General features: G+C 38.6%; 1 protein-coding gene across 4 annotated transcripts; it reads left to right on the plus strand.

Moving 5' to 3' along the window:
- The first annotated feature begins 2602 nt into the window (after positions 1–2602).
- On the plus strand, positions 2603–89780 carry TMEM245 (transmembrane protein 245). Of its 4 annotated transcripts, XM_082044428.1 has the most exons (19): positions 2603–3360; positions 15261–15378; positions 16612–16713; positions 17673–17780; positions 20968–21054; positions 22449–22664; positions 27628–27797; positions 32611–32634; positions 38702–38806; positions 40047–40129; positions 41396–41486; positions 42264–42362; positions 45618–45749; positions 53446–53568; positions 58921–59066; positions 76657–76757; positions 78562–78736; positions 81488–81682; positions 82701–89780. In XM_082044428.1, exons 1-19 carry the CDS (start codon positions 2734–2736, stop codon positions 82744–82746), a joined length of 2748 nt encoding a protein of 915 aa, XP_081900554.1. In that variant the 5' UTR covers positions 2603–2733; the 3' UTR covers positions 82747–89780. The 4 variants fall into 4 exon arrangements, with proteins under 4 accessions (XP_081900554.1, XP_081900555.1, XP_081900556.1 ...); XM_082044429.1 differs by lacking the exon at positions 32611–32634; XM_082044430.1 differs by lacking the exon at positions 20968–21054.
- Positions 89781–144179: the final 54399 nt, after the last annotated feature.

Here is a 144179-nt window from a genome sequence, read left to right on the forward strand (position 1 = left end):
CAGTTGTTACCTCAGAGATTGTTTTCTGATATTTATTGTCATGTCCATGTTCTCAAGTGTTCATGTTGTGGTAATAAATGAGTTAAAAATTTTTATTGCATTTAAAGAAAAAATATTTCTGATGTGTTTTTTATAATGAATAGTGAAACACGGAATTGGAAAGACAAGGTTTTCTACAGTATGAACCAAATCCTCAGGTTATGTAAATCAATATTTATAGCTTCACTCATCGAAGAGGTGACATTAATTTCTATTCCTGAAGAATATGACTGCCAGAGTCTGTTAAGAAAAATCAAAGGAATGAGGATGTGCCTATGAAGATTTGATTTGCTGACATCACTGCTTATCTAACAGAAAGATTTGTACTCTCAACTCCCCCCATGTAAATCTTAATTGATGATTGCTAATTGAATGTTAATGCAATAAATGTATTGTAATGAGTCATTAGAGTCTCTTTTTGGCATGCTTCTTCTGCTCTGCAGGAACTGAAGAGAAAATGTTTGGGTACTGACACGTGCTTTTTACCTATTTCAACACCCTGCCAGGAGGCAGATCTGATCAAAGAGCAGTGAGTGACAGCATCATTTTAAGATGCAATAAAAGCTTCTCATATGGACAACTGCTTGTAATGCCTCATCACTATCAGGATCAAACAAGGTACCTGTAGGTCTATAAATGCCTCTGCTGTGTGAAATTAAAGCACTTTGTCAAACCTATACGTGATCTGTTCAGCAAAGGAAAACAAGGAGCTGCAGGAGGCAAGAGGGACCTTTATAAGCATGAATGGGTGTGTAACTGATAGGAAAGGCTTTGCAGCACGGACAAGTCAGGGCTGCAGTGCAAAAGCTTTAGGAAACTGGCTGGGCCCACCACAACCTACAGCTGTAGGGTGCAACACGGTTACTGGAAGTGAGTGGTAAAACCTCCACTTTTCCTCCTTGGGATGATGATAGTGATTGGTCTCAGCTATAGTATCTTGTCTTTATATTGCTTTGCATTTAAAAGCTGGGCTATGAACAGTTGTATTCCCATTTTACAAGTTAAAAACGATTGTGCTCAGAGTAATCTCAGCTTTTAGACATCTGTGTCATGCAAGAAACGCTCCACCAAAGCCCAGGGGGACACAAATCTACCATGAAGTTACATAATATTAAACTTGCATGTAAATCCTGAAAAGAAAAAGAAAAAAATCAAATTCCTATATCTATGCACTTTTCACATGTTCAGAGGAATACAACCTCTGTAACAGAGTGTCGAGGATAAGCTGCATCTCAGTCAGAAGAAATAGGAAGATGCCTCTAGGGGTTTTCTGGCAGTGTTACCAGAACCAGCTGAAGGGTTGTATTAAGCTGTGAAAGGAAAACTGTTTGAGTAGCACAGTGCCAGCACTGAGCTAGTTCAAATGTCGTGGATCCCAGTCCTCACAAAACTTGCTTGGACCAAGCACATTTATTATAAAGGCATCTGAAGCACCTGTAAAATGTTAGCTGTTGCCTTCATGTGTGGACACTGGGGTCTGGCACGTGCCAGATACAGGAAATTAGCCCTTGCCTAGATTATATCCAAAATAACTCCATTTGGTGCAACATAATGTCACAAATGTCAGATCTAAAAAATGAGACAGAACAACTACTTTTTTAGTGGGCTTAATTTCCAGTAAAAGCACAGATGCTTCCATGTTAAATAATTTGATGCTAGCGCAGGTTCAAACAAGACAAAATTCTCCATCTGGTCTAACCAGTCTTGCTCTCCACCTTGCAATGACACTGCAAATTTCTGAATATTTTCAGCTTCCAGGGACTAAAGCAGCAGTAGGGACAGGAGAGTGTTGAACAGAACTGCAATAGGGCTGTGCTGGTTGGATGGGGAAGAGGAAGTGAAGCTTGCTGCTGGGCTCTTTTAAGCTCCAGCCCTTGGAAGTCACAGAATCACAGAATGGTTGGGGTTGGAAGGGACCTCTGGAAGATCATCTAGTCCAACCCACCTGCTAAAACAGGTTCACCTACAGCAGATTGCACTGGGTCGCTCCAGGCAGGTTTGAATGTTTCCAGAGGAGACTCCACAACCTCTCTGGGCAGCCTGTTCCAGTGTTCTGCCACCCTCAAAGTAAAGAGGTTTCTCCTCATATTCAGATGGAACCTCCTATGCTTCTGTCTGTGCCCATTGCCCCTCATTCTGTCATTAAGCACCACTGAAAAGAGTCTGGTCCCATTCTCTCGACACCCCTCCTTGAAATATGTACAAGCACAAATAAGGTCCCCTCTCAGCCTTCTTTTCTCCCGGCTCAACAGACCCCACTCTATCAGTCTTTCCTCATATGAAAGATTCTCCAGACCCCTAATCATCTTTGTAGCTTCTTCTCAGCAGAAGTAACGATGGCGCTGGAAAGCCTCGCTCCGCACCCTGCGGTAACCGAAGCGGGAAGGACGAAATGAAGGACTTCCAGGACTCCCCCGCCGCTCCGTCAGGCCCGGCCGCGGGGGAAGGGGGCGCTGCCGCCGGCTCTCCCGGCGCAGAACTACATTTCCCAGCACCCTGCCCGGCCGGCAACTCCCCTTCCCCGCCGGGCTGGGCGCACGCCCGTGCCCGGAGCCGTGCGGCGGCACTACCGTGCCCGGCGCTCCCGGCCGCCTCTCCGCGCCCTCGCCCGTGCGGCAGCGGCGCGTCGCTCCCTGGCAGCGGCGGCCGGAGCCGCGGCCGTGCCCGGCGCGGGGCTCGGAGGGGGCGGGCGCCATGGCTGACAGCGGAGAGCTCCCGGCGGCTCCGGCCGCGGCCCCTCCGGACTCGCCGGCGCAGAAGCGGCGGCCGAAGGGATCAGCCAGCGCGGGTGCGGCCGGGGCGGAGGGCGCGGCGGCGGCCATGCCGCGGCTGCCGCTGAGCGGCCCGGGCGGGGCGGCGGGGATGTCGCTGCCGCGGCTGGAGAAGCCGATCAAGCAGGCCTTCTACAACACCGGGGCGCTGCTGTTCGCGGGGCTGTGCTGCGGCGCCGCCGTCCTGGTCTACTTCATCCTGGAGGCCTTTCTGCGGCCGCTGCTCTGGGCTGTGCTCTGCGGCACCTTCCTGCACCCCTTCAAGAGCTCCCTGACGGCGCTGGGCCGCCGCTGGCTCAGCCGCCTGCACCGCTCCCGCACGCCCGTCCTGCTGGCCGCCCTCCTCCTCCCCATCTGCTTCGCCAACTACGGGGTGGAGGCGCTGGGCGAGCAGGTGCTGCGGCGACGGCGGCTCTTGCTGCTCCTGGGCGCCGGGGGGCCGCTGCTCTACGGGCTCTACTGCCTGGGCAGCTCCCTGGGCGTGCAGGTACTGCTGGCCCAAGCCGCCCGCCTCATCTGCCAGGGGCTGGACTACTTCAGCAGCCAGTGGGTGAGTGCCGCCTGGGACGGGCAGGGGTCTCGGAGGTGGCTGAGTTCCCCCGGGGCGGGGAGCTGGGGGGCTGGTGGCAGTTTCCCCCGCCCCGCCTCGGAGATGCGCGGCCCACCGGGGAGGGCTGGGATGCGGCCCGCCTGCTTGCTGGGGGGCGGCCGGGGGCGCGGTGCCGGCCGCCATCTCACTTGTTGCGCCGCGGCGGCAGTTGGCAGACGCAAACGCTTAAGATCGTTAAGGTGCCTGTTTTGAAGCCGCCGCAGCCTTTTTATCTATCTATTTATTTATTTATTTTTAGGGTAAAGGACGCGGGAAGTGTCCCCACAGCACGTGGGCGTGACTCTAGCCGCGGGGGGTGCAGCAGAGCCAGGGCTTCACCGGGGCAAAGCACCAGCGTCGTGGTGGTGTAGGGCAAACCCGGCCTTCACTGGAAAAAAAAAAAACATATGCAAAATAGCTTTAGGAAAGCTCCCGCGTTGTAACCCACGGCACAGAGGGGTGCTGTGTGTAACTGAGTGGGTGTAGGGGGAGCAGATACGTTTTCTCTGCCAATATTTTAGTCATGCTGCAGTTCTGAGATGCTGTTGAGTCAAAGGTAATTCAGGTGAGGTCTTGGGCAAACACTGGCTCTTGTTGAGCTGTGAGGTGTGTATCAAGTGTTGTGAAACAGCAGCTCAGCTCCACTGGTGACTTGGGGTGGGGGGGGCGTAGACTTATTTCTCAGTATACTGATTTTGTTTTTTTTTTTCAAAGTATCAAACGGTGCAAACTCAGTTTGAATGTTAAAAAGTAAAGCTGGGTATTTTTAACTTAGAAATTTTACTTATAGTAATAAAGATTCTGGGAGGCTGCTTTTCTCTGTGTTGTCTTCAGTAGGTAGACTACTTAAAACCTCTGGCAGGACTTGTTTTCACTTTGTTAGTTATAACTGGAAATGCAAAAAAATACTATAAATCTGAAGTAAATGGTTATGTGAAAGTGTAGAAGTTCAGTAAATTATACTTTTATTAAATCACAGAATCACAGGTTGTTGGGCATTGGAAGGGACCTCAAAAGATCATCCAGTCCAATCCCCCTGCCAGAGCAGGAACACCTAGATGATGTTACACAGGAAGGTGTCCAGGCGAGTTTTGAATGTCACCAAGGAAGGAGACTCCACAACCCCCCTGGGCAGCCTGTTCCGGTGTTCTGTCACTCTCACTGTGAAGAAGTTTCTTCTCAAATTTAAGTGGAACCTCCTGTGTTCCAGTTGTACCCATTGCCCCGTGTCTTATCATTGGTTGTCACCGAGAAGAGCCTGGCTCCATCCTTGTGACACTCACCCTTTACATATTTATAAACATTAATGAGGTCACCCCTCAGTCTCCTCTTCTCCAAGCTAAAGAGCCCCAGCTCCCTCAGCCTTTCCTCATAAGGGAGATGCTCCACTCCCTCAATCATCTTTGTTGCCCTGCGCTGGACTCTCTCCAGCAGTTCCCTGTCCTTCTTGAACTGAGGGGCCCAGAACCGGACACAATATTCCAGATGTGGTCTCACCAGGGCAGAGTAGAGGGGAAGGAGAACCTCTCTCGACCTACTAACCAACCCTCTTTTAATGCACCCCAGGATGCCATTGGCCTTCTTGGCCACAAGAGCACAGTGCTGGCTCATGGTCATCCTGCTGTCCACCAGGACCCCCAGGTCCCTTTCCCCTGCGCCGCTCTGTAACAGGTCGTTCTCCAGCTTATACTGGAAGCTGGGGTTGTTCCTACCCGGATGCAAGACTCTATACCTTCCCTTGTTATATTTCATTAAATTTTTCCCTGCCCAAGTCTCCAGCCTGTCGAGGCTGATGTATGATTGGCATGCCCAGATTGCTTAGTGTCAAAGACTGTTTTTAAGCTGCTCTAGTTCTTTAAACAAACCAAACAGCACCCACCCCCCTGCAGGTGAAAAATTCCATATACAGTTTAATGGGGTCATAGAGATATATGAAGAGAAAACTGAAGAAGTACCTAAACCTGATCTTCTTATGTGGGCAAGAGAGAGGAATTGCCAACAAAAAAGAACGAAAAAAACCCCAAACAAACAAAAACCCAAACTATAACAAGCTTGTCCAGGCTTCTGATTTTGAATTGCACATGTTCTTTGAATACTAATTTTATCCCTTTGGTGGAACTGGTGCATGCTGATACCTCAAACACAGCTTTGAAGGTATATATCTGAAACAAAAAAGTAATAGATCTCCTGGACGTACTGACAAAGGATATTTGGAGCTATTTCTAGTGTGAATAGGATGGACTGGAGGATGTGTTTTGTCTCTTGAAGGTGAACGAACATTGGAAGAAGGGATTTCCTTGGCTTTCCATGCTGAAGTGTTGTCATACACTGGAAAGTGTTAGGAGAGATCTGTTTCTGGTCTGTTTTGTCCTTAGAAGTATAATTAAAACTGAGTAGATAGACAGAGACACTGTTTTTATAGAGGCAAGATCTTTACCTTCAGCTGAGTGGTGTAAGAATGTAAGCATGGCTTGGTACTGATGGGAAGCTTTGGTTAGTTGCCACACAATTTACTTGATAAACTTAAGGCTTTCCTGTGCATTGGCCTACCCATTTTATTTTTAATAATTCAGCAATATTGCTACACTTACTGACTTGGCTACATCCAGTCCTTTATTCAAACTTGGTTAATTAAGCTGTACTTACACTGGGTACATATAAGGGTACAAAAGGAAGTTGCAGTGATTTAACCTCATAGCTATGGTTGCAATGCACTGGTGGGTGTCTGTGCATGCTCAGTGCAATTTTGTTTAGCAGTATCTGATACTTCTGTTTTGCACTGGTGTTTCTATTGTAACACTTGGTTTCATTTAAGTGCTGTTAAGATTTTAACTGGGGAAAAGATAACTTCCCAGAACTTCTCTGACTTGAGTTCCATTGGAAGATTTTGGGTTCATGTCAGAATAACTGACTGTGGACTTCCTTGAGCAAACCACTTGCAGTAGCTTTCCAAGCAATCTGCTTATGTCTATTTCTGGGACCCTACATGAGAAAGAAACTGTGAGCTTCCCTTTGTAAATAACCTCAACTCAACCTGGAATCATCTGTATGCTTTATGGTGTTTTACCATTCCAGTTTTTTTGAATTTTGCAGTTACCTGAGTTGTATTATCTCAGAGCTGTAGCAGAAAAACTGAATTTTATCCCCTGCTGAGGAGCCTTGAGCTGGATCAGTTAATAGCATCTGCTTTAACTGTAGTTAGGCATTTTAAAGCCATTTAATTGCTGTATTATACTGTAGAACTCTGCATGGGTACAGTCTACCTGCATAGGAATTTTGGGTGTTGTGAGTCAGTTTGCTCCATTGCACTGTTCTTCCCTGGGATCTGAATCCTTCATGGTTCTTTCTGTATGTTATCTAGCATGATCATTACAACTATTTTTGTTAGTTAGATACTCTATGTGATAAAGTAATGGTATTTTCATTTCTTGCACTGTCTCTTTTAGCAGCCCACTGTGCCAGTCTTTATTTCTGTGTTTTGAAATATTTTGATATGGAGTAACTTAATTAACATAAAATAAGTAAATTTGCCCCTTAGGAAAGAATACATTCTTGCCAAGAATATGATATATAAATCATTAAAAGCATAAAAGAGACAAGCAAGTGTGAAACCAGTATCTGACTAGCATAGTACATTTGTAATTTTAATCTTGTGAACTGTGAATGTCTGTGCTCCAGCCACCAATGATTCTGCCTTGGGCTGCAAAGGTGTACAGTGTATTTATTGTTATTTGGAGCTTTGCCCTACTTGGATGGTGCTGATACTTAGAGAGAGGAAGAACATACAAGGTGGCCTTCTCCTGTTCTGGTTCCTTCTGCTGTGCTAGAGAAATCAGAGAATGCCTATCATTAGAATTTGACTTGGAACAATATAGATTTTGGGATATCAATTTGGTGTTCTCTAAAGGTATTTTTATGGTATCTACTAGGCCATGAAACAGAGACAGAAATTATCTTCTCTTCCAGGAAAAAAAAGTGTTTTCCAAATGCAGGAATGGCATGTGAAAATGTTATAGTAAACTGTAGCTTGGCACCAGTGTGTTACAGAGCTTTGTTGTACTGTTGTCCTTAAGTCTGGGAAAGCCATTCATGGTGTTGATGAGTGAAGGTATGCAAATCGCTATGTTCCTGTCTGTGGTTCTTAAGTCACACCTGCAATTTAGGAATTAAGAACCCTAGATACCTCCAGGATAGGACTGTTTGATAGGTGATTGCAAAACACTGTATTTGAAGAACAAGCCCAAGATCTTAGGTTAGTCTACAAGCGTCTTGTTCCCACTGTCTCCTTTTCTTTCTCTTCGTTCTTTACAGTTCCCACATCATCTTTGAAGAACCTTGCTCAAGAAATGTAGTAGGCTGCTGGGCCTTAAAGCTAGGAGCTGGGTATAAATTCCAGATGAGTTCCTTGCTCTGACTCCAGCCTTCTCTGTGGCTTGTTTGTAGAAGTCTTATGTAGAGGACATGCAGTCTACATGAACTTCAGTTATGTATGATAGGGAAGGTGAATGCTTTTCTGTGTGGTGTTTCGGTTTTGTTTGGGTTTTTTTTGTGGTTTTTTTTTTTTGTTTTTTTGTTTTGGTTTGGTTTTTTGGTTTTGTTTTTTGTGGTTTGTTTTGGTTTTTGTTTTTTTTTTTTTTCTTTTGTGAAAAGGAGTGGAGTTTGTCCCATAGTGGACTGAATACACCCTGACATGTTTATATGCTATGGCAATTTCAGCATGGTTACCCTTGCAGTTAGCATACCATCTGCAGACTAATCTTGGACTTCCTTGTCATCCTAGTTTTGTAGCAAGTATGCCTTGTATCCAGCGTTGTATCTAAGGTATGGGAAATTCTTCTGCTTTGTGGCAAGAGTTCAAACTACTTTAGCCTGATGTTTTACACTGATGGTAATATACAGGAAATGCCAGCTATTGGTTGTATTTTTTTTCAGAAGGGTTCACATGCTCATATTTATTTAGAAAACAGTTAGTTTGTCCTAGCAGATGAAATGAATTATACAACTGCTCTACATTGACTCTGAAGTTCATCCTAGTAAATTAAATTCAGTCATAATTGACAGAATTCTTTGGAGTGAACTTGGTTACAGGGCTGTCAAAATCTTTCTCCCATGGCAAGTCTTTCTTCCTTGGTTTGTCACAAGTTACTGGTCAGGGTCAGGACTGTTTGCTCTTGTGTGTGCATGTCACTGTATTTTTGTGTCTCTGTACTAAGTTCAACTTGTGTTGTTCTAGCACAGTTAGCATGCAGTTAGGAGACCTAAACAATCCTTCCCTCACTACAGTGCTGGGCAAATCTGGAAACACTGGAAAACTCCATTTGTGTTTGCACTATATATCAGCAGTCCCTAAAGTAACCCTTGCAGACTGGAATTCTCAGACATGCTTCTTGCAAACGTTTTGGGTTTCAGGTTCCAAGATGCTTGGTTTCCACAGTGCTGTTGAATATCACCTATGGAGGCAAAAAAGCGTCAATATTTTGTCAAGTTTACCTGATGGGGCATTTTCTATTCTAGCAAAGGAAAGTGTTAAGTTTGGCTATAATATAGGAATAACTGTAAATGAGAAAAAGAAAGTTCTGATTTTTAAGGTGCATATGATTTCTGTTTCTGGAGTGTTTCAGTAGGGTTTTTTTGTTGTTTTTTTTCTTCCATTCCTCAGAGCAGGCTTGCAGGTTTCTAAAACTTGCCCTGCATAAAAAACCTCACACCTGAAAAAGCCCTTAAGTATTCTTTCTGCTGATTATATTAATCCTTTTTCCACCTTTTATTTTTCCCTTCCACACCCACCCCCAGCTTTGGGAGAAACTGCCGTGAGGTACCTTTCATGAAAAGGCTTATCAACTTATTTAGATTTATATGTATAAACTGCAGTCCCAGGCAGTAAGCTGAAGCTAGCCTTGAGCCTAATGATATATGCTACATAAAATTAGTTATATTTTTGTATTAATATGTATTATTTAAACACAAGATTTCTTTTTTTTTTACCACCTCTGAAATATGCATGGTTATTATGGAACTGTCCAGAAAAATTTTAACTGTGCTCTCTGTAATAAAGCAAGAAAATGAAGAAGTTGTGTATGGTGAGGTACAGTCTCTTGTCAAAGTGTTGTCATGAAGCGTGTCGGAGGAGCGTTACTCTGTCTGCAGGGGGAGAATTTGATGTGCTCTGAAAAACCCCTTTTCACAAGTGAATCTTGAAAAGTTTGATTTCTGAATAGCATTTTTATTAATGGAGTTTCTCATAAATAACATCTATACTAAGACAGAAAAAGTGAACTAAAGGGCTGCAGTCTTCTGGATATCTTAGATTTAATGGATTTCCTTAAATTCACAGGGTAGGAAATGTTGCAGGACACATTGAAAATGCTTTTAACTCATGTGTGACAGTGTTGACTCTGATGGTCAGTTCTCTCCCCTGTCCCAGGATTCTAGTTGAAAGTTCATAATGTTGTCATTTCAGAAAGGGGTAGTCTAGCTGAACACCAGGCTTCTGTTTCACATGGTTTAGCAGTCTGTGTGTTAATGCCAAACATATCTATGTGGATATATGTCACAACTGAGGGTTCTAGAAGAAATAAAACTGATGTGCTGTTCTAGTCCTTTGGATGGAGGACTAGGAATAACCCAGTCTGTCATGTTTATGTGTACTTGTGTTCACTTAGGAAAAAAAAAAAACAGGATGTCATTTACCTGCTTAGATGAAAGGCGGCTTCCTTAAAGAAGGGAAAAGGTGGTTGTGTTTGCTCTGAGGTGGGCAATAGTATTAAATGCGTGATTAGTTGGTTTTGGGTTTTTTTTTTGGTTTTATATCTGTTCAACAAAGACCGTCTCTATGCTAACTGAAGGGCAGTTATACTTTCTTTATTCTACCAAACTCCACATTGTGGGATATTTCCTCCTGTGTACTGTGGAATCTACACTAAAGCCACATGGAATCAATTTTGATTCTGAAAATTGTCATCAAAATGACATTTTCATAATTCCTCACCTGCCTCATTATGTTTTTATTGTTTAGAAAACTATTTTCAAATGAACAGACAAAAAAACCACTGTGAGGTTCATACAGAAAACACAGTTTGGCTTTTAGCAATGCATTTAATGCCTTGTGTCACTTCATTTTTCAAGTCCAGTGCTATTCTGCTGTTTGCAGTAGGTTCATTTTCCTTCACTGGCCTGCATTGCCACTGAGGAGGAGGTATAAATAATGAATTGCTGTAATAAGATCACTTCTTCAGCGGGGGTTGCTCAGTGCAGCACTGTTTTACAAGTTTGCAAAAGTGCCATGTGAATGTTTGGTCCATGTTTTTAAGGATTTCCTATTTTAAGAAAAACTAATGAAAATCTCTATTTCCAAATGAAAATTTTATTTTTAAATGTTAAAGGGAAGTGGTGAGGTAGTTAGGATCTTTTTAGATTATAATCCTAAAAACTAACTGGAAAATAGGAAACCGTTTGAATTGGATCCATAGTTTCATCAAATGGCTTTAGATATCTCAATTTAAAACAAACAAGCAAAACCAAGCAAGAAACAAAATAACCAGAAACACACAAAAACCCAAACCTAAACCAAAACAAACAAAAAAAATCCCACCTAAACAAACCCTAAAAAATTTGCTGTGTGATTTTCAAGTGGAAAAGGGCAGCCTGGACAAAAACCAAAACTTTGAAATGGCAAAAGGAGGGGATAGAGCTACAACTAGAAAACAAAAGAGTTGAGGCATGCCATTTGGTAGGTCCTGAGTTGTTAAAAATTGGGAACTTTTGGAAGGTTGGCAAAAGAAGTAACTCTGGTTATTCTACTGAGTCTTCACTGTTGTGTTTGCCATGGGGTGGTTTGCATGAAGCAGGTGGGAAATGTGTTCCCTGCAGGGTGCTTAGTTGTTGGGGTGACGTTCCGCAGAAGGCTGAGTCCTTCCAACAGCTTTGCTGCCCGTGAGGAACTGTTCTTGCTTATCCAAACTTGTGAGATATGCTTCAGTTGCACTGTTGTCAGTGCCTGTCTTATCTCCGTGAGTCTGTTTAGCTATAACTGTATTAGATTTTAAACTCTTGGGTTTTTTTTCCAGATAGTTTTTTATCAGCTGTGGGAGCTTGAGGTGGCTGGCTGAATGTTGAAGCTGTTGTGCAGAAGAGGTGGGACCCACCTGACTGGCAGTGGGAGAAAATGAACCTCCACTTTAAGTAGCAGTGAGCTATTATTAATAATTAAGCTTATCTGTAAAACTTCTCCTTTAGAGGTTAGCGTGCTGATAGGGAAAAAAAAAGGGAGTGAACTGTGTAAATAAAGAATTTTACTCATCAGTATAAATGTGGTCAAGAGTTGAGTAGTAAGAAAGAGTTTGTTCTCATTGAAAAATGATGCCAAAGCCACCAGTGTCTCACATTGTCAAATTCTCTCACCTTTAATTGGAACTGGAAGCAGACTTTCAGTAGCACTGGTGATGCAGTCATGCTGATAAATACTAGACTTCCCAACACTATAATTTAAAAGAAAAAACACTGAAGCAGATGCTTGAATGTAACATAAAAGCTGCATCTTTCTATGGTGTAATTTTGCCTCCAGTTGGCAATTTAAAGAGAACTGAAGCCCTTCAGACTTGCCTGGACATCTCTAAAACTGGCCTTTTAAATTTACCACTGCAACACGAAATTGGATGCTGAAATCCAATAAGTTGCCCTGCAGTATTCCAGCTGTTTATTCAGGGAAGCAGGCAGTTTTACTTTTTATGTCTAAAGGCAAACCAGCATTTCATTTAATTTGCAAGGGGTGCTACAAAATGCAGAGGAGATGTGAGAAATGAGGTATTTGCTGTCTGTTCAGACAATGAAGATATGTGAGAGAAGGAAGAAGGAAAGATTACAGCATTAAACTATATATACTGGAGTTCGAATCTTTTGGTTGGAAGAGACCCTCATCAAGTCCAACCATTAACCTAACTCTGGCACTCTACCATATCCCTGACTTGAGCTACAGGTCATTTAAACACCTCCAGGGATAGTGGCTCCATCACTTCCTGGGCAGCCTGTTCCAAAGCCTGACAACCCTTTCCATGAAGAAATTTTTCCTAATATCCTATCTAAACCTCCCCCGGTGCAACTTGAGGTCATTTGCTCTTGTCCTATCACTTGCTTTCTGGTAATTGCAGACAGCAATAAGGTCTCCCCTCAGTCTCCTTTTCTCCAGGCTAAACATTAGAGTTAGATTATAATTTATGATATAATTAGAGTTGTGCATGTCTATAAATATTGTGAGTGAACAGGCATTTAAAAACTCAGAGTATGTGGTGACAGGCATCTGCAGCTGACTTCAGCTTGATAAAAAAATAGTTGTGGTAGCTAATGTATTCTGCAATATCAGAAGCGTTACTGGTTAGCTGTATACTCTCATAAATCAAATTTATAGGTGTTTTGGTTTAGCATGGAATCTGTATCCATTCTAGTTTCAGTGCAGTAATTACAGTAGCTTAACTTTAATGAAAGTAGGCATTATCTTTTATTCTTCATTTCCATGGTGTCAGTTGTTGAGATGGACATGTAATAGTAAAGAGGCTTTTAATATTCTCATGCTCTTTTGACCAGAACTATTGGAGACCATTCAGAAAAACAGTGAGAAAGGTTCCATAACATGCATTTAAAGGGTTAAGGGAAGAAAAAAAAAAAAGGCTGTTGCCAATTTAATATGGGATGAATTCCTAGTCCATGTCAATTTAGATTAATTCGCTTTGCCAGTTGCTTTCAGCTATGAATTGTTGGAAGTAGACTACCCTAGTTCCCATGCAGCGTAGAAGTGCTTGGCTATAACATTAACTGATAAGGAACTGATTACTCCATGGTGTCACTGAAATTAAACTCCTTGCACCAGTCAATTGATTCCACAGGTTTTTAGGATTGTTATTGTTTGATCTCTGAAACAAGATGACTTGTTTACTTTAAAATAAGCTGTTTCTCTCTATTCAATAGAACTAAGAAATAATTTTGCTTGGATCATCTGCTAAGCTTTTAGAAATGAGAACTGATGAATTATTGTAACTTACAAAAAATTACTGAATACCTAAACCCTGACATGCTAGCTTCTAGTTCAGCTACCTCGATAGCTAAAAGCAGTTCAACATGTTTTGCTTTGTTGGCTGTTAAACTTAGCTTTGTGCCCTTTTAGCCTCCTTCCCTTTTTTTTGGTGTTTTATCATACAGATATGCTGTGTGGCATATATTAGGGAGTAGGATAGCATCTTCATGCTGAGTTCTCTTGCAGTTACTGTTATGCTCTAATATGTCTTGTGTATGAATTTGTTATGAATCTGTGCTGTTAAATACGTGCTGCCATGTATTTAATTTTTTGTTGTTTCTGTTCATGACTTTAGTCTTAATGTCTAAGAGTTCTGTTAGTTTTAGGCGTTTGTCTTGAGTCCACATTTGGCCATACACAGCTCTGTTGATGCAAAACAGAGCTACTTATAGCAGTGAAAAGTTGGACTGATCAGTTTTGATGAGAAAGATTGGTATGAAAAGGGTATACATTTGTTCACATTTCTGAAGTTATTTTAAATTGCCTTGTGCGTATGAGCATTCCCCCTGAAGTTAACAGAGTACATCATTGCTTGTCTGCTGAATTCAGTACACTTAAGATTTCCTCTATGCCAATTAGGTGCATGGGAGTAGTCGCACAAACCTGCTCTTCACAGGGACTATTTCCTCTTCAATGTGAGTCGTACAGTGCAGAGGAAAGACATGAAAGCTCTTGTGGTGTGTTCTTTCCGATGGCTCGTTCTGTGCATCTGCTGGTATATTCTTACTTCTTACAGTGACATCTGATTCATTAGATGCTGTTAACAGAAGTTCTGTTTAAACTTCATTAGGCTGTATTGATTTATAAGTGTAAATTTGAAGGTGTCTTTAGCTGGTTGTTGATAGGGAATGTTTGTTGACTTTCGGCCAGAAATGTCAGTTGTTTTTTTTTTCTTTTAAGAATGCAACAGAGTATTTATTTTCACAAGTTTTCATATCTTTCTTATTTTACATCTGCTGAGTAGCTGCTTTTCACCTCCTGTTGCGTCTTCTGGTTTCTGCTTGATTCTTTTCAGTATTTTTCAAGCTCAGATTCTTCATCTGAAGTTTCTTAATTAGAATTTTCTACTGTGATTTATCCGATGAGCAGAGGTGTAGAAGGCAGTGAGAAGCAGCAACAGCAAAATCAGCAATCTGTCTCTTGATATGTTGTCATGGACATTTTTCTGTATCTTTAGTGGTTTTAGTGAAGTATTTGATACAATTCTGTGTCACAAGTCATTTAAAAGCATGGCTCTTTTGTGGAAAAACACTGCTGAGGAACAGCGGTTTTGTTTTGCTTTCTAAATGCTGTGTTTGGCTTAAAACCCCCTTTGTCTCTTTGGACTGGAACACAGAAGCTGGCAAGCTGCTCTGTGCTGGAACGAGTGGTGCTCTTTTGGCTCTGTCTCCCTGTGGCCCCACTGGTGCCACTGGTGGCCCCGTTTCATTGAGGTTCTCACCTTTCAGTAGTAGTTCAGAGTAGCTGCTTGGTCTCAGCTGCAAAAACATCTTCCTTCAGGGTTTGTGTCCAGCAAAGCGTGTATACTCCTTTGCATTAGACCCATACTGAAGGCAGACCAAAGATGTGTCTAGCTTGTCCATACACTTTGCACAAACTTTACATTTCTCTTACGTGTAGCAAAAACTCCTGTAATTAATTGACAGTTCTGAAATGTGGGCTTCTTAATGAATTAGAACCTGACTTCAATTCTCTCGACAGGGGAGGGTGCACATGTGTGTATATGCACACATCAAAATATAGGTGCATTGTACTCCTGTATGTATACATACCTGTGTGTATCTTTTTCTTAAAGATATGGACGCTGGTAGTTGGTTACCTGCTGATGGTTTCATTCAAGTGGAATATAAGCACTGAGCGTTACTTAAAAGCAGTCTCTGTCCCTGTCTGGATTATGCTGCTCTTTCACTTAGGTGAGTAATAAGGAGTTATTATTCTAATGTGTCTGCTGGGATTCTGTTGTCTGGCAAATAAAGCTACTCGCTTGCCCTTCTGCTAAATCGTTATAGTGGAGTCTTAGCTGACACGCAGGCTGTTTTCTCTGCTCAGTAATTCTGGCTGCATGTGGTCAGCAGAGAGTCTTGGAGTAAGGAATGGGAAGGCTTCAAGATGGTGAGCGATGTACATCTTCCACTCCTTCTGCCCAGTAGGTAGCTCCCATGGCTTTCCCTTGTTTGACTCACTGACCTGGTACTGACTCCCTGACAGTGAGGAAGGGCTGGGGTCACATGTGGGTGGATTTAGACATACACTTGTGAAGATTTTTAATATTAGTATTTTCTTGAGAGCCTGCTATTAACCAAGGCTCAAGCTTTAAAATTAGTTTCATAGTAGTAATAGAAGAAAAAAAAATGCTATCAGTAGTCAACAAGCATGTTGATATGATATCAACAATGTCAAATAAATCTACTAGTAATCTGTATAATCTGTTAATACAAATATAACATTATAGTAATCTATTAGCATTAGATTTATTTTACATATTTAATATAACAGATTGTCAGATTATATTATCAAATCAGAGAGTTTATGGTAGAAGTGTCATGCAAATAACAGAATGCTATCATGATGGAAGGCTTCACAGCATACTTCAGGATTTACTTTGCTTTAGCAGCAGGTTTCAAAAGTTGTTCTGGCTGTGTGGGGACACTTTCCTGAGGCTTTAAGCTACACATAATGGCTTTGCATTTGCTTACATTTTGACAGTCTTGTATTTGCTGGGGAGTACTAGCTGAAAAGCCAAAACCCAAGAAGGCACTGCTGGCTGCCACTCAGTGGAGATCTAACATAAGTGTAGACTTTTGGTGGAACTTGATTTGCCTCTGATATCTAAAATGTTTTTATTTTGTGTGTATTTTCATGTAATTTTGCATATTTTTAAAAAAAATTGTTCACTATATCAGCATAGTTTAAAGTCACCGAAGATAGGAACAGTAACAACTTGGTTTATTCATTGGGAAACTTGTCCACCTGTGTTCTACATTCTTCCTTTTCGTGAATGTAGAAAACTTGTTTGCTTTATAGCATTTAGTTTCTGCCCAGATTGTTCCTCGTTGATGTGGTACCTTTCTTGGTTTTGTTAAATGTAGAGTTTATTAATAGTGTACTTTTTCTTGTGAAAAAAACCTCAGTGCTCTATCTTTCAGCTTCTGTGGCAGGTTCCTGGAGAATTCCTGTGTTTCTGGTTATAGTTGTTCTGATGACTGTAGGCATGTTGCACGAACAGCAAAAGGGAAAGGAGTCTTCTGGTAAGGAACAAGTCACTGTTTCTTTTATTGTTAGAGGCAAAGGTTCTGTAAAGTTCAGTAAAAGAATCTGGACCATATCACTGTAAACTCAATATCATATGGATTGCAAAAATTTATTATAAGACTTTTTAGTATATTTATTTCAAACTGGTTTACTCATGCTGAAATGCATCTTCTATTCTTTACAGAAAATCATTGTAATAGACGGATGTTTCTTTTCCATAGGAAAGCAGCGACTCTCATTATCAAACCCGAATGCTCAAGTTTACAGAATCCTATATGTAGTTTCAAGCATAAGGAAAGCCCAGGAAATTTGATATCCAAGGCTAATTTTGAAAGAAATAAGCAATATGGGTTGGGTAGCTCCTATAATATTGTGTATGAGAGAAACAGACAATTCCATCCAGCGAATTTCCTATATCCAGTCATTCATTTTTAAAAATCAGTTTCTTAAAACTGTGATTTGTGTTTAGATTTTGAGAAAGATAGGTTTTGGTTGTTGTGGGTCAATTTTGCAAAAAAACAAATGCCAGGTGTTCTTTTCCAGTATTAGCTGTATGAATATTTGGGGAAACTTTTTTCCTGTTTTGCTGTTTTAGTTTTCTTGAAACTCATCATAATCTTGGTTAGTAAAATTTTATTATCTGCTGTAAAGAGTTTTACGTTAATCAGACTGCCAGCAACTGTGAATGACTTAGTTGGTAGCAGTTCATTAGTAGCGAAGGTATTAAACAGATAACTAGTTTTGTGTTTTGGCTCCAAGTGTATTATAATATTAAAATTATTAGCATGCATTCCTGTTTGATTGTACTGACTTCATATAATATGTATTATAAAAACTAACAGTGTCTCTCTGTATAATTTCTGTTGCTTGACAGCTTCAGTGGATATCAGGCAACAAATAAAGTGTTTTAAGACTTAAGCTTTTATTTATTTACCTACACATATACATTTTACAGGGGCAGAGCTTCGTGGTCAAATGATTTCCATTGCTGCTTCGACAATTGCCATGGCAATTTCAATGACAGAAGATGAGTCCAATAATGAACGTTCCTCACAACCCTCAGGTGACTGAACACTCTGTAAGAAACATTTGAATTTGCTCTAAAGGCATGACATTAGAGGGAATTAAGAACAAATTTCAAAAGAATTCCTATCCTTTTCATCCTGTCCGAAACAGCATATTGATATTTGCCTTGTGAAACAGGCTTATTTGTTTTTAAAAATGTTAAGAAGACAATAATATAAACGCTATCTTGCAAATGATGGTTTACATGTAAGTGTGTACATTTATAGTAGAAGGCCTGACTAGAAGTATTTTTTTTTAAGAATGAGGGTATTTTTAAAAAGTTTTTCCCCCATTCTTTCTTATTTTTATTTTTTCCTAACTTTCTTTTGATTTGTTGGCAGTTAGGAGATATAACTGGATTTTTGGACCAGGTACAGACAGACTAGAATAATTTTTGTGTGCATCACAATGACAAAAAACCCCTTTGTTTTCTCTTTGAATGTGGTATGCTCAACGTCTTCCTGTAGTGAGTTTACTTGACATTAGCTTGAGTCATGATACTTTCACTTGCAATAACATAACTATAAATCTATAAGAAATGACTTGAAAGAGTTGCAAAGAAGGTGTTTAGATGTCCATCACTGATTTTGAACCTTACCGTCATTTTTCTGGGTAGGCATTTGATGGAAAAGATACTAGAGAAATAGGTTATTATGGAGAGCTCTGGAAATTGAAAGGTTTCATCAATTTGCTGCAAGTAGACAGAACAGGTCATTCAACTTGACAGAATGTGAACTTCCAAAGCTTTAATTTGAAATTGGCTGTGTCTAAGAGTTTTCTGCTTCAAGACAGCATGTTGTTAATATTGTCTGTATTGTGTAAATCATGCTCCAGAGGAGGAAACATAGTGATTGTGCAAGAGAGAATGCTTTGAGCGTGTGGCTTTAAAAACTTATGTCTAAAGGCTACCATTTATGAAACTGAAAAGTTACTTCAACCACCAGGTGAAATGGTGTAGAACAAGCTCTTCAGAAATGTTTAATGAAATATAAACACACTTCCTGCTTTTAAATAAGCCAAAAGAAGCTGCACTTGAAAACATGTTTCATTTTTAAATACAAAAAAGCAGCTTTAAACAACTTATTATTTTCTTATATTTGTTTCTACATTTTACATAACTATCTCAAAACCAAATATAGAATCCTAAGAACGTTATGTCCTGAAATATGAGAATGGAGCATTACTATAGCCTTTAATTTTGGAAATGAGATAATTTATTTAGCTGGCTTTTGAACATCTGGTCAAGCAACAGTCTCCCACAAATGTGCCATTAAGTGTTTGTGTTCTTGTTTTTTGCTTTTTTTTTTTGTTTTGACTTACACAACAGGTTTAATTTTTTCTCTTCAGGAGAGGTTTTGTTTTGTTTTTTTCTGTTTTCAAGCTGTAACCTCTCTTTGCCAGAAGAAAACTGCAGTGGTTTTACAAACTTTTTTTTTAATGAATATTTTTTGATTTATTTTCTTGAGACAGTTAACCAGATGTTTTTTTGTCTTGCAAATTCTGTTGTTTTTCTCCTTCAAGACAGGAAAATAATAAATATGAAGTTTCCTGTTTACTCCTAACAATAGTTCAAATAATTTTCCAACAATCCGTTGCAAATTAGCATTCTATTCTGTGTTACGTGTTAAGCATCCTTTTGGTCATCTCTGATTTGGATCTTCTGTATGCATGGTGATGAAACATCATTCTCGTCCAGCATTCTCTTGAAATTACAGAAGGACGTTGTTATTCATGAAGGGGTACCTTCATCCTGGTGTTCTGAAAGACATTAATAATAATAAAGTCACTATTTCATCTAACCCTCCATTTCTTATAACAAAAACATGTTCTCTTTTTAGGAAGACTTCTGTTTACAGGTAACTTTCTCTACCCTTATAGAAAATGAACTTGTCTTTCTCTCTGAAGTGTAGTTTGTAGGATAGGGCTGGCCTTTATCCCTTTGAGACATAGAATCATAGAATTGTTTTGATTGAAAAAGACCTTCAAGATCATTGTGTCCAAACATTAACCTGACACTGCCAAGTCCACCCCTAAACCATGTCCCTAAGTGCGCCATTTACACATCTTTCAAACACCTCCAGGGATGGTGACTCCACCACTTCCCTGGGCAGCCTGTTCCAATGCCTGACAACCCTTTCCGTGAAGAAAGGATATTGTTCCTAATATCCAACCTAAACCTCCTCTGGCACAACTTGAGGCCATTTCTTCTCATCCTGTCATTTGTTACTTGGGAGAAGATACCAACAACCTCCATGCTAGAACCTCCTTGTAGTTGTAGACAGTGATCAGGTCTCTCCTCAGCCTCCTTTTCTTCAGACTAAACAGCCCCAGTTCCCTCAGCTGCTCCTCATCAGACTTGTGCTCCAGACCCTTCACTAGCTTCATTGCCCTTCTCTGAACTCTCTCCAGCACCTCAGTGTCTTTCTTGTAGTGAGGGGCCCAAAACTGAACACAGGATTCAAGGTGGGGCCTCACCAGCACTGAGCACAGTGGCACAATCACTTCCCTAGTCCTGCTGGCCACACTATTCCTGATACAAGCCAGGATGCTGTTGGCCTTCCTGCCCACGCTCACGTTCAGCCAGCTGTCAATCCACACCCCCACATCTCTCTTTGCCAGGCAGCTTTCCAGCCACTCTTCCCCGAGCCTGTAGCGCTGCCTGGAATTGTTGTGACCCAAGTGCAGGACCTGGCACTTGGTCGTGTTAAACCTCATACAATTGGCCTTGGCCCATCAATCCAGCCAGTCAAGATCCTTCTACAGAGCCTTCCTACCCTCAAGCGCATCAAGAGTCCCACCAAACTTTTTGTCATCTGCAAACTTACTAAAGGTGAACTCAATCCCCTCATCCAGATCATTGGTTAAACAGAACTGACTCCACTTACCACAACTCTTAGGGCCCAGCCTTCCAGCCAGTTTTACCCAGCGAAGAGGTTTGCCAAGAAGCACTCCACCTCAAGCTTTTGCTGTGTTTAGCTGCTTGCAGAGTTCCTTCTTTCAGGTTGCATGTTGTAATTCCTTTGGGAATATTCTGAAGTTCCACCAAATATGTTACCAGCAACCAGCAGATGTTTGTGTCATGATCCCAGTGTCTATCAGTTGGGTAAATCAATAGATTTGTGTTATCGTATTAGTGTGGTGGGGAAGTTTTTATAAGCTCTAAAAATAATTCCACTTACTTGTAGAACACCAGTGCAGACTTCTACAACAAGAGAAGAGTGTTTATCCAGTGTATGAGGCTGCAGAATTTGTCACTGACTACTACTGTACACGTATGACAAATTGGTCTTGTCTTTTTGTACATTCTAGCTGTCATGCTTTAGGCCAGGAATGGCTTTAGTGACACAGGGCAGCTAAAACTGCATGTGTGGAACGTAAGTTGTTTGGCTGATATGCATGTAATGTATTGTAATACAGTTTTTACAGCAGTTTTTCTTTATGGGAGGAAAGTGGCTGGCGGTGAGGGGACACAAGTCCAGTGAAAGAGTTGCGTTCATTGCTTACTTGCTGCAGTATGTACCAACATAACAAATTGCCTTTTACTGTTCAGCATAGAGTAATTATCTAGGATTTCTTGTGTGTGCGTTCTTCCACTATGGCTGCAAATTTTTCTCAAGTAATGGTGTGTGGGAAGTCTGTGCATTTTGCCACCAGCATGGGGCCTCAGGATAAGTTAATACTGGTGTTCTCAGGGAGAGATTCTATATACAGTGACTGAAGATGGATTTGGTGTCACCCATAACTAGACAGATTTACCAATTTAAAAAGAGAAATAAATCAATAAATTACTGTGTTCTTTATACAAGAATTTTAATTTGGACATTAAATTTTTGCCTGAAATTACTATTTAGTGTTACCTATAAGTGCATTTAATACATCACTTTTGTTTTGTTTTGTTTTGTTTTGTTTTTTAAATTCAGTTTCGTGTTTACTAACAATGAGAGAATGACAACATTTGTTACCCATTCATTTATGCTTGCTGTTGTTACTAAAATATTTTAAAGAACGAAGTAATTTAGGATCACAGTGTGAGTGCTATGTTTGTAGTGTGAGTGTTCAGGAAAATAAAAAGTGTGGTAAGAAATTTGTAAGATAAAAGCTTTCTCTTCAGTGTTTTGTTTAAATGAGCTTTGAGCAAATCTAAGATTTCTTTTTGAGTACTTAAAGTAAAGAGAAATCAAAGATTTCTTTTAAGACCTCTGATTTCTTTCAGAAGTGAATTACACTTTGTGTTTTTCAGGGTTTTGTGGTTCTGTGATAAAATGTACTTGGCTTGTAATTTACCTGCAGTGACAGGAGGCCTCTTAGAGGCTGTAGTATTTTTTCTTCTGTCCTTCTCCCAGCACTGCTTGGCATGGTGTTGCATGATGTGGGAGAGCTTACACAGCCCTGTTCTGGCATTTCAAAATTCAGATCAGCACCAAGGCTGTATGCGTCTTTTAGAGAAATCACAAAATAACCCCCACAAACAAACAAAACCAACCAACCAAACTCCAAAACAACAAATAATAACCCACAAAAACTCTGAACAAACCCCAAACCAAACAAAATTCCAAACCAAAACAACAGCAACAACAAAAGGTTAATTTGGGACTATGGAATGTATTCTGTTCTGTGGTGAACATTAATGTGATAATTTCCACTTCTTTGTTTGCATTTGTTTTAGGAGCAACAGAAGGTGATCAGTCTCCACAAGCTTCATCGTCATCTTTATCCTCCTCTTCATCCTCTTCTGGGAGCAGACAAAGACCTGAGATTGGAGCTTTTCTTAGAAAAAAGAAAACTAGTGATATTTACTTTGTTACACTTGTGTGGGCCATTGTCATTGTCCAGATCTGGCTAAATTTCTGGATTGTGCAGCTATTGCCTGTGCCTTTTGCAGGTAATAAATCAATTTATCTTACTTAATGTGTATTAAATGATGACTTTGGATAGCCTTAGGCTTTGTGTTTAAATAAAATAGAAGGAAAGGCTTGTTAAAGCTTTTTGTTAAGACAAGATGAATTGGAGCTTCAAATAGGAAGACAGATATGCACTGTCTGTTGCCGTGTAGCGGACAACTTTGTAAAATTGATTTGTCTGTTGACTATTGTAGTTATCTAGAATAATTTAGTGTCATACCTTACATTGTAACAATACTTCTGGTTTAGAGTACATTTTTTATGGTTTTGCCCCTATAGATAAAGACTATTTTAGCTGTTTTTCAGTAGCCAAGTACAGCTCATGCTAACTTTTAATTTACATTAAAAATGAGTTGCTAGGTCCTGTGAAGAAGATAAACTTGATTCTAATTCTAGATCTAAGGTTAATTAGCTTTGTCCTTCACATCTACATGCATCTGTTCTTTTATATATCAAGCAAGATTTGAGTAGTTATGATAGCTATTGGAAGAGTTTATTTTAAAACTGAATGACACTTTTTCCAATACCCTTTTGGGAGGTGAATATGGAAGGTGGGAACTCTGGAAATATGCATGAGCTACTATGTATCTACAGGCATTTCCTCCCATCCCCCTACCGTAAACAAAATGAGTTTCATAATTTGCTTGGATTTTCTCTAAACTTAAAATGCTATTTTTCAGCAGTTCTAAATGTATTTAACACTTAAATGTAGTTATTTTCCCATTTACCACGTGTGGTGGTTTGGCCTCAGCTAGCAACCACGTGCCTGCACTCTTGTCCTGTCTTCCAGCATGGGCTACCCCCCTGAGCTGCAGTCCCTTTTGGGAGGTACCAGCTCAGGCTTCTCCTCATCCCTGGGCCACAGTCCCTCTGGAGATGTGCTTGCTCCAGCATGGGTCCTCCATAGGCCACGGACCCTCTGAGGGGTGCACCTGCTCTGTGGTGGAGCGCTTCCGCTCCCCTGGCCTTTTTATTCCCTCTGTTTATCCCTCTGTTCTATCTTCCTCTCTGTTCTCTTGCTGTGTGTTCTTTCCTTTTCTCCCTCTCTAGTGTTTTCTGCCCTTCATTAAATACGTTTTCACAGAGGCACCACATTTGTGCCTGATGAGTTCAGCTTTGACCTGTGGTGTGTCCATTGTGGAGTGCCCTGGAATCAACTGTGTGTGGCACAAGGCAGCCCTGGCCTCTCCCCATGGAGGCCACCCCAGTTGCCACCCTGCTACCAAAACCTTGTGATTTACACCCAATACACAAGCCATAATAAACCATCTAGTTGTGCATCTGGAAATCATGACTGTTGGGGCCATGCTTACAGGTTCGAGGAGCTGTGAACTCTGAGAGGCACAGTGAATGAGGGACATGGTGAAGGGAACAGCTGCAGATTTGGCTGCAACACTGTCGGAGCAGCTAAAGGGTAACACGATGGTTAGGAATATAAATAGCTGAAAACAGAGTAAGCGGAGAGAGGGATTTGATCTTTGTTTCATTGCAGTGTAGTTGCAGCAGAAGAAACTGCCCAGTTTTGTTGTCTGGGCATAATGGGAAATGGAAGGTTGGATGTAGCTCATAAATAAATAATAAAAATTATAAAGGGATTAGAAAATAAATTTTAGACTTCCTAGAAACAGAGGCTTACATGGTTTAATTTATTGAAAAGCCACGGAGTGACTTTACCACTGTTAAGAAATACCTACTTGTATGGAAGAAAAAATTGATACAATAGTTTTATGATTAGGCAGACAACAATAAATGGTTTTAAGCTTGAGCCAGACAAATCTAAAAGTATACAACTATAACTGAAATGGGTGAATACTGCTGCTTCCAGTCATTAAGTCCAAAATAGCTATCTGAACAATAAGCTCATGCCAAATTAGAAAATGAACTTGAGAATATTTGTCACTTGGTTCCATAGTGGTGACACTGGGCTGTTTAATTGCTTTTTCTTGGTATATAACTGAGTATAACTAGATCACCACAAAAATATTGTGAAAAGGGATTATAATGATGAAGAAAGCCAAATTTAGAACAGTGATTCACATTAAGTGTCAGAAGGTGAATGATGTTAACCTGGATTGTTAAAAGAGAGGTGGTATTAAAAATATTTAGTAGTGGAAAATAGGGAGGCTTATAAAGCAAATTGCCTTGCAGCTGTTCGAGTTTAAGGACGCTAATAACTTTAAGCAGTTCTGAGACCTTAAGAAGAATGCTTCTAATATGTAAAAAACAAAAACAAAACCAACCCAAAGCCTTAAATAGAAAGGTGTTAAATTCACCAGAGTTCCTTATATTGGTAGACATGGCTTACATGAATTAGCATTTAGATTATTAGAAATATCTTGGTACCGTTAACATTTTTCTTGAATGCAGTTGTACTTCAGTAGAATGAGACGCTCTTTTAAAAATGCTTAATATAGAGGGTGGAAAAATTATACCATAAGATGAAAAGGTGAAAAAATTACTTTTGAATTGAAAAGCTAAGCAATAAACCAGGTTGTGGAACACTTGTAGGATTTTGTTCAGTGATATGAGCCTGGGAATCCTGGTATTGTCTCGTTTTAAGATCTTTCATTTACTTCCTTTTTCTGCCGCCTCCTTTTTTAAGTCTATTTTTGTCCTCAGGTCATTGTGTGCTTCCTGGAGATTATTGTGCAGCTTTCTCTTCTTTTGCTCACAACTTTTTAATAACAGTCCTCCTTTAACTTTTTCTCTCTTGCCTCTTTTTAACTTAATAAATTACAGCTGCATGATTGTAGCACCTCCTGACATCGCCTTTGCAATAAGTGTACACTTGGTTATTTTAGATGATACTATTTAAACACTTATTTTTAAATAATAGCAGAAGGTTAGAATGGCATTTCAGGTATGTTGTTCACCTTGTAAAATTCAAGGTTGCCCTGTTTTGCATCAGTAAGTCTATTTACCATGAGTTGCATTTCATCATACAAAACTTCAGCCTGTAAGTTAGGTGCTGGCACTCGCACTATGTTTTCTCCCTTTTCTTTTGTTTGTTTGCCACATAATCTTTAGTGGAAAGATTGTTTCTTCAAGAGAATAAATCCCATATTTGCCATGTGGTGGTGCCAGAGGGTAAGTAAACCAAATGTCAGCAAATTGTTGAATGAGCTCTCTGTAAAAAAGAACTATTACACAAATGGCTTACAGATAGTAGGTTCTTGTTGAACTTTGATAAATGCCCTGTGGATATTAAAATTTAAACTTTTTGACTATGTGTGTGTCACTTTACACATCTCCAAGTAGAAGCATGATGTGAATTTTTGAGAATGAGGAAATTACTGTGGTGTTGATGTAAGGCAGTAGTAAGTAATGAATCTAGCTTGGAGGGTAGCCTTTGTAATAAAAAAACACTTTATTAAAAGTGCACTTCAATGTAATGATGGGGAGTTCAGTATCAAATGTTTCAATAAATATGATATAATTGGAGGAGTACTACTAGCATTTTCACAGGAAGTTATTTTACTGTGTAAGTAGAATTTTTAACACTGATTGTAATTTTTGATCTACATGTGACATTTGTGGTTAATAAATTCTGGGTTTAAAAAAACAGGTAGAAATTAGGAGAATTCTGTGATTCTGTTGCTAATGGTTTCACTTTGTTTTCTGTTAGAACTATAGTTTTCAGTATTTGGGGATGTAGCATTAATTATTTCAGAGGTTTGTGTATCAGTAGTTCATGTCAGGACTGGGTTGTGAGATCTGGTTTGTTACTGCTATATATAATAATCCTTTAAGTTGATGGATCTTGTAATGATATTTTTGTGACTGGTATGTTTCCATCAATGCTCAATTAATTCACATTATAAACAAAGGTTTGTATTACAACTCATTGCACTTAACTCCTCTGTTTTGATGTTAAAGTGGCTTTGGAAGATTACTCACTTTTCTTCTTTTCAGTGAAGACAAAACAGATACTTTGAGTGATCTGACATTTTGTTGAATTAAAAAAGTATATGGCAAATATTTCATGACTATTAAAGACCTATTAGCTTCCAAAGAAAGTTTCATATGTACCATGCTTTTTTGCTTTTACATTCCTGATGGTGATGATTCGCAAGTGTTGTGTGTATAGTCAGTAAGTGAGAAAGAGCAGTGCCCTTGCAGAATTGGAACCATAACCCTTGTGCAAAAGTATCTGGGCTTTATTTCATGGCAAGTAAATGGACATGAGCTTTTATTTCTGTAACGATAACACTAGACATTTCTAGTGTTGCTGAGAAGCTCTTTATTTTACATTGGATGTGTGTTAGAAGTGTTGGAGAGAAGCTGCTTGCTTTCTGTTTGGTTTTGAGGAGTAGTATGGGTTTCTCTGAAGCTTTGTGATTATCAAGATCGAAAGCTGATCTCAAAATAATGTTTTTTATGTTTAAAAGTAAAATTATTCAGTAGTTGTATTTCAGTTGAAAGCTTAAATGAGCACTTCTTTACTGTGAAATCAGGCGTGATCTGCTTTCAGTTCTTAAAGGAGACAGCTTTAACTGTCTAAAGGCCTAAAACTTAAGAATTGAGGCTGAAAATTTTCTTTCATGCGTAACATACTGTTAAGTTCTGAATATGGTATTTTATGTGTAGTTATCTGGTGTGGTGGATGTGTGAAGATGTGATAAATCCACTGTACTGGGATTGTGGAATGGCACCTTGATACCTGCTTATCCCAGGCCTCGCCCAAGTCTGTTAGCTGCATGATTGGGTAGTATGCAGGCACCTTCTGCTGCCGTCTAAATTCCATGTGGATAAGCATAGCTGTAAAATGAGGGAGGAGATTAATACTAAAACCACTTGAAAATTCTAAAAGCAGTTTCTAGTGGGAAATAAAACTCAAGAATATTTTTATTTCTTTTTCATAGGTCTTTCAGAATGGAGTAGGTGCACAGTCTTGTGGTGCTCCTCTGAAATCTCTAACACTTCATTTCCTTCTTGTGGTTACAGTTTGGGCACTTAAAAAACTCGTGGTTCATTTTGGAGTTTTGAACTTCATGGCAAACCATTGCAAAAGTTGGTGGCAACTCATTGAAAATTTTGTGAAGGAACGTCAGGAAGCTCTTGCTCCACGGCCCATCAGAGGGCTTGGAAGAGTCATACTAAAGCTTGACAGTAAGGTATTTCTACTTATTTTCTTAAACAGCCTGGAAGTTTTATTCTCTGTTCACTGTATGCTGAAATGCTTTAATTCTAAAATAAATGTCTGTCACTAATGGACATGTCTCTCATGTAAAACTGTATCTGTTTTATGGTGTATTTTAAACCGTCTCTTCTTTCACTATTCACACTTAAGTACACATTTAAACTTTGTTAAATGATTACATGCAAAGCCTGACAGAAGTCACTTTTAAAATGTTGAGTTAGTTTTATAAGATTCCTTATTTGAGAAAGGCAAACTTCTCATGGTTCAGTCACCCTACCTGATTACAAAGACTTTAAAATAAAATTTAATCAGATGAGATGTTCCTACTTCTGTTGTGAAAATGTAATTGAAAAAGCAACCCATTGTATTCTGTAAGTAGGGCCTGAGCTAGTTTGAACATATTTGTTTACATTGTGTGGAAGTATAGTTGAACACGGTGGGATGGTGGTACAGAAGGGAGGCTTCCCTCTGTAAGAGAAGAATACGGTATTTGGGAAATGCCATAGAATAAGGCTTCTGTGTTCCCCTCCTTTCTCCCCCACTCAAAATGCACACACATGTGCATTGCAAATTGCAGAGTTGGAAAGCTCCATAAAATCTATGAAGGCTTCTCAGTTAAACTTAATCTGATAGATTATTTGTTCATAGTAGCTTTCTGTAACTGTGTTGTTGAAGTATTTTCTGCTTTAGAAAAAGCTATTGCATCACACTTTCTATAACTGAAGAGCTGAACACTGTAAGTACATTTGTCAGAGCATCTGCACCTCAGCAGATCCATCTCCAATTTATAGCTCTGAATTCCTATAGGAAAAGGAAGAGGTTAAGTCCAGATCTAATGGGTAAATGGATGTCAAAAGGTCAAAAAAAGCATTACAATGACTGTAGGAAATAAGTAATAATTTCACAGAGTTCATTAAGGAAGAATTTGAAAAAGGAAAAAAGCCTTACAGAGTACAGCTATGGACAAGATAACAGGAGTTTCCAACGGCAGTGGAAAGTATTAACATATTAGGATAAAAGCTTACATTACACAAATCTTTTAATTAAAGCTTTTGTTTTGTCAGTAAGAACACTCTCTAGACACAATGTCATATGTATTGTATTTCATGAGTTGTTGAGTTTAGCATCCTTGTTTTGCGTAGCTATGTGGTATAGTATCCTCCCTAATTCCACTAAGACTTTTGTCCTCAAAGGAGGTAGGGCTTTTGTCATAATGTGCAGCAGAACTTCCCACTCTTCAGCTTACATGCGTTTAAAGTCAGTTTATATTCATGTTGTTCTTGTCTAAGCAAAAGAACAGTGTAAGCACAACTCATTTCTCTATCTCCCTTCTCCTCCCCATTTTTTAGGTGGCAGTCATATTCCTTCTGAGTCTGTGCTGTGTGTATTAAGGCAATTTAAGCTCTTCTGGTCATTATAAGGACACTTGATACTCTGCATGATGCTGTTGCCCTTGTTTGTGCCTATTCTAATTACAGTTCGCCTAGCTTTATCATGGGTGGCTGGAATTATAGGTGGTCTTCCAGTGCTTATCACATTAATGCTTTAATATCTTTTTAAGTTCTACTAGATATGCTTATTCTGTGCATTGTAGGATCACAGATGCATCTTATCTCTGAGAATTTGGGAAGCAATGACATAGGATATTGGCAATTTTGATTTTTGCAGGGACAGGAAAAGGAGAGGAATGAAAATGACATCCTTGCGAGTTTTTTTTTTAGAAAGGATGGATGAGCAGTATTTAAATTTGATTACCAGACATTTTAGCTTAATTACGCACTGTTGAAGAGGAAATAAAAATATGCAAACACAAACCAGAAATTCACGCAGTAAATTGTTACAGCTTACCATTTGCGGGTATGTGAGGAACCAAGACTGAAGGATGATTTCATTTGCAATTAGATGTTTAATTTTTTAATATTTTATTTGTGCTTTCCTTTCTTGGGAGCTGAAGCTTCTTAGTAATTTTTTGTTTGTTTGGCTTGTTTCTGTTTTTTTTTTTGCATACTAAGTTAACTGGAGGCAGAATCTCAGGCTCAGGACATATTGGTGCTCTTAGCCAAGTACAACAAGCCATTGACAAGGTCTGTTTCACACACTTACCTAGTGGTACTCCTTGGTCTTTCTAAAGTAGTATGGCCTGCTGGGAAATTGTTATAGTTTTGAGTAAAAGGTAGTGAGGACGATGAGACATCTTCAAATGGCACGTCTTTTACTCCCAAATGAAGTTTAGGATACTAGTGTAGATGATCCAGAAAACAATGCATTGTGATAAATAATGGGGGAGTACTGTATATGTGTGCAAATCTTTGAGCTTTACCGATTATGTCTGTTTCTTAAATAAAAACAGTAAGAAAAGAACTGCTCTTCTTCTTTCCCACTGTTCATCAACCTTGAGTTATCTTGGAAATGCAGGCTAATTTTAGCTCAAGTTCTGATCAAGCCGAAAGAAAGTAGGGCATTGTTTTTCATTTTCTTTATGAACAATAGGTCAAGCTGGGCCTGTATGTGCAGGCCTGCTTTAAATATGAACTGTAGAAATAGGTTGTTCTTACCATATTCTTTAGTCCCTGGTGGTGCATTTGCCCCATGGAGCCCACAGAAGTAGCGGTTCAGATATGAGAGACTCCCTGGAGGAAAGAGTAGGGAAGTTTCTGTTGTCATCCATGAAGACATCTTAAAGCTTTATAGGTACGATATCATGCGTGTTCTTATCAGCAGTCAAGAACTAATTATTTGTTTCACTGATTTTTTTTTTTTTTTTTTTAAAGACTGTCCTTTAATAAGGGCAGTTTTATTTTGGCTGGAGTTTGCAAGGGAGTTCAGCAGCATGCACTGCACTTTTTCTTTTTTAATTAGAATGTGCTAGTATCAGTGAATCATGTAGCTATTATATGCTTTTTCTTAGTATAGCATAGTATAATTTTATATATGGAGTACTGTAATAGTTTTTTTTTGGACTTCAGGTAAAGTCAAGGTTTGGTTCTCCTGGTACCAAGTTTACCGTGTAGTTAAAGCAAGGACAAAAAATAGGGAGAATCTCTACCAGTGCGTATATTATTCTAGGAAATACTTCCATAGACGTGTAAGGTCTGATAAAAGTGGTTGTTCAATAAAATACTGGGCAAGTGGCTGTAGCCTTATTAATTTTGGATGACTTGAAAATTAGAATTAAGCTGTAGCCTATTTTTAAATGTAGATTGATTACATTTGTAGAACTATTTAAGCATCAGTAAGCTCATAGGCAGGTGGGGCCTCCCAGATATGATCTAAAACATTAATAAAAAATATTGTTATTTTTGATATATAGTGTTACTGTATAGTTACTGTATTTATAACGGAATTCTAGGAGGCTGAAATTATAGAAAAATACCAAAGACTTCCTTTCACATTCTACTAAAATCTCAGGGTAACAAGAGAGCTCTAGCTTTTGTTGTGTTTGATTTGCAAAGTGGAGAAATAGAGCCATGAGATCTAAGTTTCTTCCTAATATATAGTGGGTTTTAATATGCAGAAGTAAAGTTAAAGGCAAAAGTGTGTTGTTGAATCAGTAAACTACCTTTTTTCACTGATTAAATTATTCCATAGTTGAAGAGGTGAAATAGGAACAAATTCTGCTGTGTCAGTTTGAGGCTTTTGAAGCCTTGTTATTGCTTTCCATTACTGTGATTCTTTCAATGAGTAGTAAAAATGGATGCTTTGTAACATACTTTATTTTAATGTTTCCTGTGTTCATGTTTATTTCTAAATCTGTTTCTTGCTTCTGATATAACTTAACATTCTGAGATTTTATTTTATTTTATTTGAAAGGTTCTTACATTTTGCTTTCATTGGGAGCTAATATAATTTCTGGCAACTAGTCAAAATTCTAGATTTGACCATTCAATGGTCTTGTTTTCAGGGAGAAACAAATTTCACTCACTTGATCTTAACCTCTAACAGAGATGAAGAATAACGTTAAAGCTTTTCACTGTTGTGATGATGCTGCTAACTGATTACTAATGGCGAGAATTAGGAATATCATCCTACATAAACTAGGTCCTAAAATGGGTGTACATGAGCAGTATGGGTGAGAATTAGTTAAGAAAAATAACTGTAGTACAAAAGGATAAATTGGCTGTAGACAAGTGCAAAGAACTCCTGCACAACCAATAAAATGATACGAAATCCACACATTTATTTGATCTGCAATTTGCTGTTGTGTGTATAGCAGATTTAGGTATGTATTTTATGTTGTGCCGTTGAATGTGAATGTTGTAATATGACTGTGATACTAAAAGAAACATATAAAATTTAACAGTAGGTAACATAATAGTAGTGTTTTGAAATACATAGGAAACTGCCTGAATGGGAGTATTAATGCAATGAACAAATATCTCCTGTTAAGTTTTGGTGTTTCAGTAAAGTGCTCTTCTCAAAGTACTTCTGCAAGTCCTGCTCTGAAATCTGAAATGTTAGCTCTCAGTGTAATTAAACTGGAATTACCCAGATTGTGCTGATAGCTCTGCTAATAGCATTAAAGTTGTTCTTATTTGTTATGTCTCTCTTTGTTTCAAAAAGTGCATGTTAATAGTAAAATCTAGATTCATGCAGTAGAAGTTATGATCTTTTCTTCCTATTGCAATTTACCTTTCTGTCTGGAAAAATTTCATTTTCATTCTGTGGATGACTTTGCCTGCCTCTCATTGCTTTTATTTCCCCTCTCTATTACTGTATTTTTCAATGATTTTCCACTGTGTTCTTGTCTTTTTTTTCCCTTTCTCCCATCTCCCCCTGCCACTGACAAGCTGTGGCACTGGCTTAATAAGAAGGTAAATAAGCAGAAAAATTGTGATTCCAACTAATGGATTCTGTGGTTTTGGGGAGGTTTTTTGGTTTTGTTTTCTTTTTTTGCAGCATGAACACTCCTTAACATGCCTTGCGTCTTAGATTTCTCATCCAAGTGTCTCTCTCCAGCTCTTGATATAAGCTACTGAAGGTCATATAATTCTACCTGATCTCTTGTCTTCTGCTAAAATGAATGCACACAGTCAAGTGTTCGGTACAGCAGAAATATTACACTGGCCTTTCGAACAGTCTGATTTAGTGACACTTTTATTTAGGACCAGTTGATCTTTACCTGGTTCTCACTTGTATGCATAACAAAACCAGTTCTCTTCTGGATGGGAGAGCTGTTCGCTGCTCAGAGAAAGCATCAGTTAACCAGATTATCATGGGAGTAGTGAGGGTGAAGCACACTTGTAAAGCCATGAATGTGCTTGCAAATAGTGCATTGACTGGCTTCAGTCGGTCCTGTTAGTCTTGTAGTTAAGAAGTGTCAGACTGGCCTGTATATTCAGTGGTATTCAGTGTAGCAGAAGTGAAATGAGAATACTCACGGTCTCAGAGCTGCCTAATCCAACATCACTCTTAAGGGAAGTGAGGGTTTGTAGAAAAATCTTTAAAAATATAATTAAAGCAGTTGGTATAGCTAAAATATTGTTTCTTTTGTGTGGCTTGTAAACATGTGGTGTGTGTTTTATATGAAATGTACTCCTCAGTTCCTGTGGTTCATCTTAATCAACTAGAGTTTATTGTTCTTTGGGGAACTGTCATGCCAAGGGAACTTAAAACTGATTCAGTCCATGTTTGGCCTCATGTGACTGAAATCTGGACAACTCATCAGAGCAGAGATATCTTTGGGACTTGGGCAGTGTCATTGCTTCCAACCAGCACAGAGCTGGAGAGGGATACCTGCAGCATGTGTGACTCTGCAGGACCTCAGATTTTTAAATATGAAAATCTAGTACGTGATAAAATGTGTGAAAACCAGGTAGGGAATAAGGCTGCATGTAGTGTGCAGGCTGAGCAGCTGTAATTAATTTAGAAAGGTTAATCTTCAGTATTTAATCAGTGAACTCAGGGTTACATGGTGAGGATCTTTCTGTGTTTCTGAACAAGAAGGTAGAGTTGCTTGCTTCATGATTCAGTTATAATTATCCACTAAGAAAGCAAATTTTTGGATGTTCTTTTGCCCTTGAAGATAGTTTAGTTGTTTTAAAATTAGATTTTTACTTCCTGACTTTGAAATTTTTGCATTATGTGAGTGACTTATAATTAGTAAATATGTGTAACCATAACCCTTCATAATTTTTTTTTGTTAGATGTTGGTTTGTTAGCACAGTTTAGGTGAAGAGCTGAGTTCAGCAGCCCACAGGTATAAGTTTAGTCTTGGCTACTTTTTTCTGGCTCCAAGTTTGTCATGTGCTTGTTTGAAAATTCATGTATGTAGATCAGTTTTTTCCTTAGTATTGATAGGTTCCAAAAATAATTTCACTGTAATTGCTTTGAACTTTAAAATGTCTAGATTTTATTTTTAGTTTAGAGATTTGCTTTACTCTGTGGATATAGTTTCTTAACAGCATTTTTTTTAGTCCCTAGGGGCTATTATTGAAAACTAATGGTTTTTATTTTGCAGTTTCATAGGAAGAGATCCTGAAAGTCCTGTAGTGTTACATGTGATGTTGATCCCAGTGCATGAGAAAGTAATAATAATATTATAATCGAGATTTTATTAAAAAGGTAAAAAAATACTGTGCAAGCTGTGTCAGGTTCTTGTGGGTTTGTTTTGTTGAGTTTTGTTTGGTTTGGGTTTTTTTAATTAATTACATTTAAAAACATCTTACTCTACTAGAGGCAAATAAAGGAGGACAGTTGTAATACAGAACATGGGGAGCAGTTAAAAGGCTGCTTGCTTCCTTTGCACCTTTCTCCCTTTTGCCTGTTGTTGGAGGGAGGTGCTTGAGAACACCAAGATAAATTTCTGATAATCTACCAAGAAACTAAAAATATACTGCCTAGAGATGGCAGAATTTGAAATTATGGCTTATTGTGGCTGCTAGTGATAAACCTTTTTGGTTTTCTTCCTATTCCTCTTCTAAGAGCTTCTGTCAATGACCTGCTAGAAAATTTTTGAGTTTTTTTGGCAAACAAGGATAGTATATAACCACATAGTTTAACACAGTATATGTAGCCCAAAATATAGAATAGGTTCAGTTGGGCTAGCGTGGTTTATTCTTCATAACATTGTCTAAGTCAGGAGTCTTTAGAAAGAATTGCTAAATTTTGCTGTTGGAGGGACACGGGTATGAACAGACTTGAGATCTCATATAGACCGTTCTCTGTCTTTTCTCACTCAAATAGTCATCTGACTCATTTCAGTGTAACCCTGAGATGTGTCCTGATTATAGGCTTCCACTTCTTCTCTTCAGATGATATTAATAAGATGATATCCTCAAATATTAACTGAACTGAGAGGAAATGTCAACAAGTCTAAGAAATGTCTTGGAAAAAAATCCTGGTAGATAGTGAAGCTGTTTAAAGAAAAAAAATAGTCCTTTTTGGTAATGTTATGTAGATATAATTGAAGCAGATGTTCAGATATGCTTCACTGTGTGTGTAATGCAATAAATAAAACATACCAGACTAGTGTTCTGATGGCTATGCAGTGTGAAACATGGCAATTTGAATTAATAGATGATGTATCATACTGCATAGCATGGAGAACTTGTTTAAATAGTAGGATTCCCAGTTGTTAAGCATGAGCTGTAGTTACATTACAGCTCAGTGTATTTTGGTTTGTATTACCACCCAAAAGTTGAAAGCAGGGAGCATTTGCAAATTGTTGAGAAGCATTTTAACAGAATGTAGGTCATCTTAAAAACTTTTTTTACAGTGAGCTAAATTGAAAAATATAAAAAAAAAAGAAGTTGAGACCTTTCCCTTCAAAACTGTGACAATTAAGGATAGTTTTTTGTGGACAGTCTATCACAAATCAGTAATATTTCAGTTTGGTTTTACAAGTGTGACCTTCTGTAGCTTAGGAGCCTTGCTTTCCTTTACCTTTGCGTAATTTGGGGTGTTGTGGCAGCATCAGCTTCCTGCTATTGACTAACCTTTAGATTAGAAACTCAGAACTGAATTTAAAACTTCATGATCTCTGGCTAATGACAAGTGTTTAGTTAGTGTATGTTTGTCTTTGTGTGCATGCCCATGGTTTACAGGAAAGGTGTAACGAGGGTCTGGCAGGGTTAGGGTAAGAACGAAGTTTGGACCTGGTTCAGTGGTAAGTACAAGCGCACAGGGAGTTAACAGTCCAGCTTACCTGCAGTAACATGGCACCTATGCATTATTTAGTGTGAGTGTGCAAAGGTGAGTGTTTCCTAAGGAACCGTTGTGGGTAAATGTGGAGGACGGAAGAGAGGTTTAATAGCAAGTGAGTAAAAGGAGGAGGAGTACATATAGCCCTAAATGAATGTTGTGCATCTGATTTAATTGCACAATACTCAATCCAATGCAGTCTTCTCCTGTGATTTGTCTGTACCAGCTGTATAACTTGGATCTCCTCGAGACTGTTGTGAGGGCTGTATTTGCAGTACCTGCAGGCATACCAGAGCTAGCTTTCATCTGGCTTGCTTGGGCTACCGACCCAAAGAAACACAAAGTGGGCTTGGATGGCTGCGGCTGCTGCCTGTACTGGTACAACACCAGTGCTGCCATTACTTTAGTGACTAGATTAAAGTTGACTCAGGAGTTACGTGTGCTGCAGCCACAGCTCAATGGCAGTGTAGGCATACTCCAACCCACAGTAAGGAGAGTCAAGAAAAGATGCCCTGTTCTTCATGTTCCAGTTCACAGGGAGTCCTCATCCTCATCTTTTGGAGCTTGATCTTCCAGTAGTTGCTACTGTGGTGGAACATCCAGCTTCACCTGCACTGAGATTTCATCTACTGGATACCACTCACGCAACCATTGAGGCTGGCATTTTTAGAGATTTCTGACAGTACCTCCAATTTCTTGGATTCAGTGAGCCTCATTAGTTAGGGTGCTGTATGTAAGACTAGCTAGCAGATTACTTTTATCTCTGCCTTAGAAAGTAAATAGCAATTAGTTTGAGCTTTGTTAACTAAGAAATAATAATGGCAGCTTTAATTTTTAATAGCTTAAATTTGAAGCCCATACTATAAAATTTCTATCCCCTGGCCATCCAGTATTTTTCAGTTATGTTTTTAATTTCTGACCTTTAAACTAGAGGCTTTTATTTCTTGCTTCTCTTGCATAATGCTTAGGTGTATGTGAGGCTTGGAAAGGCACAGCAAATCCTGTTTTCAGTCTTATTTCCAAAGAGGTAGCAGCCCCATGTAGAGGCTACTCAGAGAAAGCTGCAGTACTGGTAACTCCATCTAGCAGTACTGCTAGTACTAGCAGTACTAGTAACCTTCGTCTAGCACTGGCAAGGCATTTCTGATTGCTGAAATATTTCAGCATTGATGAAAAATGTTAATATCTAAGACAAAAGATTTTGTGGATTCTGTCAGGTTCTCTGAATTCCTTTCTACAGGATGTAATATAAGTACAGATTTTGTTACAAAAACTTGCTGGGTCAACATCTTGCTTCTTTTGAAAGGATTTTGCTGTCTTCCAGTTTTCTTCATAATTTCCAACAACAGTTCTAAAATGCTGAATATAATCCTTGTGTTAATTTAGATCAAACAAGGAGCTTGTTGTAAAAGAACCTGAAGTTTAAAAATAATTGCTTGAAGTACATTAATTGCTCAGATGCTACAGGATGAGCACCAAAAAAAACCCCTTTTTTTCAAATAAGAGGTACAGCTTCAGTGTTAACCAAGTCAATCATCACACAGCAGTGTGTGGAAGTTAGTTGTTCCAGGGCCAATTTCACGTGTAGGGGTAGGGGAAACAATGGAGAAAGAACTAATGTAAACCATCCGCAAGCATATTAGTAGTTTAGTGAGATCTCTAACTAATAGGTTACTAGCCTAGTTGCTAAATGTGTAGCTTGTACTCACTTGGAAATACTTTCATCTACCACACATTGGCTTTGACCTCAGTTCTCTTAAAGCACAAATCTTGCAGCTTTTTTTTCTGGAGTAATGCCAGATGGAGTAGAAATAACCTTGATATTTGACCCGTAGAAGCTAGAAAAAATTATTTGTTTATTCTTGCATGCCTTTCCCAGCTTTTTATGTAAACAGTCAATATATGTATGAGACAGAACTCAGCTTGCACTATTGTAGAGCACTCTGCATAGTTGCGTGGCTGAGCAGTTTTGTCATTTTGAATGACATTATCAGAATTTCTCTAATCTTAAGTGGTATCGCTATTTGCTTGTGGACATGTGTACAATGGGCCTTTCCATAAACTGACAGAACAACTTACATGCCTGTTTCCTGTATCAGTAGTTTTAGCTGATGCGTGTTTAATGCTGAGCATCCTTTCAAGATTGAAAGTGGATAGAAATAGTCAATGCTGAATAATTGGCCAGATGTTCAATAATGTAGAAACCTCCAGCCCCATTTCAGTTCAGAAGGTGATAAGCAGCTTTAAAAATTTGGTTACTTGCAGAAATGCATCATTTGTTGTTTAGATGCCAATTAGCTATTAAAATTTGAAAGTTATGGTTGTCCTTTACAGTATACCTTGATAGCTTCCAAGTCCTGTGCATACAGTGTCTGGAAGTTTCCAAGCTCTGAAGGACAAGAAACAAAGACAACTTTCTAGGTTCGTAGCTGTAGTGAGTGCTAGCTTCTTTAGGTCTAGTAAGTAAACATTGCATTATTGCTTGCTTTGCAGAGAGCTTGCTGTGTCTTGTGGTAGTGTGTAAATGTCGTTTGCAAAATCACATATCATGACCTTAATCATGCTAACATCGCTTGTTAATTGTTCATCTCCAAGCTTGAGCATAAATGCTGTTTGAGTAGCGCCTGATTTTGCACTTTGATTGTAAATTAAGATAACAATACTGTCACATAGCATTGCTTTCATTAAAGATTGATTTATATGCTATGATTTGTTTTTTTTCTTCTTTTTTCTGCGCAGATGATCGTGTGGTTGGAGAAAATGCTAGATAAAATAATCAGCATTTTCATAATATTTTTGCTAGTGATAGGAACCCTTCTGCTAGCCCTGCTACTTACTGCAAAGGTACAGTGCTCTAAGGAATGTAATCATAGAGCTCATTTTAAATGCTGAATGAAAGTTACTGATATTTGTGCAAAATTGTGTAGCTTAAAGAATTCTTTGAAAAATTTAGCAACTAGATGCTGTGTAGTTGAACTTGTTGCCATTGTTATATATAAAAAAAACTATATATTTGTATTTGTATCTTTATTTACATATATGACAAAACTAATATATAGACACTTGGGAATAAAAAATTTATTATAGTAAAAGAATTACTAGCTAGTACTACAGGGATAGATTTCTTCTGCATCCTGTTACACTTTTCTTGTCAACAGCAGAGCCACTTAGAGTTGTTTTCTTTTTAATTTACATTGTATCAGAATTTTATTTGCAAAATGCTTAAGGTGTATTTGTCAATTTGTTTGTGTAATTGCTTGTAATAACTTCATGGTATCCTGTTTGGAGTTTAAATGTGCTGAGATTCATGATCAGGTGTTCTCAGAACTGATTTTTTTGTCTGTGGTTGGGTGTTTTTTGCTCACCAGAAGAGGTCACTCATGTACCTTTTTTCGCCCCCCTTTTTTTTTTTAATGGGCTGTGTTCATTCTGGAAACTGTCAATGGAGATTGAATGTTTGACTTGAATACAGTTACAGAACAGAAATCAATGGGTTCTCCTTTACCCAAAATGTAGGCTTATATAATGTTGAGTACTTAAAATTGAAAGCTTTAAAAGTTGTGCAAACATTCGTGCCTAAAGCCTCCTTATATTCGTAAAAAGAACATTAAGGTATTTATAAAGGTGTCTTTTATCATTCTTACTGAAGAATTAATTTATAGTGAGCCATTTCATAGCATGGTTGGTCATGTTAGAGCTGAGCATTCATTAATTTTTATATTTCTTTGATCTATGGCCTAAAAAGGGATGTCTGAAACTGTGCTTTGTATTTTAGCACTTCCCTTAACAGCATTGCTATATTGGTGATTTTTTTTTTTTTTTTTTTCCACAGATGAAGTAAGGTTTACATTTCCATTTGCTATTACTAGTCACATAGTGTGTGACCAAAGCTGTCAGAACAGGCTGATGATATTTGTATTGACTACTTTTTTGGTTAATGGCACTTCATTCTTCGTAATGACTTGTCTGTGTTGGAAGAATTATTCTTTAAATGTACAGACTAGTCACCCCCAAGAAAAAAATGAATGTAGGAAGAGTTCTAGTTTGCATTGCATAACATTTCTCCTCTCTGTATTTAATTTAGGTACATCAAGAGAGCGTTCACATGATTCAAGTCACAAGCAGCTTGATCAATGAGACAGTAGCCAGTCACCCAGAATGGGCAAAGTAAGAATGCTGAAGTTAAGCGAATAGTATAGGGTGGATGAACAAGCTTCCAGGTGCTCTTTTGCATAGTTTTTAATAAAAAAAAATTCCATAGGTGAGCAGAAATGGGAGTGACCATTACAGACAAATGTAATAGCTGAACTCTCATTTAGGAGTAGTGTTCATGCATTACTCTGGAGGACTGTCAATGTGGTATCTCATCTGAGGACTCGTTGGACTTTGGAGAATGACAGCTGTATAAACTTCTCCAGTTACAGTTTCGGAGAAAAAAAACTTGCGTAGTGCAGAAAATCAAGAGGTCAATATTCTTTTACCTGTGAAGAAAAGTAATGGCAAAGAGTGTTCTCTGTAGAAGGTTGTGAGATGAGCCCAATTATTTTTTCAGTTTAGAGAGCTGGCTGCAGAATGCCTTTGAGGGAATAGGAGTTCAAGAAAATGTTTTTGGAGTTAACTGAAAAATGGTTCGATGGTGGAGAGAACGGTGGGTGGGGAGAGTTCTGCCAATGCAGAACGTTTCTGAAGGGTTAGACAGACAGAAAAGCTTCCATGTTGATGTTCAGTCAGGCGAACGAACACAGCAGTTCTATTTCCTGAATGCTTTCTTGTTTTAGAGGGGCTCAACATGTGCCATTGAATCATGATGTAGAAAGAAAATCAAGGCAGAGAACGTGTGCCCTGTGTTCCCAAGTGCTGAAATGCTGGCAGCTCAGTAGCTCCATTGCTTGAAAGTGACATGAATCACTGAAGAAATTCAAGAGCAGATAGTTCGGTGGGGATGTAGAAAGAACTGGTACCTAAACCTGTTGCTTCATCTGGTTGCTTTTTCAGGGAACCTAGGTTAACAATTTACATTCAGCTCGTAATTCAAAAGATTATCTTTGCAGCTCGATGAGACTGCTTCATATAGTATTTTCAGAAAACTAGAACAGTAAGAAAATTTGTAAGAATGTAGTGTGAATAGCATGTATGCAGACTGAAGAGCAGATCTCTTTTGAAAAAGCTGAGATACCAATTTAACTGAAGTTTCAGGAACCTTGGAGAATTCCAAATGCAATTATATGCCCCAAATTCAATTGTGCTTTGCTTATGAGAAAGTCTATTCCTTGATCTGTAGAAGAAAATATGCTAGTTGTAGTAAGTTTATATGTATTTAACATTAACTGTTTGTTGTTTTTTCAAAATGTTAATTTGTAATGTGTTTCTGGTGTAATGAAACGGGTAAAATATTCAGCAGTTAATTTTGTTTTCCTTCTCTAAAAAAACTAGCTGGCTTCCAGAGGCCCAGGTTATTCAAAAGGCACTCAATTCGGCAGCTAATAATGTATACCAATATGGCCGAGAATGGATTACACATAAGGTAAGCGTGAACTCCCACTACCTTTTTTAATGTTTTTATTTCTTGTATTTCATAAAAGTAAAAAGAAATAAAAAGTTTTTTTCTCAGTGATTCTCTTCTGTGTGGTTAACAATTTTGTTAGCAGATCTGTTCCTTCCACTCTCCAGTTTGTGAGTTGAAGGAAGGCTGGGTGTGATTTCAGTAGTCTTTTCTGCTCAGAGGAATATTTCTTTTTAAGCGCTGAAAAATCTCATATTAAAATAAGATTGCCAATGAAAATGCATCAATTAAAGATGAGTAATAGTTTTCTTCTGCCTTTAGCTGTCCAATTGTAGGCAATTGAGACATTTTTTTCAGCACCAGTATTCTAATTTCTATGTGGACTGCATATGGTAGATTGGATTTTTAAAAATATTATTATTTTTTTTAAGTTAACTTTCTTCAGGAGAATTTACCAAGATTCTTATTTATGCATTTTTGTATCTACCACACATCTCAAATTATTTGAATTATTTACTCTAAAGGTTATCAAGGATTTTGGATTAAGCATTTTAGAGTCAGCCTTCGTTTTTCAGTGCAGAAGGAAGTGCAACTGAATGTTTTTTACAGACAAAATCTTCATGTTGTGAACCATGTTGTCTGAACTGTGTATTCCATACTGATACTCAGCTGTTCTAATTATTTGGGTTTGAGCCATGCTTTTACTGACAATCTTATGTGACTCTTCCAGCTTGGAGTTTGTCAGTAGATGCCAGCTTCATTCCGTCCTGTATAATAAAAGATTTCTATATGTTTTAGCTCCATAAGATTTTAGGAGAAAAAGTGAATAACACCGCTGTGATTGAAAAACAAGTGCTAGAGCTCTGGGACAGGCTTTATCACTCTTGGTTTGTGAAGGTGGGTAACTTATTCAAATGGTATTTATATAAACTTATCACTTAATGCTTTGAGGTAATTATGCTAAGTATGCATTTCTGAGAAAGAGATTAGCAAACAGGTGGAATGCTGAGTAAAGGTCATAATAAAAAGCTGATAAAAATGTCGAGTGTGTAAGACAGATCATTCTTCAGTCACAGTTTGAGTATAGCCAGAACCATGTCCTTCACTTAAGTAGTTATGTGTTTTTATGTATGCCATTTAATTTACACTTTGCTCACCTTTTATATTTAGTATTTCATAGCTTACAGTTTTCTGTTATTTTTTTGTGATCTTGAGGGGTTAGGAAAAGGAAACTGGTATTCTGCCTGATTGTGTAACTTTTATTAATTTGAAATTTTGAGAAAAATTATCATTTCGCTAAGTTTCTTACAATGCGATGTACTAACCATTCTGTAGTAGGTTCTGCACACTGAATCTTGAAAAGGTCATAAGAGTTAAATCGTTTTCATGCTGCCAATGCTGTTTGCTTTTTAAATTAAAAATCAAGGAGTTTGTTAGGCGTGCTGCAATGGAAATATTGAAATCCAGAAGTCATATCCTTGAAATACTTCTCTATATTTAAATAATCGCAATTATAGTATATTAACATTTTTCTTTATACAGTCATTTTTAAATTACCCTCAAGTTTCAAGATCTCTTACTCTGAAGGAAGAATTTTAGTATAATAGTCAAAATAGCAGGGGAATGAATCAGTTTATTTTTGTGACAAGATAATGGTGTTGAAGAGCATGTGGAGAGATAACATGACTCTGAAGAACATGGGACCACACAGGAGAAATTGAAGCTCTATCTACAATAGATCTTGCTGGCCTTAGGCAGTTTGGAGTATTCAGCGCTGAATGCTTAACTGAGAAATGTGACTATTTTTGATACAGTTACACTGATAAATGTGTTGCTGTTACTAATCTAACCTGTGTGCCAGGTGGTTCAGCGAGGCTCTGTGTCACCCCGCATGCTGTGGCGTGCAGCACAGGGGGTGTTCACTGCACTGTGTGACTTCTTTCCTGCAGCTGTTACTTGAGGGAATACTATGAGGCTTCTTCCTTGTAGGTACTCTTCTGGTAGGGTAAGAAACAGCTTTCCTGGCCACCAAAATGGCAGAAGAAGCTGCAGGAACACACTGATGCTCGCTGCCTTCAATCTTGAAGTCTGTTCCCCTGGCTGCTGTTCGCATATTAGAGACCCAATGTTACCATTCGCATGCTAGGCTGCAACCAGTTGTCTGTGGGCTGCAAGTATCTCCTCCAGAGTAGATTTCTAATCTTGTTCCTTCTGTTGCACTCTGTATCCACATAAATGTTTCACCCGAGTGCTTTGCACCTGGGCATTTCTTTCTGTAGTACTGCAGTAGCCTTGCATGGTCCTTTGGTGTACCTGAAAACTGGTATATGAGATGATAGTGCAGTGTGGAGGACATCTGTATCATATCTAACTCTCCCAGTACAGCTTTCAGGTTATTTCAATTTCCACTATTTCAGTTGTATGGGCATAATAATTACACTTCATTTTGAGGCCTGCGTAGTTTTGCTGTAGTCTGTAGGTGACTAAAGAACCCAGGCTCAGGTGATAGTCTTCTGTGAAAGCTGTAGAATTGAGGAAGGACCGCCAACAAAATGTGAATTCAACCATTATCTGCTTCTTTCTCAGAAGATCAGTAGGTTGCAAATGGTTTGTATGTCAACAAGTTCTAGGGATGTTGTGATAGATCAGATAACATTGTGTCTATATACCCAATGAAGTAACATAGAATAACAGACCACTTGGAAGCTGGTGGCCTAACTCTGCAATCAAGGTGTCTTTTTCAAGGACACGAATCTCTTCTTCCAAGTCCATTCAGGTGTGGAGTTTTGTTTTTTAAGATCTAGTGACTTTGTTCAGGAGGAACCAGTTGACAGTTTTAGTCCCTTATTTATCAGTATCTGAGGCCTTAGGTGTTACACCAGTATAGTTGCTGAAAAAGTGAACTTTAAATGTGTATTAATAACAATGTTAAAAAATTGGCAAATGATACCTGATTCTGCCTGTTAATGGTGGGAGCTGTCTTTGAAAGTAGAGCTACATGAATGGAAAATAGGTTCTTGATACAGTTTACAAATACAGAAGTCCTACTGGAGGAAGATTTTTGACACTTATATGTTTCTGCTCTAAATAGACTGCCAGCTCAGAAGAAAGTTCTCTTTGTTGCTGTGGATTGTTAAAGAGCGTTGCTAGTTGTGCATAGTAACGTGTAACAATCCATTTAGGGAGAATTCGTAATAAGCAAAAAATGTAATTCTCTTAGATAAATCGGTGCAGGGACTTCATTTGGAATACTACTTGCCATGTATGCCAAAAAAGATGTCAAAAAAGGCTGGTAAGGTTTCAAATTTTTGGAAAATTTTCACAGAAATAGTGGGATGCTTATGTAAACATCAGAGCTGAGAACTTGAGGAGTCTCTTGCTATTGAAGAGTAGGATGAGATCTGTTGTAGTCAGTGTGTTTGCTTAGACTTGTTTACAGTAGAGTTTTGACATCCTTCTCTGAAGCATTTGTCACAGTCCCAAACTGAGTCAGTCTCATGCTAGTCTGTGATCAGGTGTGATTTAGTTGGACAACAAGCAACTTCCTAATTAGGGGGAAGCTACTTAAGAAATTAGTTGTGGTTATGCCCATTTCCTGTTGTCTTGATGTGTTGTAGTTACAAAGCTGCGTAATCAGATGAAATCCTTGTGCTTCCAGTTTAGCTTCTAGCTTTTGCATGGCTGAACATTGCCAGTGGAGAAGTAGAGAGTAATTGTGAGAAGACTAATTGGTTTGACTTCTGCTTGTATTTTCTGTGGTGGGTTTTACTGGCAGAAGTTGTATGTTGCAAATAGTAAATTATGTAGGCAATAACTGAAATTGTTACTTCTCTCTTGTGTGCTTTCATAAAGAGCAAGATGGACACCATTGTATCAGTCAAGCAGTAAAGCTAATGTTTAACTGAGGTGAATCAGTACAATATACAGAACTGTAATTATTTGGGATAATTAACTATGATTATCTGCCAGATTTTAATTTTTCCAGTGTACAGAGTACTCCCAGGTATTTTTGAGTATGCCAATTAACACAGCTCTAAGTATTTGGATGTATGATTGATCTATTCCTCATTAAGAAAATGATAATCTTTGGCTTTCTCATATCTGAGTTATTCAAATGTTCATTTTCTTGACGTCTTTGTCTCTCTTTTTAAGAATGTAACACATTCTGGAAGACACAAAGGACACAAATGGCACATAAATCGACAAAACAGCTGGCTTGGTGATATTCTGGACTGGCAAGATGTTGCATCATTTGTTCATGAAAACATTGAAACATTTCTTTCGGTATGTATTGTTTGCCCTTATTACAAAATTGGTCTCATTTTTAGCTGATAACAATTCCTCCTTAGACTACCACTAAGGTTAGGGGTTCAAGTACATGGAAAATTATGGAAAGACTGTTGCTGTTACTTATAATAACCTAAGCAATTACAGCAAACCTACTTAGGATGTAACCATACTATAAACAAAACTGTTTGTGATGAATAAGCTTCCTGATTTCAGCACCTTCATTAGTACTAAGTTCCCAGATTTATTCTTGAGAAAGATTGTTACTGTAGGAGTGTTACCTGTGTCACCTGCAAGCTGGTTTTAAATGCTTTGTATTAGGTAGTATTTATTTTTTTTAAAAAGAGACCAGTTTATCTAGGGTATAGTTGAAGAAACTATGGACCAAGAGTTTGTGGAAACAAAAATATATATATATATAAAAAATCCTTATTTTTTTCCCTCAAAGTATTGTTCATTGGGTTGAAAGCAGCTTATTTCTCCTTTCTTGCATGGAAGTTCTGTGGAGAATGAAATTAATGTTTTGCACTCTGTGAATTCCTGAATTAATGCACTGGACCTTTTATCTCATGAGAAAAAAGCATTGAAAGCAATCCAAACTGAAGCAACTACATTTCTCTAAAAATGATATTAAGTCTGAAATATTAATTACTGCTATACTAATAATATACAGAACAAATCTCTGATATAGTTAATCTTTGACTTCAGCTGTTGTCATAAACTAGGAAGTATCTTCTGGTTACTACTTATCCATTTTGGAAGAATATTATTTATACCTAATTCACAACATAACTTTAATTGCATCCACAGACACGTTAGTATTTGCCTCAAGGCAGTTCTTGGTTTAGACTGATGAGCATGTGTGCTTTTTCTCTCCTCTCTCAACTGCTGCTTAAATGGTTACAGTTTCTATCATAGAAGATGGTGTGAGTCAAGAAAATTGGAAACTTTTTATTGCAGTGAACCCTTTTTCAGTTAATGGTGGAATTTTCTTAATGTTTCTCAAAATTGACAGTACATGCTTGAGGAAGAGTTACAAAAATGCACAACACATCGTCATTTAAAATCAATGTGGAGTTTCCTTGTAGGCAAGAGGGAGAGACGGAGGAGTAACTACACAATAAGTAGGTTCTGGACATGCCATTTTCAGCATTGCTACACAGTGCTCAGAAACCATGATGATAAGTGTGCATCAGTAATCTAAGTAGGCTAGAATAATGCAGGAAATAGTGTAAAGATAATAAATATTTAAGACTGAAATACATTAGTATTAAAATTTTCATCTAGCTAGCCTGCTTTGCTTTACTTCTAAATTCTGATTTAGAAGCTCAGGGAAAAAAGTGCCAGCAGTTGACTTGCTTTCCTGTTTATATCCATGAACTCATTACTCATCAGCTGTGGGGAAGCACCTGTCCTTTTTCTCCATACACTCATGTCCTTACTGACAGACTGTAAACCAGTCTGCATAGTATATAGCTCTAAATCCTGATTTCACATCCTTATCGGGCAGCATTTTCTTTGCTGGCTTTTTCATACACAATGCATTGCATAAATATTACTCAACACTGGTATTTCAAATTAAAATTTATGAAAATCTGATTTCTGTGCTTGTTTAAGTCATTAAAACTCAGAGATGATAAAAATAAGAGTAATTTTTACTTCAGTCTGGTGTTTCTAAGCAAATATCTCACCTACACTAGGGTACAGTGGAAAGTTACTGTATTCAGGATTTATGTTTTTATCAGAGCATGAAAATCTTTCTCTTGGTATTTTCAATAGGAAAAATGAGTTATTAGAATGGCATTCTGAATTGGCAAGGATCAATATTTTAAATTATGTGGGTGCTTTTGAGGGGGGTTCTTTTGGGGAGTTTCCTTTTTCTTTTGGGTGGACTTCCTGTTTGGTTTGGGGTTTTTTGGCTTTTTTGTTTGCTTTTTGTATTTTGTGGGACTTTAAGTGAGAATTTTGTGTGTGTGTGTGTTGTGTATGATGGGAGATTGTGGGGAGGTTAAATAATAATTCAAACTGTAGGATATTTCTGCATTTGGACACTTGAAATCAATGCTAACCCGGCACTTCTTAAAAATATAGCAAGACACAGTCCCAAAACTGCTTTGACAATTTTTTTTTAAAACACAAACCATTTAAATACAATGAGATAACTGTAAAGAATATGTGAATATGTTGTAGTGAGATTTCGTCCACCTTTGGAAAAGAATAAACTAAGATTACACTACTTGCATGTAATAAATACATATGCGTAGATTGGGCTAGAGTTTACCATAGAATAACTGTCTTGCTAGCCCCTTGGCTTTTTGAAATATTTTGGAATAGTACTGATGACTCTGTTCTCTGAAATCACAGCTATTTGACAGTGTCATATTGCAATCCCAAGCAGTTAAGCTCTTTTTCACTGATGGAAATCATAGGAAGTGTTCATCCTCTTTAGTAAGGAGCATTTGCTGTAAGAAAAACGTGAAAGAAGACAAATGTGTGTGTTTCACTTCAGGCTTTTTCCATAGTGGAAGAAACGTTCATATTGGAGTTGCAAACATCTAATTAAATCGCAGGTACAGCTGTACTGGGGAATTACTGGCATTCATTTAATTTGTAACAATATGCATTGATTTGGTACTTTGAGTATCAGATAAAGCACTTCTGTACCACCCTCAAACTGTGCTGTTCATTATAGTATATATGCTTAGCTCTAGTTTGATGTAGACAGATATAAAGTAATTGTAAATTACTTTAAAAACATGTAAATTGCTTGGAGATTTAAAATGAATATAAGCTTTTCCAAACAATTAGCTTTTTTTCTAAACGATTTGGTGTTAGCAGCCCTGCTGTCTTTCAGTTTTGGATTTTTCTGGTATTCTTGAGAAGCAGTAGTGTTATAAACCAGTTTATCCAGTGATGTGTTTCTGAAGTGGAGTTTATTTCACCCTGTTCTTAGTTTGGGGAAAGAATTAGAGTGGATCCTCACTATGCCTTGATTTTTGCAACCTTTGCTTTATTCTAAGGTTGTTCAGTTGAATGAAATATGCAGTACATAGCTGGACTATGAAGATCTAGTTTCTGAAAAACTAAAAAACTCATTCCTTCCTGAGTCACCTGCTTTTCCATTCATACCTTTTCCCTCCATTTATTGAAGGCTTGAAACTTGAAAAAGTAAACTGCTGCTGGCTAAATCTGTGAATGATCACTCAGAGCTCCATTGATGGTCTATGAGACGTTGCTAATGTCTCCTTTAATTGATCATTTTTGCTTCTTGCACAAGAAATCTCATCGTTGCACCAGCAGCCAGTATCTCATTCAGAGATTTCTCAGACAGGAAGACAGAAGACCTTCCATTAAGACGTCCACAGCGAGCTTCAGCTCAGTTAAGCTTCTCAATCCGTGCTCTTAGCATGACTGATCTGTGTGTTCCAAATCAAGTCAGTTCCTCAAATATTTCACTGAGTTACCACATATCCTAATCTTTTCTGTGGCCATGAGAATTTCTTTGAGTAATTCCCTAAGTTTATAGCTAATACAATACGTTCTTCAGTAATAATTCAACTGCCATGCTTTTTTTTTTTCCTAGTAAGGTAAGCGTTCAGAGGTTTGCTGTTCTCCTCTTCATCATGGGTGTTGTTTTTTTCAGGGCGGGTGAAATTCAACATTATGCATGTGTTTAGAGTAGGAGTCAATTTAATTATGATCAGAAAGACAAAGATACGATGCTGGAGGATAGTCCTTTTTCTGTTGCTGTTATGTCTCTGTTTCATGTAATGGTCAAGCAAAGATGTTTTCTAACAAATAACAGTGAAGCCCTGAAGGGTTAGCCCAGAACTTTATGGGTAAACGTTTGTTTGGAAATCAGCTTTTAACTGGAGCAAGAAGCCTTTGATCTTGTGTGTGCTGTATTATTTTTCACAGAGCCCACTGCTTGCCTTTTACCTTAAAGGTTTATTGACTTGGTCTTTTGCTGTCATTTTCTAGTCATCAGGATGGTACGTCTTTCTGAACAGAAAAAAGTACAGAGAAAGACAAGTTTTTTTCCTAATACCTCTTCGTGTTCAGTTTTATTCCCTTTATAAATCTGTTAATGATCTCTGTGATCAAATTAGGTACATTAATCTACCTGGCTTCCAGAAGTTTGTTGGCTTGAAGTTCTCAGCAAATAATTTCTTTTGGTCAAGTGCCTTTTAAACCTTGCTTTCAGGTATTGGCCCGTTTAAGTAGCCACTAGTATACCTTGGACGGCTAAGAGCATTACATACAGTTTGGATTTCTTGCCTGTTACAGGTTGGAATGGCAGCACAACAGCTGATACTCATGGTGACACATTACGGTTATGCATGAGTCTTGAATTCCATACAGCTTCATAGCTCTTTTAAACACAGATTTCTTAAGGTTACTTACAAAGCAGTATTTTGAGGAAAGAGTTGTGGTTTTCTGTTATTTAATAGCAGTAATATTAAAAGTATCATTATTGCATAAATATGCATGCCTAGTTGTGTTTTGGAGAACTCTCTCAGATGGTAAGGGGTTAGAAATTGTTCGTGGATAGTAATAGAGCTCATTAACTCAGCTGCAGGATGCTCTGGGAATCAAATGGCATTATGAACTGTTAGGTACAGGTACCTGTATTTATATTTTGTGACTGTTAGGGAAGTATTTGAGCACTTTCTGATGTTGTATTTAATAATGATTAATGTCGGCTATGCTTGTCTTCTCATCCTAGCAATGAGAGGCATGTGTCTTGAAATTTTAATGGTACATGGGCATAAAAAGGAACTTACATTGCAGCTGGAAACTAGTCCAAAAATATGCATGTGCTTTCATAGAATGTACTGAAGCTGAACAAAAGGCACTGTCTGCACTTACTCTAAAGCAAATGCTATGATAACTAGTTCAACAGTAGTTCAACAGTTCTGATCAATGACTCTACGTAACAAGGATGTTCTTCTAGGAGAACCATTCCCAATATTGATTGAACCACCTGATAACTGCATTCAAAGTAACTGCAATTGCATACTCCTGGTTGTCAGCTCCTTAGGCTAAAGCTTCTATGGAAAGTGATAAACAAATGCAACCTATACTGGAGGAACATACTATTTTGAAGGAAACTTTCCCAGCCCATACTAGATGTATGTTCTCTTGTAGCAGATGGACCAAACTCCTCACCAATATCAGCTCAGCTGAAATGTTGCAAGTGATGGGGTGTGGGGAAGGGAATTAATGATTGCTGTGGTTGCTATTTAGAAGACTGATCAATTAGGCTGATTTTAATTTTTAAACCAAAATTTTACTAGACCAATTTTCGTTAACAACATACTTCATGCTAATGGTTTGGTTTAAAAACTATTAATTATCATTATATATTCAAAGTGGTCAGTCCTTAGCAGTCCTATCCTTCATGAACTGTGAGGATAGATCACCATTGTGGTGATGCTGTGTAGTTGGCACCAGTATCCACTATCCTTGATGGTCTGAGTCATAGAAGTCAAAGTGAGGAAGCTCAAGAGCTCTTAAATAAGGAAAGCTGGAACTGAAAAGGACATCTTCTTCCCTCAAATTAAGGAGCTTGTCCTTTTATTAGGTGTTTTGGTTTCTGGACAACTCCCACCCCTCGTCCTCTGCCCTGGACTAAGTATTGTGTGATATTTAGAGAGGCATTACTTTCTGAGGTCATGACAGGTGCCTTATCCTGTTGCTTGAGTGTTTTCTGTTTGGTGGTTTTAGTTTTGGTTTGTTTGTGGGTTTTTTGTTTGGTTTGGTTTTTTTGGTGGTTGTTGGTTTTGGTTTGTGTTTTTGTTTGTTTGTTTGTTTGTTTTTCCTTCCTTATATGCTACCACGTTTTCTTAAAGCAGTCTTTTCCTGGCTCTTAAGTTTGTGCATCTTCAATGCCTTCTTCCTCAATGAATTGCTTATGTTTCAGTGACCTTTGTTTTCAACTTGTGTCCCTATTGTCAACACCTATGCTGCTGTTTTTTGATTAAACTCCACATCATAACAGGAGAACTGTGGCACCAAGCTCCTGTTCACATGCCAAATTCTAGTAACAGGCTTGAACAGCTGGGACAGGAGCCTTGCACAGTTAGCATACAACTTACAGCAATGGCAGTACTGTTTTTGTTGAGTACCAATGGAAATGGCTCTGTTTTAGCTACAAACTGTTCCCTTGAAAATCACTGTTCTCTGTGTTTACAGTCCTTATAGTGTAATGTACATTTAATAAAGTACCTGGCAGCTGCATGAATTTGTACCACTGCTGCACCCCCAAAATTAATTTTTAATCCATAGAAGAAGGGACGGGTACCAGTGAGTGAATATTTTTTCAGTAGAATATCCTCTTGTAACCTCACTTGAATTCTCAAGAGACACTAATAAAATCTGTTCAGAAGATGAGCCTTAAAATTAATAATTGCCGCCATTAAATAGTAAGAAGCATGCACTAAGTAGATCTTTCTGGTTTTACTATGTGTTGTAATTCCATGTCACTTCCCCTAGCACTTATTCCTTCCCAAGTTAATGCTTAATAAATTATTTTCTATATGTTTCACTCAGTTCCAAAGGAGAGCCGATCACTTGGCTCACACTCTTTTGTCTGCTCTACAAATGCCAACTACTGGTGTTTGTTTTGTTTGTTTCTGTTGAGTCTAACTGATTAAGGTATTCATTAAATCAAGAGTAACAGAGTAACTGTTTGCTAGTTTTGAATTCTTCATTTACAGCTTTGAACCTAGAGAAGGGCTTTTGTGGCAGAACTTCTACAGTTTTTCCAGTGATAATAGTCTGAAAGAACTTACAACTTTTTATTTGTAACCTTGCTTGTTTTCTTTGTTTGAATCAGTTTGGCTAATACATGCTTACTGTATTTCTTCTGAATGAAATATTTGTTACAAAATGATGATGCGTGCATTTAGGATGCCTCCTTGTGCCATGTATTAATGTTCGTAATGTCTCGTGAAGTTGTTGCTCTATTCAGATTGATGCGTCTGCTTCCATACATAAACTAATTTGGCAATAGTGGATATTCTGTGTTTAAAGGCATGTCTCAAAACCACGCTTTAACTAATAAGCAATCAGTTTCCTAAACAGTACAAAATTTAATAGATTGTCTAGCATTGTTTGATTTATTTCCCATAATTACTTGACTAACTGATGTACCCCTTCTCAAAATCACAAGTTGTGTGGTCTGCAGACATTATAAAGAACATGCATCTCATTACCATAAAATATTTTTAAAACTAAAGTAGTAATTCTATTATTTGATTTGAAGCTTTCACCAGATTTATTTCTACCTTGTGATATTACTCCTTGTTTTTTGTGTTTTAGCATTTCTGCTTTTGAAAAGATGATTTTTTTTCTCCCAAGGCAAGATATGCTTTCAGTTGATGGTGATGGTAATTGAAATAAGAAAGTGACTTTAAAAAGTGATTTAGATTTTTTGCAATTTTGTATAATGAAATAGTTTTGAGCAACGGGAGAAAAATTCTAAAACGTAGCTATCTACATAGAAACTTGTTTTTGGTAAAGTAGACGTTTCACTTGATATTATCTTCTGTAATTTAGGAGTGAGGGAAGACAATTTTTTTATAAAATGTCTTCTTTGTATGGCTTGATGGAGATGAAGCACTCTGTAAGCAGTTCTCTGTCCTAGCGTATACTGTCTGGTCCCTGACTTTGCTTCCTCCTGCTTTTCCAGATCCTGGAGTCCCTGTGGATAGTGATGAGTCGCAATGTGAGCCTCTTGTTTACTACTGTTACAACACTAGTGACAATCGTCTTCCATAGTGGGACAGCTCTTCTCAATTTTGTGCTTTCAGTGGTAAGTAGGATGTCATCGGTTTACATGGTCCATTGTACTCAAGGAACCTGATCGCACTTGTTGTAACAGTGAAAAATCGGACCTAAAGCATTGAAAACATCTCTTGACCTTATCCAATACCAAAAATCTTTTAAGATGGTGCAACTTTCAGATCTGGGGCATTCTAGGCAAAGGGCAAGATTCACACAACTTCCACATTAAGGAGCTGGCAGTCTTCCTATCATTCATGGAAAACTCTTGTTTCTGGCCTTGAGGATACTGAGCTGTAACTTGTGAAATACTATGTAACTGAAATCTTAGGGCATGTCCTCATAAACATAAACATATCCTTAAACACGCCAATGCTCTTGGAAGCGGCTTAAAATTGTAACAGGGAAATGTCAGCAAAAGTATTTATTATTTCACAAGGATTACTTTATATTCCCTTTTTTAATGACGTGTCTTCAGCAAATCTGTGTGAAGGGATTGTTACATTGTTTTTATTTAAAATCTGTGAGCTCTTAATTGCAGAATGCTTACTTCACAAATTTAATTCCTATTAATATTATTGCTCACGCTGACTAGTAGTCTCTGAAACCCTTTTATTAAAGGTGCTTTCTTTAAAGGATGTATTATTAATACTTTTTAGTGTATTATGTGAGCTAGATGTTTATAGTTTCTTTTGTTTCTAAACGCCACAGCTGTGTGGAGGAATTATAACTGTAGAGGTAACTTCTTCCCATTTGCTATGACAGCTGTTACTTAAAATAAAAAACTCCTAAAATGCTGGCCTGGGACCTTTTCCTGCTTTAACTTAACAAATACTGATCTTGGAAGCTTGACTGAAGTACATGTCCTGGTTTTTAGTTCAGGATTCAAAAACATTTGTTAGAAAACAAAGTGTTTTGCCAGTTTAATTTTATCGCCTTCATTGGTACTCACTCGGGAGAGAGGTCTTTGTAGACAAAGCTGCAAAATTGAAATAATATTTAACAGCATTTCAAGGCAGCTGTGTGGATTCTCTCCAATATTTAAGAAAGAACAGATCACAATAAGACTTAACAGAATAGCTGTCTTAAACTGAAGAAAACACTGCCGCTTCATTTTGTTGTTCTCTAGTTATCTTTCAGTTAGTAAAGAAAAGATTTCATGGGAATATTTCATTTATTTTCTTCCTTAGTTCACAACTTCACCCATGATGACAGATTGAAAACAGTATCTGAGAAGTTAGTATACTTAAAATCGGATAGTATTTGGATAGTAACTGCAGATGATTTCAATGTGCTCATTGCTCAGACACAAAATTTAGCTCTAGGTACCTAATGGCTTATACCGAGTTCATGACATGCTCTTGCTGTGATGGCTGATCCTGCCTTTTTGTCGGTCAGTGGGATCCTGCTGCTTGCTGGGGCACTGTGCAGTCAACTGGTTTAGCAGAACTAGTTGGGATATTGCTATGGTGGAATTACCTGAAAGATTAGATGCCATAAAGACTACTCTATTTCCTCCACTGCTGTTGTAGGTTGAACATGTTACTTAAAATTGTGATATAAAGCTTTCCCCACCAAAACACATCAGTCCTTCACTCTTATTTTCTTGGATTTGAACCATGAGCTTATATAGGAAAGATCTGTTTTAATAAATATATGGGTTCTTTCTGTAGATTCTTGCTAACTTTAGCCTTTAAAATGCAAACAGCAGAACTGGTAAATTAGAAATACTTAATCTTCTAAGAAATAAGGCAAAAAAATCACTGAAACACTTTGTTCTGTTAGCCATACTTTAAATACACCAGGGTGAGGGGAAATGCTTGCTTCCATTTCTATGCACAGAAAATGTCTTAAGTCCTGGTGTTCTTGTAACTGTATTAATTATTTCTTTTGAAGGCATCTAAAATTTCCATGCCTACCTGAAGAGTAGTTATTAATGCTGTTAAGCTCTGCGGGAGAGTGCTATAACTTGGCCTTGTTTGCACTGTACATTTCATAGGCCATTGTGTCTATTCAGAGGCTTGGTTTCTTATCTTTAAGAAAGTCTTTTGCAAAAACTCTTGCTATAAAAACTAGACATATTTTCTTAAAACACGAAAAGATAAATTAATGAAAATTGTTTTAATAATGTTTAGTGTGGGTTTGTTAACAGCTTATGACTGAAAGGACTTAAATTTAGGATATTCAGTAAATAGCCTGCACTAAATAAAGACTAATACAGTCCATTATTTGAGGCAATAAATAAATGGAAATGGTAGTCTTTGTGGAAATTTAGCTGACCCTTAAAGTACTTTTTAGGATAACTTAGGATAACTTGTGGAGACCATGTAGAAATAATAACACTGGTTCTTAATTTTTCCTTGTGTGGTTTTTTTTTTTGTTGTTTTTTTTCCTCTTTCCCTACTGCAACAGCTTAATGTGATAAGCAGAGAAAATCCAAACATGACTCTAGGATAAATCACTGCAGCTTTCTTAACTTTCATGATGTGCATTGTTACTGAATCCTATTTGATATTATGTCACTGTTAGATTTGCCTGCTATTCATGTTCCTTTCTTCAGAGCTAAGGAGAAACACTCTCCAAGAGAGAAGATGACGACCAGAAATGACCTTGATAGTTCTTGTTCTTGTGGGGTCTCAAGGCATACTTACATCTTTTGCTGTAGCTTGATTTTTATTTTTTTTTTCCCCAATAATTTGCTTTCCAAGGGTGGATTTAACAATTTATTTTTTCTTTAAGCTGAGATTTCAGCATGAACTCTTTCCTGTTCTCTTTTGGAAAGTCTTGCATTAGGAGTTTACAGTTTCCTGGGAAAACTCTCACTGTTCTCCAGTAAGGAGAAAGAGCTTTTGTATAGAGTTCATTTTGAATGTGAAGGCAAATAGCTTCTGAGATTTTGATCGTTCTAGCCTAGTTGCTCCACCTTTGACTGCTACCTGACGCAATATCCTATCCCCACCTCCGTTGGTTTTTAATGCAGTTTTGGAAAGGAATTTTTACATTTTGAATGGACTGAACCCTAAAGCTAGGTAGGCAGATTTCGAGCACATTTTATATGTTGCTGTGGTCCAGCCAGCAGTGTCAGTTGAAGAAGCTGACTCTCTTGAAAATGCCTGTATCAAAAATAGCGTGGTCAGCAGGACAAGGGCAGTGATCCTTCCCCTGTACTCTGCATTGGTGAGGCCACACCTGGAGTATTGTGTTCAGTTCTGGGCCCCTCAGTTCAGGAAAGACATTGAAGTGCTGGAGCGAGTCCAGAGAAGAGCAACAAGACTAGTGAAGGGACTTGAGCATAAGACCTATGGGGAGAGGCTGAGGGAGCTGGGGTTGTTTAGTCTAGAGAAGAGGAGGCTTAGAGGTGACCTCATCACTCTCTATAACTACCTGAAGGGAAGTTATAGCCAGGTGGGGATTGGTCTCTTCTCCCAGGCAGTTAGCAATAGGACAAGGGGGCATGGGCTTAAACTCTGCCAGGGGAAATTTAGGCTGGATATTAGAAAGAAATTCTTTACAGAGAGAGTGGTCAGGCATTGGAATGGCCTGCCCAGGGAGGTGGTGGACTCGCCGTCCCTGGAGGTTTTTAAACTGAGATTGGACATGGCACTTAGTGCCATGATCTAATAAACGGACTAGAGTTGGACCAAGGGTTGGACTCGATGATCTCTGAGGTCTTTTCCAACCCAGTCGATTCTGTGATTCTGTGATGTCTGTGTTTTGACAAAAGATATATTTAATGGGCTACTGGGGGAAGTTTTTTTCCTAAATGTGAAACAGAAGGTACTCTTTTAAATTGTGTCTAGGTAGAGCTGTGTTTAATAGAAAGCACTCTACTCTAGCCTTAACTGTAGTCTTATTTTTCCATTTTGCAGGATTCTTAGTAGCTACAGAAGAGCTTTTCTAGTTTGAAGTGGCATAAACTAATTTAAATTTTCTAACAAGATAATTCCTGATATGGTTAGCTTTTCAATCAATTACATTTCAGTTTAGTTTTAGTCATCTTGAATAAAAATTGAAATAGTGAATTATCCTTTAATTCAGTCTGTGCCCCCCTCAAATGAGAGAATTTAATATTTTGGGCTACCAAACAAATTCTACAGCAAAAAATAGTAATCCATCAATTGTTTAACAATGGAAAAATCTTATTATTTTGTCTTTGGTGGATTCTTCCTCATAGTCATCAGCAGGATCTTGAAGTGTTGCTTAGGAAACAACTGAAGTCATGTCTGAAATCTCAGGTGTCCTGTAAAAGAGGTCTGAAAATTTTCAGACTGCAGTTCATACAGGATAGGACATATCTTTGTGCTGCTGAATGTACTATTGAGGCTGTTCTACTTGCTTGAAGAGTCAGTAAATTATAGTAATTGATAGTAAATTATCCTGTTCTGTGACTACTGCTTCTCCTTGCATTTCTGTACCTATTAAGCTAAAGCAAATATGTTAATTTCCCAAAATACTGGTAATCTAACATGCAGTTGATTTTGTATGGTGCTGTGGTTACATACATCTTGTCTTAACAGGAAATGAGTTTCCTGGAAATAAGGAAAGTGAAAGAATTCTTTTTAAGCTTGCAGAGAAAGAAAAAAGATCTAAGGTTTACAGATGAAACAAATATAAACTGTGGTTTACCATTGGAGCATATAGAATGGATATTCCTTGTTTGAGGTGTTCTGTTTCAAGCTGGACACATTTCTGTGATGTATGCTTAGCCCAAGAAGTTTCTGAACCCACTAATGGGAAAATAAGGAAAACAAGGAAAAGATAGTAGACTGCAGTGTACAGGAAGCTAATACAATCTGATTGTACTTTTTTGGTCTTTAAACTGAAACACTGGAACTGTCATCACTTCTGCTGAGACTCATCTTCAAACTTGCAGTAGGAATATTTAAGTAAGGATTGCCAGCCTAATAAATATTATAAATTTTCTGTTAGTGAGTTTTTATTCTGGTCATATCTGGTATCCTGCTGCATAATTACTCTTGAGAAAAATCAGTTATTTGGCTTTATTTTTTTTTTAAATAGGTGTTACTATTCAGCAATTCCTTGATCTGCTAAACATGTTGGAAAAACCCAAAAAACAAACAAACAAAAAACAATTAGAATGTTGATCTAGGTAACCATTCTAGTTGTTTGATGTATTTGTGACTTTGGGAAGAGGTTAAACAGGGGAAAAGTTTTATAATGTTTTGCTATAACTGTGGGGTCCTTTGTGGAGCAGAGGAGAAAATTATTCTTCCATCTCTGCGTTTCTCTAAATCTGAGCTTGTGGAATAGTATTTTATTTTTTGCCTTTCCAATGAAGTTCAATATCTGAAGCATAGGTGCATGCTGTAGTTCTGGGAAGTATTTATTGCCTTTTACATTAAAACTCCAATTTGTTTTGCAGGTGATTTTTCTGACAACACTCTTCTACCTATTGAGTTCCAGTGATGAGTACTACAAGCCAGTAAAGTGGGTGATAAGCCTGACACCTTTGTCTCAGCCAGGTCCCTCCTCAAATATAGTTGGCCAATCTGTAGAGGAAGCAATAAGGTATGTTGTTGATTTCTTGCCCTTTCTGGAAAACTCTTTTTTTAAAATTTGATGTTCAACTACAAATACTTAGCAACTGCAACAGCTCATGTTTCAAAGATGAGGAGCAAATCTTGGAGATTTTTGAGAACCTAGCATTGATGATTGTTAAAAGAGCAATTTGACTGGACTTGCCTAAAAAAAATGTCAGAGTTCTGCGCTGTATCGAATACTGCTGTTTTATAAAACTGATACACCCTCCACATCCCCAACCCATCAGGAAGCGCGGTGCTTGCAGCTGTGTTGGCATTAACGGCTGCTGCAGCTCAGTAGGAGCAGATTTGTGTAGCAAAACAGTTGAAATGGAGGACCTGATATCTGTGCTGTACACATTTCAGAGTTATTTACTTTGAACTGGTTTTCATCTAATGGTGGGGACTAAGTACCCATTTGCAGCTGACATATATTCAATGTGCTTTAGAGTGCATTTTCCAGTTCAGTTTCATCTGAGAAAAATCTAGTTCTTGATCTCCATGAACGAAATTACACCAAAGGGAACAGGAGAGCGCTCTCCTTATCCCACTTAAAACACTACTGTACTGCACCTCCAGAGTGCATCCACACTGTTTCATGCTTAGTTACCATTCTTATGTTTCACCTCTAAACTACTATGGTAATTGAAGGAGGATTTTTTGTGGCTTTACATACAGTTCACTGAGATTTCGCAATAAAGCAATTCTTGAGGTGGTTCGGTAGTGTATTTCATTCATTGCAGATGAATGAAACTGTCAGCTTTTACTTGGAAGCAGCTTGAAATATATGTTGGTAACCTAATAAAAGGATTTAAAATATGGTATTTAAGTCATAGCTCACTTTTTTGAAAGAGTTGATGGGCTGGGCAAAGTCAACAGGCTCCATACTAAATTCTATACAGCCATTGTGTCTTACACCAGTGCTCTCTGTGTTGTCTTGTGTATACATACAAAATATCAGTAGACTTTAAACCGGCTGATATTAAAACTGGTTTCCAAACTCACTGCCAAATGTTTGCCATTGTTACTAGGTGTACTTTACAAGTGAGTGTTGGTACCTGTTACTGGAATTAAGTGGCTTCTGGGTTCATTTTAACAATGAGAAGGTTATATCATGCTGCACAAGATCTTGAACAACAATGTTAACTACTGTAGTTGTTTGATATGAAGAGACAATCCAGGTAGAAAGCAACAAATTTGGAATTCTGCCAAAAAGTTAATAGCCCTTCTCTAGAGTGATTGCTATTGAGTTTTCATTGATCACGTATTTACTGTCTTAGTTCTGTCTCTTCTGAAGAATAAAGTAGATTTAGAAACTGAAACTTGTCTAGTGAATTGCTCTGTTTAGCCCTTGATAGAGCACAACAGTGTCAAAAAATAGGATATGGCTTCTCTGGACATGGATACTCTGCAAAGAGAATTTGACTTTATAGGTCTGTGACACAGATGACCCAAGGTATTTGCCAGACTTTAGTGGTGGAAAGCAAATAATGTTAGAGAAGCCATAGGAAAACGGGTAGGAAAGAGCCAGTGTGCATCAGTAGCTGCAAGTATGATGAGAAAAGACGGTGTCTGAAGAATGCGGTATGTAAAGGCTGCATGTCATATCCAGGGCAACTCAATTTCTGTATTCACTGAGGTAGCTTGGATCAGTGATTCGTATTTGCTTGTTTGGAGTAGCCTTTACTAGGTGCCTTATTTGAATTTTTTGAACACTTCTGGGATTTTCTGGGTTCTTCTCTCTTGCTTAGTTGTACCTAAGAATTTATCATAATGCTTCTGGATTACCTTGCATTCCACTCAGTACTTACTGTGGTCTTCAGTATGTAAATATGAAAAATATAGTAACAAATTCCTGTTAGTTTATGCATGCCTGATGTGTTACCATATGAAAAACAGCTGCCACTACAAGCCATTTCTTTGTCACGAAGTAGCAGCTATCCTTCGTTTTTGAAGACAAGTTGTTGCTGGAGGGGTAGGAATCTAAAAACAGCTTGCTCCGCTTCGTCTATACAAGGCATGTAAAATGGATGTTAATGTTTGATCATAGCATGGAAGAGATTCCATTTGTGTTACGAATTATCAAATAATAAAACTTTTGTAGTCGCTTTCATCATTAGACTGACAGCATTACATAACATGAATTCAGCCTTAAAATATGCATTTAAGTTGAGGAAAGTAGAGAAAGATCAGGTTATAAATCTTGAAAGTCATCAGCTGTGTTCCAGCTCCCATCTCTCTTCAGCACGCCATAGCATGTTAACAAAGCTAAGAGTAAATCTAAATACTCCTGTCCAAAGGGCAAGGATCCTCCTGGAAAGCGATGCAGTTACATCTCTGTTGCTCATGGACCAAATGACATGAAAATACTTTCTCTGTGTTGTTAGTCACTTCTGTTGTTCTTTCACTTAAAATGTGTTTGTGAAAAGAAGTAGGGAACTCAGATATGGTCGAGAAAGTCTCTTACTTCATGGCCTTTGCCATTTATTTGTGAGTAGAAGAGCAAGGGGTGAATATGAGGAGGGCAATCAGCAAAAGGTTTCTGTAGCTCAAGAAATCCCTCAGGTTGAAGCTGTTATCCAGCAAGCACCTAATAAAACCAAGACCATTTCCTGTTGCAGTTTCTCTCGTTAAAACTGTGTTGTGATTTTTATTGTACTGGCTATAAGTAGCTATAGATTTTTCTGAATAATTTTCTAACTGCCCTGGTGATGAGTTTGCAAAGAAACTGACAGTTCACAGTTCACGTCTATTGATTTATGGGCTGTATTGAGGTAAGAATGATTTTCAGCCTATTTTCTGTCAAGTATTGAATCTGACTGTTTCTGTCACAATACCTCAGATACTAAATTTGACTTTCCTAGTCAAAGACAGAGATCAGGAGGTGTCACAGGAGTGAAGATGCAGTCACCAAAGTGCCAAATAAGAGAGGATGAAAGCATTTTTATTCTTTTGTTGTTGTTTATTGTCCAGCCATGAAGATGCGGCAGCTGGGCCGCAGGTAGGGAGCCAGCCCGGTGCTCTTGTGATGCTGTTTGGCACCATCTCTGAGGCCCTGCCGGCCTGCACAAGGTCTGCCAGCACTCCATAAAAGAATTGCTGATTGCCAAGTGTTGTGCGGACTCTTCTTCCCTGGGTGTCCCCTGGCCCAGCCCCTGGAGTGTGGAGAGGGGCCGTCTCTGGTGCACGGAGCCCTGGGACAGAGCGGAGCAGAGGGCCTGGTGTCCTTGGGCTGCTGCACCAGCTCCAGGCGAGGAGCCTGTGGGAGGCCACTGAGGGAGGTCCTTGGGGCCGGGAGGTGGGAGGGGGTTCAGTCAGAGGTGTACCCTTGCTCTGTTGGCTAGTGAGGAGCACAGAGCTGCTCACTGCTTTCAGTCTCTTGCTTCCCTGTTCTGAGCAATAGCTCTCCTTTTTTGCTGGAAGATTCAAAGGCAGGTCGTGAAATAGAGGCTTCCAGCAGGTTTTGTGGAAGAAGCTCTTGCCATTCTCAGCCATGTGCCAAGAGATGGCTCAGATGCACACAAGCAAAAAGGTGACATCAGGGAACAGGCAGCACAGCTTCACCAAGGACGTTGTGCTGGGGCCAACCCAAGCTTTGCTTTGAGGAGGAGACTGTCCAGTGGGACAAGGGGAGAGCAGTGACTGCCATTGACTCTGACTGGGGCAAGACACATGATGCAGCCTCCCACGGTGTCCAGCTGGGTGAGGTCAGGACAGGAGAAGGGGACCACATGATGTGAGGACCCTGCCTTGTGCTCAGCAGGACAAATGGCAGCCAGGGGCAGCTGGTAGTGCTGGTGTGCCCTGGGTCAGTGGTGGGGCTGATGCTGCTGATGTTCTGAAGGAAGGGCCTCAGTGGTGGTGGGACAGGCCACATTCAGCAAGGTTGTGGGTGTCTCTTCCCATCCAGGGAAGGCAGGACAGCTCATGCTGAAAGAACCTCAGAAGAACAGATTTTGAGAGAGGTGCTTAGAGGTTTCACCTCCAAGTTGCAACTCAGAACAGCTCCCGTTGGATCCTGCTGCTCAGGACTTTGTTTAATCATGTTTGAATGCCATCAAGGATGCCTACTCCACAGCCCCTTTCAGCACCTGTGTTGTTTCTGAGTAGCTTTGTTGTAACACTCTTTTCCTGTTACCTACTGCTGATTTTTCCTGGACCTACTGCCCTTCATTCAGGTTTAGTCAACCATGAGGTCCCCCTGAAGACTTTTCACTGTAGATCAGAGGTAGGTTCCTCCACCTGGCCTTGTGTTCCCCTCACCATCTCACAACCTTTTAGCTGCTTCCATAATGAATCTGTCCTGGAGTGTTGAGACCAGGAGTGGACAGAGGACTCGAGATGAATTTTCCAAAGTGCCAGTTAAGAGAAGAGGCTTATTTCCTGGTTGGTTGTTTGTTGTTGTTGTTGTTGTTGTTGTTTTCTTGTTTAGGGTTTTGTTAATGGAGGAGAATCACTTCCAAAGACGTGTGACCTCAGGGTTTTCTATCGGATGTATGAAGTACTGGTGCTACTTCCAGTAAAGCAACTCATTCAAAATTCAGAATGCCAAATTATATGCGGGAATTTTGTGTGCTATTACCTGCAAATAAGATGGGAAATAAAAATTTAGGAAAATGGTAATAATCCCAAATACTGCTAATGTCTCAGTAGCAAAATAGCTTTTGTTCTGTAATAGTTTTGTTCTTTCCTGCCCAGTTGGTTCAACTGTTTTTCCTTGGTTTGCAATCAATCTCAGATCTTTCTCACTCCAAGTTTAACTTTCTTGATGTGGCCACACTTCATTACTATTTCTTCTTCTTGGTAAACGCTCCATTTACCTTTCATCCCTCCTGCCATTCTGTCCTCTTCTCTTCTCTTCTCTTCTCTTCTCTTCTCTTCTCTTCTCTTCTCTTCTCTTCTCTTCTCTTCTCTTCTCTTCTCTTCTCTTCTCTTCTCTTCTCTTCTCTTCTCTTCTTTCTCTTCTCTTCTCTTCTCTTCTCTCTCTCTTCTCTCTCTCTTCTCTCTCTCTTCTCTTTTTTTCTTCTTTTCTTTTCTTTTCTTTTCTTTTCTTTTCTTTTCTTTTCTTTTCTTTTCTTTTCTTTTCTTTTCTTTTCTTTTCTTTTCTTTTCTTTTCTTTTCTTTTCTTTTCTTTTCTTTTCTTTTCTTTTCTTTTCTTTTCTTTTCTTTTCTCTTTTCTTTTCTTTTCTTTTCTCTTTTCTTTTCTTTTCTTTTCTTTTCTTTTCTTTTCTTTTCTTTTCTTTTCTTTTCTTTTCTTTTCTTTTCTTTTCTTTTCTTTTCTTTTCTTTTCTTTTCTTTTCTTTTCTTTTCTTTTCTTTTCTTTTCTTTTCTTTTCTTTTCTTTTCTTTTCTTTTCTTTTCTTTTCTTTTCTTTTCTTTTCTTTTCTTTTCTTTTCTTTTCTTTTCTTTTCTTTCTCTTTTCCTGTTTTCTATATTAAGTAAGTGGATGTCAGCACAGAAATGTGGTAAATTATGAAGGCAGTATTGCACCTTCATCGTGTGCAAGACTTTCCCTTGATTGGCAATAGTGTTTAGTAGCCTGTGAATATAGTGAATAACATGATTTTCTTTCACTGAAACTGCTAAAAGTCAGCTCCAGGAACTGGTGGAGAAACAACAGTGGGGAGGGCACTGGTTACTGTGGCAGAAGGGTTATGCCAGAGTAGATTGAGCTGCAGGAATTCTTTTGGAGGAACTCTTAGACAGGATTAGAGAGATTACTTGCTTTGGAAATGAGAACCACTTGGACCACTTTACTGAATTTAGATAATACTAGTGAGTGAATTGTTTTCATTGTAGTTATAGTTATGTTAATAATATAGTATTTTGAGGGTCAGTGGGAAGTTGTCTGCACGTATCAGCATGAGACTTGCTTTGTTTAGAAAGATTCTGTAAAATCTAATTCATGAGTCATATACCTCACTGCATAAGTAGGAAAATTATGTCCTGTAGCCCTGAAATAGGGACGTGGTGCTCGTCTGGATTTTTTTTTCTTTTTCTGAATGAATGAAGCAGTAATTCTCCAATTCACAGGTCTCCAAAGTAGTAGCATGCACACCTTTGCCTGAACCATTTTCCTTTCCCTGAGCAGCATGTCGTTCTCTTCCTGAATGCACCATACCCTTCTTCCCTGAAGCTCCCATTCTGCTTGCTCTGGTGGAGATATTGCACATTACTAAGTTGCATGTTGTCACGGCCTCAGTGCAATTTAGTGTGTGCGATACTTTCACATGAGTGCATGCACACGGGTATGGCTGTGGCTTAAAGTTACTGCAGCTTTCCGTTTTGGTGGGGCCTAATTAAGTTGTGAGAGATGGTCTTAAACCCAGATTGGTATTTTGATTGATGCTTTGAAACACGTGTTAGTGGAAGTTTGTTCTGTAATGCCAGGAAGATGAGTACTGTTTGTTTTCAATTTGAGAAGGGTTATCATTATTTGCTTCATTTTCTTCATTTGCCACACACACCTCAAATTTGATCAGATTTTTCATTGTTTATATAAAATTTATTTAAAATATTTGGAGTTTCTAAAGAGGAAACACTAATCATATCCTTAATTGAAATTTTCCAGAAATTCAAGGACATATTTGATATGAAGAAAACCTGTAGTGCCTTGATGGCTGAAATAGGTTCCTAATGTTTTTTCAACTTTTATTTATTAAGATTAAAGAGATCTGAAATGAGCTGCCCTGCAAACAAACAAATAAACTAAATCTCAGCTGTTTAAGCATCTAGCTGGTTTGCTGTGGCATCGTGGCAGCAATGATGGAGAAAATGAGATGGTGATACAATTCCCACAGAAAACAATAATCTTCCAGCATGTTAAGCTAATGCTTAGAAAAAGCAAAATGTGTGATCTTGTTGATTTTACTGCAACATTAATAATGTCTTTCAGATTAATTTTTCAAAGACAACTGTTAACTATGTTTTGACTGAATTTTTGCATGCAATTTATGCTCTTTACTAGCAGGAGTATCTCTTGCAGAAATCTCTTGACACAGGAATGCATTTAACAGGACCTTACAGAAATTTTATAAACTCTACTTATGGTGTATGTTATGAGATAGGAATAGAATTGGAAATGATTCTGTCTTAATGAAATAATTTCCTAGTCTAAAATTTGGAATAACAGGTACTTTTAAAAAAAAAATTACACAGAGGAAAGGAAAGCTTCAGTTGAGTTACTGAAAAAAAAGTAGAATGTAATCTATAAATATAGAAGAGATGCTGCAATGGTTCAGTACGTTTACAAAAGCAAACTGACAGTAACTGTAACCTGGTTATCCTGGTGGGATAGATAGTAGTATTTATTGGTTGAATGTTTTATTAGCAGTAACCATGACTTCTTCATACCACTATCTTAGTCTTAAATATTCTCCTATATGCAAAAGAAGAAAAAAGTCTTTACCTGTACTTCCTTTTTCTTTTATATCAAGAATACTTGTTCTTATTAAATACAGCTGTCTGTATATTGCTTTACATACGCATGACTTTAAGAACTTGTTCAAAGAATAATTCAAAGGAAAACATATTAAAATTTCAGAAAAAAAATTATTGGCTCATGCCTAATCTTTATTCTTTTTTCAAGTTTACCTGAAACAATGAAAAAACATTCGTTATTGCACATGCATAATTTGGGTCAAGCACGTCACAAAGTCTGTAGGAATTTTACAGTTTACTACCCCTAATTCATGAGTATGTAAGTGTGTAATCTGATTCTGACACAAACAGTTCTGTTCTCTGTGCCATGCAGACTGGCATAGTGTATTTTCAAACATATTGATGGGTTATTGAGGGCTTCCTTGTTTTATATCAAGCAGTGCCAACATTCTGCTATTTGCTTCGTTCATATTCCAGATGGCACATTCTGTATGTTCCAACAGCAGTTTCCTTTAGTGTGTTTTTTGTAGTTTGTAATTCTGTGACTGTCTAGTTTGTTTAAGACTGAAGGTATCTGTGAACACATAGAGGATGTGGGTTACTGTGTGTGTGTGTGTGTGCACGTTTAAACACATAGGCAGATTTGCACGCAATCTTTAGGAATAGTGTTGCATCTTTGATGCTAGTCCTTTAACTACATATTGCGTTTATGCATGTATATATGTTGTTTTTCTATGCCAGCTTTTTAAAACAGTTATTTTTATGTACAGTCTTTCTTTGAATGAAAGTTTAGTTGGTACGTGACAGAGACTGTATCAGTAAAAATAGTGACGCTTACTTGCACCTGGAATTCAGCTCAACCATAGTTTTTGTCTTTGCTTGTAAGGCAGGCCTAGTAGCTAACTGGGAGGGATGGAAAGACAAGGGTTGCTGAAAGAATTATTAAAAATATGGGGAAGAGGTCTTCTATCAGGCATTTCTAAGAATAAAGGGATACTAGGAGAATTATTTTTAGTATAACATCTTGCAGGATTCTGTGCTTGCGAATCTAATAATTCTTTATGTCTGTGTTAAAGGTTGCAGTATATATTATTATAACCTTGGTTAGATTTCTACTATTTAAAATACAGGTTCATTGTAATGTAAGAAGACAGCATGAAGGCTGATATAAAACTTCAGGATTTCCTGGCATTTCAAAGATTTAGCATCACAGCCTTAGCTTTTTGTGTTTCATTTTTTTTGGTCCTGTTAGGACAAATTATGAAGTCAAACCATTATTTATTCTCTCCAGCAGCATAAACAATCAAAATACTCCCTTCTCTAGACTTCTGATTCATAATTTTATAATATTAATAATCTGAATAGACTGTGAGGTTCTTAATATAAGATGGCAATGGATTTTAAGCTGTATTGAGTCCAGATAGCTGCTGTTCTCATTCATGAATTTTTCAAGGTAAAATGGGGATCTAAAAGAATTGCATCCTTACAAGTGGTGTGGAGAATAATAAATGATCAATATACAGTGCATGTAACAGCTAAGAAAGGCTTGAGTAAGGCTAAAGGGAGAGCTGACTGCACAGCTGGGGCACAGGAAATGAGAAACTATCCTTTGAAAAAGCTGTAGTTTTATCTAACTGAAGAAAACAGAAGGTTCATAAAGTTTAGCAGATAAAAACAGGCACAGAGGGGTGTGTGTTTGTGTAATTCATTTGCTCAAAGCTCCACAAAACGCTATTAAACCAAAATACCGGTTTTTATATGCAGCAGGAGCAAGAAGCTCTCAGGGGGCTGAGGGATGACAAGGAGCAACAAGGTTGCTGCAGGCTGTTGCTGGGGGGCAGGTGTAATAAACTGATGCTGTGTTATTTGTTGCTGTGAAGGTAAGTGGAGGGAGTCACATTGTGAAACCCTTCTTATAGGTGTGCTGCAGCAGAATCTCTCAGACATTACAGTGACTGTAGAAGTTATAGAAGAAACAGATGAAATAAGCAATAGCAAATTGCTGAGAGTGGATGATATTAACTCACCAAAGAAAACTCAAGGGCAAAATTAAAAAAAAAAAAAAAAGACGTTCCAGGGAACCCAGGAAGTACAGACATTTAAGTTGTACATCAGTACTGTGCAGCTTAGTAGGAACTACAGTTAGGGACATGCCAGCACCTGGTGAATATGATTTAGTTACAAAGCATCAGTGGAGTTTCCACAGAGAGAAGTTCTGCCTTGCTCTTCATGTGTTTTGAAGTGGTCAGCAAGCAAGGCCATTAATAAGTTGATCTGGCTGCTGTATTCTATGGAAGGTTTGTAAAGGCTTTTTACATCATCTCTTTGCAAAGACTTTCAAGGAAATTAAGTAGTGATGAGATAACAGAGAAGGTTTCTGCATGGATAAATAGTGAGTTAAAAAGATAAGGAACAGAGGGCAGCAGTAAATGGTGGTGTTGAGGTATGGACCTCTACTATCCCATCTCTTCGTAATTTCTTGGGAAAGGAGTAGAGATGGATGCCTTACTGATGCCGCAAAACAATTTGAGCTAGTAAGGATGAGGACTAATTATGGAATTATAGCACGATTGTAGACAAACTCAGAAGACATCAGTGTCTGGGGAATAAAATCACTGATGAAAGTGATACATGTGGGTGAAAACCAATCCTAACTTCACATATGAACTGATGCCCCCTGTGCTGTTTCCACTTGGGAGATGCGTTTTCAGGTAGGCCTGCTAGCTCAGTGATACAGACATCTGCCGTGCATATCAAACAGTAAGATTTGTTACAACAGACATGGACAAGAGAAACACAGAATATTACTTCCATATTATGAATCTGTGGTGTGCCTATACCCTGAATTACTGTGTGTCATTCTAGTTTCTGCATCTTGGAAAGCTAGGAGGGCAACAAGACTGATCAGAGAGATGAAAGTATGCATTTGTTTCTCTATGAGGAATGGCTGAGCTGGTTGAGACTCTTCAGCCTGGAAAAAGGATGTTGCACAACTGAGGTTTGCAAAACCAGTGTGGAAAGGATGACTGGGGTTGGACTGCTTGTGGTCTCTTCCAACATAAAATAATGGGGTCGTCAAAAAGCAAGCAGTCGGTTTCAAAACGTAAGAAGGATGTGTTGGTTCCTGCAACAGGCAGTAGGCATGGGGAAGGTCTTACCAAAGAATGTTGGACCTGCAGCAGTTTGAAGGTTTGGACAGGACTAAGAATACATATCAATTTAAGAGTGCTAAATAGCCTGTGTCTGCTTCATTATATCCCCTGAGGTGGAAATAGAGGCTGGAAAAATGTTCAGGGGGATTGTTAACTGTTTGTCCTATTTCTTTTGTTCCCTTAGCGTACACTTCTGGCCTCTCCTGGAAATGGGCTGCTGGCTAGACAGACCTTTGGTCTGAACTAGTATGGCTTTTTATACATTGTGTTCCAAGATCCATTTTAAGAATTGTTAGGTGTTGCCCTTTGCAAGCATTGTGGCCTGCTCATAACAGAAATTTGGAAATGTTAGAAATAGTTGATTCAGAAATAACTAATGATTTCAGATGTGCTTCTCAGAAGAATAATTGTAAGTTTATGTGGTATATGTGACTAAAACAGGCCAAAATAGTCATTAAAAATCATGGTGAATATTACGAATATGAAAGTATTGTGAAGAAATAATCAGAGGTAGAATTTCTTATAGTTTGGACTACATGTTATTTGTTCATTTTCAGAGAACGTAGACATGATAGAGAAGAAAGTCTGTTTGCTGCTATGTCCTTCGGACTGGTTGCCACTGTTTAAAAGTAAAGTTTTGATACAATCAGTGGAGCCCTGTCCTGAAGTGAGAGGTGTAATATTTGCATTAGTCACACCATCTCGATGACCTGCGCTTTGTTCAAGGCTGTATCACTTTATCTGATTAGTGTCATCACTAGGTTCCCTATGTTGGAGCTGTTACCTCTCATTGTACGGTGTGTCATTGCTAAGGAGAAATTCATTTCAACAGCAAAACTGTTGAAATCTTGTAATGGAGTCATCTCTGAAAATCACTTACATGTTTATATTGCTCCTGAAATGATCTTACTCTTTTCAGAAATACTGCAACTTCTGCTTTATTTATAGCTGGAATGTATCGTAGTGTTCTTTGCTTATTTTCATGTGCAATTTGAAACTGAAAAACAATGAGTTTCTTTTTATTTCCTAAAAGAACAGAACCCTTAAAGACAGTCGAAGAGCAGCTTAATAGTTCTATTTGCGAAAGGACTTGTCTGAGTCATTTAATTTTTAAGTGTTCTCCTAGTGATCACTTGAAATTTGGGGGATCATTGTAGAAGAAGAATTCTTCAGTCCTTTTTAAGATAATAGCTGTCATTTGGTTGTCACTGGTAACTTGTCTTTTGCAATGGATCTTGGTGGTGTCTGAAGGAAGAAAATTAGTTATTTGATTTTGAAATATGGTGACAGCAGCTGTTTGTTTCAGCCAGAATAAAACAGCAATGTTGTGCAAAGAAGAGCTCCTGCCCTCCAGCCACAACTGAGCTACTGCCTTCTCACCTGCTGGGAGCACAGCTGTTTGTGCCACTGCTCTATGAGTGGGACAGGGAGCAGAGAACTGAGCTACTTAGCTAAAACTAACACAGCAAAAAATAATTATGAGCCGAATTCATTGTAAAAACTGTCGTGGCACATAAAAGAGACTGTGCTGGCAGGCAGGCAGAGGAAGAGTGGTCTGGGGCAGGAGTGAGTGCTTGAGAACAGGGGAAGGGAGGGCTCTTTTCTTGTGGTAGCTCTGAGTTCACCTGTCCTGAAATAAACTGTGAAACTGTGCTGTGAAGTATGGAATGCATTATGCTTGCTTTTATATCTTAAACCCTCTATTTTAAAGATGTAAAAGTTGTCTTCTCAAAAGAAATGGAGTAGCTGGAGTTTCTTAAAGCATCATTTTGAATTAGTTGGCTCTGTATACAGGAAGATTTTGCAACAAAGATACAGTTGCAATCCTTGTGATGTCTGCTTAGAGTATATGGGAAAATACCAAACATCAGTGGTGTTAAGATGATGAAAGAGTAAAATTGTCTTTTTCCTAATAGTTTTTTGGCTTAAGATGGTCCTGTTATAAAACTTGCATTTTAATTGGATTGTAGACCACTGTATGGCTTGTAAAGTCTTTTTAAATGTATTTAGGGAAATGCTAATTCTTGCAAACATTTCCAAACACAAATGTCACTTTTGTCTAGTTTTTACTCTTATGGCTGTTCATCAGCCAGGGTCAGCATGCCTTCATTATAAATTTAATATAGTAACCAGTGAATCTCACTTCTGAACTTATATGGTTATTCCAATCTTTCTGGAAACTCAAATTCTCATCATTTCAGCACATATGTTCTTCTTTCCTCCAGTGCTCCAGGGAGATCTAGAAAATCAAATTAGTTTTGAGGTCAGAAAATGAATGCTCTGAGCTGAAGCTTTTTTTCTTTCAACTGGGGTTGTTGCAGCATTAGGTTGCAATTTTTGAAATTTTGCCAAGTCACTAATGGGGAACAGACCTTACCGGTGGGCTTTGTGAAGTGAACCTGAATTCAGGTGTAAACTTCAGTAAAATCAAAGCAGAAACCGTAGACTTTTTATGGCAAATCAGTAAAAGAGAAATCACTAAACCCCACAAAGTCCATGAAATGAAGAAGTGGCACTTTCCTGTGTGAAATCAGCAAGCAAATTCCCCAGCTTTGCGGTGAAGCAGAAAGAACTTAAAAAAATATGTTTAGGTCAGCTATGCCGAAACATTTGACAATTTGACAGTTTTAATCTGAATAATTTGAAGTATGATTTTTTTTTTTAAATTTTACATGCTTTTCAAAGCTCAGTAAAATGGAATATGTACGTCTTAGTATGTCTTCACGAAATTGCCATGAAGTGCTCATAAATTACACATTTGCAGATGATAGCTCTTGCGGGTGAAGTGGTTCATCCAGATACAGTGCCAAAGTGAGACATGAGCAGCAATTTGATTTCCTGATTTCTGAAACATACAATTACTCTTCTATATAAAAGGAAGCTGTATGTATGCCAGTAACGTATTAAGAGATGAAATTAATTTACTGTCAAAATTTTGCCAGTAAGGTCGGCATTTTACAGATGGTAATAAATTCTTTCAGCGTTTGTGCTAGCATACCACATCATCTTTAAGATTTGGTGTCACAGATGCAGAGTAGCTGAACCATATTGTGGATGAAGATTTTGGTTGAAGTTTTCAACATTATTTTTTTAGCTTCCTTAACCCTGAAGTCAAATAGATATGAATGTCTAGAGACTTTAAGGGATGATGCTTAGTTCTTCTGACAGAAGTAACAAACAGGAGTCTTCAGGGAGTTCTCCTGGCCCACACTCACCACAAAGTAGGAGCCCCTGTGCTTTTTCTCTGACTAGCTGAACCAGACACAAAGAAAGGTGAAGGAGAGAAGGAAAGTGAAATTAGGTATAGCCTCCTCTTGCTTCCTGCTCGATCACTGGCACCTCACAGCTTCTCAGCACTGTGTGGTGCCTTCTCCTTATAGCTAATTAGTTGTGTGTGCCAGATACAAGGAGCTAGTGATGTTGGACTGTTCTACAGTCTTTTAGAGGTATATACTATTTTGCTATTGAAATACCTTACATATTAACTTGCAGAATGACATCAGACCAGGCGATACCTGTTGGTCCGTGATTAACTTTACTGTTGCTCTACTACTGCATCTATAATGAGTAATGGACTTAGTCTAAAATTTTCTTATAAGCTGATGGCTACATCAGCAAAACACATGACAGAACTTGAACTTAAATTTGAATAAAATTAATCTGAGGATAAAAATTACGCTTATCTTAACTGAAATGTGAAAACTGTTGAAACTAGAATGGCAATTTTGGATGCTTTCTTATGAATGAGAAATGGATTTGCAGTTTCTCCCTAACACAGTTAAATTCACAGCAATTAATTCTGGCTGTTGGTTTGGGTTCTGGGTGGTTGTCTTGCTTTTGGTTACCATAATAAGACTGTCTTCCATTCTTTTGTAGTCTCGGTGGGAAAATCTAAAATGATTACTTATATAAAAAGTCTTTCCTGTAGTTGTAGATTAATATTCTAATTTCAAGTGAAGTTGATACTTCAGATACCTGCCTTAAGCCTGGGGCCTGCCTCCCCCTCTATATACTGAAATGTAGTTTTGGGCATACTTACAGAAGATTTTAAGGCCTTGTTCATTTTACTACGCTACAGAAAACAACTTTGTGGAAAATATAAGGAGATACTTCAAGGACCGTTTTAAAATATTTTTGACAGCTGAGATGTATTTGTGCCACAGTTCCTGTTTGATTGAAAATAAAAAGATTTACTTAAAGATTCAATTATAGCATGTTGAAATCTATGTTCTCATAGATGCTATTAAATATTTTGATTTAATGCCTCATTCTAACAAATTGTTCTGGATATGTTGAAGGTTTTTTCTTTTTGTTTTTGTTCTGGAAGGACCCAGAAGATTGCATTAAAAAAACTTGAAAACTTTGTGTCACCAATGAAGAGTTTCAGAAATTGTGAGATACCTCCTTTATAGTGCAAAGGGATTTCTATGGGACAGGTCTAAAATTCAAGAGACCATCAAGGCTGTGTAACCTCATCTAGGTGTTCCTGCTCCAGCAGGGGGATTAGACTGGATGATCTTTCAAGGTCCCTTCCAATCCCCAGCATTCTGTGATTCTGTGATGGACTCGGGTTTAGTGGGAACAAATGTCTCTTTAGTGCAACCAGGAGAAGTGAGGGTTTTTTTTGTTGCACCTTCACGATCATTGCAGTACAGACAACACTTCATCTCTCCAGCTGCCTGGAGGCTTCCATTGCCAAAGACCCTGCTGCACTTGTTTATGTTCTAAGTTCTTAGAATCCAACCACAGATAACTTGCCAGTATGGATTAAAGTGGTGTTTAGCCCTCTGTTTTTGTAAAGTATCCTTAAGTAAAATGTTGATAGATTGATTATTTTTCTCCCTTTTGTATATGATATTTATACTTGATGGCTGACAGAATCAGTTCCAGTTAATAAACAGGTTCTTGTTACAAAAATATTATGCTCATTAGATATCATCAGAGAGAGCGGACATGAATTAAATGCCACAGAAAATGCAGAAAATTGAGACTTTTGAGTAGCTGAAGTATGAAAAAGTCTTGAGTTTTTAGTACAAACTCACATTTAGCATTCTTGCTTTGGTTTTGGGGGTCTTTTCTCCTCCTTGCCAATTTTTTTACATTAGAAGCTTACTTTTCTTAGAAATAAAATACAGGTATTTCACTTTTCAAAATCTGTAGATCCGATATATTTCGGTTGGTGATTTCCCATTTTAATATAAGTTTAGATAAACTGTGAAGTATTCAGGTTTTTCCACTGAGGCCACCATATATTTGTAGCTATTCCTTCACTTTCTTCATGCATCACATAATATTTGCCTGTCAAATGTTGGATTTGTTGTTACAGGTTATTTTTTAAAGCTTGCTTTTTTCCATATTTTCCCTTTCCCTCTTTTTGGGGGGAGAAAGGCTGACAACAGCTGTTTCTAGTTAATCTGTTAAGAGAATCTCTCATTTTGAACAACACTGTTGATGTGTGAGGTTTATTCTGTACTCATAACTTCCAGTGGCTGAATTTCAAATAAGAGAATTTTGATTCAGCAGTCATTTGGGAATCTATGTGTGCCTTCAGGTTGGAAAGGAGGGCAAAAGTATGCAAACTGCCCATGGAAATAGTAGTGAGGATAGTGCTCAAAGATGGAAAAACTGGGAGTATGGGAATTCTTGCTAGTAGTTCAGTGAAGATTCTACCCAGAGAAGGTTTCTTTTCTAGAAGGCTTTATCAGCTCAACAGAGGACAGAAAGTGCTCTTAGAAGCTTTTGTTCCAAAAAGGGCTGATTTCTGTGCAGACTGTGTTCCTCTCAGAAGTGCAAAGAAAACCTTTCAGCTAATCATCTGGCTCCATGATTGGAGTCGTGTGTCTTCCTGTCCTCTCTGCCCTCCTACTGGAGTTCCCAAACCTTCAGAGACAAAAGCATTTCACTAAAAGCATGAAATGTAAAACTGGAAGTTAACATCAGCAAACTTTGCGTTTGTCTTTTCTAAGAAGGGGTGTGTGCCACCGTGTCTGCAATGATCTATCTGTTAGGACTGTTACCATGAGGGGAACTCAAGGATAGTTTGGTTACTTAGATCTAAGCTAAAATAGTGGTTTCAGGGAGCTTCATACCTTTCTCAGATAAGGGTGAAAAACTGGCATAATTCAATGGTGAGATCTACTAGTTTTAGAGTATATTTTTTGTGATTTATAGTGCTAAGGCACAGGCTTTCAGTTATAGGTTACTCCACATGTGTAAGTACTCTAGTGCTGTAGATGTGGCACAGCACTCCTCTGCCTGTTTGCTGTCTTGTGAGGCTGTGGTCACAGCAAAGAGAGGAGAACTTTGTTTTGTGGCCAGCATATTGGATGTAAATTCGGCAGAATCGAATTAGATGACCAGACTTTCTGTTTGGTCTTCAGTAATGTAACCTAGTAAGCAACCTAAAAGCTAGGAAGCTAAAGATAATTGAGGCTAAAATCTAGTAACAAATACGAGGTGTTCAAATAGTCTCATCTGGAAAGCCATGTAAGTATATAATAGAATCATAGAATCATTTTGGTTGGAGAAGACCTTTAAGATCGTAGAGTCCAACCATTAACCTAATGCTGCCGAGTTCACCTCTAAACCCTAAGAACCTAATTTAAGCAGCATATTTCACTTCACAGACGAGTGGTTTTAATCCAACAAGAACGAGCAGGTATATAAATGTAAGCAGGTAAAGAAGATGAATGAACAGTTAGAAGTGGACAAGTAGTTCATACATAGAATGGTACTCCTTCTCATAGATAAAAGATTATTTTTGATAGAGGATGTGGTCTGATGCTTGAGCAGTTTCTTTCAAGGAATTTATCCCTGGAACCCATTTTACAGTAGAGTCTGGGTCTAAATACCTTAAATAACAGGTGTGATGGGTGCTTATTCTTTTCATAGGGAATAACTGTATAAAGGGTTCAGTGTAATGTTTTGAGTTGTATAATTTGGGGCACTAAACGACTCTGCAGTTTTTCAAAGCAGCTTATGTATATCTTTGTAGATCCCAGAATCCTATTGCAAATAAAATTTAACAGTGTTTCTTTGATTGTTTTAGAGGTGTATTTGATGCTTCCCTCAAAATGGCCGGGTTCTATGGACTCTATACTTGGCTGACTCACACTATATTTGGAATTAACATAGTCTTCATACCATCCGGTAAGAATTCAAACAATTACAATCTCTTTATAATAATATTACATAATTATTTATTATGCAAGTTCAGTAGGACTAAATGTTGCTGATAAGATTACTCTTGAAGTTATTTTTAGAGAACATTAAATCAGAGGCTGGCAACTATCAGAATTTGAGTTGCATAGACAACCTTAATATGGTTGAGTTGTGCAAATGTCTTAAGACAGTTTCTAATTACAGGATTGGCTACTTTTTTATTATAGCACCCAGGTCTATTGATGAACTCAATGTATGGTGTGAACTTAATGAGGAGCTGTTCAGAATTTTCTTCTTTATTCCTTGTTCAGTATGTAACCTTATTTTTATTTCCTGTTTATTGTTCAAACCCCACTATGAAAATAAGATGACAAGTTTAATACTTTTGTGATATGCGTTGTGGTTCCATAAAACTTAGCATTGATTGATTCTTCCAAGTTTAAATTAAACTGCCATACATCTAATTATCCTATGCAGACTGTACAGCTTTTCATAGCTCTTATTTTCAAAATCTTTGGTTCCAACAGTGAATGTATGTAGCACTCCTGGACTTATTCCAGGGGTGTTTCAGGATGGCCATGGGTAGGATGGAGAGAAGTCTCTGAGTGGTATCTTACTTCTGAGATTTGCCTCTTTCTGTTTTCACAACAGATCCCTTGCTATCTATTTTACTTATCCATCTTTTGATGGATGTAATTCTTTCTCTCTTCTATCCAGCCTGAGCCTTAGCAGGTTTTAACTTTTCATTTTTCAAGATACCTAAATGCAGGAATGCGTGGTGTCATGAAAATGCACAATAAAGGCGTGCTTCTTATCTCAGTACTGTTGCCTGGCTGTTTTACCAGCCTCTGGTTTTGTGTTATTCTTTGATCTTAGCTTTGGAAGTGGCTAAATGGTTTTCACTGAAAAATCTTCTATTCCTCTTTTGCATCTCTTCCCCTGACCAAAAAAAAAGTAATTAAAAAAAATATTGTACCTTCATGTATGAGGGAACAAAGGGGAAGCTATAAACCAACAAAACCCAATATAATAGGAAATGTCTTTATTATGAAGTGCAGCTACATTAAAGGCATTGGTTGTCATTAGACCTACTTAGAAGACAATTATTCCTTTTCTTTCAGCTACGTGCAAAATATTAGAAGTTTGCTTTCTGGTTAATGAGACCATAAAAAGAGGAAAAAAAGAAAAAACTTTTTTTTTTTTTTTTGTATTGTGTTCATTCCTGTTGCATTAAATTAGAATGACAGCAATAATGCATCACTTTAGATTAAAACAGGTATTTGTATAATGAGAAGGGTGTACGCCTGTGTGCATGTACGTGCATACAGAAATACATATGTCATGGATTTTACATTTGCCTGGTTTCTCACAGTACTACCTACATTATTATGGTTGACTGCAGGAGATCTGCTAAGTTACAATGAGACAGAATTTTGGTTGTATATTTTCTTGCACAGATATGCTAATTTGTATTTATGTAACAGTTTGAAATGTGCATGATTGGTATAACTTAGATTTTTTGACTTGTGTCTCTTTAGGAAGTAACTCCTTATGACTGACAGTTGGTGAAGCTTTTCTGTATAGGGAATACTGTAATTTTGGGGTTTTTTTCCTAAACCACAGCTATAGAGCACCAAGAGCGCTTTATGTAGCATTTCTTTAATGTCTTATTTACAAGAATTCATAGAAGTGAGACTACCAGTGTGGCGAAAGTGTTAGAATTTAACTGTAAATATATTTATGGAATACGTTTCTCTGGTCTTTTTCTCACCCCTGGTTCTGTGTTTCCTAGCATTAGCAGCAATCCTTGGAGCAGTGCCGTTTCTGGGGACATACTGGGCAGCCATCCCTGCAGTCCTAGATCTGTGGCTTGTGCAAGGACAGGGATGCAAAGCCATTTTGCTCTTGGTTTTTCACCTCTTGCCAACCTATTTTGTAGATACAGCAATTTATTCAGATATATCAGGGTAAGTACAATGGAGACTTTTAAAAGTTAAATGTAAAAATGTGTAGTGATCATTGACACCTTTAATTAAACTTACTTTTCTGAAGCATCCAAACCAGGATCTTTGAGCATAGGAACAGATGTAAGATGTCTTACTGGCCTTAAGTGCCTTTACTTTCCCAGGCTTTTCTTGTGTGATCTTTGTCACTTCAGGGGTCTTGAACTCGTTCTCAAAGTCAGCAAAATCAACTGTTTCGGTTGGTAAAGTAATTCTGAGAATATCTTTGCTATTTATCTGTTCATTGACTAAAGAAGTATAGCATTTTCCTGTACATCACCTAATGCCAGATGATGCTGCAGAACAAACAAGAAATCCATGAGCTCGTTAGGGACCTGAAAAAAATACTTTAATTTTCCAAAATGGATTGGGAGAATTTTGAGAATTTTTATGAAGCCAGCCTTTGTGTTGTGTCACCACATCTGAATGTAAAAAGTTTTGATTATGGATTGATCTTTAAATGTGTTGGGAAAGGTGAAATTGTGAAACTGGAGACAGTAGCCAGTGCTGTTTTCCTGTTGTGGAAGGTAGGCACAGATTTATTGAAAAAAATTCCTAGGTATTTGGCTGCCTCTGTTGACTTGAAGTATCTCCTGGTTTCGGCTCTGAGTTCATACACAGAGGAATAAAGTCCAAGTTACGGAGTCAACGTCTGCAGTTGTATTCAGAGTGCAACTGTAATGTCCATTGACATTTTCTGCAGCTGAAGTATCTAGTGAATCCCTTTATGCAATTCAAATTAGAGGAGAAGGCAGCGCTGTTTAACAGAGCTGGTGAAGATATGAACTGTCAAGTTCATGTTCACAAACATGCACAAGGTAGACGTAAAGTTGTACTCCTCTAATCACTGCTTCAGTTTTGATCTTCAGAAACAATCCTAGGAAACTGTCTAAATCGAGAACTTCATGGTCCAAACTTAAGTTACATGCTGGTACTAGACCCTCATTTGTGCTGATTTTTATTACAGCAGAGTTAATGTAGAATAAGGACATTAAGTGTATCAGTTCTCTGTTAAGTTTGAAATTAGTATTTTTGTTTATAAAATATAATTATACTGAAAGAGAGAACCTAATGATAATATGCAGAATATTAATAATAATTTTCATAGACTGTGGCATTAGTTACTTTGCATGAATCAAAGCTATTGGGTGAAGTATAATTAAATTGTGGGTTTTTTTCCAACAATAGATTATGGATAAATTTAAGACCAGTAGATATTTAATCAGCCAATAATTCTTCTACTTATTAGAATACACTTTTTTGCTGTAGGGGATGCAGGCTCTGTTTCGTGTCCAGAAAATATATATGGCAGGAATAGATTTTCTGACAGTCAAGCCAAATTGTATTCTTCTCATTAGATAGAACAGTAAGCATCATGCTGTCTTGCAGATTAAATTAAATCTATTTGAAATAGCTATAATTAGGTTATGCAGGGTTTTTCAAGTGCATTAAATTTATACTGTAGTCCAGTTTCATCAGGTGATCTGTTGCTTAATTTAGCAAACTAGCCAGAAGAACAATTGCAGTGATGCAAATGCTGGAAAAAAAAAAATATTTGAAGTTATTAAAAGTTTAGAAAATAATCGTGTGTCTACTCTTGGAGAAACATAAAACTTTGAGCTCAAATCTGTCCTCTCAAAAAACTGATCTAGCCCTACCAATAGGTTAAATTTGATCTAGGGAGGACATGATTGAAGTGTATATGATGTAACAGGTCCTGTTTCATGGTCTCGTTCTGCACACAGTTGTGCTGAAGGTGAAGACTGCCCATGAGGGAGTTGGGTAGAAGTCAGGACCATTGTAGAAACCTGGCAGAAACTGCCAAAGCTCTGAACTGAATGGCTGGTATTTTCACTCCATTACACACAGAATTTAGAGCAACTTCCTGAAAATTGGGTGCTAAGTTGAAACTATAGTTTTTCTTATATAATTCCATATTACCATCATTATTTTCGCTACCAAGATTAAGCATGATGAGCAGGTTTTGTGTAAATGCTGTTGATACGATTCACATTGTGTATCTGCACTGAAAGATAGAAAAGAAAAATGGCATGGCCTGCTGCCATAAAAGCTCATATCAAAAGCTCCATTGGCCCCAACTTTCTGGTAAATATTTATATATTAGTAAAAATCTGGTTTTGTTTTTCCTCTGAAAACATTAAAACTAATGATAAACAATCTGAGAGGTTGTTTTGTAACAAAATGAGAAGACATGGCTGTCTATTAAAAGAATATATGCTAACTATTCTCTGAAAGATGAAATGCAAATTACAGTCATGATGTAAATTAATGTTGTTTTTCAGGGGCGCTCATAGTACATCTTGCTGGTTGTCTTAAAATTTGACAATTCTTGACCACAAAGCACAAACCTTCTTTATAATCAATCGTCTTTCCATTTTCAAAAGGGAAATGTTTTTGTCATTGACTCCTTCAGACATTCTTCAGCAGATGTCTATAAAGTAACTACTTCATTGTGGATATTACGAGCATTAGATGCTATAAAACACTGATCCATTGTGCAAATACAGAGCAGAATACATCTTGGAATAATTGTGCAGTCATTTAAACAACTGTTTGTAGTGTAAATATGGGTATCTATAGCTCTCTGTGTAATTTCCTAAGCTTAATAAAACTTTATGATTAATTCACATTTCATAATTGGTAGTGTTGTAGTTTGCTCTTCTTAATTTTATTTTTCTTGTGCCATAATTCCAGAGGTGGTCATCCTTACCTGACAGGTCTTGCGGTAGCTGGTGGAGCATATTACCTGGGGCTGGAAGGAGCCATCATAGGACCAATTCTACTTTGTATACTTGTGGTTGCTTCTAACATATATAGTGCCATGTTGGTGAGTCCAACAAGTTCAGTGCACACTCCATCACAAACTGCGTGGCCGTTACAGATTTACCGGTGAGTTATAAATGTCTTACACGTGTGCATCATGTTTTTACTTGGATCAATGTATGTACACATAGGTATAGCGAACATGTGCATGGGTTTTATGTGTCACTCTACCTACACACCTACATGAGTATTGAAGTATTTGAAGAGGATTCAGCTGTCCTGTATTCAAGAAATAGAAATCATGGTGAAATAAAAACTCAGTTGTAAACTTGGAATGTTTCTGTAATGTCTCTCAGCTACTTACAGAAGGCTCTTTTAGAAAATTCACTGGTAATACCCTTGTATCCTATAGTTTGCATGTTGCCATTGTGCTAGGAGGTGGTCAAGCATCCCTTTTTCTGTGTAAAACTATTATTGATGGATATCTGATAGTCAGTGTTCATTGTCCTCATTAAGAGACCTACCTGCAAATATTGCATTTTTATGTGTTACTGTACCATTCTGCAAAATATAAACATACTTGAATTTAAAAAATTATATAACATTATATGCCATTATTCCATTAAAGGTATGGTCCTTATTAATCTCTTTATTGAAGTTACTGAGCGTGGAATATAGAAATGTATCTTTCAACTGTACAGTTAAGGGATGGGATGAGTAAACTCCTAATTGAATACTTCATTGGAGTTGAAAATCATATTGCGAAGTTATTAATGACTGTAGCCATTTTAATGTCTCTACTGTCTTGTTCAATTACATAGGTTAGCTCATTATACGTTTATCTTAAAGAGGATTCTGTGCTTGTCAGAAATAATCCTTTGCTTCATTCATATGAATAATGTTGTCATCTTTTATATGGGTACTGATGAGAAAAACGACTAATTGGACCTGTCTGTAGTCTCTGACTTGTAGAAGTTGTGTTCCAAGACTTCCTGTATATGCCGTAGATAGAGCTGCCCACAGTACACACAAAAATACGCATATGTGTTTGTTGCCTGTTTCATCTGTAGGTAAATAGATATTTCTAATGACTCAGCAGATTTGAGTCTTTCTTACTCCTTTTTTTTTTCCTCCTGACACCCAGGTCGTCTAGAGAGAATCTCGAGGATATTAAAATGGCTGCAGAGTGATGAAGCTGCTGTGCTGCACCTATTCAACATGAGAGAACCGCTGTCTTCTGTCTCAAGTTCACCACAGCCATGGCCTTCTGTCCTTTTCCAGTTGTGCCTAGGGACAGCTCACCAGAAAGCATAGCTTGGGTTTTAGGAGAAACCACTTCTCGAACATCTGCTGGCCTTACATTATTGTGCACTTTGCGTCTTCAGGCGAGAATGTCGACTTCCCTTGGCTTTGCATACTAACACACAGTTCAGCTGCCTTCTTGAAGACATTGAAGACGTTCCGTCTTCATAAAAAGAACGGTTAAGAGGACAAGTGTATCCACTGGAGTTATTATTTACTGAAGTGACTGACTAGGCTTTTATTTATTGGGTTATTTGTGTTATTAAATTGTAGTAGCTGTAAAGAAAGGTAATTCTAAAATATTTATTTTGAGTTAATCTGGTGGCAAAAAAGGTGTACACCACTTATTGTTAAATGAAAGTAGAATATAATTATTTGCTGCTCCTCAGAGTATGTCCTTAGAGGCTTTGGCCATCATCTGTAACTTAATAATAACACCTAAATATTATCCTCTTATACACACTGAAATTTAATGTTGTTGGAGGCTGGTATTTCTAGTATCTACATGAAAGTAGCAGACATGCAAATCATTAAATGTGGGTTTTCCTCATATTTAAATAGGAGGGCTTGTTTAAATAGTTTAAATCTTGTCCTCATTTGCAGTGAAATCTGGTAGTATGTTGCTGTTTACCCACCATCCCAGTGGAGTCATCTTGTCAACTAAATTTAATCAAAGGCCTTAAGTGTTTTCAGGCAGAGGTAATGTACGATTGTTACGTCTGCTTCCAGTAACAGGAAGAAGTTAAATGAGGATTGTTTAATGTTGGTTTTCGAATGCTGTGTCTGGGTTCAATTAAGTTTTCAAACAAATGCAAGTTTATTTCCAAAGAGGAAGGGGAGAAAGCATGGATTTTGTTTTAGTTTAGTTTGTTGTTGTTTGGTTTTGTTGTGTCTGTTTTTCCTATAAGCCTCTAGCCAAATATCTTAATAGGGTATAAGGTATATCTTATATATTAAGATATATCTGAATAATAAAGAGAGTTCTTAAATTCCTGAAATGGTGCATTGCCTAAGTCACAGCATCAGAGTCCTCTAGTGCTTTTCTTCCATACATAATTTTGCTTAAATTGCAGTTTTGGTGACAATTAAGGCCTTTTGTATTGATTGTTGAAATATTTTGAGACAATGGATCTTTATAAATGGATCCTTTTTATAAATAGGAAGTGTGGGGTTTTGGTAGAAATTTCATACTTGAACAGCTTTTCGACAAATATAGTGAGGCCCCAGGTACAAAGTAGCACGTGCACATGCTTAACCAAAGAACCACCTTTCAGTTTCTAATAACTTATCTTGAATTTATATCAGAGTTTGGTTGATGATGAGTTACACAAAATATAGGCATACCTTCCATTCATTGTTGACAATAATGGAACTGTTGAAACAGTTCTTACCTAGAAATAATTATATCTAAGATTTGTGTAGAAACAGCTCTCAGTAACCTGGATGTTTGTTTTACTCAAGTTGCAGAAGTGCTGGTAGATTTGGAAGGCTTCTATTTTCATGATATCGCATGTATTTTTACATTGTTTATGAAACTACTTTGCCATAGGAAGTGTTTGGAAGGTATTCTGATATTTACTAAGCAAGAAAATCCTGGAACAGGTTTGCGATAAACAAGCTTTCTATTAAGTGACAAATAGCTGCTCCTCAGATTCTGCCATTTTATTGATGAAACTTTTTGCTTAAATGGAGGGTTTCAAGCATGCTGGTGTTGCACTTGTAAACTTGTAGGTATGTATTTGGAGGACAGACTCAGGCTTAATTTAGTGGTTTGACTCAAGTTCATTGAAATACAGAAGCACCCCATTCAATATTTTAAATGCTGAATGACCTATACGTCACTTACAGCTAACTGAAGGATGTATTGCTTGACTTAAGTAAATGTCCTGTGTTTTAATTTCTTTGGTTTTGTGGATCACATAAAATGTTTAATGAAACACATTTTTGTAATTGTTACTGGCTAGGGTAAAGTATAACGAAGAACCTGAGGCTGTCCCTAAATATTCCCCCAACATTCTAACCAGCCTGAATGAGACCACCATGATACTTGGGAAACTTCTGTATTACATTACCTTTTACTTCCGAATTTTGCACTGAAATGTTGTGTTCTCATTGTAGCTTCTTGTAGTCAGCATTTAAAGAAGATTCCTAGCAAGAAATACACATCTTTAAGGTATTTCCAGTTTTCCATTGCTTGTCTTTACTCACTGCTCAGGACATTTGTATTGCCCACATTTGCTGTCCCAGTTGTTTCTGAGACAATCTTTCAGATTCCTATGGTACTCAACATAGTCATTTTAAAGAGTCATTATAGAGTGTTCTTTTGTTTGTTTTTAAGTTTTTCTCTTCTCCATCCCCAATCACCCAGCCTTCTTAGACTGAAGAATGGTCTCTGCTGGAAGATTAAAATGATATTTCAGACTCAGTTATCTTCAATAATGGCAAATCAGTAAAATCAACTGAGAAGATATGTTACTATTTTGAAATGTTTCTTTCACAACGTGAAGAGAAATAATTTTGTGTAGAGAATTCCTTTCTGATGTAGTCTTGTTAGTTTGCCCTGCTTTTAAATGGGGTTTCATATTGATGCTTCCTCTTTCAAATTCAGTTAGGACTTGCTGTGAAGAACCACCTGTAGTACAGTCTTTCCCAGTAAATGTAGCTTGAGGAGCTCATGTACATGCCATGTGTGATTGAGGAACCAATTGTGTGCTTCAGTGGTGGTACAGTAACAGTATACTGCCAAAAAGAAAAGAAAAAGAAGAACCAAAGCCTCCAATAGTACCTTAATAGAACATGAAATATTCACTGAATTTATCCATGTTGAAAAAAATACCAACAAAACACCACCTTATGGAAAAGCGTACCTTGATTATTAATGGTTTGACTTTAATACCTAATTACCTGTAGAAATAGAAAAACTTGTCTGTGCGTGTTTAAAAATCTGCATTATTTTCTGAAAAGACTCAGCCTCTTTAAGAACAGTTTAGTTCAGATCAATCTCACACTAATGTAAAAATAATCAAATTGGTCATTTTGACTTCTGAGGTGCCAGTTCCTGGTTATATTGCTTCATCTGCAGAAGCAAGTAGCAGCTCCATGGGTGAAACTCCTCACACACCCTTTTCTGTAGCGGCATTAAACTACAGTTTTCTTAGGAGAGACCATCTTTTTCATAATGCTTGTAGGCAAGTTGATGGCCTTTAGCTTTACAGTCATTCCGGGAGCAGGTATTTACTTGTATTTAGTACATTTGATATTCAGTTTGAACAAAACCAGTTTAGAATTCTGAAGGGAATCCTTGTAGTAAACAAAGACAATGTGTTCTCATGATACTGTAAAATAAAACTGTGCTGGTTTTTATCATTCTCTTCTAGCAAATCAGGCTTGTTACAAATAAGTGTAGTGCCAAAGGGCCGGTGGTAACTGTTTTTTGCACTGTTAGCCCTTCTTCCCCTGCTGTACCTTAACTGAACATTACTGTGTATAGCAGAGCTAGCAGAAGTGAACGTGTGCCACTTTACAGCCCAGTGTGTTAACTTCAGGTCACTGTAAATACTGGCTTAATTTAATACATGAAGCAACAAACTGCAATGGGCAGGAATCCGGCACACATTTTGCCAGACTAACTACAATAAGGTGACTTGCAGCACAGATACACTGTGACCAGCTGGGAACAGTAACGTCTTAGTTTGAAAGACTACCTTTTGTTTTTTTCTTTGTTTTTTTTCCTTTTTTTTTTTTTTTTTCTTTTTTTCTAATGTTATAGTCATACATATGATACACATTTTTCAAAAATTAAATTGACACCCATGTATCTAATACTGGAGACAGCAGTCAGATATTTCCAAGTGCAATGGTATGTATTTGCAGCTCACCTAGGCTATATTCAGATTTGTCTGATTTCAGGGGCTATGTGGCTTCTCTTCAAGACTTTGGGCAGGAAGATATACTTATGTGTATTTTGTCAGTGATTATTGGATTAGGAAATCCATAATCTGTTTAAAAAAATAAAATAAAATAAAATAAAATAAAATAAAATAAAATAAAATAAAATAAAATAAAATAAAATAAAATAAAATAAAATAAAATAAAATAAAATAAAATAAAATAAAGCATTGTGTAGGGAAAAATGGATGCTACCACGTGGGTATCAGATGTATGATACCATGTGGTTATCAGTGTACCTTCTGAAATAGGTGTATGGCTGCAATGTCAAACATTGTTTTTCAGAAAGCCTGAAAATACAAAACTGGATAAAATTGTTCCTCGGTAAAAGCAGCAGCAGAATTGCTATGCTGCTAATCCCTAGTGCTGATGACAGAATACTGCAGAGAATGTTGCCTTTCCTATGGATCTGATATACTAATGATGGGAAAATGCCATTATTCTGCTGAGACTCGATGGCTTTACATCAGTGCTGGAAGATGCTCCAACAATTGCCTTTATTCAAACATTGTGTTCATATTATATTTGCTTTAGTGTGTCAGAGCAGATGGTGCCACCTTTGTAGATACTACCTCTGGAAACAGCTACAATTTCCTCCAGAAGGTGCTGAAAGCTGTTGGGATTGGAGTTACTATTCATTATATTTGATAATGGAGGTAGCGTTCTTCTTCTAGAGCTGCAGTTGTTTGCCTTGAAGTTTGCAATTTTACAAGAGAAAATTGGTTCCCAAGTTAAATAATCTTTGTTGAGTGACAGCTGGCATCTCTGAAATCTGTGGATGCATCATGTTTATAAACTGTATCTTGTCATATATTTCTAGTGGTTTATTATTATTATTTCTTACACTTTTTTGGTGATGCATACTTTGGCAATTCCCTTCTTATTTTCATTTCTACAAAACTGTAATTGCCTAAAACTCCTTACACACATTAGGGAAGCTTGATCTTTAACCTGATACTGTTTATCTGTCACTTTTAGTAAAATACCTTAATGCTCTGTGGTAAAATTTTCCAGAATTGCTTTTAAATGATGAAATTGGAAATTAAAAAAAAAATTGTAACCTGGAAAAAGAACTTGGTATTTTGAAACCAGAAACAATGCCAGTAGTGATGAGCATATTCAGGCATTCTACATTGGGTTCGTAAGTGTATATATTGTTATGCAGTATTATTCAAATATGAGCAGTGTCTATTGTATTCAGCCTTTAACTGAAATTTTTTTAATTTTTTTTTTAAGATATCTGATAAGAAAATAGTGCCTGTATATAGTGAAAACAAGCAACCTTTTCTAGGATTAATGTTTACCTGATAAAAGTTGGGGAATAGCCACGTAAATACAGGTAGAGTGACTAGAACTGTTTTGTTGTAGTTAACAGGAAGTTGGGAAAAGCCGTTTTTCCATTTGGTAATGCATTGCTAAGAGATTACTGTTCCTGAAGGTGTTTGCACACATCCACTGAAGAGCTGCCAAAATTAATAGGTCATGAATATGCCTTCAGTTCCCCCATCTCTTAACCTCTTCCACAGCTCATCTGGTATCGTGGTTTGAATCTGGTTTAGTACCTGAGAGTGTTGCTTCATCCTCTTTTGAAATCAGTTCCAGGACCTGAAGGGCATGCTTGGAGTGTCCATACTGAAATGGTAGGTCCAATTCAGGAATTGCTATTTGACAAGTAAATGCATCCTCGATGTGCTCTGCTTATAGGTGGACTTGGGCAAACATAACTCATGTTGCGTTGAATTAGAGGTTATTCTTTGGATATAGCATTATGTAGCCACACCAAAGCTTGGTTGGTTATGAAGCAGGGCATATTAGCTTGCAGCAGGATGCATTCACAAGCTAATGAAGTCAGAGTGAGTGCTCTAGCATCTGTGAATGTATCTGAAGAATTTTCAGCATGATGGTTTTTAAGCAAAAATGTTGATTTCTTTTTCTGGCCATACTCTTTGCCACTTGTTCATTGTATACAATGATCAGTGAGAACCTACGGTCAAAGTAAGTTTTTATGGTATTTGTGTAGATTAAATGTAAGAGGCATCACAAAACTAAAAAGTAGTCACAGAACAAAAAGCTCATTAAGCTTAAGAATTGACATCCAGGCCATAAAGTTGGAAAAACAAAATCCAAATTTTTGCCTCCTTTCTGCCAGTCTCATCCCCAAACTGAAGCTTTTTCTAGAAGTATCAGTCAAATAACATTTTTGTGCTTTTTATAACTCACTGTTTGTGTAGATCAATGTTTTCCGTTTCCAGTGTCATCACTGGTATATTCTGCAAGCATACAATTTGTTCAGATTGTTAAAATTTTCTATGCTTCAGTGATGGTTGGAAACCAACTTTTTATACTAATAGTTACCTGTTTACCTATATGTGTTAACTAGTGTTTGATGTTTTGGTTGGAAGACCAGGGAAGTTGTTTTTTTTCCCTTTGGTAAATTTCACCAAACCAAATCCAAAGAAATTTTTGACATCAGGTCCTAAGCCTGGCCAGACCCTACTCAAACCGCACAGCGGATGTTTTGTGTTACAGAGCATGGGTTGTTCTGGAGCGCGCATTCCTACCCAGAACCTGTGGGGATTTGGAGCAATAACTTCTGTTGTCTGTTGACACAAATTTTGTCTGTAAATGAACGTGTGATACATCTTCAGGATGGAACTATGTTCAAAACTAATGTTACCATAATTGGGTTTGGTACAGTACCTGGTTTTGCATGTGTAATATTGAAAATATAACCCCTGTGTCCATCTGTGGCAGAACAAAATGTGAGTTAAGGTCGAGAAGTACTCATGCAGACTGCAGGGGTATTTAAACTACATAATTTTGATTGTATGCACAAGTCCTCTTCCTAATAAAAAAGTTTTTTTGTAGCAGGTTTAAGAAGCTTTTAACTTAATATTGTATTCACACTGCAGTCCTTTGTAAGCACAGAACGGTTAATATATTTTGAAATAAAAAGCTGTTAATGTAAAGAAAACTGAGTTGGATTTGAATAATGGGATCTTTGGAAGGAGCCACAAAGGCAGCAGTTAATCTGGTGAAATAACAGGTTCTCTGGAGACAAAGTACAAATGCGGCAGTGGATCTGCAATTCCTGAGCATAACTTCATTTCACTGGAAGAAGCCCTACTTTTCTTTTTCCTTCGTGTTTTCCATGAGGTGTGGAAGGACATGGGCCTCGACAATAACTCTGGTTCAGCTGACGTCTGGCACCTTGCTACGCTGTCTGCAGGGACACAGCCATGTGTCCAGCCCCTACAGAAGCTGATGTTCAGCAGCCGTAGGTAATCCCAGTTGCCTCCCTGAAATGCAAATGGTTGTTTAGAGGCTTAAGCGTAATTTTAGATCATTCTGTTAACTATAGAGCAAAAGTGATCAAATCATCCCTGTGTGACTGCTCGCACCTTTTTAAAAGAGATGTGGCTGATGTTCCACTTTTCATCCCTCTCACTGTTCTGTGACCAGACTCATTGCATTGTATTAATTCATATAGCACAGTCAGTTTTAGCTAATAAGTCTTCAGTTCTCTGAAGGGATCAAACCTTGTTTAGTTTAGTGGATACAAGCTGGGTTTTTTTTTTAGCAACTGATGCTAGTAACATAATAATGATTTCTTTCTTTTTTTTTTTTTTTTTAATTGAGGCAAGTCTTCCAAGATGCTCGTAATTCCTTTTAGGTTGGAACCAAGACAAATGGCATCTGTAATGAGGCAGCCCAAAGCCCATGCACTTCTGTGAAAACTCCTCTCTCATTTTTTCAGTTGTTTTAATGGGCAGATACAGTGTTTCTTTTTATTAAGAGAAATTAAATAGTTCTGCTTAGCACTTGTAGAAGCTAAGGGTTTATAGTGCTGTACCGCCAGTGAAACAACGTATTTGCTTTGTCTCAACTGTTCCTTCAAAGTGGTTCAGGGGGTGCACATCCTGTGTAGGTCATTCACATTTGGGGAGGTGGAAGGGCAGAAGATATGAAAGAGTTATGAGGCACATACACAGGCAGAAAATGTGCTGAAAGAAACATGTTACTGATGTATTTTGAGCTTGACCAGAGATATAATTTAGAAGGAAATTGTTTCATTGTAAGAAGTCCTCATCACTTCCAAGCTACAAATTTATTCTTTGGAGAATTCAATTGGTTTGTTAATCAAAGCAAAGATTTCCTGGAACAGTGATTTATACTGTAGTAGATTTTCTTGGAAATTCATTTCTCTCTCATACTGAGGGCCTTTTTTTTAATTTTAAATTTGTCATCTAACCTCAGAACTGAGTTTGCTTTGCCTGCTCGGGACTGCATTGCTTGTTAAAATGCCTCTGTCACTTTTGAGGAGGATGTGCACTTAAAATATTCAAACCTCTGCAGGCCTTACACATTCTGGGTTCTCTCCTCAATTCTACTTGTTGCAGTTCATTTAGCATTAAAAAATAATTGCTGGGGAAGGGATGGTAAAGGCCCCTCCCTGGGATAGTTTCAGCATTTAACTGAAATGCGAGCAGAAATCTGTGGTGAGTAGCTGGTTGTTACTTGCACAATTAATCTGTTGTATTTTGGGGATTAGCAGGAACTAACACTGGAAGACTAGCCTTTACCATATATTGCATTTTTTCAGCCATTCTAAAATAATTATTGTTGTATATTCTATAAATTGGAACAAAAATTTTATCTTAGGTTGATTTCTAATCTGTTTTTCGAAATATTTCAAGATGAGATGTGACACATCAAAATAACACGTGTCCAGTGGGCGTCAAGGTATAGCAGTTCCCAAGCAGTGTCCACATACAAGTTACAAGTCTGTGGACCTCCAAAAATAGGGCAAAAGAGCTGAATAATATTGATTGATAATTAAACAGTAACTGGTTGGGAGTTTGCTGCAGTATTTTGTGACAGTGGGGATATCAGTCTTGCAGTGAGAACAGTATGATGCTCCAAGAGCATGTGGTATGGGCTTCTGTCATAAGATTTGCTTTAATGTTATGAGTTTCAAAAAAACAATCTGTACAATTCAGAAAGGGAATTTAGATCTCATTTTTATGAAAGGAAATAGTTGCTTAGATCCCTGTCAAATAAAGGTGCTAAAAAGATTATCTTTCCCTGAGGTGTTTCAGAACTTTTTCTTGGTCAAGCCAGTTCAATTCTACTCATTTCAATTCAATCAGGTAAAAATCACGGTTTCATCTTCAGACGTCTGAGTAAAAGCCTATAACCTGTATATATCCCCATCAGGATGTAGCAATGTCAGATTTTCTTTAGATAGTTTTTTTTTCTTTTTTTCCTTTAAGATAATAACCCACAGAGTTTTTCAAAGAAGTTCTGTTCTGTGAAGAGCACGGCTGCTGGTTTTTCATCAAATGCTGGTTTTGCTGTAGACCTTCAAGAACTGAGACAGTGCTGGGGGAATTCAGAAGCTTACACACTGGGAATGTCAAACAATTTCTTGTGTGCTTCTCAGTGGTCTGTAACTGACACGTAATAAGTTATTTCTTTGCTTTATGAAATACAGTTAGTAGACAGTTGCAGCCAGATTGTGGCGGCTGTACTATTGCAATAATTGTAGCGGTGGTTAGTCTACTTTCATTTTTTGATTGTCGAGGGTTTAGATTGCGGGGTGACAATAAAACCCTGGCAGATGTATTGTTAACCTCCTCTCCGCCCCCTTTCCCCTTTTACCCCTCCCTCTCCCCCCTTCCCACTCAGGACAGGTGATCGGGAGGGAAAGAAGGACAGAGAGAAGAGAGTTGGCAAAAATTAAAAATGTTTTACTAATGCTACTAATAAGAATAGAGAAAATAATACGAAATATACAAAACCAATCTTGGAAGTCTCAGCAACTGCAGAGCTGGCACCCAAAGTCCTGGATTAGACTCTGCAGCCAACCGGAGCTGGATTCAGTCTCTCACTAGGCCTCAGTTCGCAGGGACGACCAGCAAGGTCCACTCCTAATGTCGGCCATAAGCAGAAGGGAAAAGGGATGAGATCCTTGTGATCTCCCACTTTTATATGAAGTAGTCACATGAATGGAATATTATACACAGTCAGTTTCTTGGTCACCTGTTTCTTGTTGCCCCTCTTGCAAGATGTGAATCTGTCCTTATCAATAGCTTCACATTCCATTGCTATGTTTGCCAAAACATGTATCTGGTTCTCCAGGAAAATGCAGCTAATTTGAAGGCTTTAGCTGACAGGCAAATTCACTACAAGAGAAACTTGGTTTTTAACAAAACCAGGACATTGATACATCCTGACAAACTATAAACTGCTAGCATGCTCTAAAGCCAATTTCTTTGTGGAGATTTAAACTATTTTTTTATGTGTTCCAAATAAAACTACAGAGATGGCAATTAATTTGAACTCTCTGCTTGCCATCACCACCAGGTTACAATAATTAAAAAGCTTCTCTTCAAAGCACTTCTGCTCTCTTACGAGAGCAAATGAATGTCCTATGGTGAGAAACTTCCAACATATTTAATTTTCTGGTCAGAACAAACTACCATGCACTGGTAGTTATTAAGTAGCTAAACAGAAATTTCTCAGTACCTGTAGGAGAACATCAGATTTGTCTGTGCACTTTCAAATGTCATTATTCTCTCTGTGTCTCAGGAATAAATATTTGAGGAAAATGAATCTGAGGTTAAGTTCTTCCAGCTGGGAAAAATCCACCATACCCGTTGCCACAGAGCAAGGACACTTCTTAGATACAGCAGCTTATTTCTACTTTTATGTCCTATCTTTCAAAGTAGAAGTGCTCTGAATGTTCATAAGAATTAAATAAAATATGAAAAGTAATTCTTTTGCGAAACTGAAATGACTCTGTGATAAAGGGGACTCCTGTCTCCTGGTCAGTCATGCACATGGCAGGTCTTGCCTATGGAAATGCTTTCATTTTAATTGACTGTGAAGAATTTTGTTGACCTGGTGTCTCACCCCCTGTGAGAGCTGACAAACACCATGTCACAATAACATCAGGATTAAAAAAAATGGTAGAACACAAGAGAACTAGATGGATTATACGCTCATCAAGTCACTGTAAAAAGCATAAATGAGAATATTTTTTTAGAAAGCATTGCAGTAAGTTCCTGTGAAAAACTGCTCTGGTCTGTCACAATATTGTTGAAATATATCAAGATAGGAAGAAAAATTGTAATTATTTGAAGGTTAAATGTAACAACTCTCAGTATTTGCAATGACAGATAGAAATTCCTTCTGGACAATCTTGGTTACTTGTCAAGCTGTTCTCATTTTAACAATGTATATGTTAATGGAACTAAATGCAAGATGATGTATTCAGGATTATACGTCTGTTATGAGGATTATATTCTGCAAGCCAGGGCCCCCTTAAAGCGTTTGTGGTTCAGCTTAGATATCTGACAGGATGAAAACTCTTGGTGCCGGATGATTGTTAAAACAAATATGATCCTTGGATGTGTAGAAGAGATAGCACCAGGTATATGTCTATGGCATTAACAGGAGAACTGGGAAAATAATTGGGCTAGTCCTGAGGCTCACACATTGAAAAAGATGTTGGATCAGAAAAAGTTCTGAAACAAGAGAAAGGAGTGATTCAGGCCTGACAAATGTTCCTTCTAATGAGAGATTAAAAAAACTCCATCTTTGGAGTTTAGCCAAGAAAGGGGTTATTGGTGATGGATTGATCAAACCCTAAAGAAAAGCAAATTTAAAAATCAGAGGGTCCTCTTTCAAGCAGGAACAACTGGCAATATCAGATGGCTGGAAGCTGATTCTAAACAGATTTGGACTAGAGTTAAGGCACATGTTTTAACACTAATTAACCAATGGATAAATCTCTCTGACTAAGGAATTAATTATCCTTGAGGATTTAAAATCATTCATTATATTGTCTAGGACAAGTGAGTTTCTGAATGAAAAAAAATCGATTGTCTCTGTTGTGTAGGATGGAAAATAGTGGCTAGAACAATCCCCTTGTCACAAAATTCTGTGCATGCTTAAAATAAGGAATGTTTCATTCAGTTAAAACCCCTCATGTACTTAAAGCATCTGTAGTTGTCTGCAAAGATAAGCAAGGCCTGCTGTCTTGGCAGCTGTGAGATCAGCACCTGAAATTTCCTGATGGTTCCTTGCATTCTACTGATTTTGGTCCTTTAATGTATCTTCTAATCATAACACAAAAATGGTGGTTGCAAAAAGGCATTTTATGGACGATTCAGGAGTAGAAATGGGTTCATGAGTCATGCTGAAGCCAGGTGCATTTTTCAGCTTTTTGTGGCTTTACTTCGATGTTAGCTTGTTGACTTTCATGTTTTCCAAATAAATATTTGTGATGTTGAGTGAGAAAAACAAACAAACGAACAAACAAAACCACGAAAACACCTGTTTTTTTGGTCTTGTTTTTGTTTTAAATGGTACTTTGCCTTGATCTCTCTTAACGGTAACATTTCTTGCTTGCGATGCTGGAAAATGCTGTCAAGTTTTCTGGCTTTCTCAGGTGCTACTTCATTTTCTTCCAGAGTCAATACATTTTCTGGAGTGACATATAGTGTCCACCTATCCTCCAAGTATTCATTTCTCTTTAGTGAAGGAGCAATCTAATCCATAAGGCTCTAGGGAGCACAATAATGACCTTGTAGCTTTGCTGAGTTGATAAAAGTGTAGGGAAGACTCACTGGCACTGATTGCTGTTTTTGTTGGCTTTGTTTTTTTTCTCCATATGAAATCCAGAAGAGGAACTGGGTAAACTGTTGCTGGCTGCAGCCTCTTTACCGCATTTAAGTGATACTGAAGCATTGGAGCTATGTTTGATAAGAAACTGACTCTTTTCATTTACTGTTTGCATACATTTTGTGCAAGACTCTTGACTGATTTTTATCTGTAAAACCATTTTTTCCCTCATATTTGAAGTATTTTATAAAAAAAATAGTTAAACATTTTTGCTCATACACGGAGTCCTTTGTGGAAAAAGATGGATATTCCTACTGCCAGATGGTTCCTTTTCTTTCACTTCTTTCCAGACAAGGATGTTTGGGTAACTTGTTAACAGCACATCTCAGCCTACTGAGAAGTGGGAGATTGTTGATAATTGTTTATTACTCACAGATAAAATGAGGTAGCAGGAAATTCTGGGTGGGATAAACCATGTTGATGTAACTGTGCTTTCATGACAACCAGAGGAGTATATTGAGTGTTTCAGTGGCACCAGAGTCAAACCAATGTACCAAGTGATTTTGAAAAATCCCACCTTGCATGGTTTGATTTGAAGATAGAGAAAGCCGGCGGTGCAGTGGTAGAAAGGATCAGGGATTTTTGTTTCCTGTGTGCTCTGCTGTACACAGGATACATCTGCTACACCCATGTGTACCTACTGCCACCAAACCTGCTTCATCTGAAACAAGCTTCGGGGTGTTACCTCTGCAGCAGAAAATGTGCATTTGCATAAAGATGAAGCCGAGTGATTTGGGTAGGTGTGTCACAGCGGGTGAAGGATCCCTTTAGGTGTAACTGGGCGAAGCCTCCAGAAACGCTCCTATCTCACACCCAGCCACCTCCAAGTCTCCCACCTTGTGTCCCCTGGCTGCCTGTTTCCCTGTGACGTTCTGCTCTGTGGAGCAGGAGCAGCCCGTGGAAGTGACATCCCACTCCTGGATCTGTTCTGGATTTGTCTTTTGGCACAACGGGCACCCTCATAACTTCTGTGGGTTTCTTTAATGTTCAAGGCAGTTGTAAACTTGAATATCCTTTGTTGCCCCCTGTGGGTTGCATTTGAAGCTCCCTTTTCCCCACTGAAAAGCTGGAAACTAGCCATGGCTCTGCTGGTGGTTCTGGCAATGCTGCTGTGCCAGGGTTTCCTCAGGCTCTGTCAGGGGTTTGAAGTTGTGGGTTCTCATCCTGACCACTGATGGTGTTAATTATCTTTTGGGTTTCATTCCTCTTTTCCTTTCTAGGCAACCGTTTGCTTTTGTTTGCCAGCAAGTATAAGGCATTGACAAGCAAGGGAAGCTGTTATTTGTATGTTGGGACACGTCCATGCAGACATAGAATGGAGGCACAGGCTAAAGGTCAGATCTGGAAAGGGAACTGGTATTTATATACCAAATATCACAGTTACTATGTTGAACCATTGAGTTCATTTTAATCCTCAAGGAGGCGAAAGTCTGTAGGATTACTGCTTTTACTACTGTGCTCCTCAAAAATCTGTCCTTGAGTGAGCCTTGAAGCCCATCGGACTGGCAGAGCTGAGTGGACTTGAGGTCTCTCAAACCTGTACTAGGTGTTGTTCCTCTGCTTCTGTTAAATGCACGTACTCTCAGTAGACCTACTCTGCATTATATATGTTGTGTTGGTTGGTTGGGTTTTTTTCCTTCTAAGTTAGCCTGTTGGCTTACATATCCATGGAGGTTGCAAGTTCAGCCTACTCTTCTTCCTGAGAGCAGCCTGTGTGGAAGAGGATCCAAGTTCCTTACTGCTGCTCTGGTAACAACTTCATGTGAAGTGAACTTATATTTTGACCTAGGCTGGAGGCTGCTCCTCACTCTGATTTAATTGTTTAAATACTCAGCATGCAAAAGAACAACTTCAACTGTGAAAGAAAACTGTCTTCCTAGCTGCAGATGGAGGAAACAGTAAAGAGGGAAGAGTAATGTTTTAGTCTCTTTAGGCAGAAAAGATAATCGAACTCTCTCAGGCAGGTATCCAAACACCTGACAACTGAGTAAAAATGGGCTGGATACAACCCTCTTCATTTTGTCTGCTTCATAGGAAAAGAGTCATTCCTTGCTGATCTTCATCAGAAACATGCTTTTAGGAGAAGGTCCCAAGCATTTGGTCCTAAGATGAAGAGTGTTACTTCAGTTTTGCCAAGCAAGGTTGCTTAAGCGCCAATGAAAATGGATGTAAAGCACATCTTTGCCATAGAAGTCCAGCAGGTAGTGCTCAGAGTACATCTATCAGTGTTGGAGGAGAATGGAAGAAAGAATCCCCGAGGGTATGATTCTGAATTCTGTAGGAGCTGCCTATATAATTTGCCATTTTGAGAACATCTGGTTAATAGGTTCCTGAACAGGTTGGAACTTCATGAAAAGCAGATGCTGCTCCTCAAATAATAGCCTTTTCTCCAAAAAGCAATGACATCATAGCACTGGCTGTGTGGTATACCTCATTTTCAGCAGTAGATATGTTTTCATGGAAGAGTAAACCATCTTACTGTGGGGTGAGACTGCACAGCTAAAAATGAAACTGCTAATGAGGATCTGCTTGGCAGCTCATGTAACAGAAACTTATTAAGACCTTCATGTTTAGCAGGTTCTGACGCTGCTGTTTGCAGCTGTGCTCATGACCGTGTTCTTTCTAGGAGCTGCAGTTCTTTAGAAAGGACGATAAAATTGCAAAGAATGTTGATGTTTCAAAATGAAATTTTAATTAAAACATGAAGTGAAATCTTAGGGAAACAGCACAAAATGAAAGAATTTCCCACCATAAATGTCAAACTATGTGGCTTTTTTTCTGAAAACTAAATTTCGAGTTGCTCTCATCTGTCATCGACCAAGTTTCAGAATTATTTTTTTTTCTCCAAGGTGAATATTGAAACAATATTTGGTTTGAACCTATTTTTATCACTTAAATATTCCTCACCAGTTATCTGAAATGCTTACTGGGAATTGTCACGTTCCTATGGGGAAAAAAATGATCAGTTAAGAAGCTTCTGAGAGGAGGATTATCTGCGCAAAATTTTTGGTTGTCTCAAGTTCAGAGGATATGGGAGAACAACCGACCAAGTCTAGCAGGGAAAAATATAGTGCTGGCACATTGTGGGGCACACCAGATTAAAATATAAATTTTTGCCTTATCTTCAAGAACAGACAAAAGATGTGGAAGGATGTTTCTTAGCAGACTTCTTGTTTCACGAAGCAGAAAGTCAAAACCTTCATTGATTGTGCTCTGAAGAGTAATTTCTGATAAGGGAGATCCTAGAGATCATTCTGGGTCTGTTGACCTTCAGGATACTTTGGGTGTGCTCATCACGACTCCATTAGGGGAACATTCCTGTGAGCCCAGGGAACAGCATCCGTGCCAGCCCCAGGCAGCTTTGCCATGTGTTGCTATAGTGGCTGTTGGCCATGGGAGAGATGCTCTGCTTATAGCTTCATACTTCAATGACAATCTAAAGCAGATTCTGAAGAAAGAAGGAAATGTCAAGACTCTGAGCTTGCTGTACACCATCTTGATAATTTTGACTTAGACTAATACTGTGTGAGCAGCTAAAGAAAGAGCGTGGTGAGCAGTAAGGAGGAATGCCTACCTGTTATGAATCAACAAAGTAATTCAAGACTACCTTCCTTTTCAGAACAGTCTGGAACAGTAGCTAAAATAAGTAGGCATATTGTCAAAAAATAATTAGAAATTAAATATCAATAGCTGTGTGTGTTATGTGACGTTACTAGTAAACAAAGGTGATTGGCACAGCATATGATTAATGCAATGGTTGACATAAAATACTGTAATATGATTGATTATAGAACTGTGTATTTGACAAACACGCACAGACTTCAGTAAATAAAAGTGGATACAAGTGATGTCATAAGGATTCTCTCAAGGCTTGTATTTAACATGCACAGTCCGTATTGCCAGTCAATATTGTCACTTTCTCACAATGTTAATCCAAGGTTACCTTAGTTTGTAGTTGCAATATGTTTTTCTGCTTAACAGGACATTGCTGCCAGGGAAATGCACATAATCTTGGAAGCGAAAAATACCAGATCAGCAAAGCAACAAATAGGCCTCGAATTTCGTAAATGGTATTTTTAGCATAAAGACATTGCTACAAATCCTATCCTTAGCTTACAGATAGATGATTTGAATATGCTGTTTGCTGTAGCCTACCAAAGGATTTTGGAATTAGGAATTTCCAAGGCTACTGTATACTTCCTTAATCCAAAAGCTTTTGTAAAATAGGGACTCAGCAATGACCTTAGAAAATAAAGGTAGTTCCTTTGGTTCAAGAGAAGTGTGATTTGCAAAACTGATCTCTCTGCATCATTAGAACAATGATTCCCAAGGAAAAGATCCTGTTTTGAAGTGAGTTTATCTAATTACTTGCTGTGGCGTGATAAACTGTGTTATCTTTCTAATGTGTACTGTAAATACCTTGGGAGAGATGCGTGGTATTTGCATAGATTACATTTTTATCTCATTGACACTTGATAAACAATAATAATCTCATGATCTTCAGTGTCAGCAAATAGTTTCATCCTGGGAACAGCTGGGTATCCTGTACTCATCAGGTGCAATTACTGTCTAACTCTTAAGCCAACAGTACTGAAGAAACTGCTACTTCAAGTGGATTATTTCAGAGTTTAGTATGCAGTGCTGTCAACAGACTTATGCTGTTGTAAAGTAAGCCTGTTATTTCTTGGGGAAAGTAACTATATTGATTTGCTTTGTCTTAGCAGGAACTTCGAAGACTCTGTTGTCTGATGCATAATTAACATCTGAAAGTAAAGGTCACTTGAAAGCTTTAGAATGTAACAGATAATGCTGGCATGCATTTCAGTGGTTGTTATTATTATTATTATTATTATTATTATTATTATTATTATTATTATTATTATTATTATTAATTGTCTTAATAAAAATAGTTTTAAAACCTAAACTATGGCTTTCATGTACATGGTGGAGCTGGCAGCTCTTCAGTCTACTCTTATACATCTTTTCATATAGACACATATATTCCCTTGGCAGCTGAACGTGTCTATCCCAAGTTGTACATTTTTCATAGAAAATGTAACACTGTTGCCAGTTTCATTCTTAAGCCTGCCAAAGAAAGGGTACTTAACTGTTCAAGTTTTCACTGGGTTTTCAGGTGTTGCTGTAACTTTTTACTGCTGTTTTATACTGTCTGTCTTGTTGTTGGCCAAAGGAAAGAAGGAGATGCAAAACAGAGAAGACATGAACTGCTTAGTAGGTGTTTTTGAAATGGTGTAGGGAAGTTTCATTTTGAGTAGCGTACTTATTGTTACCTTTGGAGAGCTCAGCTGTGTCCCAGGGAAGACATGTTAGGAATCCAGACGTGGTAGATGGTCCTGTGAGGAAAATACATCAGAGCGAGATTGTACCTGTCTAAATGTGATTTAGTTGGATTTATAACAAGGGAATATAAAAGACAATATTGGCTGCATGTTTATATGTATCCATGAAGAAAGACTCACTGAGACAAGGCAGATTGCTCTTCAGCCTTTACTTTTCTGAACCTCAAGCAGGGACCCAGCCTGCGCTTGGGCCCAGGGGTGGGGAAGAAGTTCTTGTGCAGGCAGGTGGTGTCATCCTTCTCTGCTTTAGGCACAGGCTACAGATTTCTGCTTTTGTCCCTAACATTTAATTTAAGCAGTAGAGAAGTGCTGTAGCTACAGAGACCCCAACCTGTTTGATGATGGAGTTTCAGGTGAAGGGCCAGGATAGAGATATTTCCCTTTTTCCTCCATCTCTGACTCCGTTTAACATGGAGTTGTCTGATAGTCACACTGTCAAGGCCAAACATTCAAACTGGGGATTGAGTTATGACATTTCTGCATTTCTTTCCATGTGTTCTTAGCTCTGGGCAAATACAAGAGTAGTTGATTGAATAAAGGGTGTTTCAGCAGAGTTGCCTTACTTTGCATTTTCCCTGGTACTAGAGGATGGCCATCAGCTATTTTTAGTGCTCATAGGACCCATGGTGACTTGGCTGCGTGTTTGAGCCCTAAGGTGTCACCTCTGGTAAAGACAAGGGAAAAACGTATTTTGCATGTCTAGTGAAGCACAAAAATAGAAATGCTTTATGATGTAACTTTGCATTATAATTTCTATTGTAACAGAAATATAGGGGGAAAGTTAAGAGACCACTGGATTTACTTTGTAATAGCTAGACTTTAGAAGTGTAAAAGTTCAAAAATTCTGACTTTTCTCAATACTGCTTGCAATGTTCCTCTTGAAGTCTAAATTCTGTCATTTAGAAACAGTGTGGTATGCCCTGTGCGAACTGATTTAGAGCTGCTAACATATACTCTTTGTGTATAATAATCTCGAGGTCTCAATAATGCTCTCAGAAAAGATAGAATTCGGCCTGTACTTCAGCAAAGGGGTGTTCTGAGGTGCAGGACAAAGGGCAAGCCTACTGAATTACTTTAGCTTGTCTTGGTTCCCTTTTGCCTTGTTATGCTACTGTAAGAGATCTAAGGACAAAGGGGATCAGATTATTTTTTGTCTTCTTTGAGCGAGATAAACAAAAAAATATTTTTTAAAAATATCAAGTATGTTTATTCAAAACAGCATTTTTTTTTTGTAGTGTATGATCAAACAGCTGGAGGTCAGTTTCCAAGGAATATCATAGCTATTTTGTATTTGTGGCTGCATTGCAGAGAGAGTAAAGAATTTCTTCAGCTTTAGCTGAAAAATCTGAAGTGATAATTACATCTGTGTGTTTATCAAACATCTGCAAATTTTCCATTTTGGTGAATGCAGCTAGTGCCTACAACTGGTTATTTGTAATCACCCCTCTGAATGAGTTTAATGAAGAGCTTAGATTTTCAGAATATAAGAATGCAGTTTGCTTTTGTGGAACTAACCAAGTGACATGCTGCCTGATGAAATGTCAGCCATAAGGTACTTCAGTCCTTCTGTTTCTTTTTATAAGGGGGCATCATCCCACAATCCCTCCAGAATTTTTTCTCCTTCCTTGGAAAATTCACTTTTGCTATAAGAAATTGTGGTTTTGCAATCAGTTTTGTTTTCTGGGTTTTTTGTTTGTTTTTATTGGTTGTTTTATCTTAACTGATTTACTGGGTAGCCTGGCTCTTCATGTAGAACAGATTTTGAAGTGAAGAAGTAAATCAATATACTTGAAGAAGAGAGAGTAGTTCCTAATTGTAAGTTATTGAAATTGCATCTAGTTAATGAAATTTGTGTTGCGACTTTCTCCTTGAGAATTTTATGCGTAAATTACAAATATCCTTTCACTAGAGATTATATAACGGAGCTGTTGAAAAAGGAAAAATGGTAGAAATTCCCCTAATTTATACTTTTGTGTGTGTTTTGTTTTGTTTTTTTCCTACTCTGCTGTATTTTTCAAAACTCTTATTACACATATTCCTCTCCAATGTCTTTCCTCTTCCCTCAGCTGATTTTATTTCCATTAGTATGAGCTGTTGGGTCCAAAGCTGCCTGTCATTCAGCTGTGATTTGTGATCTTTTCACAGTAATTCAGCAGTATTGTGTCAGAACAGAAATTAAAAACCCCTTTCCTTCTAAAATGAGGGTCAGCAGCTTTTCGTTTTAAGGAGAGGGAGGAATCCAAGGTGCAATCAATGAATCAAGGGAGTCTTTTTGGTTAATGACAAAAATAGGAATTAGTGCATAACGCTAAGAGATTCAGTGCTGGTTGGCCACTGTGTAGACGCTGTCTGCAGTACCATCCAGTCAAAGGCCTGTGGAGTGTGGGGGATGAAGCTGGTGTGCATCTCTTAAGATGAACCTTGCTCATGAGAGAAATAAAGCTACCAAGCGATGGCTGTGAGTCCGTGAAGTGCAGTAAATCACCAGGCGCACAAATGGAATTCTCTCTGCTTCCCTCTTGCTCTGTCTGAAAAATTGTGCAAAAAGCAGTACTGCAGGGAAAAAAAGTTTCCCCAAACATTTCAAGCTACACTTTTATGAATAGATTTGTTTTTTTGTCTAAATGAGGTGCCGTGGAATAAAACCAAATCACTGTTGAGTGTGTCTTTCATGAAGGGTTAAACTTTCTTTAGAGCTTGTTTTTTATACAAGTGCAAAATATAGTTTAGGCAAGGTATTCAATACACTGCATCTATTTTCTTTTTTTTTTTTTTTTTCTTAGTGTTAAAGATGTTGCCCAATTACATAAAATATAGTTACGATTTCATATTTGATTTTAACATGTTCAGTACAATCTGAATATGGACATATGAAAGAAGAATTTGGAAGATCTATGTAACTTAAGTGATAATGTTAAAAAGTCCCCAAAATCCTAAGCAAACAAAAGCTACCAGAACTTCCACCATAAAACATAAGGATGTTAAATTCTGCAAATTTTAGCTGAGTTAGAAACTCTGTTGTGACAACATTCATGATACACAGTGAACACATTCTTCAGGTGGAATATTTCATATGGAACGGATTATCAGATTCCTTATTTTTAAAGCTTCATTTTCTTCTATACGAGCACCTACCAGACAGCAATTTATATAAAGAACCAAGTAAATAATTCTTTTAGCATTTAAGAACAACTTACTTAAGTTTTAAAAGACTAAAGCCACATAGGCATCCATTAATTTAAATATGTTCAGCTCCATAGACAACTTCAGTTTCCCAGAATAGGAAGGTGAAATGAGGTTAATTGCATTTATATCTTTATGCCTTGTTTTTATATACATTGTGAATGAAGAGCTATATATGAGGGTGGAAATAAGATCTGATTTTGATACGATTTTTCTTGGAATCAATTAAAGCTGTTAGATTTAAGAAATACAAAGGAACATCTCAGGCCTCTCTACACTTCTGAGAGTCTGTAAGTGCAAGTTAAGTCCTTCATGAGTATTTTGACACTTTGGGCATAACTGATTGTCATGAGGAACTGGCGTTGCATTTTTTGAATAGTTAGCCACCTTCTCCCCTTCAGAGAGCTGAGAGGGGCTCTCTCCCTAGTCAAGTGAGCCTTAAGAACCAACATTTTAAAAAGTCTTCAGAAGAATCTAACTGCAGTGGCCATCTGCTTGTACATTCCCAAGTTAGGATGGGTTGCACCTTATTCAGTCATGAGCCACTTTCCGCAGAAACATCTTTACCTGGGATATGTGGTGCGGAAGGCTCTGAGCTAAATGCAGCTTGGTGGCCCTTTTGTAACCAACAGGCTGCCCTGTCATCCAGCCCGTTCCGTTTTTTCACCTTAGACCATAGGAGAAAGCATGCAGAAGAGTCACAAGAAATGGGAAAACTCTTAATGTATACTTTTATTTTGAGTAGTAAGTATGCATTCATGTGTTTAGTTTAATATAGTTTTCCTTTCCTACAGTTTTCCTCAGTGTGTGCCTGTCTGTATATAGGTCAACTTTGATGCCTTATTGCACATGCATTTGTTTTGTTAAAATGCCACATGCATGTGTAGATCTCACTTCAGTGAGATGTTGAGCACCTGCCACTGTGGGAGTTCAGGAGCAGCCAAGAGTGTTCAGCATTCAGGTCAAGCCCTCTGTGGCGAGATCTTCTCACTGATGAAGACAGATGCACGAATATGTGAACACATTATGAACCTGATGTGAAACTATTTAAGAGTTAGGTATTTGTCATACTGTGTATTATTAAGTATGTATAGTTACCAGACATACTAGGTTTTTTTTTTTAATAGAAGCACTGTAACTCATAAAACTTTGTTTTTGAGAAACTGTAGACACAAATCCAATTTGTTTGGTAAACATAAGCTTATAAAGAAAATAAGTGTACATTTTCATAAATCTCTGAGGTAGTTCTTCATTTGAAATGTGGAAAAATGTTATGTTTGCATTATGTAAAGTGTTTGTGACTTTCTTCTCTATTTTCAGTGCTTCATGATGATGCAATAGGCAGTGTGGATGGTTTGCTCATGCCAGCATTTCAAATGTAGTTAGGACGTGCAGGGTAATGGTGTAGGATAGATGGAAAAAGTCTAATGCTTTCAGGTAAACACTCTAGTTATGAATAAAACAGTTCTCTGCCACAAACAGTGACAATCCAGTGATGCCTTCTAGAAGCTGGTGCAGAACATTCTGATGGGAAATAAATTCACTACCCAGGGCACAGAGAGTCTTGCAAATGAATCACCCCTGAAAACTTGTCTGTTTCACAGAACAGCTACCCAAGCTGATGCTAATAACGAACATCAAGGCCTTTGAAATTCTTCAATCCACTACAGTGGATATTGATGTGGGCAATAAGAAATATTTCCTTAGGGAAACACTTGATAAAAGAAGTGATTTTGGGAAGTGATTTTGTAGTGGATGTGAAGAAAGAGAATAACCAAACAGCAGTCACTGTGATCATTTGTGTTTTTAATTTGTATGATGCTGCAGCATCTGAAGAGTTTGAGTACCTCTCCCTGAGTCTGCAAACACTGCCATCATCAGGGTTATTCTGCCCTTGACAGGAGAAAGGCTGCTGCTCTCCATGTGTGGTTGAACACGTTCATCTGATTGCACATGTTCATGAGCTCAGCTGGGAGAAATGCACAGAGCTGTAATGTCTGTTTTTCAGGAAGGCTCTGCCTTTGTGAATGGGGGCCGCAAGGGCACTGAGTCAGAGTGCAGCTCTGCAAGAGTGTAATATGCCCAGTGGCAGGAGCTGTGTGCCAGCTTCTTCCAGCACCCCCAGACCTTCAAGTCTGAAGGCCCAGTCTGCCACTGCTCTGAAGATGTGTGGCAAAAAAAAATAGGAATCATTATGGACAGACCTTGCCTCAAGATTAGACTGCCTTTTCCAGCAGCCCAGCTTCTGCCACATCAACAGCATCAACCATCAGGATTAGGTTCTTTGCATGATGCATTTGTCTTGGGATACTGGAGTGACAAGCATGTTTGAAATACATGCTGAGGAAAGAGATATTAGCAAGTAGAGAGGAAGACAAGTGACCAATGACAGGTTTTCTTATGAAGAAGAGTAACTTCTCAGTTTATGATGCAAATGTATTTGCATTTGCATGTTAACGTGATCTTAAGATATGTAAAGCTAAATAAAAATACCTCTGTTTTTCTGTTACCTCTCACCTTCTGCTGCAGTCTAGATCTGCTTGACATTTTTCAGATGCAAGATGAGCACTGCCCCTGAGGCCTCTTCAGTCTGTTTTGTGCAGTTGGAACAAGGCAATGATGTATTTGCAGAGGGTGAGGACGATGTCCCTGAAAGCAGAGACAGAGGTAAACTCAGGAGGAAGCGTTTCTTTACTTCACCCCTTTTCAGTGTTGCTCACTGGCTGTTACTCATTGGCCTGAACATGGTGTCTTTTGTTTGCATTTTTTAATTCTTCCATCCTTTACTTTGCATTCCAAACCTATTGGTTTGCCAGGTGTTGTGATGTCCCCTATTCGGATCAACATGACTTAAAAGAGTCTGAGTATGTGGAGTCTGAGAGAAGGTGAACTGAAGCTTGGTGGCAGCAGTGCCCAAGGGTGCAGCTGGGGAAACCTCATGGAGTGGTGACTGAAAGGGGTGAATTAAATGGGAATGCAATGGAGTGTAAGAAGACTTCTGGAAGATGAGTTTTGGTACACATCTGGTGTAACTGGAGACACTCGAATGAGTAGTTAAGACTGGGTATGTTGCAAAAGCACTTTGATAAGGGAGTTTGAGGGATGAAGTGGTATGATAGCAGTGTCAGGGGAGGTGGTCACTGTACATTATTATTTTCAGCATGTCAGCCAGATGGGAGAGAAGTGGAACAGGTGTGGAGATTGGAAAGGAGGAGGAAGATACAGACCGATGGACAAATAAAAGATGTAGGGATGGAAAAATGGTAAAGGGGTGGATTTTGTAAGACCAGATTATTTTTCAGTTATCATTAGAGCTGAAGAACAGAGGCAAAGTTTGCGGGATATTTATATCCTTCAGACTCTTTTTATAAGATATATGTGACACACAGATTTTTTTGAGCAAAGTGAAATCCAGGTTTTGTATACATCAAGTTTCAGTGTGGTTTATCTCTAAATTCAGATTCCTGAATTTTTTAGAGGCAGGGAGGAGGAAGGGGATTATTGACCCTATGTTTAGAGTTAGTTAAATACTTTGATATATTTTAAAGAGGGAGAGAAAGAAGAAATGTCAAACTTCTAATAAGTGTTAAGCATGAATAGTTTATAGGATGTGTCTAGGGCAGTCATATATGCCGATCTTATTAGGCAAGCAGCTGCCTCTTATCTCTGGAAAGAGCATAAGAATACCATTACCTAGAAAAAACTTTACTGAAAAGAACCTGCCTTTTACAATTACAGTTTTATATGGCAGGGGAAAATTTTTTCTTGTTACAGGCCAGAGGAGTTGGGATCATCAGGGGTGCTTGGCTGTTTTGAGTTTTCTGGAGCCTCAAGGAAAAATTTTTATAAATTGTAATATCTCTTTTTGTTTTAGTACCAAATATGATATTTAAGTGCATTTCAATAAATATGGAGGGCTGGATGCAGCTATGTCACTGCTGGGAACAGGAGGGGAGGGAAGGTGGTGTAGATCCATGTAAAAAATACTGTAACCTACGACTCAAAATATATTAAGAGGTGCTGATAGGAGAAGAGAGAAGGAGAGGAGGTGTGAGTTTGGCTTTGTCCTTGCTTGCAAGATTGTATCATCAACAGAGAGTGATCAGTGTCTCATTCTTCCACTTCTGCATAAGAGGAAGACTTGGAAGCCTTGAGGAATGCTACAAGATGACATTTGATATACCTTTTCAAAGGCAGCAGTAGCTCGGGATGGGTGAGGTCTCTGAAGGTTTGTGAAACTGCTCTTTGAGATCACAGAAGCAGATTGAGTTTGTGACCTTATAATAAAAAAAAATGTGGTACGTACAAAATCTCTGTAATAGAGTTGACAGAAATAGAGATAGTCATGGAAGTAGAATGTAATGGACCTGAGGTAAAATGGAAGTCAATAAGATTCAGCTCAAGTAATTGCATTTCTTCCATTCCTAAGGCAGGCATTGTTAGCCATTCTTCTGATTGCTACATCACAGTAGTTGTTCAGGTTTGTTTGTTTTAAAACATCAGCAGCTGAAAACAACAGCAAAAAAAAAAAAAAGGGTTGAAAGCATACTTCAAAGTGGCCGAGGGAACCTAGATAATGGCAGTTGTAAACTGAATCCAGGTTTGCGAGATAAGGAATGGAAAACATTCTACATTAGCTTAACGATGTTTTAAAGCACTTAAAGTTGGCATTGTGGCATACATCATTGTGTCCACTGTGTCGGTTCACGAAGGTTCCTCCAACTCGAATTTACTTTTCATTTCTGTCACTGCCTCTCTAGGTGATGCTGCCGAAACAATTTCATGTGCAGGGCTGTTTTTTTTTTTATCTGCAAAATGGGAATAATGATACTTATCTTGCTTTGGAGTGTTTAATGGCCTACTGATGAAAAGGAGTGTAGGTGCGAGTGGAAAAATGGAATGAGTATTGGTTGTAATTTTCCCACAAGCATAGGAGTAGCCTGACTTGTATCTCCATTGGTATTGAAAACTCCCTCTGCTTTTGGTAGGACACCGTGTTATCAAAATCATTATCAAAAGTGCCTTGTACATTTTTAACAGCGACTAAAGGGATCTGGATCATTTAGGCACCTGTGTTGGCTGATGAGCTTCCTCTCTGTATCTTCGTAAATGTGCCATGCAATCTACCTTTGCCTTCATGCTTGATCTATATCCAGGAGAAACATGCATAACTTAATTACTGCTTCCAGTTGAACTACAAAGAGCATCTTCAAGCACAGTTCTGTGTGTTTTCCTTTTCCAGGCAAACAGTGATAATGATAAGAATTTACAAGTAACATTACAGTTAATAAAATACAAGAATTATAGTGAGGAGTCATTAAATTAAACAGTGTATTTCAATGTCTATGGCTCATATGCATTTCCATGGATCAGTTAGGCTTTCCTGCAACAGCAACATTGCTTCTCTTTGTTCACAAGATCTGGCTGTTGCTTGTTTGAGACCTTTTTGAGTCTTAGAGACCTTTATATTTCATCTTGGGTTGTCACCTGCTTCTCAGACAAGTCCCTTTTGGATGACAGCTTTACAGGGTACTCTAGTTGTCTGGCTTGTTTTTATCACCACTGTTGCCTTTCAAGTTGTGCTCAGTACTACTTACCTGACTTGGTGCCAGCTCATGGCATTCCAAATTATAATGACTTGCTTTTCTCTTGCTTGTCTCTTTTGTCTTGAATATTTGTAGAGAATACTGTTGTGTTTCTCACAACACAGACATTCTTATTTCCTGCTGAACAGAATACTAGCAGCTCCCAATGCAAGCACCATTCTGGCTGTTCAGCCCTGTACAGTGCTCAGGCAGAGGCTTCTTTGCCTGCTGACAGACTCCCTTGGACTTCTTTTATTTATTTGTTTATGTGTTGCCCCTCCACTGCATGTATCATCTAGGTATGAACATGTTCTTATCTAGTAAGTCTAAAGTGTTAAAAACAGTACTTGTTCACTTTTCCTATTTACTCACGTTTCGTCTCACTTTTCTAGTGAGGGTTAGCTCACTATTACGAAGCCTATGAACATGTTTTGTGACATCCCTTCCATTGCTAATGTCATTGTTTCTGATAGTGTCGATTGTGCTCCTATCTAACTTAAGTGCTCCAGTTGCTTTCAGGCTAGAGTTGTGATCACCTGCTGCTGCAAAGTTGCCCACAGTTCTCACTGAAATGTTCTTATCGACCTAACACTGCTATCAGAGTCTTGTCTTGCAGATCATCAGAAAATTCCAAGTGCATTGACATGTGTCAGAAGAGTGCTTGTTCTTTGCTAGTGCTCTAATTACTATAAATGTATAAAAAAGTGTGTTTTTCTGTCACTTTCCTGCTATGTGCTTTAACACAATGTGGGGTTTTGTTTGTTTGTTTGTTTTCTCCAAAGCTTCTTACAGTGTTTAACAACTAGAAAGCATTGATCTCATCCAAAAACTTAATTTGATGTTCTTTGTGATTCACTAGTAAGTATATGAACTATCTCTTGTCTCTGCAACCATCCTGGTGTGCCTTGCTGTTCACTTTGGTCAGGCTGAAGAAGTTGACTGTTTATCTGTTTGGTTTCTGCTACTCTCATGCTTTTTTGTCATACTGTGAGCTAATGAGAGGAGGCGTGACCGACTTTTCCAAATAAAGCTTCTATGAGGATCATTATCAAAAGCTTTCAGAAACGCCAGATGAACACTTCTCCATGTCACCTTCAGGAAAACCACTCATATATATTGTTACATGATGGATAACTCAGAACCTGTTTGTTCTTTTCCTCCTACTTTATTTGGATTAGGGAACTACTTCATTTACACAAAAATCTTGACATGATCAAGGAAGACTTTGTTTCATCTTTCTCTGAGAAGTTAACTTCAATGTTCTGTTTTTTTCCTTTTGGAAAAAAAGAAAAAACCTTGCTCCACAAGGAAGTTGCTTACACACAGTTATGTAAGGCTTTATTTTCATAAAAATAATGCTCTGTGACACTACTTGCTTCTTCCCAAGGTCAGAATGAGGGACATAGATTATTGTTTTATATATATTTAAAGGGGAGTGCAAAAGCATTTATTTCTGAGACTTGGCAGATTTGACAGGTGAGGCATCAATTTTCAGGATTACTCTTTGTAGATGTTTTTGTATTATTTCTAAAGGTATTTGTGACACTCTTCCGTAAGGAACTGACAGGTTGAAGGGATCACGTATGTGGCTGTTAAAAAGTGTGTGCACAAGCGGTTTTTAGTTGTGATGGAAATACCTGTATTACATGGCCATCTTCTTCTATAATATACTTTGGGTTTGCAGTCTTATTTTCCCACTGTCATGATACAATCACAATGGCAAAGAGACGTTTCAAGTCTAATTACATTAAATTGATTTGGTCAGAACGTATCAAGTCTCACTTCTCTCTGTCCTTGATGGAAAGAAGATACTGAGCTAAAATCAATATTGTTTACTTTCTCAATTATCCTGTGTACTTTTGAGTTAAGTCTGAGCTTTTGCAACTACAACAACCATTAGCAAACCACTCACCAATCATCCATTGAGGTACGCTAATTTTTCTCATGTATTTACTTTTATTTGAAGGGAAATAAGAGAATAAACTTCATGTGACTTCTTAATCATGTCTACCTGAGAGCAGTTACGAATGTACTGGAAGTGTTGCAATATCTTTAAGCAATTTGTATCCATAAGTAGAAATCTAACTTCTTCATTTTCGCAACCACCTTGCAGCTTAAATAGTAGATTAAAAAATAGATGCAGAGCAACAGCTGTATATTCCTGGAGGCTTTGGAGTATTTCAGGCTGAATAAAGATCACTGGTGGGATGGCAGATAGTCCAACTTATGGTTAGGGACCATGTAAATTATTTGGGTTAAAACATGGCACTTTACAATCTACAGATTGGTGTTTGTTTGTTTTCCCAATGACATCTGACTTTCTAGAGAGAAAGATTAATATATTTGCAGTGCTGTGACTTGTCTTTTGTTGATGTTATGGAAGAAACAAAGCCTGACATGGATCAGGCTTTTTTTTTTGTGGGCCAAACTTTATTTTTTAAAAAGCTATCTTCAGTGATTTTACAGGTATGATAAACCTGCAACTCTAGCATGTATCTTTACTGGGTGATGTATTTTCTGACTATTGTATCCTCTTACAGCCTGTATTTTTTGGTTCTGGCTGATCAGATCTCATTGGAACTTTTGTGAAGTTGCTTAGAGAAACCTCCAGAACTCTTGAGGATGTCTTTATTTGACCAAAAGCCCCAGAATAATACTTCTGCAGCAATTTGTCTGCCAGCTACTGTGCAGCTCTGTGTGTGAAAAGGTACAAAAAACAGAATATGGTGCCTTTCTTGAACTAACGATGACTCTCTCACACACCACAACCTGTTCCTTTTTATTTAACAGTGTGGATGCAATGGTGGTAAGAGATGTCCTCTTGATAGGCTGTGGAAGAAGATTAACTAGAAAAAAGATGACCGTCATGCATAAATGTGCTGGTATGCCTTTTGGGAGGGGGAAATTTAAGGAATTTTCTTAGGAGTATTAATTAGTTTAATCTCCATAGGTCTGGTCTCTTCTGCTCAGTCTTTTAATTATTGGAAAGTGCGATGATGAGCTAGTTTTGAGACAAAGAGAATATATTGCAGCCACACACTGCCACCTGGCCTAAATGGAAATAGAAGTTAAACATGACACACAAGTAAGGCACCAACAGTTGACTCTGAGGTAATCATCTGTGCCCTTGGGACAACACCAGTACTTTTCAAAGAGCATTCAAATTGTGTAGTTGAAGACTGTGAATGCCAGAGAAAAGGTTACTTGTGTAATCTTCATTCAAACATGGACCAACTCGGGTAGTTACAGCACTTAGCTTTAGGAGAACATACCATGTTTTTCACATAGCTGTCCTAGGCTTCTGTGACTTGAGCTGACATAACCCTGGTAGATCAGGGTTTCTCTCGTGTATGACGTGTCTGTAGAGGTTGTATCTCTAACCTTTGGCTACAAGTTCAGGGATCTAGTTGAATATGTTCCTCCTCACTGCATGGGGGTTGGACTAGATGAGCTTTGAAGGTCCCTTCCAACCCAAACTATTCTATGACTCTGGTAGCCAGCATATTTTCGAACATGGTTTCATGAAATGTAGCTTCACTTTCTGGCAAGGTGTAGCGTGGAGGCTGAAACAGTGCTCACACACAGATTTGTAGCGTATGCAGATCTGTAGTCTTGACCTGTTTGTTCCAAAATTAATGGCAAAAGTAATTAGATCTGAGTCTCCTTTCTGTTTCCAGTATGCCTGGAGTGCCTTCGGGCAACTTCCCACTTGTCTGAGTGGGAAAATCAGTGAGACACCACTGCAGAGGGAGATACGAGCCCTCATTTGTTTAAGTGCCATGAGCTGTGTAGAGGACTTTCTATGGGTCTGCAGTGTATGCTGGGTAAGAATACATGGCTTACTCCTTAGGTTGCAGGCAATAATTTGGGGACATAATTTCAAACATATTTCTGATTTTTCTGATTTTTTTTTCCCATCAGGCATTATGAGGCATTATGAAACCCATAAACAAGTACAAATGAGGCCAGAACATCTAGGGTGAGGTCTTAAATGGGGATCTTTCAAGTGACAGTGAGATGCTCCAGCACGTCATTGTTGTCATGACATTTATCTTTTCAACTGGCCATCTTTTGCTTCTCAGAGGCTGAATATCATGCTATGGTGACACATTCTTCTTTGTGCTTTATTTTCTTCTCTGAGCTCCTGTAAGAAAATATTTCTCAAATACGTTTCGGCAGAAAGTTGAATTCCCATGGCTTGTCCTGCTTACAAAGATGTGTATCACTGTCCTGAAGTTCTGGTCTCATTGCTGGGTTGCAAGCAGTGAACTCCCTAGATTCTTTGCTATGATCCTGTGACTTCTAAACAGAAGAGGAAGCAAATGATTTTCTAAATATCTTTCTCTTCATCACTTAGATGCACTTCTACAAAAAAAACCCTACAGCCTATTTCTTTACCTTTTCTAAACTATAGGTTCTGCCATGTTCTCTGCATGCTGGAGAGTTGCAGGGGGCTGGAGCATGAGGAGGAAAGTGTAGAACAGACATCTAGGGAAGCAAAGATCCAGTCCAGATTTTGCACAGCAATTGCCGTAACTATGAGTAAAGAAATCAATAGGGTGGGCTGAAAGAAAATTGAACATCAGCTCTCTGTGGAGCTGGATGGTTGTTAACCTGTAGGAGCAATTTCTGGACTACAGCCAGAAATATCAATACAGGCTGTGAGTGGTTGTAGTGAAAAAGTAATGAGAATATTAGAATATTAGTTACATTTTTGTTTTGTTGGTTTTGGAAAAAAAACTTGGTCAAGTTTTTTTTTGTTTGTTTGTTTGGTTTTTTTTTTGTTTTGTTTTGTTTTAAATACTAGACAAAACCCCCAGTATTAGGGCTGTTCAGCTTGAGGTATTAATACATTATAACTGGCATGCACATACTTAGCTGCCCACTAATTTCTGTTCAGTGTGAGTATTTCTATTGGAAATCTGGACATCAACAGTGCTGTGAGTGGATGTACTGGCTATTTCTGCACCAGGACCCTGTTACCTTGTAATATCATTTCTTGCTGAAGGACATGAAAAATAAAGTGCCACATTGGTGACCTTCTGTATCTCCTTCTGTGCAGGAACAAACTGGGTGATGTCCCACAGCTGTGAGAGCTTCCTCTAGCAGCTCTCCAGTCTCCTATGGAAGCCACTCAATCTAAACAGAAACAGTATGTGAATGTAACCAGGCTTTGGATGATCCACATATGGGTAGTAAACAGGACTGCATACAACCATCCATACATGTGCAGTTTCCTTGTTACCTTAATCTGTGTTAGACACAACCAAGTTGTGTCTAATGACAGTCCCTGAAGTGTTTTAAAGTGTTTTGTGGCTGCTTCACTTTTATTTATAGTGGGTAATTAGTTAGACTGGAGTCTTGATATTTTGAATTTAAAGTAATTTAAGGTGTGGGGGTTTTTTTGTTGTGTTTTTCTTTTTGTTTGTTTGTTTGTTTTGTGTGTCTGTGTGTATGTTTTTTGTTTTTTGTTTTTTGTTTTTTAAGGAAAACTACCTATTTATTGTGTGTAAATCCAGATAAAGGTGAGATTTGAATGAATACCATTTAAATTTGCTTGATAGTGTTCTGTCCTCTTTGTCTTTTTGATATAGATGATTGAAACTGGTGTTGTTCTAGGCATGAACATGAATTTGACAGGGTGGTGTGTCTCATGCTCCTTTGGAGGGTAGGAAGGTGGAGGTGCTGAGACATGGGAACTGCAGTGTGTGAGAGGGGGAAGCCTGGGGGTAGTACCTGCTGGAGATGTTGGAATGAGCTGCTGTTGTTTTTAGCCACCTATCTTAACTGCTTCTGAACTTCAGCCCAATGTACTTGGCCTGTCACTAATTGTAGGCACTTTTCTGTTGGACAACTCAGCAAGGAGGAGGGAGAATCATGCACTCTGTAGTTCCATGATTTCTTAGCTACTGTACATAGTATAGACTCATCAAATTCTGGGAAGAATCACTGTACCAAATTACCTGGTAGCTGCTGCAGCAGATGTGTGAGTTTTAGGCATATGTAAGGCAGGAGAATTAGTTCTGTGAACAGATTATTCTTGTATTTGTATCCTGATTCTAATACCTGCTCTTTGAAGAGTTGTGCCAATCCTGCTCAGTGTCTTGGGTTTGTCTCTTTTAAAATAGGTCCCCACCTATTTATTGAGATATGGAATATCATAATGGCTTCATACTCAGGTGATTGTTATGGTGTGCTTGGTTCTCCTGCATACACTTCAAGAATTACACTGAAAAAGTGCAGAAAGGCTTGCAAAGCATGACTGGAGAACTGGAAGATCCATCTTCCAGTGAAGGACTTCCTCCCTTTGTTTATCTTTATTGCACAGAGAGGTGACTGGATGAGTGAATTTCACAAGTACTCTTCTGAGAAGAAAATCATAGGTTCTTAAAAGGCCCTTTAATCTTGCAGAGAAAAGCATAACAAGAAGCAAAGGCTGGAAGTTAAAGGTGGACAAACTCTGTCTGAGAGAGAAATAGCAGAGTTTTGGGAACAGTGCACATGTTCTTAACAGGTAGAGTGGTTAACTGCTCAGATAAACTGACAGCCTCTGGAAGTTTTCAAGAAAGATTGTGAAGCCTTGTTGAAAGATGTACCATAGTAAAATATAAGTTGTCAGGCAGAAGTAGGCTTGACCAGTGTTTATTGTATAGCAGATTGAAGTAAATGATCTGATAGTCATTTCTGGTTTTAAAACAGAGAACTCTATCCACACAACATGTCCCTTCACCAACATGTGTGCATGCAGCAATTTTAAAATAGTAAATATTGAGGTATGTGAGTAGATTATACTTTCACAATAATTCACATTTTTTCAAATACATAGTGCAGGGCAGACACATGCAGCTTTTATTGATTTTATTTACATATGGAGTAAAAATAATTCATTTTTTGGTATAAAGATAATTGTCAAAATTGTCAAAATTGAAATGTGGTGTTGCTCAAAAACACCTGTGTTTGCAATGTCTGTAGTTGCTTTCATTGATATTAGTGATGTAATTTTACTTTCTTGTAACTTAGATTTTCATGATAATATAAAAAAAAAAAAAAACAAAACCCCCCAAAAAACAACAAAAACAAGGAAAAAAAAAAATCACAAATCAAATAATGTATGTGAATTTAAAGAATGGGCATCCTTCCAGTGTCTCAGGAATGGGTGTCTGAAGGCCAGTGTGTTCATTTTGGATTATGTGTGCTTTTTTTGTTTTGAAATCAAAACACTATCTGAAAGTATAACAAACAAAATAGTTAGTCACATGAGCCCTGTAGTTTTATGACTTTGAGAAAAATCTTCCTCTGATTCACTTGTGCTTTTAGTTTGTGACAGTGATTTTATTGTGTTGGATTTTTTAAAAAATAAAAGGCTCAAGATGGGATGCTCAGAGTTCATTTGTGAGTTTTTGGTTTAAGCTAAGAAAATACAAAGATTAGAATTACAATAACCTTGGTTCTATTTTTGTTGTTAATAATATGTGTCGATAGGTGTGCTTTTACCTCTGGAAACGTTCACCACCTTCCCGTCAACAGCCAGCTGACCCCCCCCAGGGTAGTGAATTCAGTATAAATACCCCGATTACTAACAGTGCATGCTCTGAAGCTGCTCTGTTTCATCCTGTCTGCATTTCAGGGCATATCCTGGGCACTGACATTTTTGGAGGTCCTGAATGATGCAGAGCAACTGTATGGAGCAGGCTTTTTCAGCCTTTGTGACAAATCCAAACAAGGTGCTTGCGTGGAGTTTGCTTGGATTGTTTAGAATTTGGGGGAGGATTTTGCAAGTATATGTAATCTAAAATGTGCTAGGTTGTGTGTATCACAAAAATCTTGGGAGGAGTCTGGTTCTGTAACTTTTCATGTTGGCTTTGTTGCCTCCTTTATAATAGAAAAATAGTGAAGCGATCTCTTCATTAGCAGCAGCTGACACGGCTATTGCAAACTAAGACATAAATACATGGAGGAGGGGGAGGGAGAACTGCCTATGAAAAAACAGAAACTGAAGAACTGATGCTTGTATGTGCATGTGTTTATACACATACATGTGCACACACACAGAGCTCAGTACAGTTGACAACTCCTGCAAAATAACATTTTTTGAGTGAAAAGGCAAAGAACATTGGCACATGGAGGAAAGCCAGAGGTGAAAGAAAACATATTTTTCACTGTTAATGTGGAGCATTTTGAAGAAGAACGTGCTGCAGTGACGGTTTGGGCTCTGCAAGCAGCCATAGAAGTGTTTGTCAGCTCATAATGAACCTGCTTTTGCCTTGCTTTCCGCATGAGTTGTGTTTGTGTTTCCCTTTTTCCTTCCTAGCTGAACTTCTTTCTTGATCAAAGCTCCTGTTTTATTTTTAAACTTTTCATTCCTGTAAATGATTGGAAGGTCTCCAACAGACCTCTGCTAAAGCCAGAGGGGACTGGAAGCAAAGAGCAAGGACAGACTCCAGGACAAATTACAGACACTGGGGGACACTCCTTTAAAGCAGCAAGAAGAAACTTCCCTTCCTCTCCTCACATTTTAGCTCTTTCCAGTCCTTTCTAAGGAGAAGAAAATTTCATCCCACATCCCAATGCAGGAAGAGATGTCAAGGAGACAGGGAAAGACCTTGGCAGTGCAAATAGCTTAGATGTTTTTAAAGGATGTGAATACTTATTTTTGGAAAGTTAAAACAGACCATTCATTGTGAAGCAGGCAGCTGCATGTAAAATTCAGACTGGAATGACAAGTTTGAATGCAAAAACATTAGGACTCAGCCAAAGGGCACTGTCACCTGAGCAGTTTATGCCCAAAAACACAAGGATAGCATCTCAATATTTATCAGGCAAGAAGTAACAGGCAACGGTAACCTTTCTGCTCTGTGTGGCTGGATGCAAAAAAGGCGATGCACCCTGGAACTGATTCAAGCCCCTCTTTGCTCTTACCTGAGGCATGGAGTGTACCAGGCAGATGGAGAACAGGGTGAGAACACAAGGTGCTCAGGTTGTTTACATTTCTGATGCTAGCCTTGCATGACCCACCTGTCTCAGTTTCTTCTTCTATGAAAGGCCCATGGATGACGGATGAATGCTATGATGCCACTCCTAGTGATGATGGCAATAAACCAAAAGAATCTGTTAACATTAAAGCATCATAAAGGTACTCCCCAGGCATATTTCTCTTCAGTCATATTTAAACAGCAGCTGTATCTTAGTAACTTGGTTTGCCTAAGCGGTTGTATTCCCAGTAGCTCTTAAGCCACCTTTTTTCTTTTTTTTTTGCCCACATAGTTTCCCTCTTGACCTGCTGAACTATCTCTATTAAAGTACAGTATTACTGCCAGGACAGATTCATATTGATGCTAGCTGGAAAACAGCTCCTTTCCATCAACATTAGTGAGATCCCCTTCAAAGTGTAGTCCAGCTTTTGGGTGGCTCTCCATTCCTTTTCCAGCTTTGTAAAGGGACCTGATGACCTTCTTTCAAAGATTGCCAAAGTCAAGCTAGTTCTGGCACGAGGAAGTCCATATATTTTTAGGAATGTTAAAGTTTATTAGACTTTAGAATTAACTAGCCTTAACTTAAGGAGACATTGTCAGCTTAAATCTCACCCATCATTAACATCTTATATAAATAAGCTGTAAAAATATTAAGCCTGAGAGGGGATAGAAAATATCTTCTCATTTTAAAATAAACAAAACATACAGACATTTCCCTGGACTGTGTGAAAACCCAAATCCCAAAGCACAAAGGACTTACCCTATGTTGACAGTAAGTGTAAACAGAAGTGAAATGAATTTTCTGTGTCAGTGCTGAAAGAAATACAGGTAGTTTAAAAAGAAAAAAATAAATATTCCCTTTTGGAGAGTAACAGGCCTTGAACACCACTGATACTCTGTAGTAATGTCACAGTCCTGTCTCCTTCATGGGTGTCAGGGAATGTGGGACACAAAAGTTTATGAACAAAACCATGTTTCCTATGAACTGCCCTGTCAGTGGTGTACACCTCTCCTACACTCCATGTGATCTGGATGAGCCGAATGCTGTGCATGAGCATCATCATCCCATGGTCAGGCCTGGTCTTGTTTTGTCCTCCTGCAGGAGGACTGTAGCCCAGCTCAGTGCTAGTTGTTGTTTGATGAGGGGAATCTAAGTCCATCCCACTCCTACCAGTTTGATACCAGTGCCAGCGATGGATGTCCAGAGCCTGGAGAAGGATCATGACTCAGCAGGAAAGCACCTGAAGAGAGGCAAAAAGGAATTTCAGCCACTCCAGCCAGTAAATTAGCTTCATTGTGAACCCAACTTAAATGCCTCTATGCAAATACATGTAGCATGGGGAATAAACAAGAGTTAGAGATGTGTACACGCTTGCCAGACTATGGTCTTATTGGCATCATGGAGGTGTGTTGGGATGAGTCCTATGACTAGAGTGTTGGAATAGAAGGATACAGACTCTTTAGGAAGGAGAGACAGAGGCAGCAAGAACGGTGTGTCACCTTCTATGTCAATGACCAAGTGGAATGCATGAAGCTTTGCCTGGGGATGGATGAGCTGACCCAGGGCTTATGGGTCAAGGCCAAAGGGAGGGCAGAAACAGGTGACATTATAGTGGGGGGTCTTCTTCAGGCTACCTCGCCAGGAAGATGAAGCAGATGAGTCCCTCTAGATGGATAGAAACAGCCTCACATTCATAAGCCCTGGTTCTCATGGGGGACCTCAAACACCCTAATATCAGGTACATCAGTTATAAAAGGAGGACAAGGGAAAATGTGGGCACTATCTGGAAAGAAATGGGAGGTCTGGTTACCTGGAATATGGAGAAGACTAAGACACTCAACGACTTTTTTGCCTTTGTCTTTACTGGCAAGTGCTCTAGCCACACTGCTCAAGTCACAGAAGGCAAAAGCAGGGACTGGAAGAATGAAGAACTGCCCACTGCAGGAGAAGATCAGGTTTGAGACCATCTAAGGAACCTGAAGATGTACAAGTCCATTGGACTTGATGAGATGCATCTGTGGATCCTGAGGGAACTGGCAGTTGATGTTGCTAAGCTACTATCAACCATACTTGAGAAGTTGTGGCAGTCCAGTGAAGTTCCCACTGACTGGAAAAGGGGAAGCATAACCCCCATTTTTAAAAAGGGAAAAAAGGGTTAGTCAATGAAATGTTCCCTACCATTAGCATCATGCTCCATGTATAACTGCAGTTGACCTTTCCAGCATATTAGTTCCCTTAATTTGCTAGTTCCATTCTGGTTCAGTTCCATTGGAATGTGGCCTTCTGCTATTCTGCTGGTTTTGCAGTAAGCCTTTGGCCTGTTTACCTTTTACCTTTTTGGTCTCTTGCTGGGATTGGCAGTTTGGGACAAGGGGCACCCTCCTTTCCAGGACTGGCTGTTTACTGTGACTGGCGTTTGTGAGGGATTGCATTGAATATATCTTACTATATATATGTGTGTGTATATTATTATTGTTTTTATTATTAGTGGTGGTGGTGGTAGTAGTAGTATTTTGTTATCTCATTAGACTGTTCTTAGCTCAAGTCATGAGTTTCTCCCCTCTCTTTCAATTCTCTCCCCTATCCCACTTGAGGGTGATGGGAAGGGAGCAAGTAGTTACTCTGGTCCGAGTTGCTAGCTGGAGTTAAACCACAAAAATCTCCTTGCCTGTGAAATACAGATAATGATCCTGTCTGTTGTTCAAGAAGTACTATGGAGATAAAACAATTATAGCTATTCAACAACAAAGCAACACATATATATATATATATATATATATATATATAAAACCATACATAGCGTATATGTAACATATATATATCTGTATGTGTAAAGAGAGATAAAGTGCAACAGGGCTATTCAACTCTTACTTAAGAGGTTTCATGTCCATGACATTTCTGAAGGAAGCAGTCATCTTTCCAGTGGGAAATGATGCATGCTCATACCTGAAAAGTGTATGTAAATCTCTCTTATTAAGTTAGCCTAGACTACTGGTGTTGAAAACTAGTGACAGGTGGGAATATACTGATATTACTTTACAAAGGTGTCCCTGTTACTTTCACAAGATACAGATCTGTTCTTTCAGTGAACAAATACAACAGGAGAAAGACATACAAGGGCTATCTTTTTAGTTCCTATTTGCACATCAGAGAAGCTGTTTCTTCAAAAGCCTTGTGGCAGATCACAGTTTTACATTTAATTTTATTCTTCTCTTCCTAAAATGAGAAGCCCCTGGGACTCATATGCTGGTCAGACATTTGATCGCCTTTTGTGCAGCACTTAGAATGTTTAGGGTCACATTCCAGTAGCCCTATAGGAACACCACAGCTGCCAACTGTGAGACTTGGCAGTATGGTCTTGAGAGGTATTTCCCAGCAGACACTTGAGTTCCCTATAGAGATCAAGGAGAAGGGGAAAGTTTTGAAGAGGCCAGGTGGGTTGGCTTCTTAATAGACTCACAAGAATTATTTCAGGGTATGTTCCTTGTTGGGCTTCACCATTTTATGTTCAGATCTGTGTACATATTATTTTTTCTCCATTTGAAAGCAATCTTCTGTACTCCCAGCAAACAGCCTGTCATACACAGAAAAGGATTAGAGATGTCCCAAATTCGCAGCAAAATATAATCTAAAAATGTGCCCTTTTCCTTATGGATAAGTTCTCATTAGGTAGATGACATATAAATATTGTGAGTGGTTGTGTTCCCTAGACATAACTTGTTGTATGTCTTGGTTTCTAAGTAGGTGATTTAGAAAGGAACAAGTCTACAGTTAATTTTTTAGGTTTCCCTTAGGTGCAGACAATGTTAAATTTGAAAGCTAATGCTGGAATACTTTTGCTGTTGTGTGGTACATGTTCCAAGTGACTACTCCAAGAAACATTTTTTTTTCTGTAACTACAAATTCTTTGAACACCTAATTTTTATATCGCTTTCCTTATGGGAAATAGATGAAAGTGAAATGAGTGTATCCTGATGTTTTCTGTATAGTCACCTTTTATAATGGTTACTTTTGTTTATCACATTCCTTCCTCTTCAAATTTGCTGTGTAAATTATACTGTTGCATACTTATATTCCCTTCTCAGCCTCTTTCTGCTAATGAAGGAGAAGAGAAGCCATCAGGTTGTTCCAGAGAGGATGAGCATGAATTCTAATTTAATTCCAGCACAGCTAGCTTCCTACGTGACGGTACATTTTTATCATTACTGTGTGACCTCTTCCCGCTGAACACAAGAATTAGAGAAATCACAGCAATTTGGCCACTCAGGCTGTTTGAGAGCTTCCGGTGATCTGCAGCAATGTGGAAAAAGATACCAAGAACAGAGTTGCAGCCAGAAAAGTCAAATGTATATTTCAATTCCTGTATTTTAGCAGAAATAGAAGTAGCCTAGATTTTAACACATTAAAGGCTTATCTCTGAAGGTATGACTGATTGCAGAGAGTCAGTAATGTGGAAAGCACAAAACGTTGCTGCAAGGCAAAACTGGAACCACTCTGAACAAGATTTTACCTGTGCTGTGATTTCTCAAAGTTGCTACGGAAACTGAGCTCACAATATACTTCTTTCCCTCTCCCTGCTGAAACTGTTTCATAGAATCATAGAATAGAATCATAGAATGTCCTGACTTGGAAAGGACCAACAAGGATCATCGAGTCCACCTCCTGTCCCTGCATCTGACAACTCCACAGTTCATACCATGTGTCTGAAAGCATTGTCCAGTCTCTTCTTGAACACTGTCAGGCTTGGGGCCGTGACACCTCCCTGGGGAGCCTGTTCCAGTGCTCCACCACCCTCTGGGTGAAGAACTTTTTCCTAATGTCCAACCTAAACCTCCCCTGGGACATCTTCCTGACATTCCCTTGGGTTCTGTCATTGGTTGCCAAAGAGAAGAGATCAGCACCTGCCCCTCCTCCTCCCCTTGTGAGGAAGCTGTAGCCACCATGATGAGGTCTCCCCTTCATCTCTTCTCCAGGGTGAACAAACGCAGTGACTTTAGCCGCTCCTCATACGGATTCCTCTCTAAACCATTCGTCAACCTCATAGCCCTCTTCTGGACATTTTCTAGTAGCTTAATAACTTTTTTATCCTGTGACACCCAGAACTGCACACAGTGCTCCAGGTGAGGCCGCACCAGTGCAGAGCAGAGCAGGACAATCACCTCCCTCACCCAGCTGGCAATGCTGTGCTTGATGCATCCAGGACATTGTTGGCCCTCTTGGCTGCCAGGGACACTGTTGACTCATGTTCAACTTGCCATCAACCAAAACCCTCAGATCCCTCTCTGTGGAGCTGCTTTCCAGCATCTCGTCCCCCAGCCAGGGTTGCCGTGTCCCAGGTGCAAAATCCAGCACTTGCCCTTGTTGAACTTCATGTGGTTGGTGATTGCCCTGTTCTCTAAGTTGTCCAGATCCCTCTGCAGAGCCTCCATGCCCTCTAGAGTGACAACAGCTATTCCCAATTTTGTGTCATCGGCAAATGAAGTAATTCCTCACGTCCTGCATCCACGTAATTTACGAAGACATTGAAGAACACTGGCCCTAAGATGGATCCCTGCATAACCCCCACTAGTGACTGATCTCCAGCCCGACACAATCCCATTTATTAGATTCCTTGGAGCCCAGCAAGTCAGCAAATTGCTCACCCACTGTATTGTGTGTTTATCCAGCTGTATGCTGGACATCTTCTTTCCTATATTCAGCAGGAGCTCTTGAAAAACATTTTGCCCTTCTCTTCTAAATAACCCTTTTTGGTTTATGAAAGCCAAATGGACAAAATCTGTGTAGCAAAAGAAGACAAATGGACACTCTTCACTGTTGCATGCTGCTGCCTGAAACTGCTGGTGACACAGTCAGTGTCTGACTGTTGAATCTGGTGGTATAAATTTCTATATTGTCTGCAACATGGATAACATTCTGGCAGAAAAAGGTAGTTAATCCCAAATTATTTATTTCATGAGTGACAGAGCATTCGAATTCTTTCTTATTTCCTCTCTCCCACTTGAATGATGTAGCTGTCCTATGTCATGTACACAAATGTCTGGAAAAATTATGCAGCATTTAAATAAGTGTGTCTGTGTTTTTTTGTTTTGGGTTTGTTTGTTTGTTTGTTTGTGTTTTTTTTGTATTGTTTTTTCTCCAAATGTCCATTGTACCACGACCATCTCAGCAATATAATGTTTTGGACCTTATTTTGTGCAGGCTCTTCTTTCATCCCATTAAGTTCCTAAACTCATTAACTAGTTCTGCCACAGCAAGTATAATATATTCTGTTGTTATAGTACTAAAATCAAAGACTTTCAGGAAGTCCTTGCTTACCATAGCCTAATTGTCTAATTCCTCTTAGAGAGCTGAGTTTCATGTTCTTGATGTAAATCCTTTGGAAACCCATGTAACTCTGCATGTTACAGAGTTGTAGTGAGAGTTGGTGATGCCTATGGCATACATTTGTACTTTCTCACTACCTACTATACCGTCAGTGATCTACATTATGGTCCCACCACGCTTCTGGAAACGCCATTGACTTTTTTGGACTCGGCATACATATCCATGTGGTATCCCTTTAGGCTTGCAGTACCTTAAATAACATTTTAGCCAGTTTGCTATGAACAAGTGTGAATAAAATGCAGAAACAAGCTAGGCTAGGTAATTTCCTTGTCCTGTGGGAAAGCTGGTGCCAGGCAATTTCTTGTGTCCTTAATGATAATGGTTCTCCTTCAATTTCTGTCAAGACTGACATTTTAACATCTTCTAGCAAGGTAGATTGTTTTACTTCCTCTGATTTTCCTGGTCACATACAGATTTTTTGGTATCATGCCCTGGACATTTTGCACATATCCTGTTGTTGAGGAGTGATTTTCCCACTGTTGCCTTCACTGTTTGTTATATTTGGCGGGGGGCCCCAGTGGTATTTTATTTCAGCTGAGATTTTTTCCACCTTGTTCACAAACCTCAGAAGTATAGCAAAGACTTGATGACTTGCCTGTCTCAGGCATTTAATGAATTGTTCCTTACCCCCATATTTAATTTTCATTATTTCGTCTGTTCTCTACTAACACATTAAACAGATTTTTTTTTTCTCTGATTTGCATTGCATCTTTCTGCTTTTGTTTTGAGTAATTGTATTTACAGCTTCTAGTGACAGCTAGATAGTTGTAAGAGGTGTAGTTAGTCATTAGAGAAAGTCCTCTTTTTCCATTTCTATATGCTTTTATTCTCTCTGCTGATCCCATTGTAAACTGTTGCCAGAACCCTTAGGTGTACAGCTCTGCATTCCAGTTTCTTGCCACAGTATAATGTGGTAGGTAATCATAATCACCTTGCAAGATGAAAGCTGTATGATATGTTTGTATGATAAGCAAGTCGGGATGTCTGTACCATGCATCTTCTGAGGCTACTGGTTACCAAAAAGACAAAAAAAGAAAAAGAGCTGGGGTTAATCTGTTTTAATTTTGGTGAACAGTGTTCCAGCCCCCTGTATCCTTAAGCATAGCTAGAATCCATGCAGTGACTCATGTCACATGCTAGGACAGGAACTATTGAGCAATTCATTTGTGCTGATTTAAAAGAGCCATTATAGTGAAAAGTGAAGGAATTAACACTCATTTGTTTCAAAAACACTGATCAGTGTGAAGTACCCTTCCCCATGTCATTATGACTTCTTATGACTGGTTGTGCTGCTCCTTCTATAGGACAGATTCTTCTAGATCCATAATCAAACATTTTTGTTTTCCCTTCCCTTATGTTTTTCTCTCTCTCTTTTTTTTTTTTTTTTTTTTTCTTCTTAATAATGAGGCGACAGCAAGAACAGCTTATGGTCCAAATGATTGGATACAATTGGGCTCATGAAAGCAGACCTGAAAATAACCCAGTTGAGGTAGCCATGGACTATAACTAGATCATTACACTTTCATTTTTATTTTTCAGACATGTCATTCTAATTGAATATTCTGCTTGGAATCCTTTTTGAAGTAATTAGAACAGAGGATTGAGACATGCCAGATAGTAGATTAGAGACAATATATTTGGAACGACTGAAAAGAACATGTGATAAAAAGAGAAACCCACTCCTAGTAGGAAAGAATGCTAGTTAAATGTCTGTAAAGAGAAAGATCTTTCTTAAAAGGCATAAGACAGAAAAAAAAAGAAAAAGAGAAATAATAATGAGCCAACAGTATCTTGTCCCACCTAAGCAAGGAACAAAATCAACTCAACAATTAAGTGCTTTAATTAAGATCCAAAGCAATGATATCTGACATTAGTTGAAAGGGGAAAAAAACCAAAACCCATAATTCAAATGTTCCAAGCGGTGAAGCAGGAGGAAAAGAAACCACACGCTGAGATGCATTAAGATGCAGAAGTGATTCATCACAGGCACAACTAACCTTATTACAGGAAAGTTGCATTGTCTTCATGGTGCAGGCATTGATTCAAAGCTAGGAAATGAACATGAGGGTGTCTTTAGTAGTAAAAGCATTAAATTGCTCCTCAAAATTGTAGCTGTGCTGTTTACTCCATCAAGGAAGGATAATGAGACTGCTTAGGGAAGTCCAGCCAGCCAGCATAAGGAATGTGTTTTGTTAAATTCTAATTGAAGACTAATTTCTGCTGAACAGTGTCCAAGCAGTGAATTATTTATTAAAAAGAAGCAGCCCAGGAAAACAAGCAAAAAGCCAAAATATTCCTCTTCAGCTGTCTGGAAGCCACCTACAATTTTAAGTGTGTTATTGTCCAGGTTAACTGTTCGGTTACCATAATTGCTTGCCTCCTAGCCTAAAAGGGAGCTCTTCCTTCATTCTGCGTGGGCTGTCTGGTTTGCCTGTTAGCTGAGGGCCCCATCCACTGCCAGGCATAAGCTGATGGGTCTCGCTAGAAAGTGGAGAAATTAAGTAGCCTGTGGCAGAGACAACGCTGTGGAGATAGTCCAGGTCTGAGAGAGTCAGGGCACAGCTCAGGCAAAGTCTACTGAACCCAAGCTGGTTTGCATACAGTCACTGTAGTATCTGGACCATGCTTTTGTGTGTTTCACAGTACGCAGGATCTCGAGGCATTTCTGTTATTTTTGGTATCTGTATACTACTTTCTGAATTGATGTATGGTAGATTGCAATTGCATGAAAAGATAAAGTGAATTGAATCCAGGTTAGGTTACCCAGAGAGGTGTTAGATACTTCATCCCTGGAGACATTCAAGGTCTGACTGGATGGGACTCTGAGCAACCTGATTTGGGTGAAGGGAGTTGTACTAGATGACCTCTGAAGGTGCCTTATGACCCAAAATGTTCTATGATTCTATGAAGCAAGGCAAAACTAGAAATATCATCATTCATTCCACTTCAGATCATGAATCGGCAGTTTAGTTTACAAGCAACTTGGCCTTGTTTTCTTAGACCATGGACACATGTGAACCTACTGGGTAGTTTAAACTAAATTCCTATGCAAAAAAAAGCAGCCATTCCAAGTAAAATTATGACAAAAACATAGACAAGAGAGATATAGCAAACTTTGACTTGGCTGTGACATTCCTCTAAAACATAGGTGGAAAAAATACTGGTAACTCAGTGTTGAGATTTGATGCTGAGTATGGACAAGAATAAGTGGATTTCTAGATGAACATAGATGAAGGAGCAGCCTGGGGAGAAGAGGGAGTGTGCTAGGTGCTCTTTAGTACTCTGGTAGATCTAAATAGTTGGGACACTTGTTAAAACTTCATTTGGTTTAGAAGGAGAGGTTGGTACAAGTATGGGATTTCCATACATACCCAAGTGAAGACCTCTCTTCTGCCACAGGCTGAAGTGATGGGATGAGGTTTCTTTGAAAGACAGTAGGCATGTTAGACATACTGTCCTGAAGTGTCTTCTGCAATGTGAGTATGGTTGAACACAGGTCCCTAAACACCCTGTGTGCAATCAGGGGAGAGATCTTGGAGTGCATGTGGCTCCTTCCTTGCTTATGCCACTGAGTTCTTTCAGGGGATACCAGGGAATGGGAGGGAAGGATGCACATCCTGGTCTCACCCTGACGTGCTATGTGGATATGGGCAGAGAATGCAGATGTGGAAGGCAAAAACTGCTGGGAATATGAAAGAAATGTAGCTCTCCCACAATGTAGGAAGACTACTTTCCAAGTTACTGGCAATTTTGTGTGCTTAAAAGCCTGAGTCTCAAAAGAAGGTGGTTTTGTGGTTGATGAGTTCAAGCAAAAGGGCTTAGACTAAAGTGGAGGGTGGCATGGGTGGAGTGGTATCACTGTGAAGACCTTGCGTTTGCTGCCATAGTGGCATCATTAAGAACATCCTGCTTAGCATCCGGCTGTGATTGCTTCTGCTGGAATAGGTAGTAGAACACTTAAAAAGTGGGGGCTTCCTGCAATTAGACCCTTGCAAGCCTGGTCAATGGGATATAATTAGGAGAGAAGTCTTTTAATGAACTGCTAGTGCTGGCCAGGCAGCAACTTGCCGGTATTGAGGGAAGGCTGGGGTCAGGCCTGCTGCTGAAGTATCTGGTTCATTATTTGGACATTCCAAGTTTACATTGGTTTTTCTTTCCTTTGAATGAAAGAGATGTTTGTTTAACTGTAGGATTTTTTGCATGCATGTGGGCATACTGCTTATCATGAATGCTCATGTGGTGTAATTTAATTTCTGAATGAGGACTAGATATTTTCTGAAGAAATTTGGAAGTCAAACTGCCTAACAGAAAGGTTAGTACATGACAGATGAGAAAGCTGATAATCACTATACTTGTACAAAGCTGTAAACAAGTTGGTTGATGAACTGGTCAAAGAAGTTAAGCTGTCTGTTTTTCAGTTTGAAAAGTGAACACGACCATCCAGCTCAGTGCTGGAGAAGCACAGATCTTTAGGGTCAATTCCTTTCCAAAAGCACAGCCCATCAGAGCTTAGACTTAAGCATCTTTCCCTACTGGTAGCTCCCCATTGTTGTGGTAGTTTTAAGAACCTAGGTCAGATCTGTTGGCACCGAGGTCCCGAGTGTAATAAAGTTTCAGAAAATGGGCAGTCATTCTTCCAACTTTCAGGAACTTAGTCAGATCAAACAGATTTTAGTTAATGCCAGCCTACAGAGAATCTTTCACACGAAGCAGATTTGACCACATCCTTTGTAAAGCTTTGAGAGTGGTGTGACAGTCCACCTACACATCTTTTGTATTACAGCCTAATTGGCTAGAACACATACTGTGAGAGTGTGTGACCAGGATAAATTCCTTCCTCAGCCTGAAGGAGTTTTAACTTTTGTTACTAGTCTACCAGAGTAGAAGCGCGGAGTGCAAGCTGTTTTCCCAGCCTGAACCAGGCTGTCTTCCCTTAAGCAGGGTTAGTATTTGACTGAGAGTGTAAGAGTCTTTGATCAAAAGAGAGGGAGCACAAGGGGAATGTTAGTGTAGTGACTGGGGCATACAGCTGGGAGAAAAATCCTAAGCTCTGTACTTTGGACCATTTTTCTGTTTGTGTCAGTGCCATTACAGGAGGAGGAAGTAGAAATCATGATCTCCAGCAAGACTTAGCGGGCTAATTATTGCATTCTCCTCTACACCATGTCCCAGAGTGCCTGGAAAGTTTCCCCCATTTAGCCATACTTAGCAAGAGGTTGAAGTATGCCCTGAGGAGACAGAAAATATAAATTTGAATCCCGTCAGGCTCAGTTAAGCATTTACCTTAGGTTTCCTATTTGCTGGCATACTGTTTTAAGAAGGAGGTGATTAAAGGTAGCCTACTGTGAAACCTTTCTCTCTTGTTTCTCCAAAGAAGAAGAGTGAGCCTTGCTTAGTGTTGGTTTGGGGTTTGTTTGTTTGTTTTGTTTGTTTTGTGGTTTGTGTTTTTTTTGTCGTTGTTTGTTTGATTGCTTTTGTTTTTCTTATTTTTCTCACAGCTCTTAATACTCTTGCCTAAATTTTCTCCAATTAATGCATTAAATTATATTAACTAATTATTTCAATTAATTGCATTTTATTTTATTTTATTTCCATTTCCCAGGGCAGTAATTGCTTTGCTCATCATTATGTATAAACTAACTCTTTATAGCTCTTTTCACAAACCATAGGATTTGGGGAAGAGATATGGTGAATTTGAAAAGCATTTGTGGATGAAGAGGCTACTGATTTTTGGTGTTGTGGCGGTTTAGCCTTGGCTGGCAGCCAAACGCCCACCCAGCTGCTTGTTCATGACCCCTCCTCAGCAGGGTGGGGGAGAAAATAGGATAAGAAAGCCAACAGGTCCAGGTAAAGATGGGAAGATGGTTACCAGTTACAGTCATGGGCAACACAGGCTCAACTTGAGGAGAATTACTTCCATTTATTCAAATTAAAACATAATCGGGTAGTGAAAAACAAACAAAAAACCCCACCAAATATTAAACCAACATGCCCTTCCCCTTTTCACAGGCTCAGCTTCAATAATTTGTTTCAAACTCTTCTGTCCTCCACTCTGAGTGTCACAGGTGGGTAGGGATTTCAACCCCTAGTCCATGCACACCCAAACTCTATCAGATCCAGCCCACAGACTATTGATGTGTATAGCTTCTCTGTCTTAAGTTTCAAAATGTTTTTTCTTCTTGTCAACATCTTTGGTCCTCAGCTAGCACTCTGACAATCTAATTGTGGCCAGCTAAGGGTAAATTTGATCAGAGACATTACTGTGCCTCTGAGTCTCCAAAGGCATACCTTGCTGCTTGAGCACTGTAAATGCCATGGTGTTGATCAGGCCCCCAGGAATCCCTCTGTATTACAATGTGTCTGTCTCTGTAATAGACAATATCACACTCTATAGACTCACAATTACTGTCTTGGTCTAATTTCCAGTCATCAGCAATTACTTTGGTTTTGTAGAGATTTTCCAAATTTTGTGAAGAGATTCTCTGTTTCATTTCCCTGGCCTGTGCAGCCTCACATTTACTCAATTCAGGTTCTCTGAGGCTTTTCTTTCCTTTGGCACATCAGCAGAACACATTAAAAAGAGTCCCTGCAGTTTTCTTTGGAAGACTCAGAGAGGGTACATTGATTGAAAACTCTTCTAGTACCAGGTTAATTCAGGTTCTACAGCAATTCCTCAAGCGCATCTCACAAAAATGTGCCTGCTCTAAAGCAAAAGTAGACTGGCTTATGTATTGCCTTTATTATACCTGATGTGGCAAAATCTTTGGCTTGTGCTCATCCTGTTTCTAGCTAAAGTTGCTGCTTTGTATTCAAGCCATGAGAGCATGCAAATGACTGAAAAATCTGTGTCTGCTCCAGAAATGCTTTTGAAAAATTTACTGATAATTTCCAGTTGTTCTGACTGCCTTACCTATATTTGAGCTGTGTAAATCCCCCACTCCATTCAACAGTTTGTTGCTATCTGGTCTCAGTCATCATTCGGCTACTAGTCAAATTTACTTTTATTTTACTTTACTTTTCACAGCTAGGGGGAGTATTTCTGCTGCAAACATTTGTAATTCTTAGCGTTAATGTGTCCCTCAGTCTATTAAACATTTTATCTTTTACATCCATCCAATAGGAGAAAGAAAAACATGCTTACATCGCAATTTGCATCCACAGACTTTCCTTCCAAGCCCTTCTAGATTGGACCTAGGACTTTTGGTTTCTGTGTATCAGAACAATATATCTGGCAAATTGATCGTTCTTTCTTTGTTGGGTACTTTTTGCATTATGATGCCTTTTGTTTTAAGAAATGTTGTTGCCTGAATATATTTTCAGGTTTTTTTCTCTTTGTGAATACTTTCATTTTGCTGTTAAAGCAGGCAAGAGTGAACAGCTTAACAGCTTAAACTTGCATATCTAACTTTTAATAGGCCATGTGTTTAACTCCTGCTCAGTGCGGGCACCTAAAAAGGATGAGGATAGATAGACCTAACCTGAAAGTATTTGAAGTGTAACTGGGAATGAGAACAAAGCAGGATACTATGAGAAAATAGACATACTACCTCATTGTCTGTTCATTTGCCAAGCCAGGGAAAGCGGATTTTCAAAGTTAAACATGCACATTTGAGCTGATCACTCTCACCTCTTTATATCAAATGGAAATAAAAGGCAACTTCCAGTGTGAAATTCATCTCAGTCAAAGTCATGCAGCTATTCTCACCCTCCTCCTTAGCAGTCACAATGTTGAACAGGTATGGGTAACATCCTTCTTTTGTGGTTGCTCTGGAACCTGATGGGAGTTTCTGTCTGGTTGTCGGAAAACTTTAGGGGGCAGCAATGGCGCTTGTTGAAGAGAATTATTTCTTTTGTAGATACAAGGTGATGTAGCCCTACTGAAAATAAACCCACAGAAAAGTAAAATGCTAATTTTCAGGCAGGTCAGCTTCAGGCCACAGACCCTGAAAGGTAAAGTGTTGGCATTTAGGCTGTCAGGGGCATGTTCATTGATCTGGTGTAGGACAGGACTGCTGCTTCTGGGGCTGTGGTGATCTTGGACCAGTTTGCCACTTTAGAGTTTGTGTAGGTTCAATTAGGTTATATAAAGAGGCTTCACTCAATGTGGATTGATTTAAAAGCCAAAAATATTAATGATGTTTTAGAAGGAGCTATATTTTGAGTGACTTTTTCTAACAGCTCTGACGTCTACACTCAAACACACTACATAATTTCTGGAAGCCCTTTCTTGTTATGTGCAGTAGCATGGGGGACTTTACTCTTGACAACCTTTTTTGATGCCACCACTTCTGTTGAAGAAAAATTCATAAGTGCAGAGAGCACTATCTCCAGCTCTGTCGGCTGCTTTTTCAGAAATAGTGTTTGCTTGTTTTTTTTTTTTGTTTTTGTTTTTGTTTGTTTGTTGTGGTGTTTGTTGTTTTTTTTTTTTTTTTTTTTAATTTGCCTTGTTCCATTGATCACTTCAGAAGCCATTTAATAAAGTACTGGTAGGAGACTGAGTTTCATTTCCTAGCCCCTAAGGTCATGGCTTTTTTGAGTTTATAAAAGGTTAATACTGATGCTGTATATTGGGAACTAATGTTGGCTGGTTTCAACAGCTGTTTTGACAGTGTAGGTCTTTGCAATTATTGCCAAAGTCATTATATTAAATAGCCATTTTAAACTTAAACCTGCTATATACACGTTTTAAAGTTCTAGGGCTTCTGGACCAGTTAAGTATTCCAGGAACTTTGCTGCATCATAGAGAGGTCACCAGAATTTCACAAGTTATTTTTTAAAAACCACAATCTCTAAATACGTTTTGTGGGATTGGAATATTTGAAAAGGTCTACCTTATGTTTTTATTATACAATTGCTTTGGAATGCCAGGACTATTGAAGATCTTTCTTCCGTTGTCAGTGAGTGGCAGCCGGTAGCAATAATCCCTTCTTGAAGGGAGAAGTTGATTTCCTATTCTCTTGTACATAACCTGCTGTTTTATAAAGGCAGAAAAGGCTTTGTGCAGTGGCAGTCTACATGAAATTACACCATGAATGGCTGGTGTTTCTAAACTTTTGCTCCTACTTCGTAACATGTAGGCTGTTGTGTCTTTTAGATGTGTTGTATGGTCTGTCCTTTCACTTCACTAAAAAAAATAAATGGATTCTGAGGTCAAATAAAGACAAGAGGAAGCATAATTTTCTCTGTTGCCAGAGAAGAGGGTCACTGAGGATTTTTGTGGTACCACAACTGCAAAATGCTGCATAAGTGCACATGTAACCAGTGGCAACTACAATTCCAGTCAGCTGCAGAATTTTAAAACTCTAGCACTGAATGAACTTGGCTGCTTACAGCTGTGAAGAACATCTCTTACTCATACTAGCTTGTACTGCTCAAAACACAGGCTCATCTTTAGGTCTTTGTGCCTCTTTCCAGGTTTCCTGGGCCTTCATTCTGCCTCTCTAAATGTAGTGGCTATTGGAGGCACTTCATATGGGCAGTGTTGGCTGGTCACTGCTGCAGTGGAAGTAAAACGGAGATCTGGGAATACAAAGCTCTGTTTTCACATCTCTGTGTTTAGCTTTTTAAACAGAGTGCTCTCAGGACAAAGTACTTTTGCATTACTGTAGAAATGCATAGTTAATATTCACTTGTTGGAGAATGTTATATTTTTCATTGGTTTTCTTTTCCAGTTCTTATTGCAGCCAGTAGAGAAAGAAAACAGGGAGGAAAGGAGAGCTTTTGAGGAAAAACAGTCAGTCTGTTCTCATTAATTCTTATAAGTGGGAGCATTTGTTATCAGTGTGACAGTTTCACAACATTATGTTTAATTTGCTTTAGCTTTATAATTTTTTTTTTGGTCTTGCATGGATACCGCTATAAAAGTTGTGATGTCCTGCTGTATTCTCTTCAACATAGCAATTATAAATGGATCTAGGTGCCTGTAAGCAAAACTGTTGTGTGTGCTATTCTTTGCATTGTGAAATTATTTCTGTGTGTGGTATAGCAGCTTGAAAAGCAGTGTTATAAATTTTTAACACGGCCTGTAGATGATGTAGAAAAAAACAGCTATAATAATTTTTCAAGGTATTCTTCTTAAAACACACCCAAGTTACTCTTTCTGTTGATCTTTTGGGATTTAAAGCTCTTACTACTAGTCAGATTGAGTTCCCAGTCTTGGAGTGGCTTTCCTTTTCCAGGGGAGCCAGTAGACAGAGCACTGACTGGACGCAGTGGGGAGTTTGCATAGATCTGTAGTATGACTTTAGACAACTCTGTTTTTTTGCTGCAGGCCAGTGAAAATCTCTAACCAGTTTCTCTAGGATTATGATTTTTTTTTAATATATTTGCAAACATGTACAAGCTTTAAATACACATTTTCCAGGCCTCTGTAGCCATGAAGTGAGATGTCATCCTCATGTAATTGCCGGAGTACTGAAGCTAGTAGGGAAGGTTGTTTAAAAATAGCTGAAAAACATCATGAGAGCTAGCAGTGTTATTTAATCTGCCTTGTTACTTCAGTTATTTAACTGAAGAATGGGTATGACACAGGTAGAACACAGGAAAACTTTCTGTGTAGAGAAAATGTGGTAGACATTGTCAGAGGCCTGCTTAGTCCCATTTAAACATTGTCGCAGAATTAGAAATGGTTTGATCTCAAGCTTCTCTATTATCCTCAGACACCCTGCTTTGATTCTCTGAAATTGAAGTCGGTTAGTCTTGGATTTCTTTTTTTACTTTCTATTGGGTTGGAGTTGGCAGAGGAGAGACAGTGCACTGTTAAGCAAATCAAGTAACATGTACTGTGTGTAACTAGTGAGTGTGCTGTAGAGGGACAATAAGAAAACTGATATTTCAAATGAATTATATGCAGTACTGATGTTGCACATTCTTTACATCTGTTACTGTTTTTGAAATATTTTGAATCTCATTAAAGGATATCATGAATAGAGAGAAATCCTCTGTAGCAAAGTGCAAGTTAAAGAATTATTTTTTCTTACAGTTCTTCACTTTGAGACTAAAGCACGCTTGGGCTTATGCTGTAGTGAATAAGAGTAAATAATCTAATAATGTGTTAAAGAGCAGTTCCCCTAACTGTTGAAGTTTCTATTTAAAAGCTCCACTTACTGCTTGAATGTTTTCAGCTGAGCATTCTTATTTCTCCTCCTTCTCCTGGACTCTGAAACACACTATGTAAAAATATTTTGCAATAAACAGCCTTATGAAACTAATTTACAACATGATAAAATAAACAGAATTTGCTTTGAGCAACTGGCCACTGTCCTCATAGTTGAGGCCTTGAAGCAGAGTTGAGAAAAACAGTTATGGAAAATTTATGAGATGCTGTGAAGTTGCAGCACTTGCAAGAAGCATCTTTCTTTTCAGGCTCTCTGTTTCTGGGTGGTACCACAACCTTGTGGTCTCCAAAGTAACGTGATTCAGTAGATGTTCTCAGAAGTTTTATGGTTTTCTTTCAGTCACTCAGAGTGTTATAGCTGAAAATCACGTCTGCGTCTAAGGGACTACCTACCTTAGCCTCTATTCACTGTTGTTGGAAACTGTCACCTCCAGAGAGGTGTTCTTCTGATTCGCTGTAGAAAACAGTTATGAGGAAGAAATCGCTTTCTTCAGGTGCCTTTTTGTCTCCTTTGACTATAAAGGGCAGCTTGGAAAGAGCCAACACTTACAAGTCTTTAGCTGCCTGGGTTAGATGGATTGAATCCCTCTTTCTGCCTTGGGAGGAGCTGAATTACTCCTGAAAGACAAAGTCAGGTTATTTGGTTGTTGTTTAGATTTTTTTGTTTGTTTTATTTTGGTGGGGTGGTTTTGTTTTTGGTTTTGTTTTTTGTTATTGTTGTTTTTGTTTTGTTGTTGTGTTTTGTTTGTTTGTTTGTTTGTTTTAATGAGAGAGCTCACCATTTCCTCCCAGTAAGGATGGATTAAGAAAAGGATTAACAGACTAAAGTGCTGTGCTTGTAAGACTCTCACAGCTGTGAAAAGAATGGAGATGATTTCTGATTTGGAACAGCCTGGCTTCTAGATCATGAATTGGGCTGATTTATGTCACAGTGCTGTCTCTGAGGAACATCATCCTTCATTGCTTAATAAACATTAAAAGCCAGTTTCTAATATCCACAAAACACCAGGAATGAGAAATATGTTGCACTGGAACTTGACTTCTCCAGCAGCAGAGACCAAACCCAACTTGTTCCATTAGTAAGATGCACATTACAAAGCAGGGCATCTTACAGCTAGGAGAGAAAATTAACTTCAGCTTGTCAGTACAAAGTAGTTCTTAAAGTACAGTGTTACTGCTTTTGTGCTGCATTGAAAACTCCAATGCTAATGTTCGATCTGTTTCGCTTTCAAGAAAAAAGTAAAAGAGGGTGCTAATCTATTGGATTATTCACTTGACCCTGTGACTCTGAGGGGGCTTTGGGGCTACTTTCTAAACAGAAAATCATTTCCATGTTTCCTATATATTATGGTTAACCAATAAATTGGTTCTGTTTCATGTTGTAGATGCAAGTCAGAGTTGGTTAACAGTTCAGCAGTTAGCACCCAGAACAAGCTCCAGTGTCCCACAGAGAAGCCCAAGATCCTCTGAAGTATGAGGAGATGCAATGAAAACACAGAGGTTGCAAGACATACTTCAGCAAGTGAATGTCAGTTATAAACAATGTGAAAAACTTAGGGATTATTATTATTACGTGCTGTTCTTAATATGCAGAACACTTCAACTTTATTGACAAGACACATTAGCACTAATAAAAGGAGCCAAGTTTATGTGCTTGGAAATCAAAGTTTTTGACCAGCAAGTAGTGATCACATAGATGGAGCTCTGTTTCTAGATGGCAGCAAATAATCAAAATAGTGTGTGGGCTGCACAGGGAATCTGCAGCATGCAGGTAGTGTCTGTGACTAAACGGGGACCAATATGGATTTTGCTTCTGCTATTGCCTTCCCAACTAATTTCTCCATTCTTTTGCTTCTTTTGTACCAAAACACTGCTCTGATTAAGGCGTGAAAGGGTTTGCCAGCAGTTTCTTTTTATTTTTCTATTTTTGACAAAAGCAGTCATGATTGTGTTGGAGGTGGTATCTGTTCTCAGTCTTTACTCTGGATTTATTACTGCATTTTCATCAACTTTTGCCTTGCCTTCCTTGCCTTGCCTTGCCTTCATTTCACTGGTTTTGATGATCTTTAGTGAAATCCATTAGTTTAAGGATCTTAATAATTTACACACCATCTGTTATTTTCTTTTCAGTTTATTGTAGGTTTTATTTATAATTTAGTAAGTTTTGCAGATATCTGCTACTTTAATTACGGTGAAACGTGTGTTGCCTTTACAATCTTGATGTCATACTAAGGGTTATTTAGTACCCTAAATCATCTTCATTTTTGTCATGTAATGGTGCATGAATAATACTAGAGGATGGTAATGGTCCTTTTTCAACTTCAAAATCTCTGTATCTCTGTCTATTGTTTTGTGTTTCAGTTGCCTTTTAATGCGGCTGCTCATGGATACTATTTTTGTTTACAGTACAGTGACACAACATTTTGAAACACTGCAACATTGCATTGTATTGTAAACATAAAATTTTGCAAGTCCTGTTGAACTTTCTGGCTTTTAGAATATGTTAATTGTTCATAGAATACTAGACAGCTTGCATATGACTAGAAAGAGAACTGATTAATGCTTTCGCAAATGATCATTCTCAAAGGGGAATGTGTATTAAACGTGCAATATTTTTTTCGTCTTGTAACTAGTACAGGAACAAACAAGTTGTAGACTTTTATTTATTTTTCCTTGGCTGTATTGCCATGGCGTACAGTAGAAATAATGTTTTCCAGGAACACTTCCTGTGAGATTTAGTTCTGAAGTGGCTTTCCATTTCCCTGATTTGTTTGAGGTTGAATCCCAGAATCACAATGTGTGAAATGTGAAATGTCCATCCTGCCACTTTTCCATTGTGTAAGATTGCCAGTGACAGAGGGTGCACTGCTCATGCTAAAGGGAATTATTTAACTCTTCATCCCACTAACTTTTGAAGATATTATGCTTAGTGCATAACTGGCAAAAACTGTTGAGATGTGCAAGGTATTTGTGCAGTTTTGTTCTTTGCTTTATTTTCAGGTGTCATTGACCTCAAGTCTTCTTGGCTCATTCTGGTGAAGAAATGTGAACTTTTCTTTCTCTATTCTCCTCTACGTTCTTTAGAATATATTAGTGCACAGCAGTTCAACTCTTGAAGGGATAATTACTTCAAGGAGAAAATCCCACTTAAATTGAACTTCATCCATTTTTTTTTTTTTTTTCAGAATTGAGCTGTTTAATTGTTGTTTTCCCACAGGCACAAATCAAACCAGTTCTCCTCCCTCTCTGATCACAGTATCACAGTATCACAGTATGTTTGGGATTGGAAGGGACCTCAAAAGATCATCTAGTCCAATCCCCCTGCTGGAGCAGGAGCGCCTAGGTGAGGTTGCACAGGAACATGTCCAGGCGGGTTTTGAATGTCTCCAGAGAAGGAGACTCCACCACTTCCCTGGGCAGCCTGTTCCAGTGCTCTGTCACCCTTACTGAGAAGAAGTTTCTTCTCAAATTTAAGTGGAACCTCTTGTGTTCCAGCTTGATCCCATTACCCCTTGTCCTATCATTGTTTGCCACCGAGAAGAGCCTGGCTCCATCCCCATGGCACTCACCCTTTATATATTTATAAACATTAATAAGGTCCCCCCTTAGTCTCCTCTTCTCCAAACTAAAGAGACCCAGCTCCCTCAGCCTTTCTTCATAAGGGAGGTGCTCCACTCCCTTAATCATCTTGGTTGCCCTACGCTGGACCCTCTCCAGCAGTTCCCTGTCCTTCTTGAACTGAAGGGCCCAGAACTGGACACAATATTCCAGAAGTGGTCTCACCAGGGCGGAGTAGAGGGGAAGGAGGACCTCTCTCGATCTACTAACCACCCCCCTTCTAATACACCCCAGGATGCCATTGGCCTTCCTGGCCACAAGGGCACAGTGCTGGCTCATGGTCATCCTGTTGTCCACCAGGACCCCCAGGTCCCTTTCCCCTACACTGCTCTCTAATATGTAATCTCCCAACCTATACTGGAACCTGGGGTTGTTCCTGCCCAGGTGCAGGACTCTACACTTGCCCTTGTTAAATTTCATTAGGTTATTCCCCGCCCAACTCTCCATCCTGTCCAGGTCCCGCTGGATGGCAGCACAGCCCTCCGGCGTGTCAGCCACTCCTCCCAGCTTGGTGTCATCAGCAAACTTGCTGATAGTACACTCAATTCCCTCGTCCAAATCGTTAATGAATATATTGAATAATATTGGCCCCAGCACTGACCCCTGAGGCACTCCACTAGATACTGGCCTCCAACTAGACTCCGCACCATTGACTACCACTCTCTGGCTTCTCTCCTTAAGCCAGTTTGCAACCCATCTCACTACTCTATTGTCTAGACCACACCTCCTCAACTTAGCTGTGAGGATGCCGTGGGAGACTGTGTCAAAGGCTTTACTGAAGTCAAGGTAGACCACATCCACCGCTCTGCCATCATCCATCCACCTTGTTACATTCTCATAAAAGGCTATGAGGTTGGTCAAGCATGACCTACCCTTGGTAAAGCCATGCTGACTGCCCCTAATAACCCTCTTATCCTTGATATGCCTTGAGATGGCACCAAGGACAAGCTGTTCCATTACTTTCCCAGGGACAGAGGTGAGGCTGACCGGTCTATAATTACCCGGGTCCTCCTTCTTGCCCTTTTTGAAGACTGGAGTGACATTTGCTTTCCTCCAATCCTCGGGCACCTCTCCCGTTTCCCAAAATTTGGCAAAGATGATGGAGAGCGGTCCAGCAATGACTTCAGCCAGCTCCCTCAGCACCCGCGGATGCATCCCATCTGGACCCATGGATTTATGAATGTCCAGACTATTTAATTGCTCCCTAACCCAGTCCTCATCAACTAAAGCAAACTCCTCCATTGACCTGGCTTCATCCGGGGTCTCAGGGGTACAGGCCTCCCCAGGACAACCTCCGGCAGAGTAGACAGAGACAAAGAAGGCATTCAGTAATTCTGCCTTCTCTGTATCTTCTGCCACCAGGGCAGAAGATACAGTGAAGGTTCTGAGATCTGGTAACTAAAGAATAACCAGAAAGAAAGTCACATCTCTTTCAGCAGAGGAGAAAAGGATATTCTTTCACTGTCAGCATTTACTGTGTTTGATGAATCAGAGGATCACACATGTGTTGGGCAAGCCAAGCCTGGATCATAGGTTGCAAACAGATTTTGATCTTAGGCCATGCATGTTGAGGTTGGTACCCTTCACGGTCTGTGTCCTTGTGCTAAGAAGGTGACAGCAGCAATATTCAGGCTTTTATGCAAGTTCACTGCCATTTGCAGGCAAGTTGCCAGTGTAGGTCCTTCAGTTGGAGTGGGTTGCCAGTAACAACACCCTCATTAGAATATGTGGTGAAATGGTTTATTCTAGTCAGTAATCTGCATAATTAGGGTGGAAATGAGAGTAATAAATATACTAAAGACTTTATTCCTGAAGATTATTCACAAGGTGAAAATTAGGATTAATTCTAGAGGAGGAGAACTGAATTTAAAAGCCCCATTACAATTGACCTTAAAGCCACTGTTCTTCCAGTTACTGAGAAACATTTGCTAAAAATTAATTGAAAAGATCACTGAAACCTGACCCATGTAATAACAATATTGATACTGGATTTTTTTTCCTATTATTTCTCTTCCTTGATACAGATGTGTTAAAACAGAAAAAATGACTGTCACTTCTGTAATGGACAGTGGTGAAGTTCAAGAGGCAAGGTGGTAAACTTCTGTCCGTGCATTTTTTTGGGTTAGGGTAAAGAACTTCAAATTAAAACTTTTCCTGTGACCCATTTGTTAGATTATTCATATACTTTCAGTGTTGCTCAACAGACCTGTGTAAGTACAGTGCTCCTGAACTTAAGTGTTTCTTTTTCTGTTCTTCCAGAAGGATGGGAAAGGTGTTTTTTTGGGGCTCACGTGTACGGGCATGAGTTCTAATGTAGAGTGCAAATATATGGCATACAAATTAGTCTGCTGTTAAGTCCTACTATAGACTCTTCTAGAGTCTGGATAGATATACAGCTTTAGATGCACTTGGACTTCTAATATTTTTCTCTCTGTGATCTTCCAAGCTTAAAATAAAAGGCTTTATAATTCATATTTTGAAGAGACTTGATGCTTAAATTTGGAGGGGAAGGTTTTACACGGTTGAAATATCCTAGTTTTGAAACAAAAAATGCTTGTGTGGGGATAGTGGCTTTTAAAATGCCTGTTGCCAATGGGTGACTAATATCTAATGGTTTTCTGGTAAAATGTTTTTATTCAAGTCTTGGAAAAGATTTGCAGAAGGCTGGAAGAAAGTGGTCGGTAATTTGGTGGCTGACCACCTTAGTTCTAAAAGTGCAGGTGGACAGAGCCTGGCCTGGGGCTCATTGGTCGTGTCTGGAATCACCAAGGGCTCAGCTGAAGGAAGCAAATGTTTGCTGTAAGCAGCCCTGGGAAAATAGAAGAAAGCCTGAGAAGCCTTTGGGTTGAGGGTAGTGGAACGAGAAGAGGGGCTTGGTATCCCAGCCTGCCTGAGGCAGGGACGAGTTTCTGTTTTATAAAGTCTGAAAGGGTGATCAAAAGGAAAAGCTTCATGGAAGCCCTTCTACTTGATCGAGAGTGGGCACTGCAAGTGCAGGTGTTATAGTTCTCTAAATAAACCACTCAGTTGGACTTTCTTATTATTTTTAAGACCTAATTCTTTATTGACATGATTTTAGGCACTGCTACCCTGTGGTGCTGTGGATCGGGAGATACAGAATGGGAAAACCATGCAGCAGGCTCGTTTACCCTAGCAAATTATATTAATGATCCATGCACCAGAATTAATAAATGTTTTCTCTCTGCTGCAGTTCATTCTTGTGACTTAGGGTGCCTTATATTCAATATGACACTTCGCTTCTGCCAACAGCTGTTATGCAGGGTGGCCTGCACTCCAGGAGAAGCTAAGAAACCAGGAGATGTTCATAGCTAACAGATATTGACCACGCTTGAGAAGAGGTGGTCATAGTGTGAGACTTGGTATGGGCCTTACCCAGCTATGCTGTTTTCTCCATTTCTAGAAGCACCAATAGAGGCATCAGAAATGCACTTAGTTGATGCAGTGAGGTACCAGACTGGCATGTCAGGTTAAGATGCTCATCATGCTGGATGTGTTTCCAGCTGCTGAAGAACAAGAATGTATTAGTGGTAATAAGTTGTCCTAACCTTATTCAAATCCAAACAAAATTCTCCCTTTTTGTAAATTTAAGCTCTGCTTTTTCAGTCTCTGAACTTTGGTGATAAAGAACATGTAGCCTATTCTCTAACATGTTTTTATTTCTCTCAGATTTCCCATAAAGGAAGAACAAGCTTTTTTTTTTTAAGTGTATGTTTTCATGATATTCATACTGGTATAAGCAAAGCATAGACTGGAGGGATGCATGTAATGCACGAATAGTAACGAGTATTGTTTCTGTATAGCATGATGTCCTGTTTGGGACTCCAAGCACAACAGAAAATATGGAGAATTCAGAGCATAACCAATAAGGGAGACCTGAGAGATATTGCTCTCAGGAGTAAACTTAGGGTAAGACTGGTGTACAAAAAATACAATGAGGAAGGGGAAAAAAATAGTCTGTTCTCTATGGCTGTGGTGCACAGGGCAAGAAATAATGGGAGCATATTGTAGCATGAGCAACTTCTCTAGGCTTAGGTGAGAAAAAGAGGCATAGATTTGGCTCAGTGCCAGATTAGGTTGCCTAGGAAGCTGTGAGGGCCTCATTGGAAGCTGATAATAACAGGTGAGACAGATCTGTCACAAATGGTTTGTGTTTAGCTGGTTTTCCTGGAGGCTGAGGGATAGGCTTGGGTGAGCTCCCAGACCTTTTTTTGTGATTCTCTGAATATTTAATGAGTCCTGTGTTGTTCTCATGTTTACTGGGAGCAAAGCAGCTGACAAGCTGCCAGACCAGTAAAAGCAAAGTAGGTTAGAGGATTGACGCATTCGTAGCCTGTGGGAGAGGGGAGCAGAGAGCTCTGATGTTGCTGCTGGGTAGCACTGTCTGCACACCCTTTGTTTGTGTGATTCATGGAACCACGCTGGTATTACTTTTGGGGCAGTCGCTC

Source organism: Streptopelia decaocto, assembly GCF_964273445.1.
Source record: "Streptopelia decaocto genome assembly, chromosome: 2".
In the NCBI taxonomy this organism is placed as follows: Eukaryota; Metazoa; Chordata; class Aves; order Columbiformes; family Columbidae; genus Streptopelia; species Streptopelia decaocto.

Bases quoted from the DNA above. Each gene is read 5' to 3' on its own strand.
- TMEM245 (XM_082044428.1), top strand. From the start codon at position 2,734: ATGGCTGACAGCGGAGAGCTCCCGGCGGCTCCGGCCGCGGCCCCTCCG. The intron at 41,487-42,263 runs GTAAGCGTGAAC...TATATGTTTTAG, and splicing joins GAGAATGGATTACACATAAG to CTCCATAAGATTTTAGGAGA. The intron at 53,569-58,920 runs GTAAGTAGGATG...TTTGTTTTGCAG, and splicing joins TCAATTTTGTGCTTTCAGTG to GTGATTTTTCTGACAACACT.